The 141,971-nt window shown below is 46.1% G+C and overlaps 3 protein-coding genes and 1 non-coding gene across 4 annotated transcripts; 3 read left to right on the forward strand and 1 right to left on the reverse strand.

Annotated features, from left to right (window-relative positions):
* The first annotated feature begins 13,610 nt into the window (after window positions 1-13,610).
* LOC130838989 (polycystic kidney disease protein 1-like 2) lies at window positions 13,611-106,628 on the forward strand. Its single transcript, XM_057712753.1, has 43 exons — window positions 13,611-13,911; window positions 15,877-16,041; window positions 18,293-18,478; window positions 22,998-23,108; window positions 25,503-25,650; window positions 32,864-33,093; window positions 35,049-35,453; window positions 37,644-37,721; window positions 40,140-40,189; window positions 41,929-42,046; window positions 43,546-43,753; window positions 45,603-45,723; window positions 46,409-46,550; window positions 48,034-48,210; window positions 50,005-50,150; window positions 50,848-51,042; window positions 53,345-53,476; window positions 54,966-55,148; window positions 56,768-56,892; window positions 57,942-58,068; window positions 58,759-58,890; window positions 61,526-61,748; window positions 62,305-62,498; window positions 66,968-67,198; window positions 69,314-69,415; window positions 71,712-71,890; window positions 73,526-73,672; window positions 75,646-75,845; window positions 76,535-76,752; window positions 77,623-77,839; window positions 81,565-81,793; window positions 83,023-83,227; window positions 84,403-84,499; window positions 87,387-87,524; window positions 89,139-89,324; window positions 90,218-90,545; window positions 93,466-93,599; window positions 95,576-95,703; window positions 99,172-99,332; window positions 102,830-103,040; window positions 104,566-104,667; window positions 105,166-105,297; window positions 106,467-106,628. Exons 1-43 carry the CDS (start codon window positions 13,611-13,613, stop codon window positions 106,626-106,628), a joined length of 7,404 nt encoding a protein of 2,467 aa, XP_057568736.1.
* On the reverse strand, window positions 92,895-92,967 carry TRNAW-CCA (transfer RNA tryptophan (anticodon CCA)). The gene has a single exon. It is a non-coding gene; the product is annotated as a tRNA-Trp (tRNA).
* Window positions 106,629-111,185: 4,557 nt separating the features above from the next.
* GCSH (glycine cleavage system protein H) lies at window positions 111,186-124,908 on the forward strand. Its single transcript, XM_057711739.1, has 5 exons — window positions 111,186-111,459; window positions 114,904-114,983; window positions 116,150-116,213; window positions 120,147-120,278; window positions 121,133-124,908. The coding sequence occupies exons 1-5, from the start codon at window positions 111,312-111,314 to the stop codon at window positions 121,228-121,230; spliced, it is 522 nt and encodes a 173-aa protein (XP_057567722.1). The 5' UTR covers window positions 111,186-111,311; the 3' UTR covers window positions 121,231-124,908.
* A 204-nt stretch (window positions 124,909-125,112) lies between these two features.
* Window positions 125,113-125,580, forward strand: LOC130838520 (short transmembrane mitochondrial protein 1). Its single transcript, XM_057711740.1, has one exon. It carries the CDS (start codon window positions 125,170-125,172, stop codon window positions 125,311-125,313), a length of 144 nt encoding a protein of 47 aa, XP_057567723.1. The 5' UTR covers window positions 125,113-125,169; the 3' UTR covers window positions 125,314-125,580.
* Window positions 125,581-141,971: the final 16,391 nt, after the last annotated feature.

Consider the following 141,971-nt stretch of genomic DNA (forward strand, 5'->3'; position numbering starts at 1 on the left):
TGCCTTCTTAGGCTCTCACGATGTTCTTTCCGTTTGGGGGCTGAGTCTGCAAATCCCAAAGAACATGCATTTCCCAAGGCAGTGAAAGGCGGTGCAGGGGCTCACGGGACTGCCTTCAGGTCAAACCTCCATCCTCCCTCTTTATAAACAGAGATAACAAGCAGCAGCTGTTCTTTCCCAAGAAGCTCTGGCACTGCTCTGGAACCACGAGAGCCTGACCCCTGCTTTCTATGTCTTTGCTAATATGGGAAGAGTGGGACAAGGAACTTTCCAGTAGGAGCTGTCTCCTGGCCTGTTCTCCAGCCTCTGATGAACACCATTCTCTGAATGCTTGACACGTGCCAAGTAGCATGCTAAGTGTCTTACTAGCCATCTTTTACTTAATCTCTGCGAGGGAGTCACTAGCAATCTTATTTTTACAGTCTCAGATACATGGAGGAATTTGACCAAAGTCAGCAGCTAGTCAGCACATGTTCTTCCTCACTACCCAGTAACGCTGCCCACTTTTTGAAGCTGATGGTTGAGGAACAGAATAGATATGTGGGCAAAAGTAGGTGTTCCACAATTTCTAAAATGCACATGCTGTCTTAAAATGGGACAAAAACTGGCTGGTGCATAAGAGAACAGGGCGTGTGAAGGGAAGTAGCGCTTCATACACAAGAGTTTTGGTCATTTACTGCTGTGTAACAAACCACTCTAAAACTTAGTGTCTTCAACATACAGATGGCCAAAAAGCACAGGAAAAGATGCTTAATATTGTTAATTATTAGAGAAATGCAAATCAAAACTATAATGAGGTATTACCTCACACCAGTCAGAATGGCCATCATCAAAAAGTCTAAAAACAATAAACGCTGGAGAGGGTGTGGAGAAAAGGCAACCCTCCTGCACTGTTGGTGGGAATGTAAGTTGGTACAGCCACTATGGAGAACAGTATGAAGGTTCCTTAAAAAACTAAAAATAGAACTACCACATGACCCAGCAATCCCACTCCTGGGCATATAACTGGAGAAAATCGCAATTCAAAAAGATACATGCACCCCAATGTTCAGTGCAGCACTGTTCACAACAGCCAAGACATGGAAACAACCTAAATGTCCAACAACATGGGAACGGATAAAGAAGATGTGGTACATATATGCAATGGAATATTACTCAGTCATAAAAAGGAGGAAAATAATGCCATTTGCAGCAACATGGATGGACCTAGAGATTATCACACTAAGTGAAGTAAGTCAGACAAGACAAATATCACACAATATCACTTATATGTGGAATCTTTAAAAAATGATACAAATGAACTTTTTTTACAAAACAGAAATAGACTCACAGACTTTGAAAACAAAGTTATGGTTACCAAAGGGGAAAAGGGGGGGGGGATAAATTAGGAGTTTGGGATTAACATATATACACTATTATATATAAAATAGATAATCAACAAGGACCTGCTGTATAGCACAGGAAATTCTATTCAATATTCTGTAATAACCTATATGGGAAAAGAATCTGAAAAAGAATGGATATATGCATATGTATAATGGAACCACTTTGCTGTACGCTGGAAATTAATACAACATTGTAAATCAATTATACCCCCATAAAAAATAAAAATTAAAAGAAAACGCTATTAAATGAAAAAGAAAAGCCTTAGTGGCTTCAAACAGCAACCATTCTGATCATGCCTGTGGTTCTGCGGGCTCAGCTCTGTGGGCTGACAGTGCTTTGTGGGCCAGTTCTTCTGCTTTCACCGTGCGGGGTTCCTGGTGTGGTTGCGAGTCAGCCAGCAGTTGACTGGGACCCTAGGAGGGTTGGGCCTGGGCCGCTCTCCCTCTCCATGTGGCCTCAGGGCCTGTTCTTGAGCCTCTTCCTGAGCTCTCTCTAGCAGGAGAGCTGGACTTCTTCCCTGGCAGCGAAAGCCCCCCAAAAGTGAGTGTTTCAGGAGAGAGGAAGCAGAAGCTGCCAGGCTCCTTTAAGGCTGAAGTCAGGACTGGCATAGTTCCATTTCCCCTGGCTGGTTAGCATGAATCATGGGGCAGGGAGGGGACATACAAGGATGTGAATGTGGGGCCCAGGCTGTGTGGTCCCTTGGGGCCACCTCTGGCGACCTGCCACCTCAACAGACCCATTTCCATTAAAGCCTCAGCTTTTCCACTTGCTAGCTGAGTGCTGAGCCACTGGCTTAAATCTCAGAACCTCAGTCTCCGGATCTCTAAAATAGGAATTATAACACCCACCCTCTCAGGTGGCTGCAGAGTTTAAATTAAACATTGTAAGTTCTGATTGTGTATGTCACGGAGCTTAGAACATAGTAGGAGCCCACAGCATGCTCCTTTCCTTTCTTTTCTTGGAAAAGAGGGAAAATTTGGAAAGGTCAGCCAATATGATAAGCAGAAATATTCTTTTTTTGGAGTAGCTACGATGCATACAATTCTGATCTGTCCCTGGAAGGAAAGTGGACACTCATGACCTAATGTAGGCTTTTAAGTTTCTTCTCATCTGCTGTGCAGACATGTGCACAGTAAGTAATAACTAGTTGCCTATTACACCTGCTCTAGAAGAGACACAGAGAAGAAGCATCATGGGAGTTCTGAGGAGGGAAATCTTGCTCAGGCTGGGGAGGGTTAAGAAAGAAGGCTTCCTGGAGAAGGAGGTGCACAGCCGAGCCTTTGAGAGTGGGAAGTAGTTGGATGGGCAAAGAGGAGGCAGGCAGGAGGACCAGAGTGGATGATGCCAGCAGGTGGACAGTGAGGAGGCAGAGCTGGCTCTGCCAGGGACTTAGTGAGAGATAATGGCCGTCATAGGTGCCATTTATTGAGAGCTTCCTGTGTGCTGAGCTTTATTCTAAGCCTTTTGTACACATGAACTCATATACTCCTCACAATAGCCCTAAGTACAGGTGTTTAGCCCCATTTTACAGACAAGGAGAGTGAGGCACGGAGGAGCTAAGTAACTTGCCCAGCACCACAGACCTGGGCTTTGAACCCAGGCACCCTGCCTCCAGAGCTGTACTTGCAACCACTGTTCATTTCTACCACCTCTGGGATTGGATTGTGCAGGGTTGTAAGAATTTGGGCTTCATGCTGTAGGCAGTGGTGTCCTAAATCAAGAGGCCATGTCCAGGAAGGCATTTCTGTGGGAATTTTGCTGTGCTGTCCAACAGAGCAGCTGCTAGTAGCATGTGGCTGTTTAAGCTTAAATATAAATTAATTGCAACGACCTTAAATTCCTTATCCACACCAGCCACATTTCAAGGGCTCTGCAGACACGTGTGGCTGGTGGCTGTCGTCTTGGACAGTGCAGATCATTGTGGAGAGTTCCACTGACAGTGCTGAGTTAGCAGGAGAGCTGCCAGGACGGCATTTGTATGTGACTCGTGTGGACAGAAGCAGTTATGCAGTTATGACTGCACAGCAAACCAGTTTAGAGGGCACAAGGATCAGAGAAGCCAGTGGTTGGTGATGGTACAAATGTGAATAGCCATGCATTCATTCACTCATTCATCCACCTGTTCCACAGAGTGCCACCCGTCTGGGCACAGAAGAGGTGAAAAAGAGGCAGGAGTGAGAAATCCTCCAGGGCAGGGAGCATGAGGAGAGGCGATGTCCAGAAGGTTTCCTGAAAGAGGCACTGCTGAGCCAAGAGCTGAAGGATGGCTGGGAACTGGCCATGTGGAGAAGCTGGGAAGAGTGGTCCAGAAGGGGAACAACCTGTGCAAAGAGTCAGAGGCATCACACGGCATGGCTACACCACTTCATTCCAGATAACTGAAGGGGTGGGAGCACAGGAGAGGGGAGCAGGGGCTGGGGGAAATGACAGGCAGGAGAGAGAGGAAGGAGGGGAAGAGGAGAATTGTTCAGACTTGAGGCCCTGGAGGCTGGGTTGCTGAGAGGGAAGCAGGAAGATGGTTAGAGTTCCAGGAGGCACTGACTGGCAGGGCCCTTCCCTGAGCTGGATTGAGTATCCCTTGGGCTTCCTCCCAAGTCACAGACGTTTGCACAAGTTGGCCACGTTGCCTCCAGCAGCAATCCAAGACCGTGGAAGAGGACTCCCTTCCAGAGGGTGGAAGGCACGGAACAGAACCACACACAGTCTGCCTTCCAGAGGGTCTGAGAGGCTCTCAGGTAGCCCCTCTTTATGGAGGAAGCAACTGAAACATCTGAGGTTGTACCCCTGGGCCAGAAATCACACAACATGTAGAAGGGATAGGAGATTGAATGTGGGATCCTCTTACCTAGCAATTTGGGGAAGGATGCAGGAAGAGGAGGCTACCCTTCTCTAAGGCCACTTTTTCCATGGAATGTGTTGTGTCCATGAAACAATCGCAAGATGAAGAAGTAAAGCTGAATTCAAAAGGAAAAGTTTTTGTGCTATAAAAAACAAGAGCCTTATTTTGCAATTCTGTATCTTCTACTACAAAGTTATGGCCTAAAATGAGTTAATGTTTCCCTTCCAGAGATAATGTTATCTTGTCTAAATTACTTTGCAGTTTTCCAATTAAGTTAGCTTTTAAATGGTGCCTCTAATTAGCCAGGGTGATAAGCTGAGCAGATAATGTGGAAATCTCAGATAGCAGGGTTCAAGGCAAAAGGCAAAGTCCCAGCAAAGGTGGTTCCAGAACATAGGATGCAGGGAGCAATGGGAGAGCTGCCCCAGGACTCCTAGAGTAAACATTTTACCACTAAACAAAGACCATAAATTATGCCATTAATGTTCTTTTTTAAGGGTTTAAGAAATTTTAGTGAGATATAATTGACATACAATAAACTGCATATATTTAAAGTGTACGTTTTGATTTTTTTTCTTATTAGTAAAAAGATGGCAATCCCAATCTCCCAATTCATCCCACCCCAACTCCCACTGCTTTCCCCCCTTGGGGTCCATATGTTTGTTCTCTACATTATTTCTACCTTGCAAACTGGTTGATCTCTACCATTTTTTCTATATTCTGCATATATGCATTAATATATGATATTTGTTTTTCTCTTTCTGACTTACTTCACTCTGTATGACATTCTCTAGGTCTATCCATGAAAGAACAGATTCTGACTGCAAAATGCCAAGGCTGTTTATTCTAAGAGCCTGTGTATGCCATTAACATTTAAGAGGATTCGTAATTTCCTCATAGTTCTACCAAACAGCAGAGGCTGGTGTCAAATAGGGAATTGCAGGTAGAAAAGTGGGAAATCATAGCTCCTGACCTCAATGAGCTCAGAGCCTAACAAGGGAGAAAGGAATGCAAATAATAATAATCATACAGACCTGCTGTGTATTATCATTTGTATAATACTCATTTGCCACACTTAGGAAAATTGACAAGATTGCAATACAGCAGACATTGCTGGTAGAAAAAGAAGTGCCTTCTGATGCCTGAGCTAGAACAGTTCAATTTTCCACCATGAACTTCAGGGCGCAGTCAGTGAGGCTGACAAAAATTCAGTTTAAATAATAACCACTAGGTTATTGTCTGGACGATGTCCTGACATTTCTACCTCCTAAATAATCTTTCAGACTGCACCTCTCACCTCTGGTCCCCAGCTGCTGTCCTCACTATTTTTGACCTCTTAGGAGCAGCCTCCTCAAGGAGCTCTGGTTCCACCCGCTCCAATCCACCTCCCCTGCTGCTGCCAGGTGACCTGGCTGAAATTCAAACCTGACCACATCACTCTCCTATTTAAAATCCAGAGATTAGCAGTGCCCAGCACAGAGTAGGTCTCAAGAGATACTGAATGAATGAATGAATGAATGGCATGTGGCCTTATTGGGCTACACTGTCATTGTATTAGTTTGCTAGGGCTGCCATGACAAAGTGCCACAAACCCAGTGGCTTAAACAACAGAAATTTATTCTCTCACAGTTTTAGAGGCCAGACATCTGAAGCCAAGGTAATAGTAAAGCCATGATCCTTCTGAAGTCTCGAGGGCAGATTCTTCCAGTTTCTGGTATTGCTGACAATCCGTGATGTCCCTTAACTTGTGGCTACATCACTTCAACCTCTGCCCCTGTTGTCATATGACCCCCTCACCTCTGTGTCTATGTCTCTCTGTTCAGATCTCCCTCTTCTTATAAGGACACCAGTCATTGGATTAAGGCTCCCCTTAACCAGCATGACTTCTTCTTAATTTGATCACATCTTCAAAGGCCCTGTTTCCAAATAGGGTCACATTTACAGATACCAAGCATTAGAATTTCAACATATCTTTTTGGAAGACACAACTGAACCCACAATAGTCATTAAGCAAAACAATTCAAAAGTGGAAACTAAAAAGGCTGTAAGTGGATTTATTTTTACATCTAAGTTCTTGTAGTTTCTCTCTTATTCTCTTTTATATACATATATATATTTTTCTTGTTCTCTCTCTTTTAAAAAATTATTTATTTATTTAGGCTGCATTGGGTCTTTGTTGCTGCACACGAACTTTCTCCAGCTGTGGCGTTACCCTTGTTTGTGGTGCGCAGGCTTCTCATTGCAGTGGCTCCTCTTGTTGCAAAGCACGGACTCTAGGCACACGGGCTTCAGTAGTTGCAGCACGTGGGCTCAGTAGTGTGGCTCTCAGACTCTAGAGCACAGCTCAGTAGTTGTGGCACATGGGCTTCTTAGTTGCTCCGGGGCATGTGGGATCTTCCTGGACAAGGGATCGAACCCATGTCCTCTGCCTTGGCAGGCAGACTCTTGCTCTCTTTTTCAAGGCTAAAAACTTAAGCAATAGTCCCTGCCATCAGGAAGCATGCATGAGCCTCCTAGATAGCTTCCTCCAAAAGAGGGCAGACAGCAGTATCAAGCAGTATCAGCAGTATTTCATCTTGTGGAACTGAAAACCACAGCCACAGAAAGATAGAGAAAATGAAAAAGCAGAGGACTTTGTACCAGATGAAGGGACAGGATAAAACCCCAGAAAAACAACTAAATGAAGAAGAGATAGGCACCCTTCCAGAAAAAGAATTCAGGATAATGATGGTGAAGATGATCCAGGACTTTGAAAAAAGACTGGATGCAAAGATTGAAAAGTTTACCAAAGACCTAGAAGAATTAAAGAGCAAACAAAGAGATATGCAACACAATAACTGAAATGAAAAATACACTAGAAGGAACCAATAGCAGATTAACTGAGGCAGAAGGGCAAATAAGTGAGCTGGAAGACAGAATGGTAATAATCACTGATGCAGAAAAGAATAAAGAAAAAAGAATGAAAAGAACTAAAGACAGCCTGAGACCTCTGGAACAACGTTAAACACATCAACATTCACATTATAGGGGTCCCAGAAGGAGAAGAGAGAGAGAAAGGAACTGAGAAAATATTGGAAGAGATTCTAGTTGAAAACTTCCCTAACATGGGAAAGGAAATAGCTACCCAAGTCCAGGAAGTGCAGAGAGTCCCAGGCAAGATAAACCCAAGGAGTAACATGCCAAGACATAGAGCAGTCAAACTGACAAAAATTAAAGACAGAGAAAAGTTATTAAAAGCAACAAGGGAAAAACGACAGATAACATACAAGGGAACTCCCATAAGGTTAACAGCTGATTTCTCAGCAGAAACTCTGCAAGCCAGAAGGGAGTGGCATGATATATTTCAAGTGATGACAGGGAAGAACCTACAACCAAGAATACTCTACCCAGCAAGGATCTCATTCAGATTCAATGGAGAAATCAAAAGCTTTACAGACAAGCAACAGCTAAAAGAATTCAGCACCACCAAACCAGTCCTATAACAAACGCTAAAGGAACTTCTCTAAGCGGGAAACATAAGAGAAGAAAAGGACCTACAAAAACAAAAACAAAACAATTAAGAAAATGATAATAGGAACATACATATCAAGAATTACCTTGAATGTAAATGGACTAAATGCACCAACCAAAAGACACAGACTGGCTGAATGGATACAAAAACAAGACCCATATATATGCTGTCTACAAGAGACCCACTTCAGACCTAGGCACACATACAGACGGAGAGTGAGGGGATAGAAAAAGATATTCCATGCAAATGGAAATCAAAAGAAAGCTGGAGTAGCAATAGTCATATCAGATAAAATAGACTTTAAAATAAAAAATGTTACAAGAGACAAGAAAGGACATTACATAAAAATCAAGGGATCAATCCAAGAAGAGGAGATAACAATTATAAATATATATGCACCCAATATAGGAGCACCTCAATACATAAGGCAAATGCTAACAACTATGAAAGAGGAAATGCAAGGCAGAAATAGAGACACAGATGTAGAGAACAAACATATAGACACCAAGTGGGGAAAGTGGGGAGGTTTGGAGGGGAATGAATTGAGAGATTGGGATACCAAATTGTACACTTTAAATATATGCTGTTTATTGTCTGTTAACCGTATCTCAATAAAAGTTCTTAAAAAAAAAAAAAAAACAAAGAAAGAGCTAGCAGAGTCAGAGGCTAAATGGAGATCAAAAAAAAACAAAAAAACAAAAAACCTTAAGGAATGCTAAAATGGAAGTAGATTAAACTGTTATGAGGACATGAAAGAGGTGGCAATTAAGTCCTGTAGAGCCTGAGAAGGCTTCGGAGAAGAGGTTTATAGTTGAGTTATTCTTGAAAAGGGGTGTAAGTGTGCAAGTATCTAAGAGAAGGCATTCTCAGTGGAGAAACAGCATGTGCAAAAGTGTGGAGGTGTGGCTGGCCATGGCAGACCACCCAGTGGGGGACAATGTAGGATTTTGTGGTTTATGTTGGTTTGGGGTACTGACATGAATGAGGGACTTGGCATTCTGGGGGCCTCTCCCTGAGACCCACTTTCTACCCGCTCTCCCCCAACCCCTACCTCCACCCCACCCCTTTCTTCCTGACTAGTCTTTTAAGATCCAGATTACTAGGCACCCTATAGAAGCAAACAACCAAGCATACATGAGCAAACCTGGAAGGCTCACCTACATACATGTTTAAAAAAATCAAGAGAATACCATCCACCATTCCAATGATTGTGGCTGTTATCGATTGCTCAGAACTGGTCCCCAAGTACAGAACTGAAACCATCAGAAAAGTGCACAGGACACGACTCAGCTGTGCGAACGCATTTCCCAGAATTTGATCCGGCAGTCTGAGCCTTCAAGTGGGATCAGCAACGTGAACAACAGAGAATTTGGTTTAAATAGACGTTGAGTCCACAGCAAGAATCACGAAGACGTTCATGCCCTGTGGGCAGGCATCCCAGTCCTGAGAATAGACTTGCCTGAACTTGGCTGTCCCAGAAGCAGATCTGAAGACAAAGATTCCAGTGCAAATGGTTTATTTGGGAGGCGAACCCAGGAAATGCCAGTGGGGGAGTGGGGAAGTGACACAGGAAGGGTAGACATTAACGGTGCATTATCAAGGCCGTTGTCATCTCAGGCACCTGAGGCTCAATCTGGTGGGGGATTCCGGAGAAGATGGGACATGACTTAGAGTGACCTTGAGAGAGCTGGGGGATTAACCCAGCAACTTTGGTCACTAAGGGTGAGAGTTTCTCCCAAGAGGCTCTAACTTCCAGGCACTTCCATCCTGTTGCTTGTGTGCGGAGGGAGGCAAAGAGCCACGGGTGCCTGCATTTAGAAGCCTTACACAGTAAGCGTAAGAGGTTAAGTTAGGGTGATGACAGTGTCTGCTATGAATAGGCATTGAGTTACTAATTCAACCCAGGCTAAAGGATAAGTGCAAGAAGATGTTCATAGCAGTGTTGACTAGGATAGCAAAAGGGAACAGATCACAAGGAGATGACAAAAACCACACAAAACATCTAGCAAATGTCCGTTCATTAAAGGGAGACAGCCAGCACCATGCCGATTTCAATGCCATTTAGCAACATGGAAAAGGCTTACTGTCTAACAGTGGGAGATGCAGGACGCATTGTGAGCTGGTTGTGTGTACACTACGAGTGTGCCTGGGAAACATCTATCTTCAAGAGAAGAAGCCACATTCGAAGGAACCAGAAAGAAATGAAAATGTATTGGGGTGACAGGATCATGAAAATTCTTTTGCTGTGTTGTCTTTTTGACTGCATGGAAGGCAGAGATTCACTGTGACCATCAAAAAACACCAATTCAGATAGAATTGCGTCCCCTCCCAAATAAACTGCTCGCACTCAAATTCTTGCCCCTGCTTCTGAGGGGACCCAAACTAAAAATGGGTCTATTCCAACGACTGGGATGTCTGGGCCACAGGGCGTGAACAGCTTTATGGTTCTTTTTATGGACTCAGTGCCCTATTTAAACCAAACCTGCTCTATTTCTGTTTTCACTGGCTGATCCTGCAAATCAGGATTTGGAGGCTGGATCGGATCCCTGGAACCACACTCACATGGGCCCAGCCGTGTCCTGCTTCCTTTCTTAACTTACACAGAGGTTAAGGCACACTGGGAGCTGACATCACCAAGATGAATTCTGTGCCCAGGAGTCTGCAACTTATCAGAATATAAAGAATGTGGAAATGGAATTTAGCCTGCAGATTTGCATCCCTTATCGAATGTCTCCAAACATGTTCCATGGGGGACATAAATTAAGCCTTTACCCAGGAGATACATTATCTCTTCATGTGGCCTTCCACATAGTTTTCTAATGAAAGTCATTAGATGCTTGGTCCTTGGAGATAAGAGACCAGTTCTGCCCAGCCTGTGTTCCAGCTTGTGAGTCAGCAACGACATTGACTCCTATTCAGGGCTCTGCCTGGCAAGGCTACTCCAAGTGGCTTGGAAGGGCTTCTGGGAAAGGAAGGGGGATGTCAAGGGTCAGCCCCCAGGACTTGGGAAATGGGGTCAGGCTGGCAAATGCACATTGAGTCCTACTGTGTGCCAACCAAGGGATAGACAGAGATTGAGACATTATTCCTTCTCCCCAAGAAACTCAAAGAATAAAATAATCTAAATGTCCATCAACAGAAAAACAGAGAAGCAAAATGTGGTCTATCTGTACAATGGGATATTATTCTGAAATAAAAAGATATGAAGTACTGATATATGCTCCAATGTGGGTGAACCTTGAAAACATTATGCTAGACACAAAGGTATACATATGGTATGATTCCATGTGTATGAAATATCCAAAACAGTTAAGTCCATAGAGAGGGAAAGTTGTGGTTGCCAGGGGCTGGGGGACAGAGGGGTGGAAGCAAAAAACAAACAAAAGGTAACTTAGGTCAGGGCAAGTTAACAGCTTAAAACTGGACATTAGACGACTGTGTTCTCTAAAGACTTTGGCCACCCTGCCACAAGAAACCATTTATCTGACACCTTTTTTGAAGGTCCCCGTGTCCTACTACATTGCATGGCACCCTTCTCCAACCTCAGATTACTAACTTCTTATGCAGACCATTTCTTTCAGTGCTGTGTTTTGTCATAATGGTATAGACCAGGCCCTTGGCATCACCCCTATCACAACCAAAATGGCCTACATAGGTATCTTTCTAAAAAAGAAGTCCTCAAGAGGAACTCTGGCATTAGTAGTTAAAACAGTTTTTCCCACCACTAAAGTATCATAGTAATTTTGGCAAATTTAATTAATTTTGGACATTATCATGAACAACAAACATTACTCAGGAGGGCAAACAAAGAGCTGAGGTGGGGCTATGTTAGTTCTGAAAAACCCTTCATTGAGCATTTATTCTATAAACTTTTATGGAGAGCCAAAAAAAAAAAAAAAAGGAAACGAAGCATTAACACCTGCTACAAGATGGATAAACTTTGAAGACACTATGCTATGGTGAAAGAAGCCAGTCACAAAAGGCCACATAGCATATGATTCTGTTCATATGAAATTTCCAGAATAGGCAAATCCCTAGAGATAGAAAGTGGATGAGTGGTTGTCAGAGCTGGCAGAGGGAGGAATGGGGTGTGAAGTAGTGAGTACAGGGTTTCTTCGGGGGTGATGATGGAGTTCTAAAATTGATGGTGCTGATGGTTGCACAGCCTTGTGAATATACTAAAAACTGTTGATATATATTTTAAATGGGTGAATTGTATGGAATGTGAACTATATCTTAATAAAGCCTTTGTTATAAAAAAGAAAAAAAAACTCAGAAGAGAGAGGCATAGTATATGAGGCAAGTTCTAGAAGGTTCATTAAGGAAGTGCCGTTTGAGCTGATCAGGGAATCGCCTTGAGGGTGACCATGGACAGACTAAGGAGAAAGGGGTTCCTGGCAGAAGGAACAGCACAGACAAATGCACAGAGGCATGAAGGACAGTCACCAGCAGTGAATGATGATAGGATGAGCTGTGACTCTGAGCTTCTGGGGGAATGATGGGCTCATGAGTAACACATTCACATAGTACAAAATGGAAAAGTCTCAAAAAGGTGGTCAATGAAACAAAAATCTGTCTCCTGTCTCTGTCTCCCGCTCACCTATTCCCCAATCCCCTCGCTGGGCAATCACGAGTGCCAGTCTCTTGTATGTCCCTTATCATATATATTATACATATACAAATAAATATTCATATGTGTTTTGTGTAAATGGGATTGGACCATCAACAATGTCTCATACTTTGCTTTTAATATTAGCCAAAAATCTTAAAGATCCTCCCCAATTTCTATACAAAGAATGTGTTCATTGTTTTAATGGGTGTGTAGCATGCACCATATTTTATTAACCAGCTTTTTTCTAATGGACATTTAGACTGTTTCCAATCTTCTCTTCTTACAAAATCCTGCAAAGAATTGCCTTATATACATATGACATTTCACAAATGTATGAATTTATCTGTAGGTAAAATTCCTAGTAGAATTGTGACATTACAGAGCTTTTGCTTTTAAAGTTTTGATAGATATTTTTTCATAGATATTGTCACAATGCCCACAATAGAGGTTGTACCAATTTATACTTACATCAGCAACTGGTGAGAGAGCCTGTTTCCCCGCATTTTGGGGTGTGTTTGGAAACATTGTCAGGGGTCAGTTCATACAGGGCCTTGAATACAAAACGTGATCCACTGACCATGGACACTGGTTGGAGGGTTTAGGCAGCGGGGGAGGATGGGCAAATTTGAAGTTTTAAAAACTTATTTTCACAGCAACATCAAATAAATTTTGTAGGAAATTTTTATTCTCAAACGGGCATGAGTGGTAATGTGATGAGTCAGAGAGCAGAAAAAAATCTCCATTAGGACTGAAGCCATGCTGAGGGAAGTATGATTATCATCTGGGCACAGAGGCCGCTCCAGACAATGGGGTTGGATATGAGCACAGCTTGGTTTCTTCATCACCCATAACTCTAGCTTTCCTGCCAGTTTCCTTTTATCGCATACTTCCCACAAGCTGATGGCTTCTCATGAAACATTTAGCCCTGGAGGGTGATGACATAAAACCAATAACAAGGAAATTTTATCGGAAACTAACAGTTGACCCAATGACAAGTAGACAAGTGACACAGCAAATTTATCTTTCTCTACAAGACCATTTTGCAAATGATTTGGATTTCGAACTGCATGGCAAAAAGAGCTGGGGGAAGCAAAAATGCAGACACATTCATCCTGAGTCTTTTGTCTCTTAAATAAGAGGTTAGTCACTATTATGTGATACAAAAAGAGAAGGAAAGATGGATGGTAGTCAGTTGTGAAGGCACGAGCATATGAAGGACCTGAGAGCCAGCTCCGTCCAGATGCTCCAGCTGTGGTTCGAGGATGAGCACCTTGGCCTTGGTACTCTTTGGGCTTGCTATGGGGGTTAGGGCCATTACTGCTAAGCCAGAGGATGGCAACTTTTGCTCTAAGAACCAAGTGGCTTTCAGAGATGCTTGCTATGAATTTGTGCCTCTCGGCCGCACCTTCTATGGTGCCCAGAGCTGGTGCGAGGGGCAAGGAGGCCACTTGGTCTTTATTCGTGATGAAGGCACCCAGCAGTTTCTGCAGAAGCACCTCTCTCAGGACAGGGAATGGTGGATTGGACTCACATGGAACTCGGCTCGGAATGGAACCACAGAAGGTAGGTGCTGTGATATAATAATATTATGTTTTATGGAGAGCTTGTGGTTGTGATTCTCACCATAGCTTCTTACCCAGAACTCCATGGAACAAGTTAATATATCCCAATTCTCATGGTAAGGAGACCCTCCTTTTTGGTTGTTTTGTGGATCAAATGAAATAATTCTTGTGCAGAACCTAGCACAGAATGTAGCTGACAGGCTAGAAATGTCCTTTTCTTTGCACATGCCTAAGACTAACTGTGGCTCCTTCAGTTCTTGCTGGAATAGTGTAGGGCACTGTCCTGAGTGCTTCATGTCCATTTTCACGCTGAATTTTTATCATAATCAGTGAGAGAGTTATCATTGTTCCTATTTTACAGACAGGAAAACTGAGTCTCAGGAAATAATGACTAAGCTGTTTTCAGAGCACTTCCATTCGTCCTTCCCCCCTTGTTAAGAGACTGATGTGGGTTAAGTGCTTAGCACAGCTCAATTCACATTATACAGTCTTATGTTAACGGTTGTCCTGGAAACCATTCCTTATCCTTCGCTCAGTGAGGGCCCCTTCCTCCAACCCCTGCATGTTCAGGTGAGTCCTCCTCTTTGTACCTGTAGGACCTTGTCCACACCTTTAGGAGAGCACTTGTGGCATGACTTCAGTTTTCAGGTGTTTTCCCCCTAGACTACGAGCTGTTCAAGGGAAGGAACTGTATTCTGGCCATTTTTGTTTTCCTGGTGTCCATACACAACCAAGAATGGATGGGCCTTACTCCTGCCCCACAAGGCAAGCACTGCTACTTTTATTTTATGAATGAGGAAAATAAGTCCAAAGAGAGGAAATGACTTGCTCAAGATGACAGTGTCCTGCCACCTCGCATTGCCATGTAGAAGCTGCTGGATTTTAGAAACAAGTAGCTTGGTCTGGGCTGAACACCTGTAGAAATGTACCAGCATGGGTGGAAATACTTTAATAAAGGAGCAGCCAAGGGATCTGAATTCTAAAATGCACCTTCAGGCAACACCTATTGAATGGTTTCTTACTTTTTAGATGCAGAAATTGTGGATTACTGTATATCAAACACCCATTCCCATGCAGTTAAAGGAGTGTGTCTATTTAAGATCTCCAAGGGATACTGCACGGCTGCTACAGAAAGTGGGGTAGATCTGAGTAGGCGGATATCTCTCAGTCTCCAATATTCAATGTTATTTAAGAAGCAAGGGACTGTCCTGACTGTGTGCGATACCATGGCATTTGTGTACCTAGATTTCAGGCACTCATAAATGCTGACGTATGGATACAATTCATCCTGGAACAATTCGCAAGAAACATAATAATGGGAGTAGTCCACAGGTTAGAGGAGGGAAGATGTTTTCACTTTATATCCTTTTGTGCTCTTTGAATTTTTTAATCATATGTATGGATTTCTTTTCCTTAAAAAATGGTAAATGTATTTTTGAGTGTGCATAGTAGATAGTTTATATCCAGTGTTTTCTAGATCTCTGGTGTCCTTGAAATACCTCTGTATTACACACACACACACACACACACACACACACACACTTCTTCAATAGTCATGTCAGTGTATTCAAGGCTCTGAAGAGTACCAAAGTCATGAAAACTGCTTCCACTTTAACTCAGCACTGCCCAAGTATATTTGACAAGGGACCCTGCTTCTCTCTGGAACATCTCTTACCATCCACAGGCACACTTCTGTGCTCTTTTTTAGACTGTGGTGAGACATTGCTGAAAGCATCATTTATTTAATCAAACTTCTTTGCATGGACTCTCGGGGTTGGCCCCCCGGTTTGTAGGTCGAGATAGTGGCTAGGCATCGCCCCTTCCCTGGCATAGGACAGAGAGGCCCTCAGCCCATCAGCACTGCCTGAGCACCCACTGCACACAAGGAGTGGAGCTGGGGCAAGCTCTGCACACACCAGGATCAGGAGGACACTTCCAAGTCCTGGTGGTCCTGTTCCCATCCCAGGGCCCAGGATCTGGCTGGACACCTCAAATGTGAGCTACAGCCACTGGCGCCGAGGGCAGGATGCTTCTGTGCCCAACTCCTGCGGCTACATTGGGAGAAACCCTTCCTGTGGGTGGGTGGCCTCGGACAACTGCATGCAGGAGTTCGCCTTCATCTGCGAGTTTGGTGAGCTGGCCTCTGCTGTGAGGTCTCCCTCCTCTGTCTTTTTCTGTCTGTCTGTCTCTCTCTTTGTTTGTCTCTCTCTCTCTGCATCTCCTTCTGTCTCACTGTGTCTCCCTCTGTCTCTGTCTCTCTTTGTGTCCTGTCTCTGTCTCTCTTTGTGTCCTGTCTCTGTGTCTATCTCTATCCGTCTCTCTGTCTCTACCTCTAAGTGCGCACAGTCTCTGTCTGTGTGATGCTCTGTGTCTCACTTTGTCTCTCCAGCTCACATCTCTGTCCACTCACCTGCCCACCTGCCCACTAGTCTCACTTGTCTCTCTCTGTATTCCCCTCTCATAACCTGCATTAGAAGGAAATGCTCAGCCCTATTTCCTCTCTGTTTCCAGTCTTCCAATGAAGGGAGATGTGGTCCCAAGAAGGCTGTTCTCACTCACCCCTGACTCCTGCTCCCTGGTCAGCCTGGCTTTGAGCCCATAACCCCTCACCCCTCACCCCACATCCACCCCCAACTCCCGAATTCCCCCATGCTGTGCTCTTGTGCCCTGTCCAGCTGCTGCCCGTGGTTGATTCCCTTTGTGGGCCCTGGGAACCCCTTCCTGGGGACTGGATGTGTGAGCCCCCGTAGGCGTGGCCCGTGGCCCCACACTGGGTCCTGCCCACCATGTAGGGCCTGGTCTTGGAGCTGAGCTACCTCGTGGTCTGCTGACCCTCAAGCCAGGCTTGACAGAAGCTTCTGGGCTTCCGGGGCCCAGTCCCATCCCTGGTTCTAAGCCACTCATTGGAGATTCTGGCTTCCAGGCTCTGTTCTGAGTTCGCACACTTACAGGGGCCCCTGCTCTAGCTCCCCTGTACTCAGCTTTAAGTAGGCGCCATGCAAGCTTAACTCCCCCGCTCGGCCAATTCTAAAAACTCAGAAGCTTTGTGGATCTGTAAGTTAAGCAACTTCCCTTGCTTCTTACCAAAGCCCCCCAAACCCCACCCCTTCACCCATCCCCACTGCAAGCCTGTCTCAGCGCTGTCAGCCCCAAGGGTCTTGCAGCCCCTGGCACAAGGTCATGCTGGGAACAGCTAACATACTTCAAGCAGGAATTCCAGGCTCTGAGCTGTGCACTCCTGTGTGCATTTATTCATCACACAGTAGACATACCTCCACTATTCTATCGCAGGCCCATTATAAAGTTAAGAAAAGTGAGGCTCAGAAAGAGTAAGTTCCTTGCCCAAGGCCACACAGCTGGGAGGTGACAGAGATGAGATGTGAAGATCAGAAAGAGAGACTGGGAGACACTGTGCTGCTGGCTTTGAAGATGGAGGAAGGGGCCACAAGACAAGGAATGTAGGTGCCTCTAGAAGCTAGAAAAGGCCAGGAATAGATTCTTACCTAGAGGCTCCAGAAAGAACCAGCCCTGCCCACACCTTGATATTAGCCCAGTAAAGCCAGTTTTGAACTTCTGACCATAACTGTAAGAAGATAAATTTGTGCTGTTTAAGCCATTAAGTTTGTGGTCATTTGTTACAGCAGCCATAGGAAATGAACACAGATTTTGGTCTCACCCCTGCCCTGTGGTGTTCCCCCCAGGAGGACAGGCCTGAGTTTGAAGCCCGTGTTTCCCACTTTCTGCTGTGCACGCCTTGAGCTAGGTCATTCTTTATCAACAAATGCTTACTGAGAGTAGACCACGTGCCAGGAGCTGGGCTGGAGTGGGGTCTCAGCACAGTGACCCCACAGAGCCCGATGTTACCAACGGGGAGGATAATAGTGCAGCTCATAGGACGGGTGGGAAGACTCTGTGAAACCACTCATTCATTCAACAAATGCTTGTTCAGCATCTAGTATGTGCCAGGCATCGTTTTCAGATAAGGCTCAAGGAAGGTACTCAAAACAGGTGGAATAATAGTTGCCACTCTTATAGCCCTGCCTACAGGTACAGACTCCTCTGATCCTCCTAACGACTCTCTGGGGTGTGATATTGACTCCCCCCAGGCAGAGGAGGCACAGAGAAGCTGAGTAACTTGCAGCAGGCCACACAGCCCGAGCGTGGCCGGGCTGGCCCTGACCCTGACCCTGACCCTGGGCAGTCTGGCTCCAGAGCCGAGCTCATGCCCACCACATTGTTTCTCACCCCCGCTGGGTCAGCTCCCCCTGTGTCCTTGCATCTCACAGTCCTGACCCCAGAGGTCCCTCCACTTCCCATCAGCCGGGCCCTTGCCCATCCGTGACCATGAGCCCGCCTAAGGTGTCGCCTTACCTTTGCCACAGGTGTCGGCCAGAGTCTGGCCTGCGAGGGCCTCAATGCCACCATGCACTGTGGCTCGGGGGAGGTCATCCAGATCCAGGACGCTTTCTATGGGCGTCAGACTCCTCACTATTGCATCCAGGACGCTGGGCGCCCCTCGGACCTGGGGGAGGAATGCAGCTGGGTCAGCGTCAAGAACGAAATGGAAGGTAGGGCCCAAGGGCTCCCTGGTTTTGGCTGCAAGCGTGGGGCACTTCCTGGAGTCCTGTGCGCAGCAGAGGGGTCTGGAGGGATTGCGCAATCTTCACGTCTGACCTTGGGCCTCCAACGGCCAGTCTGCCCACAGCACCAAGCAGGGGAGTAAGGGCGCCGTGGCTCACTCTTTACCTGGCATCAAACCCACCCAATGGGTCAGGGGGGCATTTGGCTCCCCACACCAACTGGGTGCAAGAAACATTGCTTTCTTTTTTTTTTAACTTAAATTTTTAAAATTTTGAAATACTTCAAATTTATAGACAAGAATAAAAAATATTTCAATGAATTCCCCTGGACCCACTATCCAACTTTGTCAAATCTTAACATTATGCTATATTTGCTTAAGGCTCCCTCATTACAGAAATGAGTAAAACATTAGATTCGTATCATCCGTCCTGATACATGTTGTACTAGTTTATTTATTTCATCTGTTATGTAACCATATCACAGTTTGTCTCTTCCTCTATTGGGAGATGCTTGGATTGTTGCTTAATCCTTGCTATTGTGTATAACCCTGAAACAAACATTCAGGGTGGTATCTCCCTTCGCATGGGAGAGTTTCTCCAGGGCCTTGTTTTTCTAAATCATAGTAAATCTGCCTCTGAGCCAGGTTTGTCTGGTGACAAGGATTTTCCCTTGGAAAGCGACTTGCTCCTCTCCCCCCATGTCTGACCCATATCGCCCCTGCTCCCCTAGAGCAGGTGTGGGGGAAGGAAATGCCCAATTCAGCCAGCTGGTTCTCTCCGCTCTCCTTGTTGCCCCAGCATTCCTGAGGCTGTGGCCCACCAAGGAGGAAAGGTCTGGGCTGGACGGGCTGATGGGTGTGCCTCCCTCACAGATGGAGCTCCGTGGGCTGTTTCCTCAAAGTCCCAGATGCAAGCTTCCAAACCTTGCAGCCACACCCAGAGGGCACACTGGATGGCAGCCCCGCATCCTTTTGAGGAGAGTTGGAGGAAAAGGTCTGGGCAGGGCCCCAGGGGCTCTGTTTGTACCTGAATGCCACCATCACTGTCTCATCCAGTCAGTCTGCCAATAGACATTTACTGAGCACCAACGCTGTGCTGTGCACTTGGGCTCTGCGGATGCAGGGATGAATCAAGCGCAATCTGTTCTTCCAAGGGGTCACAGTCTAATGGGGAGACAGATACAAACACAGGCAATCGCCTAGCGCCGTGCTGAGCATCACACAGAAGGGAGCAAAGGTGCTGTCTAGTTGCTCATGCGAGACTCATTTTGTACCTGCTATGCATCAGGTTCTGTTCTGTGTGCTGGTGACAGAGCAATGAACAAAAACAAAGTAAACAAAACATTCCCTCTCTCTTGGAGACTGTAGTCTATGCTGTGGATACACCTAGTAGGGTACAGAACTCACACTGAGGAGGGTAGCAAACTGGGTCCCAGCAGGAAGACAGAAATCGTGCTAGGTCTTCCAACAGAGGGAATTTAATGTGGGGAATGGGTTACCCAAGTCACAGAAGTGCTGAGAAGCCAAATAGGGGATGGTGATGCAATCCTGAGATCAGAGCAGCAGAAAGCCACTATCATCCCAAAGGGCCGGAGGGACATCCAGGGGGATGTCACACCAAAACCAGAAGTCAGGGCCACCCGGCAGGTGCTAGAACCATGATGGAGGCTGCCCTGTGGGAGAAAGAACCACGGGGGGAGGGCCTGGCAGAGGGAGCTGGAGCTGCAGTGAGAGAGAGGGTGAGCAGCACCCTGCCTTGCACCTCTTCCCATCTGGGGCAGGCAGACTTCGAACCCCCAAATTCCCACCCTAAGCCCTGGAACTTCAGTGTGACGAGATGCCATGCCCGTGAATATGTTAACGTACATGGCAAAAGGGTCTTTGCTCATGTAATTATGGTTGCTAATCTTAAAATAGGGAAATTATCCTAGAGTATCCAAGTGGGCACAATCTAATCACATGAGCCCTCAAAGCAGAGAACCCTCTGGCTAGAAGCATGAGATATGTGGCAGATGGAGAAGTCAGTGAGATTCAAGTGTGAGACAGAGCTGATGCGCCATTGCTGGCTCTGAGATACAGGGGGCCACATGGGAGGACTAGAGAGAGGCCTCTAAGAGCTAAGGGTGGTCCCAGCTGACAGCCGGCAAGGAAATGGGACCTCAGTCCTACAGTCCTAAGAAACTGAATTCAGCCAACAAGAAGAATGAGATTGGCAGTAGATTCCTTTCCAGAGCCTCTGTGACACCTTGATTTCAGCCCTGTGATACCCTGAGTGGAGGCCAGCTGAGCCCACCCAGAACTCTGACCTCCAGAACTGTAAGGTAATAAATGTGTGCTGTTTTATGCCACTAAATTTTTATACTTCATTACAGCAGCCACTGGAAGCTCATACATTGCCTTTGGTCTTCCATCAGTGCCTGCCAGTGGACAGGGGAGTTTGGGAAATGTAGTTCCCTGCGATTTGGAACCGAGCGGGGTGAGGGGGGATCTGTGAGCCAATGGTCAAAGGGCTGGCCAGCTTCCCAGAGGAGGTGAGATCTAAGCTGAGACCTGAAGATCTGATAGAAGTCATGCAGGAAAAGGACAGCTCGGTGAATGGGGAGGGGTGTTCTGGGAAGAGGGGAAGAGCCCTTGCAAGTCCTGGGACAGAAAAAGAGTGTGGTAAGTGCAGAAATTAAGTACAGAGAACCACAAAGAGCTCAGCACGGGTAGAGGTGGGGCACTAGCGCCGAGGAACCCAGACTCTAGCCCCAGGATGTTGCTGACGCAATGGAGGGTTTTGAGCAGAGGAGGAACATGGGCGTGTGTATTTTAAAGCCGCCCACAGGCTGCTGTGAGTCCAGACTGACGCTGGGGCTGGAAGATGAGGGAGGCTGCTGCCAGAAACCCAGGTGAGAGAGGCTGGAGGCTAGAGGGCAATGCGGATGGAGAGAAATGGACGGATTTCAGAGACAGAAGGAAATACGGACGGAACTTGTCAATGATGGGAGTCCAGGATGACCCTGGCATTGAGAGGACAGGTAGGAGGAGGAGCAGCTGGTGGGGAAGGTGGAGGAGGGAGATTGTATTCATATCCTAGGGATGCCTTACCAAGTACCACAAACTGGGTGGCTTGAAACAACAGAAACACATTCTCTTGCAGTCTGGAGGTTGAGTCCAAAATCAAGGTGTCAGTTGGACTTCTCTAGCTCTGAAACCTGCAGAAAAGAGTCCTTCTTGCCTCTCCTAGCATCTGGTATTTGTCGGCAATGCTCAGCCACAAACCCTTGTAGGTCCATCTCTCTAATCTCTGCTTCCAACTTCACGTGCCCTGTCTCTGTGTCCAAATGACACCAGGCATATTGGACTAAGAGTTCACCCTAATGATCTCATTGTAACTTGATTACATTTGCAAAGACCCTATTTCCAAGTAAGCTCACATTCACAGGTACCAAAGGTTAGGACTTCAAGATAAATTTTGGGGGGACACACTTCAACCCAAATCAGAGATCAAGACCTCATTTCAGGATATGAGAAGGCTGGTACCCTGTGACAACCAAGTGGAGATGCTGTGTAGACAATGGGACATACAGGATAGGAACTCAAGAGAGAGCTAAACAAGAGATGTAGATCAGGGAGTCATCGGTCAGTGGCTGATAATAGGCTGATGGGGGGGGGGCGGGGCATGAAACCATCACATCAGGGGAGGAACCAGGGCCAGAAGAGCATCTGAGGATGGGGTGGGGCTTTTCTGGCTAAGCAACTGTACAGGCAAAGAGTATTTAATTATGCCAAAGTCTGGAGCAAGCATGGGTTTCTAAGAGGCGAAAGAGAACCAGGGAGGTGACGCAGCGCAGGGCAAAGCTGTAGGGTGCTCTCGAGCCAAGGAGGGAACCAGGGCCACCACACCTGCCGTTCCCTTCTCCAGGCCTCCCTGTAGGCATCTATTATGTCTACATGGGTGGAGGGAGGGGTGTTGGGATGACCCTGAAGTTTCTGACCTGAAGTCTCCACACTGCTCCCTCCTGTGGGCACCTGGTGCCCTTGGTAGACACAGAGTTCCTAATCGTGTCCCCTCCTTGCAAGTTCTCAGGGTGTGGATTTCTACCTTAGGCCATCTGAGTAGATGCCTCTTGACCGGTGGTTCTCAAAGTGGGGTCCCTGGGCCAGCAGAATCGACATCACCTGGAAGCTTGTTAGAAAAGCAGATTCTCAAGCTGCCCTCCAAATGTACTGAATCAAAATTGGGGTCTGGAGATGTGTGTCTTCACAAGCCCTCCAGGGGATTCTGGCGTATTCCAAAGTTTAGGAACCACTGTGCTGGACCCCGAGCTACTCAAGGGCGGGAATCTACTTCTCTCTCCCCCAGCACCGGGCACAGTGCCTGGTCTTCAGCAGACACCAGCAGGTACTTGTTGGGGGGATGGTGGCTGAATGAACGAATGCGAGGTCATTCATCTCTGTCTGACCCTATCCCTTTATGTCCTTCTCATGGTTCCTGCTTCCGCTGGGATGGGGGTGCCGCCCAGGTCAGTGCCAGGGGCTGCAGGCCTGCCAGGTGGCAGCAGATGGGACCTACTTTGGAGACCTGTGCCCCACCCGGGGCAGCTACCTGTGGGTGCAGTACCGGTGCCGGGAAGGTGAGTCCCCCACGTGCCTGGATGTGGGAATTCCCTTCTTATTTCCAGTCCCCTTGGAGCAGAGGGAGCAGCTATCTGTGGGGGCGGGCCTGCTCAGTGCTAAGAGGCCCCTCACCCAAAACTGCTGCCCTGTGGCCTGCCCTCCCCACCTGGCTTAGCCTGCGGGTAAAGCATTTGAGGCCCAATTGCAAAAATGAGCTGTCAGGCCAAAAGTTGAAAAAATTTTTTTTCTAGCAGCAGGACCCTTCAAATTCAATTTCATGGGGTGGCCCAATAGACACGACAAAGGAAACCAAGATTACTTGATCGGGAGGACTCCCACGTGCCACCCTCTATCACCACCCTCCCCGCAGGCCGCCATTTCAGAATGCACAGGGACTTTTACAAAGCTAAAAAACCATAAACATAACTCATATCACCAGAATTTATAAAAGTTTCATAAATCAAGAAGGAAGAATACCTCCCTTCAATTCTACAATTCTATTCCTCATAAAGAAACTACTCTTAACCATTTAGAATAAATTCTTCCTTGCTTTTTAAAATTGTTTTCATAGACATGGCTGTGTATGAATGTACAGATGTATATTTTCACAAAAATATAAAGTTAAGTATATTAGTCTACAACTCAAGTTTTTTCCCTTAATCACATATCCTGGACCTCTCTCCAAATCACTACTTTCTTCTTTTAATGACTGCATAGTATCCCATTATAAGAGCAGGTCAAAATTTATTTAACCAGTTCCCCTCTTGATGGACATTCAGGTTACTCCTGAGTTTTTGTGGTTACGGATCACCCTGCAGTGCTCTCTTGCGCATTCTTGCGCATATGTCTCGACATGCGCCTGGGATTATTTTTAGAGGAGAGATCCCTAGCAGAGGAAACGCTGGGTTACCGGGTACGTGCATTTTAAATGTGAGTAGACACTGCCACATTACCCTCCACGAGTTTATTCCTACTAACAGTGTGAGTGCCAGTTCCCCTCGGCTGGGACACCACATTACGCCATTGCTCAACCAATTAATTGGTCAGAACAGAAAATTCTACCAAGGCCGTGACTAATGGTGCAAGGAGCTCTGAAGGGGAAAGATGAGTCAGGGAAGGTTGAGGTCCCCAGGGGCCATCCAGGAGAGCAGGACCAGGAGGGCTGCGCGGAGGAGAGGGTGCGGTGGTGGCACTAGCTTGCAGAACACACTTGGGTGGAATAAGAGTGAGCTGGGTGTCTTGTTCTATTTTCTGGGAAGAGAGGCCACGTGGTTTGGCGGCACTTTCCATTTGGTGGTTTTGCTCCTGGACAAAGGGTGCCCTTGGGGATCTGCCAGTTGAAGCCTTGCTGTCATTAGACAGACACGTAGCTTGGGGCAGGGGGTGAGCTGGGTCTGGCCACCACACGGACCAGATTTTCTGTCCTGATATTGATTTCAAATATCCTGTCCCTTGTGAATCAGTGTGCTCTGATGACCATCAGTTTCTGACTTCATCCAGCAGTACCCTCTGCCCCCCACCCCCCGCCTCGCCTCTGTGCTCCGAAGGGCCTGCTGCATCCAGAGTTTCCTCGGGTGATTGTGAATCAACACCAATCAGGACAGCGATGGCTTTCTGACCAGCTCCAGAAAGTCCTTTTCATTTGCATTCCGCTTCGTATATATTTTCCCTTCTCATTTGTGTCAGAAACCAAAAGATTGTGCTGCAGGAATTAGCCCAAGGCTGGGTGAACCACCACAAATTCTACCCCTCACCCCATCCTCCAGGCCAGCTTGCGAAGCTGAAGGTTTCGTAAAATTTAACGTGCACTAAATAAATGGCTAACCATGATTCATCAGCCACCCTAGCCAAGGAGATTTGCCTAAAGGTGCTTTGCCTTTTGTCTTTTTAAATATTATAAAATACATTTAGACAATCAATGGATCCTGGTTAAATAAATTAGGGTACATTGTGAAGCTATTAAAGGGTACAAGGCAGCTCTAACTGAGTTCATATAGAACAATCTCCAAGATATACTAAGTGAAAAAAATGAAAGATGCCAAATTGTGAACAGAGTACCATTGGTATAAATAGGAAAGTATGGACATGTTTGTGAGTGTGTAAGTATCTCTGGAAGGTGAGCCAGAAGACAATGGTTGCCTCTGGGGAGCAGAACTGGGGGCTGAGGGCTAGCAGTGGGGGAGGGCACTTTTTTCACTCTAGTACCCTTTTGTACATTTTAAATTCTGTATCTTGGTCATGTATTACCTAGGAAGGAAAAATAAAATTCAAAAGAACTTTAAAAAGTAAAGTAAAATTTTAAAAGCCCTGCTAAAGATAAAGGACAGGTAGATAGAAGAGAGTAGGTTTTAAATAGAAACATGCAATTTTGCTTTGCAATGGCAAATGGTATTTTGTATTTTGATCTGCAGGCCTGCAGCTGATGGTGTCCAATGAGAGTTTCATCTTTGACAACATCACCATCTCCCTCACATGGCTCCTCTCTCCTTACATCGGAAACCTGTCCTGTATAATTAATATGGGAGACGGTCACACTTTCGATCCCTACTTCCCCCCCAGGTAAGATGAATCTCTGACCCTTGAGTCAAAATGTTATCAGTCAGTTTTTGCTACATAATAAAACATCCCAAAACTTAGCGACTTACAATAATAGTTATTATTTCTCATGGTTCTTTGGATCAGCTAGGTGTCTTTTCTTGTCTGGACTAGCTCAGCTGGGTGGCCTGAGAAGGCCTCATTCATGTGTCTGGCAGTTAGCTGGATGTCGGCTAGTGGTATATGTCACTCATCACCCAACAAGGTAGCCTAGGCTCATCTGCATGGTGGCAGAAGAGCTGCCAGCAGTGAGTAAAAGCGGGGGCCAACGTGCAAGCATTTTGTAAATCACTGCTTGTGTCACATTTTCTAATGTCCTATTGGGCAAGCAAGTTCCACGGCCAAGCCCAGACTGAAGAGGTGGAGAAAAAGTGTCCACCTATTGATGGAAGCAGAGGCAGAGTCACGGTACAAAGGGGCATACATACAGGAATGGGAGAAATGGTGCTCATAGGTTTTCTCAGTGGAGAGTCACTTGAACAGTCCTGGAGAGCTGGGTCCTTTTAGCTCGGCTCTGCAGAATCTCACCTGAGTCACTGTCCAAGGAGTCAGTAATGGGGTAAAGAAGTGGGAATGTTTTATGTTGGTAAGGATAATAAAAAAATAATACAGCAATATTAATAATAGTCCAGCCAAGCAGCTTTCACACACCATCTCACTTAATCCTCATAACAACCCCGTGAGCTGGAGCTATACTGTCCCGTATAATAGCCACTCATCATACAAGCTACTGGGCCCTTGGAATACGGCTGCTCTCAAGTGAGGAGTGCTGTAAATGTAAATGCACGTGGGATATTGAAGACGTAGCCCCCTCCCCACCAAAGAATGTAAAATAGCTCACTAAGTGATGTTTTGATACTGATTACACACTTAAATGATAGTATTTTGGATCTATTGGGGTAAAAGAAATAAATTATTAAAATTAATTTCACCTGTTCTCACTTTTTTCCATGTGACCATTAGAAAGTTTACAGTGACACACGTGGCTCACACAGTTTCTGTTGGACAGTGCTGAGCTAGATAATGTTCACCTTCTCATACAGACAAAGCTACTGAGGCTTAGGGAGGTCCAGTAGCATTGCCGAAGCCATGCAGCTAGTGAGCGGCAGCACAGCCAGGCAAGGCAGGACTGCCTGGAATCAAAGCTCAGGCTCTTAGGCTCTTAGGCGCCAGTGGAGAACACAGCATGTGGCATCAGGGCCGGAGGGCGCTGGATGCTACAGGGAACAGTACCTCCCCAAGCTGATGGCAGCGGAATACAGTTCATAGGGTTTCAAAGTCCTACCTGGGCCTGGGGTGAGCTCCACTCTGCCCTACTGGGTGCCCCAGCTGCAGGCGTACCCCATCACTTCCAGATCCTCCTTGGACTGTGGCTCATTTCAGGCGGCCCAGTTCAACATGGATCCCCAGGGAAATCATGGAGGCCCATAAGCCCCTCACCTAACCCTGAAACATCTCCGGTTCTACTCTGTAGGGGCTAGAGGTTCTGAATCCAGCCCTGTATTCCCGAAGGCCTGGGTGGGCTGGGGCAAACAAGGGGCCAGCCCTGTCCACAGCCCAAAGCTGACCCAGTGAGTGCAGGTCTAAACTCAGAAATCCTCTGGGGTCTCAGGCAAATAAAATGTGTCCAGTGGCTGGGGCTGTAATCCCAGATATGATACAAGACCCAGCGACAATCCCTGGGTCTCCATTTCCTTCCCTGTCGCATTTATATTGATGGCGATCTTAACTGTTTCACAGAGTAAAATGAGAAATTATATATGAAGATGCTTTGGAGAAGAAAAAGGTTTAAGTGATAGAAATACCCATGGTATTATTCTGTGGGTTTCTTCCCATTTGCTACCAGGTCATCAATAAAACAAGACATGCTAAGTTACACAATCTTTCAATCCCCAAATCTTATACAAATTGCATTTGGCAGAAGTCAAAATTGACTGACTGTAGCCCTGCTGAGTTCTTTAGTGACACAAGGACATTTCAGTAATACACAAATGTAGTTAAAAACTGGAGCGAATGGAACAAAATGCAAATATTTGTCCACTCTGGATGATGAGTCCAAGGGTGTTTATCATGTTACTCTCTGGAATTCTCTGTGATTAAATTTTTTCGTAATCTAAAAGAAACAGCACTAAGCAATGCTTTACATTTGCAACCCCTCTGGGCATTTGCTGTAAGTGAAAACTACTGGCATTTTTTTCTTCTCTTTCAAAAGAAATAGATGGTGACACCCTCCACCATCACCCCACCCAAATAACCTAATTTTGTCTACTTTAAAGATTTGTTAGACCTTGAGACTACCCACTCACCTTCTTCTATCATTTTTACTAACATTGGGAAATATATTTCTGATGCTTTCTTATCAGCAGTAGCAGCCTCAGAACTCAATTTACAATGTGAAAAATGGCATGAATTGTAAGTATACAGCAGTCACATACTTCGTGTGAATGTCACTATGCTTTTTAAAAAGGGGTTTGTACAGACTCCTACTTTTGCTTAACTCATTAGGCTAAGAGGTGGATTTTTCAAATTGGACCCTCCGTCTCCATGCTAGGTAAAACAACATGAGCTAATGGGATAGGATCCAACCTCAAATAGAAACAGCGCAAGAAGTCAAAGGAGTTCTCCTTTAAAAGCTCCTTCTCACCTTGCACTCCCCATGTCTTGTGTTCATTTGCATGGCAAGCTGGTTTGTTTCTCTGTTTGCCGTGGGAAACTTTCTACATTTCTGAAATTATATTATGTGCCTTTAGAGGCAATTTGAATACAGTGAAAGTTGTCCAAGTCCAGCATTGGGTAGCTCAGCGCCACCTACAGACAGATCTGGATATTGCTGTCACTTTGGGGTCTGTATTTTGCTTCACCTCTGGACACAGCTGAGTCTGGAAGGGGAACCTCCCTTCCCATTAACGTGTATCCCATTCATGTCAAATATCAAAGTAGTGTATACAGATCAGTAAGTGATGGAGTCTTGAACTAATTTTTAAACTTTTTAGTGAGGTGTAGGATATGTACAGAAAACTGCACAAAAAGATATAGCTCAGTTAATTTTTACACAATAAACACACCTGTGTAACCAGCACCCAGATCAAGAAACAAAATATGGCCCATTCCCCAGAAATTCTTCTTGGGCTCCCCCTGACACACACACAAGGGTACTGATTTCTAACATCATTGATTACTGTGACCTGTGTTTGAAAATTATGTAAACAGAAGCATGAGGTATATTTTCTCTTGTCTCATTTCTGCTCAGTAAGTATGTTTCTGAGACTTATCCATATTGTTGTGTATAATGGTGGTTTCTTTTTTCTCATTGCTGTATAACATTCTGTTGTATGAATATTCCTTGACTTATCCATTCTAGTGTTGACACGCATTGGGGTGGTTTCCCATTCGGACTATTACAACTTGTGCAGCTGTGAACATTCTAGTACACGTCTTTTTGAGCACATATGTACACATTTCTGTTGGGTTTATACCCAGGAGTAGAATTGCTGGGTCATAGGATAAGTTGTCTCCATTGCTTTGTACTCTGAGCATAGCTTCTCTCTGTTGGCAGCAGTTACTAAACCACTATGCACTCCTCTCTTGGGTGAGATCACTGGGAGAGAAATCAGGAAAAATCCATTTCTATGCTTTTTAGTCCTGGGCAATTTCAGTTGGCACCAGAGTTTAGAGAATGTAATAAGTTGCTTCTTCCAGACAGATTGCTGAAAAACAGGCTGGATTTGAAGTGAAATCTACATTGTTTCCCCCCTGTTCCTCTCTGTTCTTGCCCTCTTTTGGATTATTTGAATATTTTTGGTATTCCATTTTAGCTTGTCTATTGGCATTTTTGGTTATTTTTCTCTGTATTACTTCTTAAATAGCTTCTTTGGGAATTACAATATACTTATCTAATCTTTCACGGTCTATTTAGAGTTAATATTTTCCACTTCAGGTAAAATGTTAAGGCCTTACTAGCATGCAGTTTCCTTTGCCTGCCATCTTTTATGTTTTAATTGTCAATTGTGGGACATTATATACATTGAAAAGCCCTTTTGACAGTCATACGTATATTAAAGAACTTAAGAGGAGAAAAATAGTCTACTTTACCAAGATATTTACCTTTTCTTGTGCTCTTCCTTCATTCCTGAGGTTCCAAGTTTCCCTCTGATATCATTTCCCTTCAGATGGAAAAACTTCCTTCAGCATTTCTTTTAGATTTTACAGCAACAAATTCTCTTAGACAATTTCTTTATTCCTGAGAATGTCTTTATTTTGTTTTAATCCCTGGAAGATATTTTTGCTGGCTATAGAATTACGTGTTGACAGCTCTTTTCTTTTAACACTTTGAAGATGTTGTTCACTGTCTCTGACCTCCACAGTTTCCAAAGAAATCTACAGTCATTCAAATCACTGTTTTCTCTCTATGTAGTATCATTTTTTTTCTCAGGTTGATTTCAAGATTTTTCTCTTTGAGTTTCAGCAATTTACTATACATGTGGGCATGGTTTTCTTTACGTTTTTAGTTTGTTTTTTATGTGTTTTTGTTTGTTTGCTTGTTTGTTACATTTGGGGTTTCACAGAACTTCTTGAATCTTTAAATTTATGTGCTTTGCCAAATTTGGAAAGTTTTCAGCCATTGTTTCTTCAGATATATTTTTCCACAGCAACTTCTTTCTTCTCTCTGGTGCTCCAATAACACAAATGTTTTACTTTTAGACATTATTACACAGATTGCCGACATTCTGCTCGTTTTTTAAATTTTAATATTTTTTTCTCTGTGTTCTTCAGATTGGATAATTTCTCTTGTTCTACCTTCAAGTCCACTGACTTTTTCCTCTGCCATCTCTGTTCCGTTATTGCATCTATCCAATGAATCTTTTATTTCAGACATTGTGTTTTTCATTTCTACAATTTCCATTTGGCTCTATTTAATAGTTTCTATTTCTGCAGAGAATGTCTATCTATCCATTCATTTCAAGAGGGTTTCCTTTTACTACATGGAGCATGGTTATAATAGCTGAGTTAAAGTTTCTGATATTTTAATATCCAAGTCATCTCAGGGCTGACATCTCTTGATTATGTTTTACCTTGAAATTTGGTCACATTTCTCCGGTTCTTTGTGTATTTTGGATTGTATTCTGGACATTTTCGGTAGTAGGTTCTGAGACTCTGGGTCCTTTTACAAATACTCTGGAAAATGTTAATATTTTGCTTGTCTGTTTTGTTTTAGCAGGCAACCAACCCAGTTAGTTTCAGACCACACATCCTGACTTGCCTTCTGTGAGTGGTGGTTCCCATGCCAGTTCAGTTTCCAAAGCTGTCAGGGTCTGTTCCACTCATGTGCCACTCTGGGTGCTAGTTTATGTCATACTTTAGTCCACAAGGCCTTTGCTATGTTTCTTTGGGTCTGTTCTGCACACGTGCAGTTTCTAAGTGAACTCAGGATTCATGCTGGATCATACACAGAATTAGGGAATCCTCTTCTCTGCATCTCTCCTTTTCAGGACTTTCACCACAATCTCCAGCTTCCACAGGCCCATTTCCATGGTTCCTCTAGATCAGGGGTTCTGCAAGCTGTTAGGAACTGGGCCGCACAGCAGGAGGTGAGCAGTGGGTGAGCAAGGGAAGCTTCATCTGCTGCTCCCCATCAGTCCCTATCGCTCACATTATTGCCTGAACCACCCCCCCACTCGTGGAAAATTGTCTACCACAAAACTGGTCCTTGGTGCCAGAAAGGTTGGGGACCGCTGCTCTAGATAGAAAGATTGGTTTTCTCTTAAGCATTTTGGGTCTGCATCACCCCACACAGTCAGTACAGCTCCAAGAGAGAGCTCAGCCTGGGGTAAGTACAGGAGAGAAAAAAGAGAAACAACACAAGACAAAAAATGGGTATTCCCTCTGTAGTCTCAGACTCACTGGGTCCCTTTTTCTGGTTCCCTGGCTAAACAGAGGGGATTTCTCTTGGGGTTTTTTGTTTTCTTTACTCACTGTGCAGTACCATGACTCAGGCGACCCTCGGGACAAAGTCAAGAGATAAAGGAGATTTAAAAACAAAACGAAACAAAACAGAAAGAAAACAAGAAACTCTCATCTTTACAGATGATTGTTAAAGTTTTGACTTTCCTCCCCAATCTACCTGCTGTCTTTTACTTTTCAGAGTCCTCGAGTAGTTTCTTTTTGTATTCTGCCCAGGTTTTTGGTTGTAATTAATGGAAGAAACAGGCTATCGCGGGCTAACTCCATCTTGGCCAGCACCAAGAATCAGGTTACTGTTCTCCAAGCTTTTTCACAACTGTGCCCATTTGTAAACCATTTCTCAAGCACTCACTATGTGCTAGGCTCTGTGCTAGGCGCCAGGTATAAAGGGAGAACTAGACACTGTCTGTGCTGACAGCCCCGCAGGGAAGAATGACAGTGAATAAGTGAGCCCCAAAAGGGTGAGTGTCACCTAGGAGAATCAGCAAAGTGATGGCAGTTATAAAGGGACTCTAAGAAGACTTCCCTGAGGAGGTAATGTTTAAGCTGAGAACTGAAGGAAGAGCGACAGTATTAGCAAAGGGACGGGCAAGAGCCTTCCCTGCAAAGAGTAGCGCACGTGTGGGCCTTGGGGCAGGGAAGAAGTGACAGGGTCTGTGAAGTGGAAAGAGGTCTGAGCTACCAGTATAGAGAAGGGGGGTGTGGCAGGAAGTGAGGAGGAGGACAGGAGGGGAGGTCATGTGGATCTTTTGGGGCCATTTGAGAGATTTTAAATTAGTCCCCTCGGGAAAATGAGAAGCAAAACATACCCACAATTTTGATATTTTGGACTCATTCCATTCTACAGATGGGGAAAACAAGGCTCAGAAAGGTAGGCTCGGGCACAGTATTTTACAGATGAAGCAAGAAGGCCCAGAGGGGGTTGTATATGAGCCACAGAGGGAGTAAATGACAGAAAATGGACTTGCAGCCAAGTATTCAACTCCCTGGTCAGTCAGAGCTATTTCTTCCACTTCTCACCTGCTCCAGGGGTCTCGGTGTAACTTTTACAAACACCGAGAGCCTGGTTTGGTTGTGTACCATCTTCCTCTTCACTGTTTTTACATTTGCAGAGCAGGGGAGATGTGCGGAGGGTGAATGCACACGTGCACACGTGTGTGAATGCCTGTGTTTGCATGAGCCCAACAGTGGTAACGTTTCTGATTGTTGCTGGCAGTTTGTCCAGCAGCGTTTTCCACCAGTTCACAGTCCCTGGGGAATTCACCGTGTTTGCCGAGTGTACAACCAGTGAGTGGCACGTGATAGCTCAGAAGAAAGTGACGATGCGAGACAAGATGGAGAGGCTCTGTGTGACTGGGTGCTCTGGCTTGTCCACATCAGAAGCCAGCCCTCTCTGCTGGGCCATCTTCGGGGACCCTCTGTGGATTCAGGTGGAGCTTGATGGAGGTGAGTCTGCAGAAATGGTCAAGGTCAAGGCAACCTTGATTGCCCCTATCTATCCATCTAGCTCCCAGCCTTCAATCAATACTAACAGCAATCACTCATGGAGTTCGTTTTTTAGCCATTCATTTATTTAGCACCTAGTGTATACCAGGAACTGGTCTAAGTGCTTTATATATACTAGCCCACCCCATATATTTCACAGAGGAAGAAATGGAAGAAACATTTAGAAATTTGGCCAAAGTCACAGACCAGTAAGCTAGTGAGAGCAACCAGCCTTCTGAAGATGCTTTGCATGTAGATGTTCCATCTCAAGACTTGGGCTTCCAAGCCACTCCCTGCTGGGGGAATGTGAGTGGAATGGGAGAGCTACTGGCTGGGCCTGAGCCCATCTCAGTGCAGCCAGCATTGACCAGCTTGGCATAATCACATCGCCCCAATTAGGGCTGATGATCAGCTGCAGCAGCTGTTATGGCTGGCATCCTTTCTGATTGCTCACAGTTTCTCTTCTGATTGCTCAGAGAGGCCATTCTGATCGGTCATCATGTCCACTTTGATTGGTCAAGGTATCCATTCTGATTTGTCATGGCATCTATTCTGATTGGTCATAGCAATATTTCTCATTGGTCACAGCGTCCATTCAAATTGGTCACAGCATCCATTCTGATTGGTCACAGTGTCCATCCTGATTTATCAGAACATCGTTCTACTTAGCTGGTGCCCATGCAGTTTCAGTTGTTAAATATTTTGAATATCACCCCTTCTGTCAATAGAGTCTCTCCCACCCTCACCCAAGGTGGCATTTTTCCTCAAAGTGCAGGTTCAGTCACGGACAGAGGCCTGTTGTTATAAACTGAGTGGCACAGAGCTGTGGCGGTGAGGACATGTCTCAGTCCAACCTCACACCACCTGGAGCCTCACTCAGAGCAGTAACTTCATGGAGCAACGGCGGGACTCTAAACACAGTGCTTGGGGCTCCTTTCTGCTCTGGTGTGCTTGTTGGCTGAAGATGACTGCTAGGTGCACCTGGAAAAACTTAATCGTTTTTCATTCCACAAATATGATTGAGTAACTACTCTTTGCCAGGTACGGAGGGGTGGGGGTGGGGGGGGTGGAGGCAGCAATAAACATGAAAGTCAGGGTTCCTGCTCTCAGAGGGCGTATCATCACCACCATCATCATCAACACCATCATCAGCATCACTCAAACAGGAAATATACTCGCTGGGTTTCTATTGGGAAGAATCTTAATTTAGTGGTTTAAATCATATTTTAAGAGTCAACCACAATATTTAGCATCCAGTTGGGACAACCAGCCTCAAGCTGTAAGGGAGCCCCATCTTAATGCAAACAGGATGAGTTCTCCCATGGGGCAGGGTTTCAGGCAGTTAGCGTGAAAGGGCTTCACTGCTTCTGCTTAAGACAAGACTGGAGGCTAATTCTCACGCATAAAAATCAGCCACACCCTTAAGAGATGCTCCTGTTTGAGCCTTTCTCCCCACAAGGATATCTCTATCAACAAAATGTTCTGATTTTTTTACTATAAGCTTTTAAGTTTACAGTAACACATGCATAATATAAATAATTAGAGGGACTTCCCTGATAGTCCAGTGGTTAAGACTTTGCGCTTCCAACGCAGGAGGCCCAGGTTTGCTCTCTGGTCAGGGAACTAGATCCTGTATGCTGCAACTAAGACCCTGAACAGCCAAATATATAAATAAAATAATTAGACTATGCAGGTGAGCAGAGAGGACCCCAAAAGAAAAATCACTTATGAACCCAAAACTCAGAGTTAATCCATGTTAATATTTGGGTGAGGAGGATATATCCTTACATATGTCTTTATATCCATATCTATGTCTATATGTGGAATGTGACTTCACAGCTGGAGTCTGAGCTATCTCAGTATAGTCTACTGCATGGTTGTGACTGACATTCTTAAATGTTTCTTATTCCAACTAGGAACAGGGGTGACTTACACTGTGCTGTCAGGTAACACAACCTGGGCTGAGTTCACCACGCAGCGGGGCCCGCTCCCCTACAATCTGACCCTGGATGGAGAAGTCCAGCAACGGATGGGCCCAGGGATGCACCACCTGGAGATTCGAGCCACCAGCAACACCACCACCTCTGCCCCCTCCAGCAGCATCACTGTCCACTTTGTGGAGCCTCTGTCAGGGCTGCGGGCCTCCTGGGCTTCTGACCACTTGGAGCTTGGACAAGACCTACTGGTCAACGTCTCGGTGGCTCATGGCGTCCCAGAGAGGCTGATCTTTGAGGTGGCAGGACTCAATGCAACCTTCTCCCATGAGAAAGAGAGCCTCAGGGGGCCATCCGGGACTTACCACTTGGTGGTTCCTCTTGAAGGTACTTGGGGTTTGTCGCTCCCCTTCCAAACCTCCCTCCTCTTCCCTTCCTGACTTGGTGGCCAGGGTCCTGCCAGCCAGTTTTTCAGTGTGTCCTAGACACAAATATGGTTCACAGCATCCAGCCTGGGTCACAAAATAAGGAAGAGACAAATATTATCTGCAGTCATGGAGCTTATGATCATAGAGATTCTCAACTTTGGCACTTCTGACATTTGGGACTGGGTAATTTTTTGTTGTGGGGACCATCCTGTGCACTGTAGGATGTGTAGCAGCATTCCTAGCCTCGATCCCCTAGATGCCAGTAGCATCAGCCCTCAAATCACGACAACTACAAATGTCTCCAGACTTTGCCAACTGTGCCCTGGGGAGCAAAATCACCCACACTGAGAATCACTGGAAGAGAGCAGGAGTACTTGGATTTCTTCCATTGTTTCTAGAGGAGAATGTGTTTCGGGAAACTGCAGTCCACGCCCTGGTGGGGAGAGACGGGTAAAAACTAAAGGGTGGGAGAGAGAGGGACGAGACAGGAAGTGTCAGGATGCTGGCTGGAATAGAGATAGGGCAGCAGACTGCCTGGCACCAGCCAGGGCAGGAGGCCACAGCTGATGTACATTTAATCTGGAAAGAACAGAGTGTCTCTGAGGGCAGTGTGGTGAGGTCAGCAGGCAGGAATGTGATGAAGGGAGCAGAGTCTCCAGCCCACCCAGGTCCCCTGCCCTGGACCTCAGAGGTGTGTGAGGGAGAGGGTAATGATGTGCAGGTGTGGGCTACCATGCCCTCAGCAAGGGGTTTGGCAAAAGAGATGGCAGAAGGGACAATAGAGTTAAGAAGAGAAACACTCCAATTTTGCCAGGTACCAAAGGTCCTGTTTGGAACAGGAAGAATCTGGAAATGAAATAGAATGACAACAGAAAATACTCACAATACAGAGGCTATAATTCAAATGCAAATTAATTTTTGTCTCCTATAAAAGTTACTCAGTAGGGGATAAGAGATAAAATCTCCATACACCCTGTGACTTCTGGGCTCACCCTTAGATGATAAGCAGTCTTCTCTCCACAAAAAAAAAAAAAAGACTGGATGCCTCCAGGGATGAAGGGGATAAGGGGTAGGGAAAGGGAATCAGATAGGACAGTGCCTCACTTGGTGGCATTGGCCTTGCTCTTGGGACCCAGCAAATGTTTGCAGCTGCCTCTTGTAGGAGTGTCTGTGGCCTCTTGAGGCTCCTTGCTGGGCCCCTTGGAGCACGACTCCTGGGGTGGGGGGTGATGCCTCTCCTTTGGGGCCACATCTGCTCAGCTAGTGCTTCTCCTGTCACCAGCAGGGTCCCTCTCTCTGTTCTTCTCATCCTCTCTACCCTCTCCAGTGCCCCCACTCTCCCTAGGGCAAACATCTGGTCCATAGAAAATTCTCACCTAGTCCATGGCTGCTACCAGCCGACTGCAGTCATTTTCCAAATGCAGGAATGCCGCCTTTCCTCTCTCCCCTTCCTTTGCCCTCCGCCTGTCATAGATCATTCCTTCAAGGGCATGAGTAAGGAACCTGTCCATGGGGGTCCCCAGCCTCAAAGAACACATACCCAGCTGTTCAAGGGCCCTCTCTGAAAACCTTCTCTCCAGGCTTGAGAAGAGAAGGTAGCACCCACCACCCCTTTGCCAAGAGGGAGGCAGGGGTAGGGGTGGGATACACGTGTAGCAGCAGCTGTCTCCAAATCCTCTGACAAATCCTTCTTTCCCCTCTCCATTCTCTCAATCCTTTTAAAACTGTGTCATGGCCTCCCTCTGCTGCAATCTCCTCTCTCATTTGGCAGATGAGCACCTGCTCATCCTTTGAACTTCAGCTCTAGCCCCTGCCCCACCCCATTAACCATTTCTTTCTCCCCCAAGGTGGAAACCAACCCCCCACTCTGTGCCCATACTGCCCCCTATGCCAATTCTCACCCTGGAGAGTCTCACATGCCTACCAGACCATAACGCCCTGAGGACAAGGACTATGTTTCATTCATCTCTGTGTCCCCAGAGGCTTGCACCATGTCTGGCATACAACAGAGATTCATTAAATGCTTTGATGAGGAAAGAGTCAGATGCTGCCGTCAGAGGATTGGAGAAGCACAGGCTGGGAGAACTGTCTCAAAGCAAGTTAAACAGTTTATTACAGTGCCCCTAATTCTCCACCCTCTGCACTGCAGGCACCTTTCTGGTCACCGTGCTGGTGAGGAATGCCTTCTCAAAAGTGAGTTTGGAAATTGGAAGCATCACTGTCACAGGTAAGAACTTTCTGAAAGGGGTTATAAGACTTGTGACTAGGAGTTTAGGGCATTGCACTTGCTTGGGATCTAGTGAGGGGCCCCTCAAAACAGAGCTTTGAATACTTATTTTGTTCTACAGAGATTAAGAATTCTCTGGTTACTCTTAATAGGCAATAATGTAAGTAGTATAACATCCAACCATGGATACAGAATTCTAAAACATCTGAGTTTGTATTAGTTATGATGCTTTAGGCTTCAAGTAATAGAAAGCCCAACATAAGTGGCTTTAAGTTCAAGTCTTATTATCTCATGTAATAAGAAGTTAGGAGGTAATAAGTCCCAGGGCTGTTTAACGGCTCAGTGCCACCAGCAAGGACCCAGGCTCAGTCTGTCATTCTGCTCTGCCATCCTCAGAGCTTTTGCTTGGTCCTTAGGCTTGTGCCTCATGCAATCAAGAGGGCTGCTGCAGTTCCAGACATCATATGTCAACCTGGCATTATCCAGCAGCAGCAGAAACCCATTTCCCCCTGTTCATCTTTTTTTTAATTTAGGGAAAAAAATCTTTCCCACTAGTCCCCAGCAATCTTCCCTTTAGATACCATTAGCCAAGGCAGGGTCATGTGCCCAGCTGTAAGGGATGCTGGGTATCCAGAATTTTTAGGCTCCGTGGGAGAAGATGGATTCTGACAGCCAAGAGGAAGGGCAGGGTATTGGCTGTTGGTAGGCAGACAACAGTAGATGTCACTGTCTTAAAGTTTGCCTTGACTGTGATTGCCAGGATTTCTCAGTAGCCAGAGATAGAAAAGCAGTTCGAACTGGCTCACATCAAAAGGAAATTTTATCAACTCAGAAAATAAAAGTCCAGAATTTTAGGCACAGCAGGATCCAGCCACGCAAGGTCTTCAGAAATCTGTCTCTCTCCATCTCTCGGTTCTGTGTTGGCTTCAGTCCCATTCCCTCTTCCCAAGCAATAGCAAGATGGCCCTAGGCTTCAGTCCTTAACTCCAGAGGAGAAAGAGCATCTCTTTGTTGATATCTCCAGCACAAGTCATGAAGCTGCCTCTCACTTTTCCAAGCTTGGTTCATGGTCCCTCCTAGACCTGCTGCTGAGAACAGAGGGAACTGGTACTCAGGGAAGACCAGGATCACATGTCCACCCCGGAACATGATGTAGGATCAGATTCACGCAAATGACAGAGAGTGGGGAGGGATGCTTCCCCAGGAAAAATATCACTTGTAGGAGCTGTGATCAAAAGAAGGTGGCATGGATGCCTGGATAAAAATATGAGATGTCCATTCTACTGTCCATAGCCCTCCTAGGAGTTTCCACACATGGCATTTGAGGCCCAGAGAGATTAACTGACTTTGCAAAAGTCACTCAACTAATTCATGCCAGGATTGGGGTAGCAACTATTTCTCTGGATTTCTTTATTCAGGGTTATCGGACCATCTTCCTTCTTAAGGTTAAGAAAGATCTCTGTGTCTGTCATTTTAGCCTTGCTTTGTATAATTTTATAGACCTTTAAACTTGTTGTCAGAATGACAATTCACTGAGAGAGAATTTTTTAAAAGATCAGTGATACCCTGATCTTAAAATATCCAAGTCACTAGTGAATCACATGGAATGACTAACCCTAATGGCTGAGCTTAACCACTACACTTTTTTTTACTACACTTTAATAAAATATTAATCATACTCACATTTAAATATCTTCAGAGCATATCAGCTGAGAGTATCTTTTCTATTTTTTTTAACTTGACACACTAATATTCTTTATAGATGAATAGATGACAAAGCAATAATATATACAGCACAGCATTCAGTCCTCCTGGAGCTTTGAGAAATAAGGGTTGCCTTCAGCCTTCTCTACGGATGAGGCACCTAAGACTCAGAAAGAGTAACTAACTGCCCATGTTCGCACAGCCAGTAAGAGGCCAGTGAAGGGATCCAGAAACACACCGTGGTGTGCTGAGGCCGACTCCTACCAGCCTGCCAGAGCTGGTTATGCCCATCCCTTCCCACTCTCCATTCAGTGAGGTCAACTTGGCATCTTGAAATCTGCTGTTATGGGAACATTTGCCCCACAGAAATTAGCAAGCACTACAAATCAGGGCTCCCCACCCTCACCTGTCAACTGGTAGGTAAACAGTAATGGTGAACAGCTGCATGTCTGACCTAAATCTTATGTCCTACCTGCATTGCAGCTGCCTGCCTGTTTCTTACCTGCCAAAGAGGTGCCTGTAGCCCAGGGGTGAACACGATGGCTTTGCTTTTGACCCATTTCCTACAACCTGGATATTTGCTGTGTATCCCTAAACCATTTCCAAAGACAGGCAGATACTCTCAGGGCATCCTCAGCATACCCTCTGACTCTGCCCTTTGGTGACCTTTTAAACACCACCAATATTTAACACCCATCCCCACTGTGTTCACAGCTCCTTCCAGTCTCCAAGAACGACCTGGGACAAAGGCTCAGGAAAAGAATGTGAGTTTTTTTTTTTTTTTTTAAAAACACTTAACCTCACAAGAAAAAGATATCTAAGTACTCTGTTTTAGTTTGGAGTTTGGGCTCTTTGGTGCTAACAGCCGGAGCATTAGCAACCACTGAGGCTTCTTCTGTTTAAAAAGAAACTCAGAAGGACTGAAATCAAATGAAGCATGCCCTCTAACCACAACAGCACCATGTTATAAATCAATAAGTTATCTAAGATATGTAGATATCTCTTAGACATCTTGGAAATTAAACAGCACACTTCTTAAAAAGAGATCAGTGGGTCAAAGAAAAAGTCACAAGGATATTTTTAAGTATTTCTAAGTGATAATGGTGATACAGCCTATCCAAATTTAAGGGATACATCTAAGGCAGTGTTCGGAGGGAAATTCGTGCCTATTAATGCTTATATTAGAAAAAAGGCCCAGATTCTTTATTACTTATAGAAATACTAAGTCTTTGACTCCTTGCTGTTGACATTGCTCATACATGCATTTATTCAATAACAAGACTTGTTATGCCTCTACAATGTTCAAGGATCGGTATTATGGGCTGGGGATACAATGGTGAATAAACAGATGTGGTCCCTGCCCTCATGAAGCCTAGTGGGTGAGACTAACTAACAGATTAGCATATAATTAAGAACTGTGATGTGTCTAACCAGAACCAATATGGTGCAGTGACAGCAACTAACAGAGGGTGAATTAGACAATGTGACCAGACATGACCTCTTGAGAGGTAACATTTGGGTTGGGGACCTGAAGATAGGAGAGTAGGCCATCCTGGAGAGCAGAACAAGAGCTGTCTGGGTGCATAGATGAGAAGGCCCTGAGGTCTGTCGGGGGGGCGGGGAGGAGGATGTAGGAGATTACAGAGATGGGCAGAGGTCAACTCACATGGGGTCTCAAGTGTCAAGGCAAGGGGGTTTGGGTTTTATTCTCAAGCCATAGAGACCCCTGGGGATTGAGTTCTGCCACAGCCTGCTGTTATTCCCAGGCCAAACCCTCTGCACCTGACTGTTTAACAGGTCCAACCAGAACTGATCCCGGAACACACCACATGCCTGCCAACTCCTTTCCTAGAATCCATATGCTCTCTATTGCTGCCCAGCTCACCCTCATGCCTCCTCCTTCCCCTCCCCGATAGCTCTGGGGTCCTGTCCTCTGGGAAGCTTGCCCTGAAACCAGCTATCTGCCATGTCAAGGTAACAGCTCTGCTCCCTGCTCTGCTCCAGACACATCACTCCAGGAAGCACATCCCTCATTTTTCTCATTTCATCCACAGCAACCCCAGGAGTCAGACACTACCAAACCCTCAGGCAGAACAGATGCTCTTAACCTACTGCCTCATGTACATTCTCATGACCCCCTGAGTCCCCTCTACTGCAGCACTTAGCACTCTGTGTTTTAATCGTTGGTTTCCTTGTCTGTCAGACTAGACATTAAGGGCAGGGGCTGGATCTCTGTTTCTGTATCTCTAGGCCTCAAGCACACGGCCTGGCCCAGGGCTGCCTCTGTTAACGCAGCTGAACACGTGATGAACCCTTAGCCCCCAGCCCACACTCGGGCTTGTCACTTACCTGCTGATCCATCCCCTGCAGGGCAGGGGGGTCAGACAGGTCTGTCTCCACTCCACGCCCTACACGGCGGCCACCCCGGCACAGATTATTCTGGGGCAGAAGGTGGGGTGCCAACTGTGGAGGGCATCTCGTCAGCTGGCTGCTTCTTCTGCAGAGAGCTAAAGGGGATGTGGAGCTGTACGTGGAACCTGGTCCGTACTTGGATCCTTTCACGACAGTGACTCTGGGCTGGCCGGACAGTGACGAGGACTTACGCTTCCAGTGGTCGTGTGGTAGGTGGCCTTAGAGCTCTGGAACCGTCTGTCCTATTTTGCTGTTCTTTTTCTTAACCTTCACACCAGGATTACTCATGCTTGACATTTTTGTACCTTATATGTGCCAGAGACTGAGAATTCCATGGAAATGGGAGGTAGGGGGAAGCAGTGGCAAACCAAGGTGGGGGTGGCCCTGAAGGCAGACAACCAGGAGAGGCATGATCTGTAGAGAATTTAGGAACAGTAATTAAACCCTAAAAGTCAGTCCGCTTTCTTATTATCACCACAAACAATGTCAGTGGTAAAATAGTCCTCCCTTCTTGGACTGGACCCCTCTTTTAACCTTCATGCTCTTGGTATGCCACTAGGAAGATAGTTTAGAAGGAGGAAGTGATGAGGCCTTTTCTGAGAAACCCAGATGGTAGCACTAGCACTTATTTTAAAGAAACAGTTGTTCTCCTTTTTACAGGGATGTATCCTAGCTATGCACACACTCTTTTAGGAATAAAATGAATGCCATTCATACTGTACATTTGCTTTTGTTACCCTTTTTTCTCACTGAACAATATATCCTGTATATTTTCATGTCTTGGTATCTTCTCCATCTTGATTTTCGTAATAGCTGCATAATAGACTGTCAAGTTGCTATATGATCATTTATTTACCAGTGCCTTCTTTTTGGACACTGAATTTGTTTTGAATTATTTGCCCTTATAAACAATGCTGTAATGAACATCCTTACAGTTCAATCTTCATTTGCACCTGTGGGTACTTTCATAAACAAGCTCCCAGAAGAGAATAACTGGGTCAAAAGTCATGTAACATTTAAAGTCTTTTGATATTAATTGGTAAATGCTCAGGACATCCTTCAGCATATTAGTTCTTGTTACCTGAATTAATAGAGGAAACAAGTATAGACTTTAGGTGATTGAGCTGATGACCTGACCCCTAAGCACATCCTGTGGATGACTACACACTGGGGGTGGTTGGGGTAGTAGATAAACACTAATCAACAGAGTTGAAGGGCAAAGTATACAGAGACTTACCGAGTTGGTACAAAACAGGAGATGACATGCAGCCTCCCAGATGGAGATACAGCCCCCCAGGTCCCCAATGTACCCCACAGAGACAAACGGCTGTGGACAATTACTTATATCAGGGACTAGAAGGTGCCTTGGATGTTCTCCCAGGTGGGGCTGTATGTCCTCTTGGTGCCTTGCCTGCTATATGCTGGCCTACTCATCAGTGCAACTCACTGATGCAAAACAAGCCAATATATCCTGCAGGTCTCAGAGTCTGCGTGAAGCGAGGATTATTTTCCCAGAGGCAGCCTTCTGCAGCACCATTCCTGCAAACTGAAAATGAAATTTAAAAAAAAAAAATTGCAATCTCTATTTGGAACCAATTTCATATCCATGGCCCATTTCTTCTAAAAACCCCTAACCAGAAGGTAGCCACATGTGTCAAGTTCAAGTTTCCTGGATGGATCACAGTGTTGGCCCATCTCTCTCTCTCAGGGCGTTGCTGGGCTCAGTGGAGTGACTGTGTTGAGAGGCAGCTGCTCCACACAGACCAGAGGGAGCTGGTGGTTCCACCGTTCTGCCTGCCGCCGCCTGACTCTGCTGTGACCCTATGCCTGACAGTCTGGAGAGGCCAGGAGCTGGAGAACCTGGGGGAACAGTGCCTCTACGTGTCTGCCCCCCTGGAACTCAGGCCACGAGTCAGGTGGGGGCACGAGAGCCACGTCCTGCAGGGTTGCCATTCCGCCAACGCGTACTGAGCACCAACTCCAGCCGCACTGACTAAGCGGCAGGGTGTACAGTGGTGGGCAAAACCAGACCGGTGTCCGTTCTCACTGTGGGTACCTTGGTGGGCAGCGGTGGTTCACACAAAGGAATGGAGGGCGAGAGCACACCTCTATGACAACTTCCCCGACTGGGGGTCAGGGAAGGCTGCCCTCAGCAGAGACATGCAGATGGAAGAGAAATTAACTTGGCCAGGAAAGGCGGGCTCAAGAGAGAACAGAACAGCAAAGGGAGGGAACATAGAATAATCTGGCAGTGAGAGAGGCTGGTGCGGCTGGAGCATGGAGGAAGAGCAGGCAGGGGCTGGCTCAGCAGGGCCTTGAGTTTTATGACAGACACATGGTTTTGGGCTTTATCCTAAGAGTTCTGGAAAGCTGCCCAAGATATTTACGCAGGCTGGGGACATGATCATGTTTTGCTTCCAAACACTCTGGCAGCAGGGTGGAGAGGAGGCTGGAGGGGGCAAGAGAGGACTCGGGGAGGTTGCTTAGGCTCTTGCAGGAATCAAGGTGAGGCTTTAAGGTAGCACGGCTATCATCTGGGTCCCTGAAGGAAACAGATGGCTCACTCAAACTGGGAACTGATGAGAGTTGGATAACGGGTCTGTTTACAGACATCTGCAGGGATAAGGCGACCAACCAGGGTGACGATGCAGGACTACAGCAGGAGGAAGCCACGGTCCCTCTTAGGGCTGCAGGGGTAAGAGGAGGGGATGGCATCAGTGGAACCCCGTGGGAGCTGCAGCTGCAGAGGAGGTGCCCCTGGCAGGAGTGGGGGCCTTGGCCAGAGGAACATGGCCTCTGCCAACTGCAGTCCATTTGGTAAGGAGCAGGGGAAGTGGTGAATAACTATCCCAGCCTCTCTCCTCTCAATGCTCCCTGTTGGCTGGGCCCATCGGCTGGTGTGGCGACCTGGTGACTGACACAGTCTACGGAGATCAGTCCCCCTGGAGATCAGCCGTAAAGAGCTGATGGCAAGTGGGCTGCGGGGGTGAATGGAGACTGTCTGGTCCACTTGTACAGGGTGGACAGAAGACAGAAGTAGGGAGATTCGAGAGCTGTTACGAAGCTAATACTGCAAGGACTGGGGATGGGCTGGGCACAGCAGGAGCCAAAGTGATCTCTCATTGGCTCACAGGTAGAAATATGACATTAAAAAGAAGGCCCAGGACTCGGGTCCAGAAGTGTGGGCCCATGTTCCATCCCCCACTCAGGAGCTGTGTCACTGGGACTAATCACATAAACTCTCTGAGCTCAGTTTGCTTGTCTGTGATATGGGGATTCTGATAGGGTTGTGGTCAGCACCGGATAAGCTAATAACGAAGGCCTCATTTACAAACTGTGGCATGCGTGCTGTAAAATCACAGCATGCACTGATCATTACTAGAACTAGAAAGAATCACGGAAATTGACTGCCCTTAACCCCTCACTTTGCGGGTGAGGCTCAGAGGGTTTAAGTGACTTGTGCAAGGGGGCCATTCATAAGTGTCAGGGGCAGGATTGGAGCCTAGGGTCCTGTCTCTGCCTCACACACTTTCCACGTCATTATCCTGTGCAGTGAAAGAAATGGGAATTCAGGCAGGCACAAATCGCTCCATCTTCACGACCTGGTTGTGGTTGGGGCAGAAGTTGTTTTTATTCCATCTTTCACTTGAAAAAAGGCCATTTCCCACCTTCTCAAAGGACTAGAGAAGAACTGGACAAAAGACCAGGCAGGTGGCCACAATGTGTGAGGGAGTTTCCCTGCTCTTTTCTCTGTCTCCCTTTCAGCTGTGAGGAGAACTGCGGGCCCGTGAATGCCAGCAGGGATGTTATGCTCAAGGTCACTGTGGTGGATGAGTCTGCAGCAGCCGTGTTCAACTGGTATTTAGATGACACCCCGCTGGAGAAGGTGAGGACACTGGCGGCCTCTCAGAACCAGAAACGTCTTCCGACTTTGATTGACCAGACCTGTGTCACATGCTCAGGACTGAGCTGGGGCTGGGTCAAGTCCATGCAGAGCCCGTGGAGCAGGAGTCAGGGGCTGCGTGGCATTGGTCAGAAGAGAGAACGGATGCAGGGAGCAAAAACAATAGGGAAACACTGCAGCAGATGCGGTGGGTACTCTAGCCCATCCCTCTTACCGACTGATGCAGGCATCCCCTGCCTGCTGTGGGGCGGCCGCTGGCTGATAACTGTGGGGTCAAACAGCCCAGCCCCTGCATTCTGAGCGAGACAATTTCTGTGGTGCAGCTTGTGCTCCAGAGCGCCTCGTGGGATCAGGCTGAATGAAGCTGGATGCCTCCTGAAACCACTTCCTTGCCTAGTTTCATTCTCCACCCCATTCTGCTTCCCTCCTCCTCTCCTGGTTTTCTCTGGGAGCCCTCCCTCCTAAATGCCCTGCACTCAAAGAACAAACTCCCCAACACAGCTGGAGATGGGTCATCCGCGCTAACCTTGGGGAAGCAGGCAGTGCTGCGGTCCCTCCATCAGAGGCAAATCTGAAAGACCTTCCACCCGGGGTCAAAAGCCACTGCCCTGCTATGTCCCGCTGCTTGGCTGCAGCCTCAGGGGGCCTGGGCTGTGCTCTCTTTCAGGCCGAGCCTCTCCCAGTGGCCTGCAGACTCCGAGGATTCTGGCCGCGTTCTTTCATCCTCCTTCAGAGCAACACCTCCACCCTGCTGCTCAACAGCTCCTTCCTGAGGACCTGTGGCCAGGCTGCCCGAATCAGAGTCACAGGTGGGAAGGCCTCCTTCAGTCTCTTGTCACAGTTGCCATCTCCTGAGTGAACGAAGACAAAGCCAGGAGTGCTGAAACCGGGGACATCAGTGCAGGGAGGGGGCCACACACAGGCTCCGGTGTGAATCCCACCACTGCCACCTTCTAGCCGGGAGACATTAGGCAACGGATTTAAGAGCTCTGTGCCTCAGTTTCCTCACAGGCAAACGGCGCAATAGAAACACCTGCCTCAGAATTGTATCATGCACGGTGGATGAGACCACATCAGCGGTAAAAGCAGATCATTCTGGGCTGTGCAGCCTGCGTGTCCTGCCAGGACGATTCAGCACTTCTCACTTAAGCCCAGAGCAGCGAAAAATGTAGACTCTCAAAAAGATAAATAATGGGATGATTTTTCTTTTTCAGATGGATTCCTTTGATTCAGTATTTCTCAAAGTGGCCCATAGGCCGCCTGCCCAGGATAACCTGGGGAACTAGTTTAAAATGCACACTCCTGGGTTCACCCCAAACTTTGTGAATTGAGTCTAAGCCAAGGAATTCATTTCACTTGATTAAAATTCTCTATGTCCAGCTCTTCCAGGCATGCACTCTTTTTGAAAAACCAGGTGATTATAACTGGTGGTGTGGGGTGTTGGTGCAGTTAGCTGGGGGCTCTTCATGGTGCTGTGGGGGCCATGGTTTTGGGTAGGATCTGCCTGTTTTCAGATCCTGGCTGTGGCCCTTCCTAGCTCGGTCTCTTGAGCAAGTCATTATTTCCCAATATACTCCCTCCTCACTAAAGCCCTGGGTGGAAGCTTTTTGTTTGTTTGTTTGATTTTTGGCTGCGTTGGGACTTCGTTGCTGCACATGGACTTTCTCTAGATGTGGAGAGCAGGGGTTACTCTTCGTTGTGGTGTGCGGGCTTCTCATTGCGGTGGCTTCTCTTGTGGTCGAGCACAGGCTCTAGATGCGTGGGCTTCAGTAGTTGCAGCACACAGTCTCAATAGTTGTGGCTCACAGGCTCTAGAGTGCAGGCTCAGCGGCTGTGGCTCACGGGCTTAGTTGCTTCGTGGCATGTGGGATCTTCCTGGAGCAGGGATCGAACCTGCGTCCCCTGCATTGGCAGGTGGATTCTTAACCACTGCACCACTAGGGAAGCCGCAGGAAGCCATTATCATTAGCCCCATTTTATAGATGAGGAACTGATTCTCAAAAAGGTCAAAGCCAAGGTCACATGGATAGTAAGTGGCAGGATTGGGATTCTAACTGTGCCCACTTTCTCAAAGTGAACCCCTGGAGTGTAATGCATGGGGGGCGGTAAGGGACTTAGGGTGGGAGTTATGAAATATGCAGATTTCTGGGCCCCACTCCCTAATCTCCAGAGAGGCTCTGAAGAGAGGCCTGGGAATCTGCATGTTAAGCAAGCTCCCAGAAGATCGTGAACCACGGCAGACTTTATGCGACCCACACAGCCCCCTAAGCACCCTCTGTATTCATTCCCCAGCAGTGACCGGGCGTGCCTATGGAGAGGACACCTATGTGATCAGCTCCCTGCCTCCCCTGGAGGTGCTTACCTGCACCATTGCCCCCGAGGAGGGCACCGTTCTGACGAGCTTCACCATCTCTTGCAACGCCTCCACCACCCTGGGCCCCCTGGAGTACTGCTTCTGCCTGGAGTCAGGTACCAGCTCAGGGCTATGCACTCCCCTCAGCTCCTGGCCTCATCCTCTCCAAGAACAGGTGCCTGTCTCTCTCTGGGAGCTGCAAAGAATATGTTCCATGTGTGAGAGAGGATGACCCCGAACCCCCACCCCCAGGCACACTGACCCAGCCTCACACTGCAGCAAGATGAGAAGCAGCAGTAACTCCCTCAGTATGTCCTCCGCAACTATGGAGGCCAAAATGACCTCTGTCCTGGCATGAGGGGCGTGGAAAGGGTTAAATGGAGGAGGATATGCAGATGAATGGCCACGTGGGGCCACTACCAGGACACCATTCATTCCTTAGCACACACTTGGAATCTGGAGCTATTCAGGACAGAGATGGCCCAGTTCGCAGAATCGTCAGTGATGTTACTGACCCCCGCCTTGCGGGAAGCAGCAGGGAATGGGTGATGTCACAGAGCGCTGAGCTGAGAGGAGACCAGTTTGCACAGGTAACGGGAGGAGACGGAGCATGCTGTCACTGCCCCACTGGAACGCCCCACCCAGTGTCCCGTCGCCGCAACCCACACCCAGGACAGCAGCAGGGCATCAGTAGGAGAGATGGGGCCAGCGCCTACATTGCCTCTGCTCTCCCGGCTTGGGAGTGGTTGGTCCTTGGTGGGCTTATCTGAGTCCTTGTTTCCTCCCAATGGCCTTTGGCAATTTGTGGCCCTCACAAGAGCTCTGGAATGTTCTAGTCAGACTGGAATCTTCCTCCAAACCCAGGCTCCAGGAGTGTGGCTGGCGTGCTCCCAATATCCAGCATTAAACACCACAACAACGTAAACTGAATGACTTGACTAGGTGAAGGTGGAGGGGAGCTATTCTCAGACCCAAAGGAGTGTGGTTTTCATGGGGTGGCTGCCAGATAGATGTGGAATGCAGGACTATTCAAAGGTTGTGACTGGGTCTGAGCCTGGAGGGAAGCGATTCAAGGAAGGTAAGCAGATTTCATTTCAAACCTGCGTCCCCCAGAATGCAGGCACCAGGCTAGCTGCTCCAATTCCGACTGGTTATTCCGCTGTGGTACCTCCCTCTGCCTCACATAGGTGAGCAAGGGGCAGGGAAGTGTGACCATGTAAAAATCAAGTGTCAACTGCAATTCAATAACTTGGTGATGCTTGTCTGCACACTACAGTGAAGAGTGATTCCAATAATAGGTGGGTCTCCTTTAAGGATACAAAGGCTATTCATTCATTCATTCACTTTTACAGCAAAGATACTGAATGTCAGGCTCTGTTCTAGGTACTAGATATACAGCAGTGAACACAAGAGAATAAGTCTCTGACCTCACTATTTATAATTAGTGGTGAAGACAGCTGGTAAACAAAGACACAGCATAGGGGCGCTGTTTTAGAGCAGCCTAGGAAGGCCTTTGTACAGGAAGTGACATTTGAGGGAGCTTGGATATGTTTTGAACCAATTGTTAAGATCATCTTTTCCTCCTCCGCCTCTTTCTCCTTCTTTTTGTAATTGGGCTTACCACCTTGAGTTATTCTAAAAAACTTATAAACGAGGGATTGTTTTTCTGAAAATCTTCATGGATTTAGTAAAATTATTCCAAAGTCACAGCAGCATGTGATTACCTAGGGTGGATAGTGGATCGGTATAAATGGCTGTCTTCTCCTGGAAAGTATGGAGTCCCTGAGTGCCTGCCATGACATCATGTACTGTGGCTTTTGTGTCCTTGTCATCGGGTTCAACCTTGGTGTGTTTACAGTCTCCCTGGGGCCTGGAGATGTCCCCCTAACTGTTCAATGTCCATTTGCCAGGTTCCTGTCTACACTGTGGCCCTGAACCTGCCCTCCCATCAGTTTACCTGCCACTTGGAAAAGAAAGCAATGACTTCATGCTGACAGTGGTCATTTCTGTCTCCAATCATGTGGGGGACAGACAGCAGACCCAGGCAGCGGTTAAGGTGGGCGGCAGAAACTGTTTCTCTGCTGAGACAACTTCTTGACTTGTCTGAACTTCACCAAGAGGGTGGCCGGGTTGAAGGGAGGCTAGGGCATGACCAGACGAGTGGTAGATTCATTCAATCCTTCAACGTGTATTTACAGAGCACCTACTATGTGCCCAGTCCTGGGGATACAGCCGTGGACAAAACAGATATGGTCTCTACCTTTGTAGCTCTTATGACTAGCAGTCAGTATCAGGGAAGGGTCCAGGGGGTTTGGGATTGGGGACCTGAGGAAGGTGGGGGCAGAAAGACCCAGAGATGAGTTAGGCCAGTGCCTTCAGAGTCCAGAGGAAGGAGGCCCAAGAGCAGCTATCAGGTCTATAAGGCGGAGGCTGGATAAAATCTCCATTGAATTTCAGGGCTCAGAAGCCAGGTGGAGTGGAAGGGCCTGAGAGCACAATAGGAGGGCAGTGAGGGGTGAAGAAATGACCTGTCCGAGACTTGAGACTTGCTTTTGGTGGCTGTTGGCTGCAGGCACAAGTGGGTCCACAGCTCTCCAGCCTTGGGAGAGCCCTCATGCCAGGTACAAAGCCATCCAGCCCTGCTCTGCTTTACCACGTGCAGGCAGGCCCGAGACTTCAGGCTCCGGGTTCTGAAACAAGAACCAATGGGCTGAGATCCTCCTGCTCTGAGTAGGTCTCTGATCTCCCATTAGGTGGGACGCGGAGACACCCCTGTGGAGGATGAGGCATTCCAGGCCGCAGCGTGGGGCAGTGTCACCACCACCCTGCAGGGCGGGCATAGCCCTGAGCAGCTCTTCCAGCTGGCCAGGTCCGTGTCATCCGTGCTGGACCAGCAGTGTCAGGGGCCGGGCTCCGGGCAGCCGCTAAGAGTGGACGCCAGACAGAAGGTGCTCCCGATGGACTCTTCTGCCTCTTTGCTGGGGCCCCGGGGTCTGTATGCAGCCATTCGGGGGTGGGAAGTGGGGTCCAGGGGTCTGTGGAGAAGGCTTTGGTGTCTTCCGAGTTGCTGATGTCACCTCTCTCTTCTGGTCCTTTCAGTGAGTGACATAAAATGAAAGAAACCTGCTTTCTTTGCTCAGCTTCATGGAGCCACAGGTTTCTAGGGTGGGAAGGAATTGAGAGGGTACCACTCCAATCTCCTCCTATTGAAGAGGATGAAACCAAGGCCCAGGGGAGAAAAGTGACCCTGTCTTGGCCATATGGTTCATGGTTTGATGTTGTCCTGGCTCCATCACTTACCATCCCGATTGTCACAGCCCATAACTGATCTCTCTACGCCTCAGTTTCCTCATCTGGAAAACAGAAACAATAATATTTTCCTCATAAGGTTGTGGTGAATGTTAAGAATTATATTCACTGTAGCTGTGGGTCAATTCATGCGAAACTGCCAGCATTCAACCAGTTTTAACCCACAAAAATGGCCACGCCATGTGTTACAACCTAGTACTACAAACAACTCTGGCAAAAAGGTATGATTACTTCCACTCCCAGTGCGTGCTCCCAGGCATGTTACCTGTGTGACCATACACAGCATCACACACACCTGTTGGGCATGGAGAACAGAAGACAGACTCCTCTGGTCCCTTGAAGGGTCTGCATGAAAGTACTTAGCACAGTGCAGAGAATGTAAGCTGCTTTCCTGGGTCCACATTTCCAGTAGGTGGTGAAGATGGGAGCAAACCTGGGCTGGCTCTTCCCCTGTCCACCTCCAGCCCTCTCACCCCAGCCCCTTCCTCCACTTAGTCCTCCCTCACACACATCCCCCACCTGGCTCTCATTTACCCTGAGCACGACTTACAGCAAACTTCCCCTTGGAATCTCTGTGCTCCTAAGCACACAGGCTGCACAGCCTGACCCACAGTCTTCTCATGAAATGCCAGAGTCCTGGCAGGAGACAGATGTCAAGCTCTAACTGAGCAATGGAGATGATTTTAAGAAGGGCTCCGTTGAGAAAAGTGGAGACAAGTTTTCAGAAACAAACAAGAGAGAACACAGGACGCAGAGGCTCACCCTGAAGCAACCAGCGTCCTCAAGGGGCAGCTGCGTGTGGAGGGGACTCCCTGTAGGAGTGGTGGCTTTGAAGGATGAGGCAGACAACCCCAGTAGGGAGGGCGCCGGGAGCAAAGCTTCCAGCTCTCTCTCCTCCTGCCCTCTAGTCTCCTGCCTCAGCCAAAGCCAGCCCCGGGCCAGCCCCTCGCTAGGGCTTTGTGGCTTAGAAAGCATATTCCCTGGAAGCCCCAGGAGGTCTGGCTTAGGGCCAGAGTGGGTGATGGCTGGAGGGATCCTTGTCCCCATTGCTCCAAAGGCACACAGGGACCCAAGCCTGCAACAAGATCTCCTATCCGTACTGGGCCAACGAAGTAATCCAATTTCTGAATTTCATAGTCACAATGAGACAGAGACATCATTTGTTTTTAAATAATGCCAGATTTTATAGATTTGATTTGAAGATTTGGAGAAAGCTTGGGACATCCTGTATTAGTTTCCTCCTTCTGCTATAACAAATGATCATAAACTTCATGACTTAAAACAACACAAATTTATTATCTTACAGAAGTTTGAAATGAGATTCACTGGGCTAAAGCCAAGGTGTAGACAACACTGTGAACTGTCTGGAGGCTCCAGGGGAGAGTCCATCCGTCAGCTTTTCCAGCTTCTAGAAGCTGCTCACATTGCCTGCTCCATTTTCAACACCAGCATCTTCAAATCCCCACCCCACTGCCTCCTCCCTCCACTGCCTTCTTCCTTCCCTCTCCCTCCCACACTCCTCATCTCCATCTCCCTCTCCCCCTCCACCACCTCTGTCTACATCATCACATCTCCTTCTCTGACTCTAACCCTCCTACCTCCCTCTAATAAAAACCCCTGTGATTACATCGGTACCACCTGGTTAATACAGGATACTCTCCTCACCTCAAAATCCTTAACTTAAATCTCCAAAGAGATTCTGGCAAAGTGCCTTTTGCCATGTGAGTAACAGCCACAAGTTTCAGGGATTAGGATGTGGCTGTCTTTGGGAGGCTATGATTCTGCCCAGCACATATCCTAGGAGACAAACAGAGGTCTACCAGCTTTGGAAAACCCCACATGAGCCTGGTCATTTTCCTAGACCCCAAATCTTTCTGAAACAGCTTCATCAAGCCACTGGAATTACATTTCCCTTCCCCACCTCCCTCTGTCTGTGCCAAGGTCAGAGAGTGTATCCTGGGGTCACTGTCTGCGGTCAACGCCACCCTGGGGGACATGCAGAGGGTGCAGAGGCTGGCGGAGGTGCTGAAAGAGGTGACCCACCGCAGTGAGGAGCTCACACCCTTGGCCCAGGTGAGTAGTTCCCATCCACTGAGCCCAGCCATGGGGCATGCACCTCTGCAGGGGGTGGCTGACAACGGACCCCAGCCCAGGTCAAAGGTCCCTTAGTCACAGGGCCTCCAAGACGTCTGCCATCTTGTTTCAAAGGGTCCCACGTGGGCAGTGCCAAGGGTGCCCCTCCCGCTGCCCTGGGTCTCGCTCTGCTTGTGATGACCTGTGTGCCCACGTACCTCACGCCCCACCAGCCAGTGAGCACCTGAAGCTAACTAATCACTGGGCGGTCAAGGGTGTGTCCAGGTGCTGTGCTGACCCACCCATGTCCCCCACCTGAGTGCACTGATGTCCAGCTCCTGCCTTTCTTTGCCTGGGGGCCTTCTCTGACCTCTCCTCCAGAGTCAATTCTGCCTGCCCACATGGCAGGTTGGACATGTCAGGGAGTTGATGCAGTTCTCAGTGACTAACGGGCTGGGGTACAGAAACCCCTGCTCCTCCGTGCCCCCAAGTGGGATTGGGTCCCAGGTAAGGGGCTTGATCACACCCCCTGGACTGGCTTCCTACCCTTCCCTGTCTCACTTCCCCACTCTGCTTCCAGTGTTTCCTGGGATTATCTCCAAATAAATGACTGGTTGTCAAATTCTTGCCTAAGTTAGGACCTGCTTCTTGGAGAATTCAAATTAAATCACCATGTTCCCAGCCTTATGGCAGCCAAGTGTCAATAAAGAAGCCATAAGCAGTAAAGGGGAGAGCTGTCTTGGCTCTGCCTCACCCACTCTGTCAGGAGGTTGTCCCCCTCACATTCTCGGTCTTGGAGGCTGCTATGCCGACCTTTATTTCTGGGATCCTAATCACCCCAATATCACACTTCCCACTTACACACCCATTTGCTCATGCATCCCTTCTATGCACACACATCTACACATGTACATATACATCCGTCTTTCTCCCCTTCCACTCATTTATCCATGCGCTAATTTATTCATTCATTCAACAAACGCTCCCTAAATGCCTAGTATGTGTCAGGTCTTATGCAACTCGTTGAAAATTCAGCAGCAAATCACATAGACATGGCCCCTGCCCTCATGGCAGCCAGATACTAAAATAATTTCACAGATATGTATATTATCACAAAATTGGAATAAGTGCTATGTCCGTCCAGCCAGCCAGCCGTCCAGCCAGCCAGCCAGCCAGCCAGCCATCCCAGTCACTGAACGTTTACTGAATGCCTACTACGTGCTGGGCATTGTGAAAGGCACTCTGGGAAAGATTCAGAGATGGACGAGGCTACTGTCCTGAAGGAACTCGGCACATGATAAGGAAGGAACACCCAGCCTCAAGTCAGCGACACAGGCAGCTTGTGGGACAGGCCCGGCCCAGGTCTTCCCTGGCTTGAGCCCCCTCCTTGCTCCCCTCCACTGCAGTGCTGGTCCCTTGAATGGCACAGGGGAGGGCCTATTCCAGCAGGGGCTCACGCGGTTCTTCGTCCTCCTCGGGGGGAGCCCAGCGGGAGGCCAGCAGGGCTCTGCAGCACACCAGTGAGGCCCTGCTGGCAGTGAGTGCCGAGGCCCATCCTGAGGACCAGAGGCGCCAGGCGGCCACCAGGGACCTGTTCCAGGCTGCGGGCAATGTGCTGGAAGCTTCCCTGAGGGACAGAACAGAAGAGTCTGCACAGGCCAACAGCTGCCAGGTAGGTGTCCCAGCCAGACACAAGCCTCACGCTTACCATGTGCCCAGCTCACACCAGCATTTCTAGGATGATCTTTCTCCACATCTTGCAGGTGAGAAAACTGAGGCAATGAGGTTAAAGTTCCTTCTAGGAGCTGAAAGAAAGGCTCCAGAGACCGGAGCTTCTGGAAGGCAGTGTGTGCAACAGGCCGAGAGCAGGCTTCAAAGGAGGGGGCCTGAGTCTGAACCCTGCCCTTGTCACTTACAAGCCTTGGGATTTGGGCAAGGGACACAATTTCCTGCAGCCTGGTATCCTCACCTGTAGTGGTTTGACAAGCTCTGCCTCACCCTGGAGAGGCCTCCTGTTGGAGAGATCATATGTTCACCCTTGCAAGTTTGAATCCCACCCCTGTTTCACTTTGCCAAGGACACGGAACGTCTTTAGAAGAGAGGCAGCCCCCAGAGTAAGGAGAGCTGCAGCACAGCCTCACGTGGCCGCAGCACCCAGGACATCACCATGACGGAGCCACAAAACCCATTTCCTGCGGTTCCACAGCCCTTTACTCTGTGGGGCCATCACTCTGCTCAGAATTCACACACACAGTCACATTCTTACACGTGGCCACACAGACACACTCAAACGCACGCTCACACACACCCACAAAGACTAACACTCATACTCACATTCAATCACACACACTCACACATTCACACACACTTACAGGCACTCATTTACACTCTCACACACACCTAGAAGCACGCACTTCTGTACACACTCACACAGATGCACATTTACACTCATATCTTCACATACGGCCACACAGTCACACACAGACACAGACTCTCACATATGGCTGCAGACACAGAAAACCACATGTGCACTCTCATTCATGCTCAAATATTTATACTCCCACATCCTCAAACCACATTCACTCAGACACATTCATACTCTTACACTCACACATACCCACATACACACACTCAATACTTATATTCACACACAGTCCCCCTCAACACACATACACCCTCGCCTTCACTCACATACAGTCACACACCCATCAGATGTATGCACACACGCACACACAATCTGTGCTCTGATAGGAACTCTGCACAAACGTCCAGCCCTCATGGTCCTCATGCCTGCCTTGGCTTCAGCGAGGCCATGTCTCCAGCCGAGGGTTTGGGTGGGGTGGGGAGTGGAGTCTGAGCCTGGTGACCCCGTGCAATGGCTCTGCCTGTGACTTTCCATTTCCCCGAGAATAATACCTGGTCTGTGGGCGAGTGTCAGGGTCCAACAGAGCAGCACAGACAGGCCCCTGGTGAGCCTCGCTGTGATCCCGGGGCTTCCCCTTATCCGTGCATGGTCTCCACAAGTCACCACCCTCTCTGTGCCTCTGTCTCCCCGTCTGCCAGACAGGGGTGGTAAAAGCACCTGCTGGCAGAGCTTGGAGTCTTCTAAGTGCTTCGTCTAGGTTCCTTACAGCGCCTGGTGCTTGATAAAGGGCCTTCCATCTTGGTCTCTGCCTTGCTCCTCTGCCCTCTCCCAGTCCCTCCTGAAGGGCCAACGCGAGCCTGGTGGCAGTGACCAGAGGTGGTGTATGGAGACTGGTCCACAGCAGTGTCCCCTGCTTCCTTTTCCAGACGGCCACAGTGTCTCAGCTGCTTGAAGCTGTGGAGCATGTGCAGGCCGCCCTTCTGCTGGGGAGACTGCCTGGGGGTCTTCCAACCATGCTGGCTGCCCCCTCCATCTCCGTGTACACAAACAGGTAACCCGCTGTACTGTGGGTCCCCAAGAAAGCTCATCCCCTGACCTGGCTCATTCCACACCCACATCCCAAGATCCTGTGACAGGCAGAGCCCAGGGGACATGCCTGGTGAAGGGAGGGGAAGTGATGATACCTACAGTGGGACGGGCTTTTCACCAAGAGAAGATCCCCGTGCTGGGTTTTGTGCAGCACAGGAAGGGAGGCGGGGAGTGCCACACCAGTGTCAGAGCCACTGTGTGTCCCAAGAGACGGGCATGGAGGGCTGTGCAGGCCAGGGGGCTGAAGGAAGAGACCAGCTCACTTTTAACCTCACCTAGAGTGTGTCGGGCGAGCCCACTACTCTGTGGACCTGTGGAGATTCCAGGTGCACTTGCCTTAGCAGTTTCTCCATGGTGTCCCTGCCTACATGTCCCTGAGCCCCCAGTACCTGGGGATGCCCTCCCCCTTCCATCCCTCCCCTGACAGTCGGGGGCTGGACGACACTTCAGGCACCGCTGGGACCCTGGCACTGAGCACCCTCTCTTGGTTCCTCCTGCCAGGGCTGCTCTCCTGGATCCCAGGGGCAGTTTCCCAAAGCAGCACCCTGATCAGGACCAGGATCTGAAAACAGGTCCCCAGTCTCCTCAGATGGGACAAGGTCAAAGGCCAGTAAAGATGATTTTATGGGAGCCCATGACATCAGAGGTCAAGTAGGTAGGGGAGATAACTCTGGAGAAATGTCTACATCCAAGCTCACTTATTCATTCGACAAAATATGTATTGACCTCCATCACGTGCCAGGCACTGCTCTAGGCACTGCAGTGCCTCGATAGCAAAGCCGGCCAAAGCTCTGTCCTCATGGAGCTGCCAGCCCAGCCTGGAGGCGTCGGCTCCCTTTTATGCTCTTCCTACTGACACAAACATGCAGAACTATCTATGGGGATCACAAAAGAGCTGTCCACTCTGATGCTAAAGCTGGTCTCCCTGTAGTGCAAGAGGTGGGCATATCTTCCTCTGACACTGACCTTCTCCTCTCTCTCCCGGCACCTCTGTTCTCACCTTGTGGACAGAATACAGCCCCGGAGTTGGCAAGGCTCCGCTGTGCACGTTGCTGCTGCCAGCTCTGCGACCTTCACTCTGCCCACTTCCCCCTCCCTTGGCTCCATGGAAGATGGTCAGGAGCCTGTGGACATAAGGGTAACAACAGAAGGAATCTCCTTGGGGACAGCCCTTTAGAGTTTGCAAAGCACCTGCACATATGTTTGCTCATTTACGTTGATAACAGCTCTGTCAATTACAGTATTATTACGCCCATTTTACAGGTGAGGTTCAGTGATTTGCCCGAGGCCACAAGCAAACTGGCAGAGCTGGGGTTCAGACCCAGGCCTTCTGACTCCCCAGTCCATCCTCTTTGCACTGTGTTGTGGAATTTCTCCAGCAGCCCTGGTCTAATTAGTCATTGGAAATGAAGCTCTTCAGACTTTGTTCCATAGCTAGCAAACAGTAAACTCAGGGTTCTTTCTATTCCCAAATTAGGGCACATCTGACTCTGCTCCTTCAGCCTCAGAGAAAGCAGACAAACTTCTTTCTCTTAGAGACTTGCTGGCTTTGCAGGAAGAAAGGCTTAGACTGTTTACAGTCCAGTAACTGCTCGGCTCTAGCAAGTCTGATTGGGTCTCTAAGCCCAGCTTTCTGAGGCCATGGCCCTGAAGGGAAGACACATACCAGCAAAGACAGCAGTAGCTAAAGGCAGGGCCCTCCCATTCACCCCACAGGGCAGGGGCCACGTGTCCATCCCACCTTAGGAAACCTCATCCTTCTCACAGGGACCTAGTGACCTTCTGGCCCTCAGGGCCCTTGGCTGACACTCTTTGTTCTTGGTTCCAGATGATGAGTTTCCCAAGGAACCCCTTCCCAGTCCGAAGTCACTTTGATGTCAGTGGAACTGTTGGTGGCCTCTCTCTGACCAGCCCTAGTGGACAGCTCATCCCCGTGCAGAATCTGTCAGAGAATATTGAGGTAGACTTGGGGTGCTCTCAGAAGTCAGGAGGTGCTTCTGTCTTCTTTTTCAACTTGGTTGGGACCAAAAGTTGGTTGGTTATGAAAAAAAAAGAAAGATTAAAGAAGAGAATCATTAAAAATGATTTTTACCCTCCCTTAAGCATTGTATTTTAACATAAAACTATAAAGGTACATCAGTATCAATCTTAAGGTTTACACCTGAAAATTTCTTTAAATCTGTTGATTGGAATTTTAATCACCTTCATTACATAAATCATCCCCTGAACACAGTTAGATTTTCTTTAAGGTGAATAAAAAATGTAGGCACACTGGTGCAAAACGAGTTCAACTTCTTTCAAGATTTTAATGATTTTTTTCCCAATATTCTATGGTTTTTTCATCAGTGACTAATTCAATAATGGTTTTTCCCCATTCATCTTTATTGAGCCTTCTCAAAGCCTTCAACTTAAGTTTTTATGCAAATAGTTCTTTTCACACTCCTACTTTGTCACTTTGTCACTGTATGAGAGCTATTATCAAAACAGACCTTCACAATGGATGTTAGCAGGTGTGGGATCAGGCACAACTGCCTATTGTTGTGTATCCAGCCCAACAGGCGGGGGGGCTGCCAGGGTTACTAGAGAGCAGGAGTCATAGGTTGGGTTCCCTGGAAGCTGGCACTGAGAGGGCGCTCATGGTGCAAGATGTTTGCTAGAGATCAACACCTGTGGAGAGTGAAGAAAGGAAACAGGATTGAGCGGAAGTCAGACTACAACCCAGATCCCACAAAGGCTCAGTCAACCCAGAGGGATCTCTGCCGCAAGTATCAGCCACCAGCGCTCTAGCAATCATGTTTGCTATCGTCTGTATCTTACGATGTTTTGATATCTAAAAAATCTCACTGGTGGTGGGGAGAGACTGCCCCTCCCAGGGCCAGCCAGTTCTCAGAGAGAACAAGGGCTCTGCCAGGGCATACCTTTCATGTGAAAACTAACCAGTCCTGAGTCTATACCCCAAACACCCCCTTTATCTCACTGTCACACACCAGGCCAATATTCAAGCCCTGCCCCAAATCATCCCAGGGCCAGGTACCAACTAGAGACTACCTTATAGCCAAAGCCTGCTGGAATTATTCAAACTGACCAAGCCTAAGCTGTTTCCTCTGCCCTGTCTTGCCTTTCCTGTGGAAACCCCAATAAAGCTATGGACTAGGCTTCCCCCATGGCTGCTTCTGCATCCTGACCAGGTGCTGCCCCTGTGGCCCTGCATGGCATGGCAGGTCCCCACTCTCAGGAAATTTTTAAGTAATAAATTCTTCGGGGCAGAGCCTGAAGAAGCTGAGAGCTGGAGCCTGTCTGCTGACCATACTTCCTGTGACTGGCAGCAAGTTTTCCTAGAAAGGAGAGGTGGGTGGCATATTCCTATGTTTAATATAGAGGGCCACCAGGAGCAATAAAACATGTGTGGTGGGCATTAATCAGTCTGTTTTAAAAAGGAGATGGAGGGCATCAGTTACCCTGGAGAGCTGATAAATGGAGAGTGGGTATGAGAAGTTCTAATGTAAGAGTAAAAGCAGAGGAATAGCAGCAACTAACTGTTGAGTGCTATTGTGTATCTTCCACTTGGCTAAGTATTGTGTATATGATAACATTTTGGATCATCTCAGTGAGTCTATGCATTCTACTGATGACAAGAAACTGAGGCTCAGGAATTCCCTGGTGGTCCAGTGGTTAGGACTCCGTGCTTTCACTGCTGAGGGCTCAGGTTCTATCCCTGGTCAGGGGACTAAGATCCCACAAGCTGTGTGGGGCGTGGCCGGGGGAGGGGTGTGTGGTAGGTGGGGAAGAAAGAAAGAAAGAAAAAGAAAAGAAACTGAGGCTCAAAGTGGTCTGTTAAGTGAATTAATATAGGGCAGAGCCAAGATCAAACAGAGGGCTCTGTGCCTCTGCGGCCTGTGCTTCCAACTTAATCTTACTTGTTCCACACTTTCATCAACACCACCACCAGTTCACATGGCACCTTTGTATAAGCTAGAAAGATGCACCCTTGTGCAATTTCTGTGCAGATGCAGCCCCAAGCCTGGGTGCACAGCTTGATGAGCACAGGCTGAATAAAGGCCCCCAAGATATCCACGTCCTCATTCCTGAGCCATGAGTATGTCACCTGACATGGCAAAAGGGGACTTTGCAGATGTGATTTAAGTTAAAGATTCTGAAATAGAGAGGTGATCCTGGGTTATCTGGGTGGGCCCAGTGTCATCAAGGGGTCCTTATAAGAGACAGGCGGAGGGGGAGTTGACTCCAGAAAAGAAAAAGGCAATTTGAGGACAGAAGCAAGAGGTCAGGTGATGCAAGGAGAGGCCATGAGCCAAGGACTGCAGGCACCTCCAGAAGCTGGAAAAGGCAAAGAAGTGGATTCTCCCTTGGAGCCTCCAGAAGGAACGAGCCCTGCCGACTATAGCCCTGGGCTTCTGGCCTCCAGAACAGTAAGAGAATAAATGTGTGTTGTTTTAAGCCACCAGGTTTGTGGTTATTTGAAAGAGCAGAGCACAGGTGGGTTTCCGCTCCCCAGGGGCTCATGCTGCCCAGCAACCCTGACGCCCACTGGCATTCCTGTCCTGGCACACCCTTGATCTGACTGTTTCTGACGACAGATCCTGCTGCCTCGGCTTTCAGAAGGACATAGCAAGCCAACTGTGTTGAACCTGACCAGACCTGAAGTACTGCGCGTGAACCTGACTTCACGGGGTGCGGCTTTGGGGATCCAGCTGCACTGGAGACCTGACATCCCACTCATGCTCAGCCTGGGCTACGGCTACCACCCCAACGAGACTAGCTACGACGCCCAAGCTCACCTCCTGCCAACGGCTGCTCCAGGTAGTCCCACCCCCAGGCCAGTTTCTTGAGCTGCTTCCTGGGGGTGTGACCAGCTTAAAAGTTGAGAGCCATAGGGAAAAAGAAAAAAAGAGAACAAACACTTGCTACATTCAGTGCTTATTTTTGTTTGTGGCATTATTATTATTAGGCGATATTAGGTGTACACTTACTGTATGCCCTGAAGAAGCTGACAAGCACTCACAGAACTGACCTCACTGCAATCCTCATGATAGCCCTTGGGGATGAGGATGAATGAAATTTCTACTTTTCAGATAAAAACAGAGAGGTTAAGTAACAGGTCCAAAGTCACAGAGCCAAGAAGGGACAGAGTCAGAATTTGAGCCGTCATCTGTCTGACTTGGCAGTCGTGCTCAGTGCCCTGACCTGGGAGTGCCTCCTCTTCTACGCTCCTGGTCTCAGGCGGAGAGGGTACTCCTAAGACATCAGGGAGACCATCAGAATTGGCTTCCCTGCCAAGGCATCTTGGCCCCCTCTCCCGTCATGTTAGGTCCAGTCTCCATGAGGCTCAGGCTGACCTGAACCCCCCTTCCTGCAGATGGTCTGTCCACATGGATCCTGAGCCCAGAGGACCTGCACTTTGGAGAAGGCATCTACTATCTGACTGTGATCCCAGAGTCTGAGCTGGAGCCGGCCCTGGGCAGGGACCCCACGGTCGGCATCACCACCTTCCTGTCCCACTGTGTGTTCTGGGATACGGTCCAGGGAACTTGGGACAACTCCGGGTGCCAGGTAAGGAAAGGGAAGCAAAGAAAAAGGTGGCCAAGCTGAGACTCAAACCCAGGTCTGTCCCCAGAGCACAAATTTTAAGCGACATGAGGCATTGCTTCTCCAGAGTCCAGTCAGGCTCATGGCACCCTGGAGGCATGTGGCTCTATTAACTGCAATCAAATCCCTGTCTCAGGGCACCTCAGCTCTGTCTCCAAGGATCCAAGGTCCCTGACAGTGTCCTGGTGACAGACATCGGCTTTGAGGCCATCAGAAGCCATCTCTGGGGTATCAGTGTCCCCCTGCCCTTTTCCATGCCTTTGCACACGCTGCTCTCTCCCCCAGAATGCCCTTCTTCCCTACTTCACCTGGAAAACTCCCATTCACCCTTCGATCTCCCAATCCAGTTCCCTTCTTGGGGTGGTAGATGTCTGCAGTCTCCCTCTGTTGGACTTCCATACCCTTCCCAAGAAAAGCAACCTCCACATCTAGTTAAAATTTATCACACACCTGTCTCCATCCCCTAGACCATGTACCTTCTTTCACTCACTCTACAAATATTCACCAGGTGCCAGGCCAACTGGTAGGGATACAATGATGAGAAAAACCAGTGAGCTTTCAGTCTAGCAGAAGACACAGACAAGAAGGAAATGGTGCACATGCCCAAAGGCAACAGTCACAAGTAGTGCAAGAAGCCAGGTCCCAGCAGGGCCACAGAAGGGGACTCAGAACCAAGCTCCTTCTGGGTTTGTTTCTGCTTCATCTTTGGCTTCCTTGGCAACTCCTCCCCTGGCTTCCAGCTGCCACACACAGGGAGTTCCCCAAAGTGCCAAGAAGAGACAAGGGCGCATTGAGATGTCCAAGAGACAGCAGTTTTCCCACACCTGCAGCACAAGTCTTTGTACCTCGTGAATGAGACCCTGGGTGTGTTGCGACCTTCTAGAGTCCTCACTACCAGAGACCTGTCTGTTCCCCACGTTACTGGCACAGAATCCCACTGCAGGCTGCCTTCCGAGGCCTGAGGCTCAGAACAGGATGGTGCAGGGGCTGGCGGCACTGGCTCTGCCACTGGACAGACTTGAGTCCAATCCCACATCATCGTAATTGCAAGGTGACTTTGGACAAGGCACCCCACCTCTCTGAGCTTTCCCATCTGAAAATGGAGATAAAGGACAGCTGCCATTTACCACAGGGTGGGGCCTAGACGAGGTTGGGGTATAAAGTACCTAGTGTGGAACCTGGCACGTAGTAGGTGCTCTATAGATAAAAGTGATTGCTGTGTTAGACACTCTGAGCAAAGAGAAGACAAAGCTGTATATAAAATGGAAATCAAGGAAAAAATGGACATAGGATTCAGCATGGTGGTTGGGCTGAGAGGGACCATGGGGACAGATTGGGGGAGGACCACTTAGCTAGATGTAAGTTGTTGGAAAGTTCCTAGATTTGGCTTGGAGTCATGGGTTCCCAGGTGCTTAATAATATATTATTAAGAATATACAGCTACTGGACTTTCCTGGTGGCACAGTGGTTAAGAATCCTCCTGCCAACACAGGGGACGTGGGTTTGAGCCCTGGTCCGAGAAGATCCCACATGCCACAGAGTAGCTAAGCCCGTGTGCCACAACTACTGAGCCTGTGCTCTAGAGCCTGCAAGCCACAACTGTTGAGCCCATGTGCCACAATGACTGAAGCCCGCGCACCTAGAGCCCATGCTCTGCAACAAGAGAAGCCACAGCCATGAGAAACCTGCACACCTCAAGGAAGAGTAGCTCCCTCTCGCTGCAACTAGAGTAAGCCTGCATGCAGCAATGAAGACCCAACACAGCCCCCCCCCAAAAAAAAGAATATACAGCTACTAATGCACACATACATGAATATGAATGTGGGGCCTACAGAGGTTACATGTGGGAGTGTGTCATAGTGCCAAAATTATATTAACCCCATATTATGAACCTGATGCTCATTATAGATATACATGTTAATACAGATATAGATACTGATACAGATATATAGATATCATTGAGGAGCCATAAATAAGTAAACGGGGGAAAAAAATAAGTAAATGGGATCACCAAGTTTGGATGGAAAACCACGCTGTATTCTCTAAGTAACTAAAGAAAGTTCCAAATCTGTGAACTGCAGACCTTATTGGGGGGTAAAGGCAGAATTATTGCAAGGGGTTTGAGAACTGTATTCTTATTTATACGTTTTCTCAAAGGATATTAAAGGTGCCACTACTGTCACGAGGGGATCTCATGAAAATTTTCTGGTCTTTCCAGATTAGTTTCTGGTTTTCAAAAAGACTCTCATGCTGGAAAAGATTGGGAAAGCCACTGCCCTCCAAGCCTTTATGAAAACCCTGGAGGGCAAAGATGTTACACATAAATCAGTTCTGATCCCTGGGCTTCCAGCGCCGAGATGGTCTTGTCACAGGTACTGGCTTAGGGTTCCTCTTTGCAACAGCCCCACCCCTCCTGGGTGTGCCAAGGGTTCCCGTAAGACCCACAGCTGCATGCCAAACACTGACCAGGATTGGGAAACAGCGAGCAAACACGGAACTAAGGCCCACATGAAATCCGTCAATAAAACAGTTGACACCATAGCTGTTGGAGGGGTGAGCCTCTCTGGGTGGCTCGTCAAAAGTAAGAGATAAGAATGACCTGCTGGGGCATGGTTGGTCTGCCGCAGCGTCTTCCTCACCAGGTATTCAGCAGAGGACTTTCTGCATGCCAGTGTTTTCTTTTGCCTCCTACCTTACCACCTCGTGGTGCACTCTGGAATGAAAAGGTAGTGCTGGGTTGTGGGTTTGAATTAAATCTTTACCCTCCAAATGGCCCTGGGGGGATTGCAAGCTGGCTGAGGGCTTTAGGGAAGGCCTGCCCCTAAGTGCAGAGTATGAATTAAGAGGCAGATGGGGGGCTCTGCCCTGCTTCATTCCTGTCTCCTGCCTCCCCCAACCTTATTCTCCACATCACAAGGGACCCCGTGCCCAAGCTCCATCTGTACGCCCCGTTTCCCCACATTTTGCCACCCTTGTGCCCAGGGGTGGCCACACCAGCAGCCAGTCCTCCACAGAGGAACAGTCCTGAGGAATGGGTCTGGGCAGGCCCTGTAAGAGGGAATTCTGAGGTCTAGGTCCCCAAATCACAGTCTAAAAGTGGGGGTCCCAGGGCCAGGACTAAGTAAGGCAAGTGAGGCACCTAGAGTACAAAATTTAAGGGGGGGCTCTTTCTCGGGGTCACCTAGGACCTCGCCCTAGTTCTGGCTGGGTAGTATGTGCTGCGTGGACGTGCCTCCCACTCCCCCACCCCCCTGGCCCCTGACTCTTCCTTCTGTGCAAAAGGGTACAGCCTGAGGACAGCTAGAGTGTGACCCTTCAAAGCATGAGCCCAGGACAGGGCCCGCAGGTGCCTAGATCTAAGGTGGGTAAAATTTAGAGAATTCTTTCCTGGTGCTGAGATGCCAGTTTAGGATTTAAGTATTTGTCCTTCCCCTTTCCTTGCATAGTTTCCCCAACCTCTGTCTTTTTTTGCTCTTCAGTGTAAGATGACCAACTGTCCCTGTTTGCCCAGGACTAAAGGGGCTCCCAGGATTCAAGACTTTCAGGTTGAGAAGCAGGAAAGTCCCTGGCAAACTGAGACGAGTTGGTCATCCTGAATGTCCTCTCAGCACCTCGCCCATTGCCTGATCTGGAAGTAGCACCCAACAAATACCTGCCCAGTGAATGAGCACTAGGTGGGAGAATGTACAGGAAGGGTGTACACCAGATGTGTGATAACAGCTGCTTTTGGAGAGACTGGGAGACAGAGGGGACTTCAATTTTACCTGTAATACTTCTTATCCAAAAAGGCAAAGCCGGGCTTCCTAGGTGGCACAGTGGTTAAGAATCCGCCTGCCAATGCAGGGGACACGAGTTCAATCCCTGCTCCAGGAAGATCCCACATGCTACGGAGCAACGAAGCCCGTGTGCCACAACTATTGAGCCTGCGCTTTAGAGCTCATGAGCCACAACTATTGAGCCCATGTGCCGCAACTACTGAAGCCCATGTGCCTAGAGCCCATGCTCCGCAACAAGAGAAGCCACGGCAATGAGGGGCCTGGGTACCACAATGGAGAGTAGCCTCCACTCACCGCAACTAGAGGAAGCCTGTGTGCAGCAACGAAGACCCAACACAGCCAATAAATAAATAAATAAATAAATAAATAAATAAATAAATAAATAAATAAAAGGCAAAGAAGACTGGCAAGATGTACAGTTGCTCTCTGAGAATGACAGGTGCAAAAATGCTTATTATAGACATTATTCTCTGAGTTTTAAAATTAATTTTTAACTACATAAAAAATCCTAAAGGGAATCTTGGAGCTGGTCTCCCAGCATTCTCCCCAGCCCCTCCCCAGGAGAGCGTCCACCCCTCACTGTCCTCCCCCCTTGAGCTCAAGCGGGTGGGGATGTGCTCCCTGAATGTTTCTACCAGGGCCTCTTTGGGGTTGCAGGTGGGGCCACGGACCACCCCCTCCCAGACACACTGCCTCTGCAACCACCTCACCTTCTTTGGAAGCACATTCCTGGTGATGCCCAATGCTGTCGACATCCGCCAGACTGCTGAGCTCTTTGCCACCTTTGAGGACAACCCTGTGGTTGTGACCACCGTGGGCTGCCTCTGTGTGGCCTATGTGCTGGTGGTGATCTGGGCGAGGAGGAAGGATGCTCAGGATCAGGCCAAGGTGAGGCTGCACAGTCCCCGGGAACGGGAGGGAGGAACAGGAGTGTCCCCTTGCAGGGGCTCCAGGGGATGGAGTCCAGGTGGGGAGCTGAGAGGCCAGCTGAAAATCTAGGCCTTGACCCCTGGAGTCATCTCAGGTGAGTTATCTCAGCCTCTTTACCTATAAAATGTCCTTGTTCATCAAATTATCAGGAGGAGTATGATACTGACCACTTTTTGAGAATTTATTATGTGCCAGGTATTACCCCCATTTAATGCTCACAACAGCCCCAAGGGGAAGGTACTGTGTTGAGACATCCCAAGACCACTCTTGAGTTCAGTGATTTGCTAGAAGGACTCACAGAACTTAAAAAAAGCTATTATCCTCAACGATTATGGTTTACTACGGTGAAAGGGTGCAGATTAAAACCAGCAAAGGGAAGGGTCTAGGAGAGACCAGGCAAGAGCTTCTAATTGTGCTCTCCCAGTGGAGCCCTACGGACAGAGGAATTCTTCTAGCAGTGACGTGTGACAGCACATACGAAGCACTGCCAAGCAGGAAAGCTCCCCCGAGCCTTGGTGCCCAGAGTTTTCCCAGGTGTCAGTTCCATAGGTATGGAGCCTGCATGACTGACTTTAATTAGCCTCCAGCAACCACTGCCTCCTCATCCCTGCCCAGGTCAGACTGACAGAGTGTGGCTCAAAGCACTCACCATAAATCACATTGTCAGCACATACTGCCTGGGGTGGCCCAAGGCCCCAGGTAGTCAGACACTCCTGTCATGTGGGATATTTCAAGGACTTAGAGGTTATCTTCCAGGAGCTGGCCAAAACCAGTCTTTCCTTTGGAATGTGTGGGGTTTGGACAACCCAAGCCTCAGGATTCACCCTTTACTGCAAATACCTCTATCATTTTACAGAGAAGGCAAGCAAGGACCAGAGAATGCAATTAACTAGTCCAAAGCCACCTCCCTCCCAGGAGCCAGAATTCAAACCTAGATCTGCCTGATGATAAGTCAGGTCTGAGGATAGAAATGAGATAAAACAATAACCAACTGTGCAACCAAGTGTGACAACAAAGTTCTGATTATTTTTCTGATACATACATCACATCTGACACATAGTAGCCTTCAATAAACATTCATGAATGTCTGACGGAGCACACAAGTGAATACAAGGGTGCACTGTCACAAAGCTCTGAAGCTTTCAACATTCCCTACCCTCCCTCACGCAGCAACACCTCTCAGGATGTTAAGACACTAAAAAGATATTAGTTGCCCCATTTATACTGCTGTCTTTGATTTGCCCAAGGGATTTAACATTCATACTTTAAGTCCCTCAGCTGTAGGTTGATTCCTGGGAAGCAGACTCTGAGATGGAGTTGAGTATGCAGGGTGTTTATCAAGGAGTGCCTGGGATCAGCCCCCAGGCAGGGCAGGAAGGAGGCAGGATGGGCAGGGGGAGAAGTCAAGCTGGGATGCAGCCCACCGACAGCTGGGTGACCCGTTGGGGAGCTCTGGAACTGTCCTGAGTTGGGGTGAGAAGCCCAGGTCTTGATCTTGAGCAATGCATCAATCTGTCCTCACATATGGGCCTCCCCAGGAGGGGGCATGACCTTGAAAGAGATGACGCTTGCATATCTGACAACACCACCTCAGCAAACTGGGAAAACAGCCCTCCACTGACATGAGATCCAGGCTGCTCATCACAGCACCCTCTGCAGCCTCTGGCCAACTCCAGCTATTTATTTTTTGCTAAAACAACTTAACATTCATTCTTTTTAAATTCCCTTACAGGCATAATCTGGTTACAAATGTTATGAAAAATTATTTATGAACAGAGTTTGTATTCATCATCTCAAGCATCAAACATTTTCAGCTTAATTCCAAGTTCATTTCCAATTTGACTACTTTGGGTCGTATTTAATAATCAATGTACGTTTTTATTTTAAAAGTTTTGGTTTTCACTTGAAATCCCGCTGTTATAAAGAACGGTCCTCACCTGATGGAATGAATCAATAGCATACAAAATTTTGCTTTCCCCCTTCAATTGTCATGAGTGCCCAACTCACTCTTGGCTGCTGTGTGGTGGATGAACCCAGCAAGCAGAGCCCTCCTAATGCCATCCTTCTGTCCAGGTGAAGGTCACAGTGCTGGAGGATAATGACCCCTTTGCCCAGTACCACTACCTGGTGACAGTCTACACCGGACACCGGAGAGGGGCAGCCACTTCCTCAAAGGTACCTGACCTGCAAGATCCCTTGGTTGATCAGCACGTCCCACCTAGCAAAGCGCACTTGCCAGTCCACTACTGAGTTACTTTAGCCCAGTGGATTTTGTTGTAGGGTTTTCTTTGCTTTTTTTTTTTTTTTTTTTTTTGGAGAAAGGTATCTTTTTGCCAGACAAAATAATACCCTAAGCCCCAATATTTATAAAGGAGGAGTGGATGAAGGGAGAGTTAGGATCTGGTACTGTACTCAGTGGTCTTCTCATTTAACCCCACTAAAGAATAATTCCGACAGCTGGTTACCTGCATGCAATGTGCTCGCATATGAAGAGCAGTCAGTAGGCTGTTATCAATGAATAAAGAGGAAACAGAATATCTAAGAGAAAGGCAAGAAACGAAAGAAACAAACAACAGCAGCCATTTGAAAACAAGCCTTGAATCACATTTTTTAGGAAAACTGATTAGCTGGCATCCACCTGTCCTTGAGAAGGCTGACCAGGTAATGAGGACACAATCACATTTGTTTATGGATTCTCTGAAATCCTTAAGTTCGGCTGTGGCGCACCCAGCAGGTTGTTTCTGTCATGCCTCAGCATCCTTAGTTAAGTCTGGCCATATCCCTCATCAGAATGCACCATCCCTTGCAGCAGCCCCCAGGCTTCCTTTACTGAAACTGTGCTCCATGGAACACAGTTTGAGAAGCACAGGCACTGTGTGTACTGTCCTGGAGAAAGCTCCATTGTTTTTTAAAAAATGACATTAGGCTCCATGACACCAAGGAGAGTGGCCATTTACTTTTTACTTTTTATTTTTAAAATCTTATTTAAATCTTGTTGTTTTTATTTATGCATATATTTATTTTTGTTTAAATTGAAAAAAAACTTTTATTGCTGCATCTTAGGGCCTCAACCAGCACAGCATAAGTGCTCAGTAACTATCTGTTGAATAAATGCAGGAATCACTTTCATCCATCTAATGAAACATCCACCTTACTCTCATTTGACACTGAAGAGTTGATCTTACCAGGAAAGAAAGAGTGAAAACCTGTGATCCACAGGGCATTTCTCTTCCTGGAGAGTTGTAGTCACAATTGATATTGTCTTAGTTGACGAAACAATTAGTTGAAAATAAGTTGACTTATTTTCAATTGATATTGTCTTAGTTCAGTTCTCCTGGCACAGTGGTTCTCAACTGGTTGGCCCCCAGGAACGGCTGGCAATGTTGGAAGTGGTTTTGTTTGTCACAACTTGGGAGGGGACGAGATGCTACTGGCACCTAGTGAGTAGAGGCCAGGAATGGTGCTAAACATCCAGCAGCTCACAGGACAGCCCCAGAGCAAGGAATTATCTGACCCAGAAGGTCTACAGTGGAGACTCTGCTGCAGAAGCTGACTCTGAAACAAGGATCCAAGCACAAGTAGTTGATTTGAAAGGGGATCCCAGGACACCCCCTAGGGGAGCGGGAAGCCAAGAGGGAAGGGAAGGAACAAATAAAGGATGCATAATCAAACCCGTTACCCCTGTGGGCAACTGCAGCCCAATCCCACTGGGGAACTCTGGAAAACAGTGAGGAACGTGGGCCTCAAAGTCATCCCAGCTGAGGACTGAGTGAACTGGGTTGTTTATCCACCAATCCAACCAGTCACTGGTGGAAAATGGCTTGCAGGGGCCATTAATTCTTTGCTAGCTTCAACCTGCTGCACTAACAGCCAAAGAAACCCCCAGGGAAAGAGACACAGCCTCTGGCAGTTGGATATGGGATATGGTGAGGCTGAGGGATGGATGTCAGTGGAGCATAGGTGGCATCTGCTGTAGTTAGTTTTGGTACAGGAAATCAGGCATGGCCACCAACATCACCTGGATGGTTTCAGAAAAATACAGATTCTTGAGCTCTGTGCCCAATACTCTTGGTAGGTCTGGAGTAGGTCCTGGGAATATGTATTTTCAAAGTAGTAGGCAGTCATTCATTCCTGCCTCAATGCAGGGAATTCCGGGAGGCACTAAGAATATAATCATTAGGGAGAAAAACCAGTTCTTGCTCGACAGCCCTCTCAAACAAATATACGGGAAGTTGGAAAAGGTCTTCAGGAAACATTTTATGAGTATAATTCATCTGAAAGATGTGAATGCAGATAGTGTCATCCCAAATCTTCACACAACTGAAAAATAACTTGGGCAGGTCCAAGATGGGAGGAGAGGAGGTGAAAAGGGCCATGCTTCATTGGGTTTCATTGGTTTTTGGACACCTCCCGTGAAACACGGGGCTCAGTTACCATGTGGAGTTGGCCACTCCTGCTCTCTGGATTTCAGGTGACTGTCACCCTATATGGCCTGGATGGAGAGAGTGAGCCCCACCACCTGTCAGACCCCGACATCCCGGTTTTTGAGCGGGGAGGAGTGGATGTCTTCTTACTCTCCACCCTGTTTCCCCTGGGGGAGCTGAGGAGCCTGCGGCTATGGCATGACAACTCAGGGGACCGGCCATCCTGGTGAGTCAGGGGTGGGGAAGCCACAAGGACCTGCTAAGCACCAGTCTAAGCCTGGGCACTGTGCACTTGCTGCTTTGCTGATCCTCACGAGCCTCAGTAAGGCACATAGAATGGATTTCCATTTCATAGATAAGGAAATCAAGGGTCAGCGAGGCCCAACAGTCCACAGGTCACACACAATGCTAGTCCCTCCCTTGACATATCTGCAGCATCAACCTGTCATTCAGGCCTCAGTTTCCCCTGAGGGAAACTGGGGATAGATGCCTATTGCAAAGACAAACCCTGACAAATAGGAGGAGAGTAGATGAGACATTGGGCTGATTCTCCAGTACAAGACATAAGAACAGCTCTACTGTGGAGCACTAAGTTAAGCCTTCCTGCGCTCTCCTCACTGGATGCTCACAGTGACCCTCTGGGACAAGTGCTGTTATTACCGTGTTTTGTAGTAGGAAAATCTAAGCTTGGGAAAGATAACTGACTTGCCCAAGGTCATGCAGCTGGCAAGCTCAGAGCCAAGACTCCTCCCCATTCTGTCTGAGGTCAAAACTAGTGACCCTGATGAGTGGTCTCCAGCCTGAACGCTCATCAGTGGCTGGCAGCTTTAAGAAAACACAGCATTTAGACCACTGACCTTGACTCATCTAAGGCATTAAACATTAATGCATTAATGCTTTAAGACCCTCAGCTGTAGGGTTGGTTCCTGGGAAGCAGACTCTGAGATGGAGTTGAATATGGAGGCTGTTTACCCAAGGAGTGCCTGGGATCAGCCCCTGGGCAGGGAGGGAAGGAGGCAGGATGGGCAGAGGAGAAGAGCTTTGATGCAGCCCAAAGACAGCTCAGCTGACCACACAGGGAGCTCTGGAGCTGTGCTGAGTCGGGCTGAGATGCCTGGGTGTTGGTCACACCCAGGCACTGTACCCAAAGGTCACTGGAGGTCAGCCTCCCTAGGAGGGTGTATGACCTCAACAGAAGTGGCTCTTGCATGCCTGATGGGACTGTCCTCCCTGAAAGGAGAAAATGCATGACGAGAGCTTCTTAGCATAGTCCCCACTGTGCAGTAAATGCTCAATAAAGAGTGCCTGTTGTTATCTTTACTCTCATTCCCTGTAAAGCAACTTCTGCCGGATCTGACCTCCCAGCAGAGGTAAGATGATCTCATTTCTTCCCTGGCCCTCAAAGACCTAAATCAGGTTTGATGATCCCCATGAAGTGCTGAATGGATGGAAGCCCACAGGAGGACCAGCTTTTGTGAGCTCAAGCCTGCACCTCCCTGAACACACACAACCTAGACAACTTGGCTTTCCTCACTTGTATCAGGATGGTGACCATGGGCTTGCTGCTGGGCATGAGTGTTCACAGTTTCAGAATGCACACTCTTGCAGCATATCTGTGAAAACCTGGCAAGCTCCAAGCTGGCGGTCTACACTAGCTGAATTCCCCACATGAGGCCAAATTCACTCATTGATTGGGGCATTTTGAACAAGGCACCAAGAGCAATGAAGAAAAATACAAAGCCTCTTTCCAGGAATTCTCATTCTTGGGCTCAGGTTTACAATGTGTTACCTTCGTGGGGTCTGAAGAAGTCTCATCCCGACCCCCCTCAACGTTATCCTCAAAAGTGTGGGTCCCTTCCAGGTACGTGAGCCGGGTGCTGGTGCATGACCTGGCAATGGACCGGAAGTGGTACTTCCTCTGCAACTCCTGGCTGTCCATCGATGTCGGAGACTGTGTCCTCGACAAGATATTTCCGGTGGCCACAGAGCAGGACAGGAAACAATTCAGGTATTTTTTTTTTCTTTTTAAGGAAATGCTCTTTACTTTGTTCTTTCATCTCCAGGGAAGTTGTGTCATAATTCATTCACAGCCAAATAAAAGCACGTTTCAGCTAGCAGGCTGGGGTAGCTCTGAGAGTGTGACATTAGTAACCAATCAGTTTTTCCCTGGAGGGACATGGACCCTCTGAGACAGAATTTTCTTCAGGTGGTGATAACAGTTATGGGAAACTTATCCATATTTCCTTACAGATGTCACAGAATAATAGTGTTCATATGTGAGAATAGACTGATCTGAGTGGCAATTCAATGTATTCAATGTCTGGCCACTGGAGCTGCTTCTTCATGTTGTTTTACCCCAGATGCATTTTCCAGCATGTTTCCCCTTGCTTTACTCACCCCTCACCCCCTTTCCTGCCGTGCATCCTTCCACACCCGCCCCCAAACACATATAAGCAGATACAGATGTACGCGCACGCGCACACACACACGACACCACAGATTGTTTTACATCTTTTAGAGTGGCATGTTACTCTGAAGATGTTGCCTTTTTCCTTTACTATCACGCACATCCTTTCAGGAGGGTATGTTTGGGTCAAATTTGCCTCATCAGCTGTGTGATAGTCCACAGAGTGGATGTCCCACAACCATTCACCTATGGATGGGCATTCAGTCTGCTTCTAGCGCATTTACTGAAAGCCGACTTTTCCTCCCAGCTGCCACTGTGAGCAGCTCAGCCTCCAAGGGGGAAAAAGTCTGAATCACAGAGACTCGGACCCCAACAGAGGTATAACACAGACGTGGGCACAATCACAAAGTCCCACATGCCTGCCATTGACTTGCTGTGTGACCTTGGATAAGTCACCACGCCTCTCCAGGTATCAGCTTCCGCATCTGAAAAATGACAAGTTCAACGTGCCTACCCCATAGGGGGCCCCAGGTCCCATGAAATGACGTAGTAATGTGCTTGGCACACTATGTGGCTCAGACTAAGTACTCAATTCCAGGAGCAGGTGTTACCTCCAAGTGCATCAGCACATGTGATGCCAAGAAACTGGGCAAGGAGCTCTTTGAAGGCAAAAGTTCCTCATCCCTCCTGTGAATCCCTGGTGCCCAGCAGAGAGCCTGGGACACAGCGCCAGGGGCATCAAATATTTGCTGAATAAGACAAATAACATGGACAATTACTGTTGTCGGCTACTGACCTCTCTCTTTCTGCACCTTTACTCTGAGTCCAGGCCACTCGCACCCCTCCCCCGCCCCGAGTGACAGTCAAAGTATTGTACAACCCTGGAGGGTGCTGACATTGACCAGTCAGGACAAGTAGCATCTGGGAATCTCTGTTATGGACACTCTTAGCAGAATCTGGGCCCTTGAACAGCTCCCGTGGTTAAACTACATTCTACTCAGAGGGAAATAATACAGATTCTTTAGGAGAATGTGGTGCCATTTTTCAGAAAATTTTTATTCTCTCAAACTGAGTCTCAATCCAAAGCCTGGGATTTTTAACCACTATTCTCTAATACCCCAATTATAACAAAACAAATAGTATTAGAGTTATATGAAATTATAACAAAAATTATTGCTAACACTGATGAGCACTCACCTGTATGCCAGCTACTTTGCCAAATGCTTTACAAAAATTATCACTTTTAATCCTTTCAACAATTCAGTGGGGCAGGTTCTGTTATTACCCCCATTTTACAGATGAGTAAACTGAGGTACAAAGAGTAAAGTAACTTGCCTGAGGTCACACAGTAGTAAGAGGGTCGTCTAGGGTTCCAACCACTCTGTTCCGAGTCCCCATCATTAACTCTAAGTGATGCTACTATGATGCTATATTTCTTCTACAACAGAAAAAACAGGTGATGAATTTTAGAAACAAATCCTTCCCTCTCATCCCACGATTGCTCTTAAGAGACCAGGCTTCTCCCCATTCCTGTCTCCCTAAATGCCTGTCCCTCTTCTCCGACCTGTCCACAGCCACCTGTTTTTCATGAAGACCTCCACAGGCTTCCAGGATGGCCACATTTGGTACTCCATCTTCAGCAGCTCAGCTCGGAGCAACTTCACCCGTGTCCAGAGGGTGTCCTGCTGCTTCTCACTGCTCCTCTGCACCATGCTGACCAGCATCATGTTCTGGGGTGTCCCCAAGGACCCAGCTGAGCAAAAGATGGACTTGGGTAACTCCCACTGTCATGGCCACCAGGGCTAGTGGCTGGTGGACATGAGCTATCACTGTCCCAGAAATGCCATGCAATTCCAGAGGTTCCAAGATCACCCTCAGGTTCAATAATTCATTAGAAGGACTCACAGAGGTCAGAAATGCCATATACTCATAATTATTAAAGAAAAGATACAGATCAAAGTCAGGAAAAGGAAGAGGCACTTGGGGCAGGGTCCACCGGAGACCAAGCATGGAGCTTTCAGTTATGTTCTCCCAGTGGAGCCTGGACAGCACTCACTCCTCCTACAATGATGTGTGACAGCACGCACAGAGTGATACCAACCAGGGATGCTCGCCTGAGCCTTGGTGTCCAAAGTTTTTATCGGGGCACACTCACATGGACATGGCTGACCCATGTATGGCTGACCTTAGCCTCCAGCCCCTCCAGAGGTTGAGGTGAAAAGGTGCAACCAAGACCCTACCATAAATCACATTGTTAGCCTAGACTATACTGTGTGGCCCAAGATCCCGGGTGAACAAAGGCATACCCAACAGGCAGGACATCCCGAGGGCTTAGTGGTCACCTCCCAGGAGCCACTCAAGGGGCAGTCCTCTCTTTGGGCAAGGTTAACCCTTACTGCACAGCCACCTTCTGGAAGGGGTGGAGGGGACTCTCCCCTTGACCCTTCCCTCCATCTGCCCCAGGTAAAATCGAATTCACTTGGCAAGAAGTGATGATTGGGCTGGAGAGCTCGCTTCTCATGTTCCCCATCAACCTCCTGATCGTTCAGATCTTTCGGAACACCCGTCCTCGGGTAACCAAGGAACAGGACGCTGGGAAATGGGACGGGGGGACCCTCAGCCTGGCCCCTTCAGTGCAGCCTGTGGAGGATGGCTTTCTGACGCCTGAAGCAGTGACCAAGGCAGGTCCTCAACCTTGGCAGTGTGGGGGAGCTCTAGCCTGGGCAGAAGTGGGGGTGGGGACTGGGGTTTGAGGCCTGAAACCCATGTTGTCTGACAGCATCAGTCACCAATATTTGTCAACTGCATACACATGCACATACATGCATATGCATACACACATGTACACACACACACCTACACGTGCATGCACACACACACGCCACACATGCTCACATCCACACACATCCACCACACACACCTACAGCATGTACACATGTGCATGTATATATACATATTCATACATACACCCACACAGCACACACATGTGCATACACACCTACACATGCATGCATACACACACGCCACATGTACACACATCCACACACATCCACCACACACCTACAGCATGTACACACATGCACATGTACACATATATACACACATGCACATGCCTGCACGCACACCTGCACACACATGTACATGTTTACACACGTGCACACAGACATTTACGCAGACATCTACAACATACACACACATGCACACACACACTTTTTCAGTACCCACTAAGTACAAAATCTACTTTCACTACAGATTGTAGACTGGAAGCACACAGAAAGAATTCCCTCTGCATTCATACACTCATTAAGCATTTATTGAGCACCTACTGTGTGCCACATTTGAGGACTACAGCCTGGAATGTGTCAGTTGAAATCCTAGAAGAGGGATTTTATGGGGGACAAAACGGAAGTTCAGGGTGGTCCAACGTCACGTCTCAGTAGGCAGAGCTGGGATTCAGACCCAGACTGTCCAGCCCCCGGGTTTGTGCTCTTGACCACTCTGCTGTCCCCTTACCTGTAGCTCACGTCCCCTTCCCACTGGGTGACTTGCAGGATTTGTGGAGACTCGTCAGCTCCTTGTTTAAAGCTCTGAAGGTGCCACCCCCTTGCTCAGGCTGGGACTCCTCGAACTCGATGGACGTCAACCAGCTGCTGGCCTTGGTGGAAGACGTTGTCTGTTGGCAGAACAAAGCAGGGAAGGTGCTCTGGGAGGAAGCCAGACAGACAGGGGGCCCTTTAACACTCACTCTTGGGTCTGTACAAGTGAAAGGTGAGTCCTGACACTTCTGGGCCGAGACAGGGGGCTAGGTGGAGGCAGGACTGAGGGCCACATCTGTAATCACTGGGGTCAAGAAGTCCTACCGGGGGTCTCCCTCACCAGCCGTCACTCCAACCACTCACCACCACCTCCCTCGCTATACTGCAGGCATCCTGCTCTCCTCACAATGCCAAGCTGCCTTCCCACAAAGGCCCGCACATCTGCTGGTCCTCTGATCTAGAATGTTCTTTCTTCTCTTTTCACTTGGGCAATGCCTATGCAGCCTTTATTCTTGGCTGACATGTCCCTTCCTCAGGGGAACAACTCGACCCCCCAGCCCCCAATAGGGTCTCCAGCCACGTGCTCTTTAGCCCCTAAGCATCTTTTGCACTGCTTTTACATTGCTTATTGCCAAATCATGAATTGCGTGAAGAGTTGCACACATGTATCGCACATTATTCTCGTTTGAACTAGTCTCTCTGACTCCCCTCTTGCCCCTTTCCTGTCCATCTTCCACCCAAATCACTGTCTTCATTGTTTAGACCAGGTTGTCCAATAGAACGTCCCACAATGACAGAAATGGTCTATATCTGCACTGACCAATATGGCAGCCACTGGCCACATGTAGCTATTGACACTTGAAATGTGGCTAGTGTGACTAGGGAACTAAATTTTTAATTTTAACTAATTTTAAATACTCACATGTGGCAAGTGGCTGCCATATTGGGTGGTGTGGCTTAAGTATGCTGCCATTTTTTTTTTTTTTTAATTTTTTTTTTTTTTTTTTTTTGGCACACGGGCTTAGTTGCTCCGTGGCATGTGGAATCTTCCTGGAGCAGGGATCGAACCCATGTCCTCTGCATTGGCAGGCAGATTCTTAACCACTGCGCCACCTAGGAAGCCCCTATGCTGCCATTTTTAAAACACAAGTCTGGTCACTGTGTAAACCTTGTTTAGAATACCAAAATGGGGTCTACAGATTGGGGAGCTTGAATTCATAACTCTTGACCCCACCTCTGATATAGTGAATTAAATTTTCTAGGGTGAGGCCAGGAATCTGCATTTTTGAACCAGCCACTTTTGTGACTATTATGCACACTCAATGTTGAGAGCCACTGCCCTCAAGACGAGGTCCCAACTCCTTACGGTAGCACTCAAAGTCCTCCTGACCAGGCCTATGCTGACCTCATGGTCAGCCCCACTTTGAGCCCTGTGTTCCAGCCATTCTGGAGGATTAGCCCCAGGGAGCTAGGCTTGGGCTGCCCGTGAAGGTCGTCCCTGCAGGAGCTCTACTGATGCCTGCGCTGGATACTTGGCCCTACCTGGGGTCTTTGGGGTTTGGGGGGCTTAGGCATTCACAGCATGGGCCTTAGAACAAGGACTCTGGAGTTGGCCAGACCTGGAGCTTTCCCAGATGCAAGAACATCTGTGCAAATTTGGATAGTTGCTCAACCTCTCTGAGACTGTTTCCGCCCCTACAAACTGGAAGTGCTGATCCACCCAGCTCTTTGGCTTGTTTTGAGGACTGAATGAGATCATAGGACACATGAACCGTGTAGACCCAAGGCTGACACAAAGCAGGGATTCAGTAAGTGGTTATGATTGGGAGTGATGCTATCTTCCAGAAACACTGCCAGAACGCTTGCAACACGAAGGCTGTTGATGCTGGAAACTTTAATGTCGGCTTCAGTGAGGGAGGCCGAAGAAGGAGGGGGGAGGTAGGAGGCCTGATTCAGAAGGATTTGGAGTCCATGTTGCCAGGCCTTTACCAACATCGGGTCTGAGCCACAGCCTTCTCCACATCACTTGTTATTTTCTCATTCACTTCTTATTGGTGACTGGGGAGGGTCCTGGGACCAGGGTGCTCCATTTTGCCATGTTCTAGATCCAGTCTCATGAACCCCTTGTGAAGATAACCACTGGTCCAGACCTGGGCCCTTCCTGCCCCAGAAGAATGTGCCCCTGGGCACCAGCCTCCCAGCACAGGCTCCAGGGACCCAGGCCTGGTTCCACCTGGCCAGGCCAAGCTTCCCTTAGAAGGCTCAAATTTGTTTTAAGGTTCAAATTTGGTTTTTTTCTTGCAGTGAATATGTATTACCTCTGTAATTTAAAACAAAAAAACATCTTAAAAAAACTTTTTAGGAAACTGAAATTTGAACAAATGAATTGTAGAAAAACATTCAGAGATAACTGCGAGAAACCTCCACTGACTGGCTGTTTCATGCTGTTAAAGGATTATCATTAACTATTTTAAAGATTGATAATGACACTGTGGTTTTGTTTTTAAAAGGAGTCCTTTTCTTCCATAAAGGCATATTAAAATATTTAGTATCAGGACATGGGGCTTGGAATTTACTTCAGAAGAATCCACATGGAGGACTTCCCTGGTGGCACAGTAGTTAAGAATCTGCCTGCCAATGCAGGGGACACGGGTTTGATCCCTGGTCCAGGAAGATCCCACATGCCGAGGACCAACTAAGCCCTAGAGCCACAACTACTGAGCCTGTCCACCATAACTACTGAAGCCTGCGTGCCCTAGAGCCCATGTGCTGCAACAAGAGAAGACACCGCAATGAGAAGACTGCCTACTGCAAGGAAGAGCAGCCCCAGCTTGCCACAACTAGAGAAAACCCGCACACAGCAACGAAGACTCAGTGCAGTCAAAAATTCATAAATAAATAGTAGCATCTCCTGGATTTGCTTCTTTTTTTTTTTTTTAATTTATTTTTTATTTTTTTGGGGGTACACCAGGTTCAATCATCTGTTTTCATACACGTATCCCCGTATTCCCTCCCTTCCTTGACTCCCCCCATCTCGAGTCCCCCCCACCCTCCCCGCCCCAGTCCTCTAAGGCATCTTCCATCCTCGAGTTGGGCTCCCTTTGTTATACAACAACTTCCCACTGACTATTTTACAGTTGGTAGTATATATATATGTCTGTGCTACTCTCTCGCTTCGTCTCAGTTTCCCCTTCACCCCCCGCCCCCTCCCATACCTCGAGTTCTCCAGTCCATTCTCTGTATCTGCATCCTTGTTCTTGTCACTGAGTTCATCAGTACCATTTTTAGATTCCGTATATGTGAGTTAGCATACAATATTTGTCCTCTTTCTGAGGGATTTGCTTCTTAAAAAAAAAAAAAAAAATCCACATGGAGAGAGTGAGTGGGGTGCAGGTGAAACAGGATTGGCCATGAGGTGATAACTTTGAGCAATGGGTACAGGTTCATCTCATCATTCTCTTTATTTTTGTAATTTAAATTTTTCATAATAAAAAGTTAAAAACAAAAGATTAAGACTTATACCATCTTCATTAACAGGCAAACTTGGGTTCAAATTCAAATCGTCTATGTACTAAAATATTTGCTGATGATACAACACTATGTCTAGGATTTGCTTAAGGTACTCCAGAAAAAAAAAAGAAAAACAGATTGGAGGGCAGAGACAAGACAAATGTGGGTAACTGGGGCAGGAGGGCAATAGGTATACTATTCTTGTCTCTTCTATGTGTAAGGAAATTTTGAAAATCCTCTCGATAAAAGACTAAAAGAAGAACATTCAAATCCTAACTGACCATATGAGCCAAGTGCCCCATCTTTCTGAACCTCATATTTCTCATGTCTTGGCACATAGTCAGCGCTTGATATAAGAAAGCCGTTACTAATACTTCTGTTTCTATTGTAGGCAGCCTGCTCTGTCATTTAGCACCAGCGATACTCTTTCTCTCCTTTGTCCTCCAGAAAAAATGCAACGCCCCAGGCCTGAGGCGGGCCCAAGTGACGACTGGAAGGACCGTGCCTACAGGCGGTGTCTCTACCTTCAGCTGGAGCACCTGGAGCAAGCGCTGCTGCTGCTGCAGCCCCAGGGCTTCTCCCAGTACCGGAGCCACACCCAGGCACTGGGGCAGCTGCAGACCCTGAAGGGCTGCCTGGGGGGACAGCCCGGAACACCACCCCCAGCACCCTCCAGGTAATCCGCTCCCTTGGGTGCTCCCAGCCTGGGCCCTGCAGGGAGAGGGCATCCTGGTCAACCTCGGAAGCTTATTCATCCAGATCTCCCCAAGAAGCAGTGATTCTGGATTCCTGTACTAATTCAGGGAAGAGGCCTTTGAACAGGGTGATTTTGCCAGATGACAGTTAGAGCCCTTTGTACAGCACTTAACAGTTTATAACTATTTTCATGTGGGTGTTTCCTAGTTGCACACTCTTGGACAAGCCCCTCCAGTTCTCTGAGCCACAGTGTCCTTATCTGTGATATGGGAATGATAATACCTATCTCCTGGTTCAAACTTAAAAAGAATTTAAAAGGGCCTGGTCCATGAAGAGCAGTATCACCCAAGATATCTACAAAGAGTATGGGCTGGGTATGGTAGGACCTGGAGACCAAAGTCCTCTCCAGGGTCCCACTGTCACTGCTAGCATAACAAACATCTGTTTACCAAACATTTGCTCTCATCTCCCTGTGAACTGCCTTCCTCGCCTTTGAGGTCCCAAACCTCTACCCACTTCTCTCAGATGCCACACAACCCTCAATTGCCTAACTTGTCCTTGGGCCTTATATTCTTCTGGAGCCCCTATACATATGTAATGAAATTTGTTTTTTTTCCTGTGAATCTGTCTCATGTCAATTTAATTTACACAATCCTGAAGAATCTAGAAAGGGTAAATTATTTTCCCCCAACAACAGCACCATAATTCAGTGAGAAAATGACAATTTTTTGAGATGTATTGCAATTGGTGATGATTTTATATTATGTATGGAATTTACTTTTAAATATTCCAGAAAAAAAAAAAAAAAGCCTGTGGAGATAGGTGATAGACATTTGACAAGGAAGTGATGGTTGTTGAAAGCAGTTGATAAGGGTTCACTGTACTCACTGGTTTTTGTATAATGGGAAATTTTCATAATAAAAACTTGATTATATAGTACCAGACTTCTAGGCTTGCCATGAGGAATAACAGAGAAAACCTGTATAAAGCAGTTTGCATGAGGACTGGCTCTAGTAAGCACTGAATAAAGTGACCTCAGTGGAGTATAGGTATGTAAACCGGATAGAATACAGAATAGGACAGAGGAGAATGCTGAGGGTCTGAGGAGTCAAGGAGCTTGGCCAAGGTCACTCAGCTGGTGGGGGTGGGGCAGGATTTGAACTTGAGCCCAAATGGTGCCACCCTGATTATATCCACCCTCTCTTGAAGCTCTGTGCAGGCGAGAAAGCCCCCTCGAGGCCTGCCCTGGTGGTGTGTCCTGGTGGGCTGGCTCCTGGTGGCAGCCAGCAGCGGAGTAGCAGCCTTCTTCACCATGCTCTATGGCCTACACTACGGGCAGGCCAGCTCCCTCAAGTGGCTCATCTCCATGGCTGTCTCCTTCGTGGAGAGCGTGTTTGTCACCCAGCCCCTGAAGGTCAGGACCCCTGTGTGGCTGCCCTCCTGCCCTCCTCCCCTCCGCCCATGCTGCCCTCCTGCCAGCTGCCCCACCCTTAGCCTTCAGCAGTTCCTTCAACATTCATTCAACAAACCCACATGGAGCACCACTTCTGGTAATTACCAGGATAACCCTCAGGGCCAGATGCTGATGTTTCATCATCACAGTCACTCTTAGGAGGGGCCTCAAGTCCATTTTACAGATGAGAAAACCTGAGGTTAAGAGGATAAGGTCACAAAAAAATCTTGCCATAGGTCACATGTATAAATAGGAATGATACCATATTTTCTCAGGTCTAGGATGCTTTTGATTGTGAGATGGGCCAGCAACTTACAGGAACTTTACCTTCAGAAAAAAACAAAAAACAAAAAAAAACCAAGTCATTAAATGTGTCCATGAACTGGAAATACGCTCCTATTTCTGAAAACGTAAAATTAGGCAAGAGAGCAGAGTCAGAGACCCTGAGTGCCGCCTGGAAGAAGCCAGCTGGTAGGAATATTGGGGGGTGGGGGGGGAGCTATAGAAATGAGGGAACATTTAGAGAGAATCCTTTCACCTACGAGGGAATCCCCCACCCTGAATCTGCCCTGAACAGCCTTTATCAGAGACTTAAACAGCTCCTGACACCTTCCCCGATCAAGTCTGAAAATACTAAGAACAGGGTCCGAGTCCTGAGCATTTTTGTTCCCCAACTAAACCACAGAGTCCTACTATGCTTGTGCACTGGAGGTGCAGAGACAATGTAATGGAAGGAATTGCTTAATACAGAAAGAAAGGAAGGAGGGACGGAAGGAGGAGGCAGGTGTAATAACTTTCTATGCTAGAGGTACCAAGTGAGGAGTAATTCACCAGGCTGAGAGGTAAAAGAAAGGCTGAGCGCAGGAGAGCAGCAGGTGGGAGGGCTCAGGGAATGCTGGAAGCAGGGTGAGGTCAAGGATCTGCCTGGTTGGTGGCCAGGCGTGCAAGCCCTGCCCCTCACCCTTCATGACCACGTCCCCTCTCTGCAGAGGATGGGCTGGTTCCTGCCTGGCTTCCCCAGAGCATGGCTCCTGCACCCAGGACACAAGTGTGGTTCCCATTCCACCCCAGCTCAGACCAGGAAATGATAGAGAGTTTCCAATGCAGGCTTGGGGTTTACAGTGGGTGTTTTTCAGGTGCTGGGGTTCGCTGCTTTCTTTGCACTGGTGTTGAAGAGAGTGGAGGACGAGGAGGAGACTGTGGCCCCCCTCCCGGGATGTCTCTCTCGCCCAGGTAATGGTGCCCGGGTGCAGGCAGGGGCATGGAACCTGACAAGGCTGAGAAAGCCCCACAGAGCCCAGCTGCTGGGAGGTCTTGGCCTCAGATCTTCACCGTCTCTTGAGCAACCTCATTCCTCCCCTACCGAGCCTTTCCTGCTGACACGCTGGCATGAAGAGGCACTGTGGGGTCTGTGCTCTGCATGGGCCAACATCCTCTGTGTAATTCCAAGCAAGCAGCTTTCTTCTCCAGGGTTCAGGTCATCAGAGAACCAAAAAACAAGCTTGCAGGGGTGGGAGGTGTGATTGGGGGGTGAGGGAGCTGTAATTAGGGCTCTAAGACAAGGGTCTGCAAACATCAGCCGGGGGCCAAATCTAGCCCAGTGCCTGTTTTTTTAAAGAGTTTTAGTGGAACACAGCCATGCTGACTCCGGTCGGAGGAGCCCATGACCAGTCCTTTTTCCCCCAACCTGATTTCTCACTTTCCAGCCAAAACTCCTGAGGCTGCCTACAATATGAGAATTACAAGAAACAAACAAGCAAACAGAACAGACTCAACACTCTAATAGTCTATGCAGAGATTTTGACTTTCAGGGAAAATAAAACAGGAACAAACAAAAGCCCACATCCCTGCAACAACATGCAATGGGGTGACCTCCTCATGGGCCTATATTCTTCTGCCCTACAGTAAGGATTTGGCTTTGCAGGTCCAGAGTCCATTAAAACCATCTTCCCAAGTCAAAAGATTAATTTTTCTCCAGTGAGATGACAGCCTCCTGACCAATTAAATACTCATTCAGTCATTCCCTTGGCAACTATCCAGGGAGTACTTGCTGTGTACCAGGCAGCACAACGGCTTGGGAACACGACTTACATAAAATCCAGTCATTGTAAGTGTATAACTCATTGATTTTAGTAAATTTATAGAGTTGTGCCACTATCTCTACAATTCAGATTTAGAACGGCTGCATTACCCCCAAAGTTCCCTCTTGCCTGTTTGAAGTCAATCCCCACTCCACCCTCAGCCCTGGCAACACAGCACCACCTGGAGGGAACAGGTTGCTGCTCTTGGAATGAACAGCCCATTTGGGGAGACACATTAAACACATAAATGCACAAAACAACTTGTAAGAGAGAACAAGGGGGTAGAATAAGAGGGTGCAGGCCTCTCTGCTGAAGTGGTACCTCAGCTGGCTCCTAGAGGATGGGAGAGGGAAGGTCTGATCACTGGGCATGTGCAAAGGCCCTGAGGTGAAACAAGAACTTGTCATTTTATAGCAATTACTGACAGGGTGGCCAGAGCATGGGGAGCTGTGTGTGCATGGAAGGAATGGTTCAAGATGAGTGCAGAGAGGTGGGTGGGGAGTAGGTCACCGCAGGGCACTATAGGGCCTCGGGCAATACTGGGTTTTGAAATGTTTCAAATAGGAGAGCAGCATGATTGGATTTGTGATTTTAGGAAGATTATTGTGGCTGCTCTTGGAGACCACAGGTATTGGGTCAAAAGCAGAAGTGAAGACTACTGAAATGGTCCAGAATAGAGATGGCATGCATTAGCAGTGGGAGTGGATAGAGAGGCGTGGATCCAAAGAAGAGTTGGGTAAATACACTCCCTATCAGACTGGCTAAAAACAGTGATAACACCAAATGTTGACAAGGATGCAGAGAAACTGGAGCTGGTGAGAATGTAAAATAGTACGGCCACTCTGGAAAACAGTTTGGCAGTTCCTTTCACAACTAAAAATAGGCTTACTTACGCCACAGAAATTACACTCTTGGGCATTTATCCCAAAGAAATGAAGACTAATTTTCATACAGAAACTTATATATAAATGTTCACAGCAGCTTCATTTGTAATAGCCAAAAGAGATTTAGCCACTCCTAGGAATCTACCCATGAGAAATGAAAATATATGTCCACACAACACATTCATAGCAGCATTATTCTTAACAGCCCAAACTAGGAGTAATCCAAATGTCCATCAGTAGGTGAATGGATAAACAAAAGGGAGTATGTCCATACAATGGAATATTACTCAATGATAAAAAGAAACTAACTACAGGGGATTCCCTGGCGGTCCAGTGGTTAGGACTCCACACTTCCACTGCAGGGGGCCCAGGTGCGATCCCTGGTTAGGGAACTAAGATCCTGCAAGCCACATGGCACAGGGAAAAAATAAAATAAAAAAAGAAAGAAAGGAAAACAAAAAGAAATTAACTACTAATACACACAACACGGATGAACACCAAACCATTATGCTAAGTGAAAGATGCCAGATACAAGAAACTATGTACATATCATTCTGTTTATATGAAAAGTCCAGAAAAAAAAAAAAACTATGGAGACAGAGGGCAAATTAATGGGGCTGCGGGTGGGGATAGAGTGGGAGTAGAGAGCAACTTCAGGGACATCAGGGAACTTTTAGGGGTGACAGAAACGTTCTAAAACTTGGTTGTGGTGATAAATTTACTAACGTCAATGAATTGTAGGCTTCCAATGTGTAAATTTATGAAAATTATAGCTCAATAAAGTGGTTTGGAAAGGAAGATACTTGGAATTAGATACAACAGGACTTTGAGATATTAGAGACCCTCATCCGTTCATCCTTCAAAGTTTTGGAAGCATTGGGATCCATCTTAGAGTTCAGGAGCACAGGAAGACCGCATCCAGGAATCAGTAAGACTCCAGGAGGGGAAGGCATCTGTGCCTGGAGAGAGGGGATGGAATTCTGGGCCCTGGGATAGCACAGGCAGAGGCATGGAGGGCAACGTTGGGAAATGGCTCCCCAGGAGGAGGGATGGTGGAGCCCGTTGTACCTGGTGAAGGGAGTCTCTTGGTTGCAAATGTACAACCTGGTCCTACTGCCCATTTGGGGGACTGTCCTTGTGCCCTTGCTTTCACAGACCCCTCTGCCTTGTTCCGAGCACGAAGAAATAGCAGAAGGGACATCTACAAGCCGCCTCTGGCCTCTGACATTGAGAAGATGAAAACCACCCACCTCAAGGAACACAAAGCATTTGCCTTAATCAGAGAGATCTTGGGTAGGCACCCAATATCACCCACTTGCTAGTTCTCAACACAGGCTTCAGCAGACGTGGTGCATTCCCTGACAGGTCCACACTGCTTCGGGGCCCATCGCCCTAGATATCAACTTGCCCCCACTGCTCCCCTACACTTAAAATCCTTCCATGGCCCCTCATGGCCCCTAGATAATGTCCAAACTCTCTGCTGTGACTCCACCCACTTGGGTCACCTCTCTCAGCCCCTTGTACCCTGAGCTCCAGTGACACTGCATCCTGCAGCTCCTGACGCAGGCCCTGTGGCATCTAGTCTGCCTGGAATGTGCTCACCCTCCTTCCTGCCTTTTCCTCTGGCTAATTCCTCTTATTCTTCAATTCTCAGCCCAAAGGCTGTGTCGCCAGAGAGGCTCCCCGGCCCGCTGACCAGGGGCTTTCAAACCTCACTGTGTGTCTTAATCTGGGTTCCCCCACAGGCAGATCTGGGTACAAGTCGCTGGTTTGGGAGGCCATCCTGGGAAGCACTGGTAGGAAAAAGTGCAGGGAAAGAGAAGGGAGCCGATGGAAGATGGTTGATGAGTGGGTTCCGTGTGGGCAACTGGGGGGCTGAGACCTTGGGAGGGGGCACATGTAGTTCACACCCCTTAGTTGCCACCCAGCAGGTCGCTGGTGAGGGCTGCTTCTGAGGGCGCTGACCCTGCAGAAGCCCTGGCCTGCCCTCCCACTGGTCGAGCACATATGGCCAAAGCACAGAGTAGGGGAGCTTGCACAGGACTTGCATGTACAGAATGAAGAACAAGAGGGGTGTGGGCAGAACCCCAACAAGTCATCTCAGGGCGGGGGTGGGGTGGGGGTGGGGTTGCCAGAATGCATATTCCCAGGCCATGGCCCAAAGATTCTGGTTCAGTATAGTTCTGCATCCCCCACGTGATTCTGATGTCGGGCCTCCTAAACTAAATCTTTGTACCTAATGTGCCCTTAGGTCACACTCACCTGTCTATAGGTGACTGCATGAGGGCAGGGAACACGTCCGTCATCTTTATTGCTCTATCCTCAGCACTGCAACGTAGCAGAGCCCCCTTCGTGGTTTTTGTTTTGTTTTGTTTTGGCCGCACCATGCAGCATGTGGGATCTTAGCTCCCCAGTCAGGGATAGAACCTGTGTCCCCTGCAGTGGAAGCGCTGAGACCTAACCACTGGACCACCAGGGAATTTCCCAGAGCCCCATTTTTAAAAAAATTCTATTTAAGAAACATTCATACAGCACGAAGTCCGTGCAGGCACTATGTTAAGTGCTTTATAAATATTAATCTATTGACTCCCTCATCACAACCCTGTGTGACAGAATTATCCCCACTTCACAGACGAGGGGAGGCACAGAAGGATTAAGTCACTTGCAAAGGATACGCGGCTAGGAAGTGGCAGAGCTGAGATTTGAACCCAGGCAGTAGGCTCATGTCCTGTGGACTTTACCCCTTTCTGCTGTCCCTATAAGGACTGGTTCCTTTGTCACCAGAGGGGCAAGTGGCTGGTCTACAAGACCTCAAGTGTTCTGAGTCATGTACCTTTCCATTTCGTGCTCTGGACTTGGTGGGAGTTGGGTCCTCTGCCTGACCGGGGGCTGTGCCTCCCTTCCCAGCGTACCTGGGCTTCCTGTGGATGCTGCTGCTGGTGGCCTACGGGCAGAGGGACCCCAGTGCCTACCATTTCAACAGACACCTCAAGCACAGCTTCACCCAAGGCTTTTCCGCCGTGATGGGCTTCCAGGAGTTCTTCACGTGGGCCAACACCACCCTCGTGAGCAACCTGTACAGTCATCACCCAGGTACTTTCCCTCCCCTCCACCACAGGATGTGTGTCAGCTCCTTTTTGGGAACAGCTGTGGGTCACTGTCAACAACAGCTTTACAGAGAACCAACAGCCACAGAACCATATGCTTTGAAGGAGAGACCCTTTGAGGGCCCCTAGACGTCCCTGGATGCAGAGCAGAGAACCTCCTTCCTAGATAACTGAGCAGGAATCCGCCAGGCAGAAATGGTGTGCCAGGCCAAAGGGACAACAGGAGAAAGGCAAGCCTGAAACAACGAGGCACCACAATTCCTGGAACTACAGAGCACTGAGTGTGGCTGCAGTGTAGGGTAGGAGTTGAGGACCCATGAGAAGCAAAGCAGGGGAGAGGAGCAGGGGCCAGATCATGAAGGCTCTGGAAGCTCATAGTTTATGCTTAAGGAAATGAGGAGCCATTGACAGCTGCTCAGTGAGGCAGTAACATAATCAAATCTGTGGTATATGCAGCACCTTGAAGTTGGGGTAGAGAGTAAGTAGGTTAGGATGCTGGGGAGAAATGATGGGATGGATGTAGGGATGAGGGGTGATGGAGAGATGGGGATGGGTGCAGACAACATTGAAGAGGTACTCTGGTGGGCCTTGTTGACCCTTAGGATGTGGGCATTGAGGGAAAGGACATAAATGATCTCTAAGTTGATGATGGGGTAGAGGGTGCCATTCCCCAAGAGAACTTATGCAAGAAGTAGACCAGGTCCAAGGTGGGGAGATGGTGATGAATGGTTGAACGTAGTCTGTGGTTGGCCGTGAACTTCTCTTGGCTGATTCTACAATGGGTACACTGAAATTCATGTCAGCATCCAGGCCAGAAAGCTTGGGATGCGTTAAGATGATGTTGATGGCTAGATTTACCCACTGGTTTCTCCTCTCCAGGCTTTATCACTGATGGGAACTCCAAGCTGGTTGGCAGTGCCCAGATTCGCCAAGTGAGGGTCCAGGAAAGCTCGTGCCCTCTTGCCCCGCAGCTGCAGGCTTCTCTTGTTGGATGTCGTGCGCCATATTCCCTGGATGCAGAAGACCTGTCAGACTATGGGGAAGGCTGGAACGCCTCCATCCTCAATAACAGCAATGACTTTCCCCAGGCTTGGCGGTACCAGAGCCAGAGCCAGCGTGGAGGGTATCCCATCTGGGGCAAACTCACTGTGTACCGGGGAGGAGGTTACGTCATTCCCTTGGGGACTGATCGTCAAAATGCATCAAGGTAAGGGTCACTTGATTCATGTGCAGCAGAGGAAAGACATTTGCTCGAGTCCAGGTCTGATTGGTGGGTGCAGCTTTCAAAACAGGGCTGAGCCAAGGTCATTATATCATTGTGGGGAGGGGCTGGGGGATTCAGAGGCATTCATGTCATATTTTCAGGCCCCTGGAAACTGTGCAATCTCAGAATTGGAAGGGAAATTCTCCTTCCAGCATTCTCAGCCTGGTGCACCAAGTCTAGTGGCCTTTGCTAGAGCCAATACAGGGATGGGGAACTCAGTAGCACACAAAGAGTCCACTACTAGGCAAGTAGGAAGCGGTGAAGGCTCTTAACCTTAACCAAGAATTATGTAGGGTCTGAGGTTTTACCATACTCATAAGCTAACACACTAGCCTGTTTCATGGATGCTGGCAGAAGACACAAGACTCCTAGGTCAGAGATAAAGGATTTCATTATTCACAGTAAAAGCAGTAGCAGAGCTTCATGGTGGCTGGAGCCAGTTCCCCAGGAAGGGCCATGATAGATGCTTGCCCACGCAGTGAGTCACAGTACCAAGGAGCAACACTGAGCTTAGAGCATCCACTGTTTCTATAGTGGCAGAAGGAAGCTTACTCTTTGTCTGAAGGAGGATGTCACCTCATCCCTTAAGGCAGCTCACTGCAAACTCAGCCCTGAGATGTGGCCTGGGTAAAGCCCAGCCAGAGCCTTGCATTTCTGGAATACCTAGCACAAATGGGCAGGGACACTAAGGGCCCCCACACACTGCCTCTCCTAGCATGCTCTAGAGTCAGAGAGACCTGGGTTTGAAATCCTGGCACTGCTCTTGTTAGCTGTGTAGTCCCAGGTGAGTTAGTGAGGAACACAGGTAACAAACCCCAAAGGAAAACACCTGGCAGGGGATTAAGGACAGGCTAGGAACAGGCTGTTTCCACGTAAGAGGTGTTTTCCTGCCACTTGGAACAACTGACACTCTCCCTCTGCTTCTATGCATTAAAGCAGGATGCAGACCCACCAGGGACAGGGCATACTTTAAAACTGGCCCATCATTACTGCTTTTTTTTTTTTTTATAAATTTACTTATTTATTTTATTGGCTGTGTTGGGTCTTTTTTGCTGCACACGGGCTTTCTTTTTAGTTGTGGTGAGTGGGGGCTACTCTTTGTTGTGATGCGCGGGCTCCTCATTGCTGTGGCTTCTCTTGTTGTGGAGCACGGGCTCTAGGCACATGGGCTTCAGTAGTTGCAGCACATGGGCTCAATAGTTGTGGCTCACGGGCTCTAAAGCGCAGGCTCAATACTTGTGGTGCACAGGCTTAGTTGCTCTGCAGCATGTGGGATCTTCCTGGAGCAGGGATTGAATCCGTGTCCCCTGCACTGGCAGGAGGATTCTCAACCACTGTGCCACCTAGGAAGCCCCATTACTGCTTTAAGAAATAACAGCTATTATTACTAATCATACACACACTTCTATTTTCTCTTCACAATGATCCTGAGGCACTGGTGTCAACACCATTGCAGATGAGGAAACTCAGGCCTGGAGACGTTATCAGCTTGCCCACAAGGCAGCAAGATTTGAACCCAGGCCCCTCTGGCACATGCTCTTTCCACAGCACCACTCCAGGAACTGGTCCTGTGAACTGCCAGCCCAGGGGGACCACGACAGCTGCAGCTGCTGCCTTCCTAAGCCCCTGATGTTCTATGTGGCTCCTCTAACACTGTGGCCCTCAAATTTTAAACCGCATCCTAAACAAAGTACTATGCACAAAATCAGGACTTCCCTAGTGATCCAGTGGTTAAGACTTTGAGATTCCACTGCAGGGGGCACGGGTTCGATCCCTGGTTGGGGAACTAAGATTCCCTAATGCCGTGCGGCATGGCCAAAAAAAAAAAAAAGGAAATGAAATGAAATAGACAAGCAATAAGGATATATTGTACAGCACAGGGAATTTATAGCCCTTATTCTGTAATAACTTTATTTTTTTTAGTTCTTTTTGGCTGTGTTGGGCCTTCATTGCTACACGTGGGCTTTCTCTAGTTGTGGCGAGTGGGGGCTACTCTTCATTGTGGTGCGAGGGCTTCTCATTGCAGTGGCTTCTCTTATTGTGGAGCATGGGCTCTAGGTGCGTGGGCTTCAGTAGTTGTGGCACATGAGCTTAATTGTTCCGTGGCATGTGGGGTCTTCCTGGACCAGGGATAGAACCCATGTCCCCTGCACTGGCAGGCAGATTCTTAACCACTGCGCCACCAAAGTCCCAGTCCCATAATTTTTAAAAAAATATTTATTTATTTATTTGGCTGCACTGGGTCTTAATTGTGGCACGTGGGATCTTTTAGTTGCGGCATGTGAGATCTAATTCCCTGACCAGGGATCGAACCTGGGCCCCCTGCATTGGGAGCATGGAATCTTAACCACTGGACCACCAGGGAAGTCTCTGTAATAACTTTTAATGGAGTAAAACCTCTAAAAATACTGAATCACTATGCTGTACGGCTGAAACTAACATTGTAAACTGACTATAGATAGATAGATAGAGATAATGTTTAAAACAAATTTTAAAAACCACATCATAATCCCTTGGATGGCTCATCAAAACACAAATTCTCAGGTCCCATCCCCAGAGTTTCTGCCTGGGGAGATCTGGGGTGAAACTTGAGAATCTGCATTTCTAACAAGTTTCCAGATGATGTGATGCTACCAGTCTGGGAACCACACTTTCAGAACCTCTGCTTTAATGGCCAGGAGACCTTTGCACATGGGATGAGAAACTGACCACTCCCAGAAGCAGCCCTAAGGCCCTGTGGCCTGGGTCGCAGAACAGAGGCAGAGGGAGAAATTTTGACAGTAAGCCTTGGGCTCCTCCCTGGGCTGAGGGGGCAAGGATCCCCTGTGGATAGAGACACCCCTAAATGCTCCTCTTTCCACAGAACTCTCCAGTATCTCTTTGACAACACCTGGCTGGACAGCCTGACCAGAGCCGTGTTTGTGGAGTTCACGGTCTACAACGCCAACGTCAACCTGTTCTGCATTGTCACTCTGACTCTGGAAACCAGTGCCCTTGGTGGGCAGGCTTGCCTGTGAACCAGTCTGCATGTGCTAGATGATAGAAACCCCTCCCTCTGGGCTAGGGCTCCTGACCCGGCTGGGCCTGGCCACCCCCAGGCCAGAGCTCCAGGGCAAATGGTTGTTTGGGAAATTCAGGGGTGGGTTTTGGCCCCTAAAGGCAAGGCTTCAGGGCTGCTCCAGCCTTATTCCTGGCTGCCTGCACTTCTCCCTGTCCTGCCTCACAAGTCTGGGAGACAGCTGGGGTCTGAAGGCAGCTCATATTCTTGAGCTTCCCACTCTACTTGGGTTGGGGGTGGAGGGCTGGCAGTGAAGGGCTGGGGAAGTGGTGATCTGGTAACAGATAACTTTACCTAAAGCAGTATTTTACAACTTGTAGTACCTCAATCTGCATTGCAAGTTCATTTTACATCATACTCTAACACATACACACAAATATACATAACTGAGACAGAGGCTTCAAAAATAATTCCCCTAACTACATGTAATGCGCTCATTTTGTGTTCTATTTTCTCCCCACTCCCTGCTTTCCACTCTCTTTTAATGCTAATCACAACTACTAAAAACACTGACCTAAGGCCTCTTTGGCTAATAATCAATTTTCCCAACCACCCAACTACGTCTCTCTTAAAAATGAAACTTTTTAAACATTATTTTTTGGCAGAGGCACATGGCTTGCGGGATCTTAGTTCCCGGACCAGGGATTGAACTCAGGCCCCCTGCAGGGAAGTGTAGAGTCCTAACCACTGGACCACCAGGGAATTCCCTAAATTACATTTTTTTTTTTTTTTTTTTGGCATACGGGCTTAGTTGCTCCGTGGCATGTGGGATCTTCCTGGAGCTGGGATCGAACCCGTGACCTCTGCATTGGCAGGCGGATTCTTAACCACTGTGCCACCTAGGAAGCCCTACATATTTTATAAAAGTAATATTTGCAGTTTTTAAAAAATTTCAGGACTGTGTAAAGTGAAAAGGCTTTCAACTTCCACATCATTCCCCACTGTCAAAAGTTTCTTTCAAATCCTTTTTGGAGGATATGTTTGTACTTTTTGTAATTTCCTATTTCTTTTTTTTTTTTTTTTTTTTTTTTTTTGGCACACGGGCTTAGTTGCTCCGTGGCATGTGGGATCTTCCTGGAGCTGGGATCGAACCCGTGACCTCTGCATTGGCAGGCAGATTCTTAACCATTGCGCCACCTAGGAAGCCCCAATTTCCTATTTCTTTTTGCCATCTTTTTGGCTGTTTAAAGATCTCTTGAACTTGTCCCCAAACACATCTGATTAATTTATTTATTTCTACAAACGAGAATCGTGGTGTAGGTTTCCTGTCTGGTTGATTCAGCAGCCCACTGATGTCAGCAAAGACCCAGGCTGTTAGTACCTCCCCATTCTGCCATTTTTTGGTTTGGCTTTGTCTTTGTAGGCCGTAGCCTTGTTACTCAAATTGGTTTAAAAAAATTATTACTAAAAAGTCATTACAATACCAAAAAAAAAAAACAAAAAAAAACCCCACACAAAAAACACAAAAACCAAAATAGGAAAAGACACAAATGGATGAATGATAATTGAAAAGTCTACATTTTAAGCATATTGGTCAACAGCTGATTGATCTCCAGTGATCTCTTTAGATGAAGTGGGAGCCAGCTTGGAGTAAATTGATGTTAAGCGGGTGGGTGTGCTGTGGTTGGAGGTGATGTGCACTACAGCCCACACTCATGCAGAGGGCAGGGGGCAGGTCTTCCACTGCAGCTCCCTTTGTCCCTGCAGTTTGGCCATTGTTTCCAGCCTGCACCACGTGTCCCCATTGAGTCCCTTGGGTCTGTGGGTCTGAAGGACCTTTACCTTCTCTTCTGCCCCTGGCCAGCCCTCAGAAGGGTTTGAGTTTGCTTCATGTCACTGATGACTTCCGGTCAGAGGTGGTGGCTCTGAGTGGGTTGTGTGGGTGTGGGTGAGCAGAACATGCTCTGCTTTGCAGGAACCTTCTTTGCACACGCGCACCTGCAGAGCCTGCGCCTGTACCCCTTTACTGACGGCTGGCACCCCTTTGTGGTAGCGGCAGAGATCATCTACTTCCTGTTCCTCCTCTACTACATGATCGTGCAGGTGAGGGGCAGACATGTGGTTCCATGGGCAAGGATGGAGGTGGTCGTGTGCCTGTTTCTTCTCCCATCCCTTCCCTCCTCCCTGGAGGGGGCCTGAAGAAGAGAGAGGAAAATGTTCTGTTTACCTGTGCGCCACGGCAATCTTTCTTGTCCCCTGCGGGCCCGAGGGGTGACCCAGCTCAGAGACTGGGCTCAGGCATCTCTCAGGAACTGAGACTTGGATGACAGTCCTTCCTGGGTGGCCCTAGGAATTAGGAAAAATCCCCTTTGCCACATTTACCACCATGTTGCACAATGAAAGTACAGACGCTGATAATGAGGATAGCTTGAGGATGCCGGGAACTCATCTAAATTTCCTTATAAGTCCTGCTCCTCCCCCGAAGGCAAATCAGATACCTTTGAGGGGCATCTTACCCCCATCCCCTGCTCAACAATCACTTTAAAGTAAGGATGATACTTTGAGTGCTTACTACATAGCAGGCACTGTGCTAAGAACCTTATGAGGATTTTCTCCTTTAACACCAGGAGAAAGGTTCTGTTGGCTCCAGTTCACAAAGCTGAAGTCCAGAGATGTTAAGTAATTTATCCAGAGTCAGAATTGAATCCAGAGGCCTGAACCCTGACCTTCACACTCAGCCCCTATGCCACATTAGCCATAAACCTGGATCCCAGAGGGTCTCTAAGCACCACCATTCAAAACCACCAGCCAACTGTTATAGCAACTCAAGTCCTTGCATTTCTCTAACTACATCAAAGGAGGTCCAACTACCACCCACCTCTGAGCTATTTCCTCTCTTCTCCATCACCCTCACACTCTGCCTGCTGCTGCTTCAGAAAGCCTCTCTCTAAAACCCTTAAATCCTTCTCATTATGCTGCTTGAGCATCTCCCCCCTCCGTCCATCCCTTTATAATGGAGGTGAACTTAGCCTCTTATCAACCAAACACATGTACTTCTTCGGTACGAGTGGGTGAGAGGAGGGAAATGGAACAGACAACAAAAGATTCTCTTGAGTGGAAGGGAAAAGGTCAGGAGGGAGGCCGAGGACAAGCACAGATAATTCTTTTCTTTCTTTCTTTTTTTAATAAATTTATTATTTATTTATTTATTTATTTTATTGGCTGTGTTGGGTCTTTGTTGCTGCACACAGGCTTTCTCTAGTTGCACCGTGTGGGGGCTACTCTTCATTGTGGTGCATGGGCTTCTCATTGCGGTGGCCTCTCTTGTTGCAGAGCATGGGCTCTAGGCACGTGGGCTTCAGTGGTTGCTGCACATGGGCTCAATAGTTGTGGCTCACGGGCTCTAGAGCGCAGGCTCAATAGTTGTGGCGCACGGACTTAGTTGCTCCGCGGCATGTGGTACCTTCCTGGGGCAGGGATCGAACCCATGTCCCCTACATTGGCAGGCGGATTCTTACCCACTGTGCCACCTAGGAAGTCCCTGATAATTCTTTTCAACTTGTGACACTTGTTGGGAAATAGAATTAAGACCAAAGGCTCGGACTTCCTAGGTGGCGCAGTGGTTAAGAATCCACCTGCCAATGCAGGAGACATGGGTTCGATCCCTGCTCCAGGAAGATTCCAAATGCTGCGGACCAAGTAAGCCTCTGTGCCACAACTATTGAGCACGCGCTCTAGAGCCTGTGAGCCACAACTATTGAGCCTATGTGCCGCAACTACTGAAGCCCACACGCCTAGAACCCATGTTCTGCAACAAGAGGCCACGGCAATGAGGAGCCCGCGCACCGCAACGAAGAGTAGCCCCCGTTCACCGCAACTACAGAAAGCCTGTATGCAGCAATGAAGACCCAACACAATAAATAAATAAATAAATTTATTAAAACAAACAAAAACAAACAAACAAAAGTCTCCTGCCAATCCAGAAAACCTCTCCACAGAGGTAGGGAGAAAAAAAAACTTTAACAAAATTATTTTTAACTGTGGTAAATAAACATAAAAGTTACCATTTTAACCATCTTTAAATGTACAGTTCATTGGTATTAAGTACATTCATATTATTGTGCAACCATCACCATCATTCATCTCCAGAACTTTTTTCCTCTTGCAAAACTGCAACTGTTCCCATTCAACAATAACTCCCCATTCCCCCTAAAAAAACAACTTTTTTTTGAATAAGCATTAAACCAGAATGCGATGCTCATCCCAGGCAATCTGATAAAGAGGTTGCAGAGACGGAGAAACTTCACCCTTGCATAGCTTCAGGCAGATACAACCCATTACATACCCATTCTTTCCTTTTTTATTTATTTATTTATTTATTTATTTTTTATTGGCTGTTGGGAGATGCGTGAGGGCTTTCTCTAGTTGTGGTGAGTGGGGGCTACTCTTCATTGCAGTGCGCGGGCTTCTCATTGTGGTGGCCTCTCTTGTTGTGGAGCACAGGCTCTGGGCTCACAGGGCTTCAGTAGTTGTGGCACGAGGGCTCAGCAGTTGTGGCTCGCAGGCTCTAGAGCACGTCTCAGTAGTTGTGGTGCCCGGGCTTAGTTGCTCTGTGGCATGTGGGATCCTCCCGGACCAGGGCTTGAAACCATGTAACCAACATTGGCAGGCAGATTCTTAACCACTGCGCCACCAGGGAAGTCCCTTTCCTTTTTGAAAAAAATATTTATTTGGCTGCACCAGGTCTTAGTTGCAGCACAAAGGATCTTTGTTGTGGCATGTGGGATTGAACCTCGGCCCCCTGCATTGGGAGCATGGAGACTTAGCCACTGGACCATCAGGGAAGTCCCTACATACCCATTCTTAAGATACATGTTAATTAATCTTTAAGAGGACTTACAGCACCATTTATCCCACTAGCCCATCCTAAATTCACCTGCTAATTGCCGTGGCCACCTGAGTTTGCTAACTGCCTTTACCAAATGAAAAAATAGACTTCTCCTATGTTTACAACAGGAGGTAATTTTGCAACTTGTAGCCAGGTGGTTTGGCTCCTAACCTACCAGGAAAACTGGGAGATGGGGGCTCTATCTTCCTTGATGATTACATTTCAGAGATGGCTCCCTGGTTCTTGAGAAAAAAATTCCTGATCTGTAACACTGGGGCAAGAGGCTTCTTTAGCTTTTGAAAAGATACACATACATCTCAAAGAGGCAGAGAATTCACAATTACAAGTGTTCTAAAGTAAATGCTCTTGGCGGAGGTTTTCTTCCTCCTCCCCTACCCCTCTTTTACACCAGAGAGAATTAAATGCCTTTCGTATCAGATGCTGCACTTTCTCTCACACACTCCCGAATCCTGCAGCGCTGACTGATGATGGGAGCAGGTGGGGTCTGTGCACAGGGCTGGGGACAGGCCCCTGGTGCTCTATGCACGTGGAGCCAGGGCTTTGAGAAACCTCCAGGATCTGGTAACCCCCTCCCAGAAGGTCATCCTGGGTGGTGATGTGGCCACCATGGGGGTAGGTGGGGGGGCCACAGCCTTTGGGAGAACCTCTGGCTCCTTTCCCAGGGCAAGCTCATGAGGAAGCAAAAGTGGCGCTATTTCTGCAGCAAGTGGAACTTTCTGGAGTTGGCCATCATCCTGGCCAGCTGGAGTGCCCTGGCAGTGTTTGTGAAGAGGGCCATCCTGGTGGAGCGTGACATCCAGCACTACCAGAAACATGGGAAGGAGTAAGTGGCTCTGCCTCAGCCCCCAGCTCCCTTTTCACCAATGACCCTGCTTCCTCCAGCTCTGTTTGGCCCAGAGGTCAGAGGGAAGCTTTTGAAATCTTGGCCCTCAGAGGATCCAGGGTCATTCTTTTAAAAAATAACTAGCTATAGCGCTTAGATTCAGGTTTGGGGCCTGAAGCATACACAATTGGAGAGGACTCTTTAAGACAAAATAGAACAATTATCTTTTGCAAATCTAACCAAAGCATAGGACCATGTGACACTCTGTTAAGGTCCCTCCCAGCCTTTTGGGCATGGTCTTTGCAAGTATTAGTGCCCAGTCAACCCACGTCTGCTACTATTTACCAAGTGTCCACTCTGTGCTACACAAGATGCACTAACCCATCAGATCCTCATAAGAACCAATGGAGGTAAATGTTATCATTATGCCAGTTTACAAATAAAGAAATTAGAGAGGTAATGTGACTTCCCCAAGGCCACACAGCTAAAAAGTGGCAGAGAAATAATTCAAATCTAGCTTGTGTGTCTCCAGGATCCTAGTACTTACTTTGAACCACTATGTTTCTTGACTGACTCACTGATTTTATGTTTACAGCTAACATTTATTGCTGTGTCATTGCTGGATAACTTACACCACTTTAAAAGCATTATCTCATACACTTTAATCTTCCCGGAACTTCTAAGAGATAATATTACCCCTTTTCTACAGATAAGGCAATTGAGGCTCAGAGAGGGTGCCTGTGCAAGGTCACACAGCAAGGAAATGTAAGGCTTAGAATCTGAACTCTGCACTCCAGCCTAGACTGTCTCATTCATTCAACAAACTGGCATTGAGCTCTCCTTTGTGTCACACCCATGTTGCCACACCAAATACATGACATAAACTCCACCCTCTCTAGAGGCCCCCTTCCAAAGAAATGTCTATCAATTGAGTTCCTTGAGTTCAGAAATAAACAGAACTTTTATTTATTTTATTTTATTTTTGTTTATTTTTGGCACACGGGCTTAGTTGCTCTGCAGCATGTGGGATCTTCCTGGAGCTGGGATCGAACCCGTGATCTCTGCATTGGCAGGCGGATTCTTAACCACTGCGCCACCTAGGAAGCCCAGAACTTTTATTTTTATTTAAGCTTATTGCAAACCTTATGCAAGACCATTTCTTTCCTTTCCTTCCTTCCTTCCTTCCTTCCTTCCGCTGCTCTGTGTAGCTTACAGGGTCTTATTTCCCCCAACAGGGATCAAACCCATACCCTCAGCAGTGAAAGCAGGGCGTCCTAACCACTGCACTGCCAGGGAATTCCCAGAACAGTTATTTTTAAAATGTAAAGATCTTTTAGCTCTTGAAAGGGTCTGCAAAAGATGAGTTGGGAGCCAAATCCAGCCCACCACCTGTTTTTCTAAATAAAGTTTATTGGAACACCTCCTCACTCTTTCCTTTACGAATTGTCTATGGCTGCTTTCCCTTACAACTGCAGAGCTGAGTCAGGACAGAAACTGTCCGGCCTACAGAGCCTCAAATATAGGCCATCTGGCTCCTTACAGAAAAACTGTGTCAACTCTTGCTTAGAAAACAAAGGCTAAAGTTCTAGGAAGGAAGAACAGTGAGTTTGTTTTAGGTCATATGTGAGAGATCACTGACAGCTGGCGTGATTTCTGAACTATCACTATCCCCACACCAGCCACGCTTTAGGATTCCTTACAGTGACCTCAAACATGTTAGATTCTTGACACCCAAACAGACGGGCTTCTTGCTTAGATAGGTAATAAAACAATTTTACAGTAAGAGAGTCTCTTTTTAGACTGAGAGTCAGGAATCTGCCACTTCCGATAGAAACCTGAGCATAGTTAAGTTTATTTATTTTTTTAAATATTTATTTACTTGGTTGCACAAGGTCTTAGTTGCAGCTCACAGGCTCCTTAGCTGTGGCATTCAAACTCTTAGTTGAGGAATATGGGATCTAGTTCCCCAGCCAGGGGTTGAACCCAGGCCCCCTGCATTGGGAGCACAGAGTCTTATCCACTGTGCCACCAGGGAAGTCCCCCACCAGGGAATTTCAGTTTAGTATTAAGTGAAACAAATTATTGAATTTGATTACTCAATAAACCAAAGTTAACTTAGTTTATGTTTACTTCAGAAACCTGTAGATTTTGTTTCCTTGTAGGAACAGATAAGCCCTTTCATAGCCAGATCTTGAATTCCAAAAGCACTTTTTAAGACCAAATTATTTGCTTCATAGACTCCCTTTAACCCTGTGGTTCTCAGGCTGGCTCTTCAGCAGAATCACTCAGGCCACATCTCAGACTAGCTAAATCAGGATGTTGGGGACAGGGTCCTGGCACAAGTATTTTTAATGTTCCCTTGGTTATTCTGACATGCAGCTGAGTTGAGAATTATGCTTTAACTGGAGCTAATTGCCAACATAAAGGAGGGCTTAATGTTATTATTTCCACATATGAGCAACTAAATCACATGAGAGAGGGTTAGGTATTTGAAAAGAGGCAGGAAAAAGGTGCTGCAGGAGCCGAAGGAGGAAACTACCAGACACACTGGCAGCCCTGATCTGCTCAAAGGGGAGTAAGATTTTTTAGAAGGCAGGAGATTAGGTAGATGGGCGGCTTTTACTCAGGCATTATATATGCATATTACATGCATTTACAAACTTGAGATCATATAATTTTGTTCTATAATCTGCTCTCTATCCATATCAACAGATACAGGTATGTCCTACTTGATACCATACCAGCATTAAGACTGAATTTAACTTGCAGAGAAAGGCACAAGAGGGGCATGAAGGGCAGGGTGGGATGGCGGGAAGAACCTGGACTTTGGAATGAGACACACATGGATTCCAACTCTCATTCTTCCACCACTAGTTATGTCACTATCTCACTAGCTATGTGAGGTTGTGCCAATCCTCTGTCCTTATCTGTAAAATGGAGATGTGATACTTACCTTGTCCAGTGGTCCTGAAGGTCAAATGAGATAATGCAATTGAGGTTCTTAAGCACAGCAACTGGATGGTACTTCCATCATTCCTTCAAATGTAAGGAGAGGGTGGAATATATCTCAGACAAGTGTGCAGGAGGAGGTGGCATCCAGTGACCCCCAAACCAGGTGGGGAGGCTCATGGAACTCCCTCACCTCCATCCTCTTGACCCTGGGAGGATTCCTCCTTTGTCATTCTTCTGTAGCTCTGTAGCCATTAACCAAGAGTATCAGGTAATGGCCCTATGAACTAGCTGCTGATGGCCACCATCACCACTATCATCCTATGCTTCATAACCAGGACCCTCGCCTTCACCATGACCATGATGATCCCATCATCTCCTGGCTGGGGGAATTAGGACAGCTCTCTCTCCCAGACCTGTTGCAGGAAGCAGTGGCCTCTGATATCATGATAAGGCTAATCTTGCTTCTGGGCCAAACTGAGCCCAAATGAGCTCTGGCTGAGGTTCTCACCATCTCTGAGACTCAATCTCCCCATTTGGTCCCACAGGGGGATCAGTTTCAGTGAGACTGCAGTGGCTGATGCTGCCCTTGGCTACATCATTGCCTTCCTGGTACTCCTGTCCACAGTGAAGTTTTGGCATCTGCTCAGGTTGAACCCCAAAATGAACATGATCACATCAGCCCTGCGTCGTGCCTGGGGGGACATTTCGGGCTTTATCCTCGTCATCCTTATCATGCTCCTGGCTTACTCCGTTGCAGTGAGTGGCTCCTTTGGGAAAACCTTCTGGGCTGGTCTCCTTGGAAGTAAAGGCTTCTAGGTGGCAGAGGGTTGAGGGCTTAGGAAAACCCTGGGAACCTGAGGGAGATGGTGGATTTTTCTGAGTCTGGGGCCTTTCAGCTGGTAGCTCATGAACTGGTCACCCCGAATGGAGGCTGGAGACCTCAGCTGGGTAAGAGAGAGGAGGTAGAGTGTCTAAGACTGAAAGGACCAACTATCTCCAACAAAGGACCCCTTTCTGTACCCAGAGTCTGCCTGAATGTGCGAGCTCTCCTGACATCCCAATTACTCAGACATGCACAGAGCCCTCCCTCTGTGTCAGGGAACACAGATGGATTGGGCAGTCCCTGTCCCCGAGCTGGGGCAGAGACAGGGGAGTGAGGATGGACATGCTTGCAGGCCATGTCAGTGCCTGATGCCCTACACATGAGGTATGAACTCAGAAGGGCCAAAACCATTTCATTTAGCCCCTTAACACTGACAGCATGCTGACAGTCACATCTCTTATGTGACTAAAAAAATTTTTTTGAACTATCAATGCTTTTTTATTATCAAGTAATGTGAGAAACCAAAACCCTCTGCCACATCCTGATCTCCGTCTAAATATGCTCCACCCCCATCCTCTCCAAGTCCTTGATTCCCACTGTAACCCAAGCTCCCACTCCTTGGTGACCCTTCACCCAGTCCTGATCCACTCCCCACACCAGCCCCCTTTCCCAGTCCTCACCTCTGCCATCCCCCTCATGTCCATACCATCCAGCAGTCCATCTTATCCTAGTCTTCACTCCATTTCTAACCTTTTCACTGCCCCTTTCACCCCAACCCTGGCCCCCACTTCATCCTTGACCCTACCCCATCTTCCTCTTCCACCCTCAGAAATGGGATGGAGGGCACTGATTAAGTGATGGAGGGTGTCTGCTGAGAAGCTGGAGTCTCGCTTTGTCAAAAGGACCCCCATCTGACCCCTTAACTCATGTGGATTTATTCAGTCCTCCATCTGCAGTGCATGGGCGGCAAGGACACTGCAGGGTCCTGTGGGACCAGGAGTCACTAACTCAGGGCCAAGGGACTTCTGGGCTTCCCTCTGATGCAACAGTCTTGGGGAAATCTTTGAGGGGGGAGGTTACTGTGGTGAGAGGAAATACGGTGTGGGGGCCAGTCCTGCCCACGCAGAAGCCTGTTGTTCATCCAACTCAACTCCCCCAGAGCAAAGGGGCTGGGGCCTCAGAGAGCCCAGTATCATTACTGAGTCGTAGAGTGACCATCTGGGAGAGCACAGTAGTGACCTAGTGGTTGGTGTCTGAGCCCCAGAAGTGCACGTGTATCCCCTACAGAACTGAGTGTTTACCGCACCCATCTGAAGACCCTTATGGGTATAGACAGCCCTGCCAGGCTAAGGATGTGGCTGACCCAGACCACTGACTCTACTGTCAAACAACAGGCCTTGGGGGGGGGGGGGGGGGATACATGGTTTCTTTCCTTGTTCATGACTCTTTCCATAACAGTCAAACTTAGTATTTGGTTGGAAACTCCGTTCCTACAAAACCCTCTTTGATGCGGCAGAAACAATGATCAGCCTTCAGCTGGGAATCTTCAACTATGAGGAGGTAATGGGGTGAGGTTGGGGGGGGGGACATGGACACTGCCATCGGCAACAAACCTTTACGAACATTAGGAAAAGCACTCCCCAGTGGATGTCAGCCCTTGGGTCCATGGCCTGGCAAGCACAGGGCAACTATGCACAAATAAAAAGGTTCCCACAGCTCTCCCTGGGGACCCCTGCTTATAGAAGAACATCAGGTACTGGTTACTCAGGGGAGGGCTGTGCTAGGGGTTGTCTGGAAGGGTATGCTCCTGGCCCTAGCCAGAAATGACGCCTATATTGGAAATGGCAGCAGTGGGGAGTAGGGGTGCTGCCCTTCCCCTCTTCTGGCAGCTCTTGAGAGCACTGCCTACACTCTTAGCCCCCAGGCAGAAGGGAAACTTCCTGGCCTCAGGATCTGCCTAGCTCTGAGGACCAGTTTTCCCTCTGAGTGTGCCTAGTGAGGGAGGTGTCCACTAGGACACAGGACCCCCAGGGATGACTCTGGTTTTCTTCCTGACAGGTCCTGGACTACAGCCCAGTGCTTGGCTCCTTCCTAATTGGGTCCTGCATCGTTTTCATGACATTTGTGGTCCTGAATCTATTTATCTCTGTCATCCTGGTGGCTTTCAATGAGGAGCAAAAATACTGCCAGGTGAGTCCCTGTTGGCTTGGTCTTCAAAAGTCATTGACCTTCAAATAAGAAAAGGCTGGCTGAGCAGCATCAGACATTAGGAGGACTTGAGGGACCACTGTAGCTCAAGGCCCCCATTTCACAGGAGGGGAAACTGAGGCCCAGAAGCAGGAAATTAAATTCCCCAAGATCATGGCAAATGAAGGGCAGATGAGAATCAGGTCTCCTGATTCCTAGTGTGGGACTCTGTTCATTACCAGTGATTTTCAGCCCTGATTGTATCACCTGGAGGCTTTTGAATATGCCTGCTGCTGCACCTGAGACCAATAAAAACAGAATCCCTGGGAGCTGGATCCAAGCACTGGTATTCTTGAAATCTCCTGTTTCTGGTTTGCATATACAGCCAAGATTGAGAACCCATTGGAAAAATGACTAAAGAAGACAATTTAGGTGATGACAAACTTTAACATTTCATGAAGTGGACTGTCTCCATCTGGAGACCTGCAAAATGGGGTGGGAGGCAGGAAGCTTTCATACAATAAAGAATAAAGACAGAAAAGGGGAAAACAGAAAATATCTGATTTGCCAGGCCCACAGAGTCAACTGTGTTCGGGGTGAGAAAGAAGAGGAAAGAAGTATAGAGCCTGGAGTTGGCCTGGTGTTTGGGGGTTGGCTGACTGGATATACTGCATTTCTGGTCAGGGGGCCCTTTACAGGGACACAGAAGTTATCCAAGTTTCAGTTTGCTGACATGGCACCCTGGGCAGGAGCAGCTCCATCTTGGGCCCAGAAATTTATTTCAAGATGTCATATGGCAAACTTGGTTTAAATTTTGAGAAACCACCAAACTGTTTTCCATTTCACATTCTTAGCAATAACACATGAGGGTCTTTCTACACAAATTCCTAACAGCCTTTGTGGGAAGTGGTGGAGGCATCTTGTCATTCTCAATGGAGGGGAAGAAGGAACCCCCTAGGGATAAAGAAGAAACCCCCTGGGGATAAAGATAGGACTGAACATCCTTGGGATTCCTAGAAGGAGGTCAATTCCAACAGAAAAGCAACTCTAAACAGTGAAGTGACTTTGGCAGGGACCAAACTGGACAACAAAACCATGGTTTCCCCTTAGAAAGAAAAGCCCCCCAAAAGAATGGCTCTACCTAAGTTGCACGGTTCTTTTTCCCTCTGCAGCTGTCGGAGGAAGGAGAGATCGTCGATTTGCTACTGATGAAGATACTCAGTTTCCTGGGCATTAAATGTGAAAGACAGGAGCCTGGAAGTAGCAGTGAGCAGCCCAAGTTGCTGTCAGAGGCCTGGCCCCCTCAACCTGTACCAACTGTGCCCCAAATTTAAGCTCTTGGTCCAGACACAATCATATGTAGAGTAGGGGAAGGCCAGCACCTCAGGCCTACACACACCAGTGATTCTATAATCTGTCCAGGTAATATTTTTGTGTGTCCATAGAAGAGTTACCAAGCCTGGCAAGCACAAAAAAAAAAAAAAAAAAAAGAAAAGAAAAGAAAAATACACACATACCTACATACAGTTGCCACAACTGTGATAAATTGTTTGTTCAAATACATTTCCTCCTAGAAATAAAATAAATATACAAATATTGTCTGGAGTTCAGGGGGAAAAAATCCCCTTTACAGACTATTTCATCTTCTTGGTCAGTCAGGAGTTGCCTTTGAATGATTCTAGTTCAGGGTTTCCCAAACTGTATCCAAGAGATGCTAATGGGTGTCATGTTAGTTTTTGTTTGTTTGTTTGATTTAATTTATTTATTTATTGGCTGCATTGTGTCTTCGTTGCTGCATGGGCTTTCTCTAGTTGTGGTGAGTGGGGGCTACTCTTCATTGCAGTGTGCTGGCTTCTCACTGCAGTGGCTTCTCTTGTTGTGGAACACGGGCTCTAGGCACGGGAGCTTCAGTAGTTGTAGCACATGGGATCAACAGTTGTGGCTCACAGGCTCTAGAGCACAGGCTCAGTAGTTGTGGTACACAGGCTTAGCTGCTCTGTGGCATGTGAGATCTTCCCAGACCAGGGATCGAACCCGTGACCCCTGCAATGGCAGGCAGATTCTTAACCACTGCACCACCAGGGAAGTCCCCAGATTTTTGTTTTCAATAAATTTATTTTATTTTTTGGCTGCATTGGGTCTTAGTTGCAGCACATGGGATCTTCGTTGTAGTGTGCTGGATTCTTCGTTGCGACTCGCAGGCTTCTCTCTCTAGTTGTGGTGCGTGGGCTCAGTAGTTGCAGCTTGTGGGCTTAGTTGCCCCAAAGCATGTGGGATCTTAATTCCCGGACCAGGAATCGAACCCATGTCGCCTGCATTAGAAGGTGGATTCTCAACCACTGGATCACCAAGGAAGTCCCAGAGCGTCATATTAGTTTGCTAGGGCTGCCAGAACAAAGTACCACAAATTGGGTAGCTTAAAACAACATAAGTTTATTGCTCCACAGCTCTGGAGGATAGAAGTCCGAAGTCAAGGTGTCAACAGGGCCATGCTCCCTTGGAAGGCCCTATGGAGGAATCTTCTCTTTTAGGTTCTAGTGTGTGCCAGCAATCCCTGGCGTTCCTTGGTTTGTGGATGCATCATTCTAACCTCTACCTCTGCTGTCACACGGCCTTCTCCCCAGTATGGGGGGTTAGACTTCAACCTATCTCTTTAGGGGACACAATTCAACTCATAAGAGGTGTCATCCTCCCCCCAACTTTTCTAGATCCAATGTGGGGAACACTGGATACACAAGTTCTTTAGCGTGGGAGTTGCTAGAGCTTTCGCTGTGCTGCATGTGCGCTGTGGCTCTCCTGGGGTGAGATGAGTGCAAGCGATAGTGTGTAATGGTTCCCAAACCCCTAGGACCAAGGCTTTTGCAACTGCAGCGCTTCAGTCAGGGCTAGTGTTCCTTAGGCAACACGCTGGGAACTGTGGATCTACACCAGTGGTTCTCAATCTTGGCCACATGCTAGGAACCCCAGAATTCATCCCAATTTATCAGAATCTCTGGGTCCCAGGCATAAATATTTTTTAAGCCCCCCCAGGTGATTCCAACGTGCAGTCAGACTTGATAAACATGCTTTAAATTCTGAGAATCACAGACCTAGATAGTAAAAGTCTTCGGGTGACTGTGTGAATAAGCGCACATTTCCCCCCTCCTATGCAAGGGAAGCACCTCACGAATCCTCTCCAATTCACCCTGTCTTGTCTCTCCTCCTCACACACGCATTGTAGCACACTCTAGGTTGCCTGCCCCAAATCCATTCCGTGCTTTCCTCCTTGCTATTAGAATCCTGATTTGTTCAGGTAGCCCCTACCCCTACCCCACACGACTCATGGTAAGGTGATCCTGTAGCCACTTCCAAGTAAATCTTGATTTGTTTAGTAATAGCCCTTGACAATGCGCTGTTTAGGGTGGTCACATGACCCAGTCTGGCCAATGAAAAATGAAAAGAGGTCTCTAGGACACTTTCGGGAAAGGTCAGTTTGCTCATAAAGAGATGGGCTCTAGTGCTGCTGGACATCGTCTGGTCTGAGTAAGACTTCTGGAACTCTGACAGCTACCTTGATACCATGGGGAACAATCTGAAGACGGCAGAGCAGAAAGATGAGAGGAACATGCATATTTGATGAGGTCTTTAAACAGCTAGTTTAACCGTGAAGCTGAACTACTGCCAGCCTTCTATCTGGATGAGAGCTTAAATATCCTTTTATGATGGCTGAACCAGGATCCCACCCTACTACCCTGACAATCGAAAGCCAGGATCCTTTATAAACAGAGACACATAACTTGGCAATACATATAATACCTTGGGGACTTACCTTCTATCCACCCCAAAGGCCATCATCCATTCTGTATTGTGTCAGGTATAAACATGAGCTATATAAGCAAATACTCATCAACCAACTGATAGCAAAGCACACACATGTCTCCTGAAAGTCTGGTACAGAAATCTACCCAGACATATACAGTCTGTTTGTCTTAAATAGAAAAAGTTCTAAGATCTGGAGATGTAAATTTTTCATTTCTCTTTCCCATCTACTCTCCACTTGTCTATTGACTATAAACATCAAATTGGAAACTTCTTCCATTGTACTGTTGTGAGAGAAAAAATATATATACACTCAAAGAGATGAGTAGGCCCCTCTGAGACATCTGAAAGAAATGACCACCTGCATTTTCAGGTGCCTGTACCAACTGTGCAATGAGATGACCTTTTACATCTCAAGCCATGGATGTTACAAAGATAATCAGATGGAAAAAAAAATTTTTTTTAAATCCTCTATGCTTGTTACATTAAAAAAAAAAAAGACACACTTCCTATTGCTTTGGCGTAAGGACCCATGATGTAGCCTGCACACTGATGTGTGATCTTGTTCTTCATACCAAATGAGTTGGTGGAGCTGGGAATAAATATCTTAGGGCACAGCTTGCATTATGGTGCAGTGGTTTGTAACAAAACAATAACAACAGAACACTGACATTATGGAAACCAGCCAAGATCTGGAGCTTGGAGTAGACCACTGTGAGCCAGTCAGCATCCCAAACATTGGCAAATAGAACAGAGCTTAAGAGGAGTTGATTTGTGAATCAGACCAGAGGGCAAGTTCTGCTACTGCCACCTAGTAACTGCTTAAGCCATAAAATGCCTTCCTCATTTCACTCCTGGGATAGTTAGTTAACCTTTCTGAGCCTCCAGCTCTCCAACTACAAAGTGAGTATAATATCTACCAGAAGGAGTTTGGAGAAGATTACAAAGATAATATCTGCACAGTCCCAGGCACATAACAAGGGATCAATAAACGGTTATGATTTACTCAGAGGAAAATGGGGCACAACAGCCCTTGCAAGCCACTACACAGCTGTGCGGACACCCCCCAACTTTATAAATGAGAATCTCAGTGCAACATTTGGGTCTCCCAAACACACACACGCACACACACACTTCGAGGTACTCATCCTGTAATACCAAAGGTGTGGAGATTGAGGTGTTTTTCACTCCCGTGTTTCTTTGCTGTTTCATGCCCACTTCATAAAATCTGTGTTAAAGGCGAGGTCTTTCCCCGAACCTAATTATTTCCTGCCTCCTTTTATTGGGTGGACACGTCTTCTGCTTAAGTAAGGAACTGACCATGCTGGGTCTCAACTCTCTGCCTTTTGCTTGCTCCTGCAGTACCTCTCGCAGTCCAGACTCCACCAAGAAGCCATTCCTGACCCTTGAACAAGTCCTTGCCCCTCTATGAATTATATGATTGTCTGTCCCCTCTTTGGGGACCGTGGGCCTTTTGGGATCTGTAAAGTAATAAAGTGGGTTCCTGGGCTGTTTTCACTATTTCAAAAAGCCAAAGAGAAACTGCATTTGTGTCAGCGCGCCTTTGGCCAATGCCCAACAACCATCTTTGACTGGAATGATTGGACCTACTATGAATCCTGCTCTGGGTGACCTTGATCCTCTGTAGAAGGCTGGGACCGCACCTTTTAACAGGATTGGGAGCACCCTGCTTTCCCCAGGGCCCAAGGGCACTGGAATGCGCTGGCCCAGCAGTACCAGCCCTGCCTGCAGCCCTTCTCACCGCCCAGGTGGGTGGAGGAGAAAAGACGGGATGACCGAGCGCTTTCACTCGCCCAGAAGCAACGCCTGGAGGCGTGGCTCCACCCCTCCCGGGAGGCCCCGCCCCCGCCCCTGTCCGGCCCGCCCCCGCCCCTGTCCGGCCCGCCCCCGCCCCTGTCCGGCCCGCCCCCGCCCCTGTCCGGCCCGCCCCCGCCCCTGTCCGGCCCGCCCCCCTCCCCGTATAGCCGTACTAGTCCCCGCCCCTCGCCACCGCCCCTTCCGGGCCACAGGGCCTTCCGAGTGTCCCCGCCCCTCCCGCGTGCCCGCTCGATCAGGCCCCGCCCCTCCCGGGGCCCTGCCCCCGCGCCCCGGCCCAGCCTGCTCGCTCCGGCTTGCTCCGGCCCGGGGCCGCCCCCGCCCGCCCTCACCGGCCGGGGTGCTCTCGGTGCTGCGCGGAGACCCTCCGCATCCCTGCGAATATGGCGCTGCGAGCGGCGCGAAGCGTGCGGGCTGCGGTGTACAGCCTGCGCGCCATCTCTGCGCCCAACGCGCCCTGCCCGCCGCGGCCCTGGGGACTGCGGGCCGGCGCCGTCCGGGCGCTGCGCACCGGCCCCGCTCTGCTCTCGGGTAAGTGCGGGCGGGCACGTGGGGCGAGCCGGGCTGCCTCGGGGGAAGGGCCGGGGCCGCGAGCCTTACCTCGGCTCCCCGTCGCGGGCCGCCCGGGTCACTGAGGCGACCCTTTCGCACGCTTTTCGTTGCCGGGACCCCGTGTTGCGAGGCCGCTGCTCCCTCTCTGAGTGGCTTGGACGACCCCGCAGCCTTTGTCCTGCGGGTCGGGAGCCGGGGGGAGGGGGAGGGGAGGCCTGGAGCACACGCGCGGCCGCCGCGTTCCGGCTGCTGGAGACCCGGGCGAGCGTCGCCGAGCTCCTTCCTGACCTTAGGTTTCTTGCATTTTTGAGCATCGCGGAACCTAAGAGTGAAGACACATAGTAGGCTTGGCTTTGCTACACGGGTCGTCACTGTGAGTTCTGAAGTAAAAGTCAAGCAGGAGCATGTATTGAAGTTTAAAGCCTTGGGGCTAGATTTTTAACAGCTAAAGCTAGCATAACTTTGGAGACAGGTTCTTCCTAAAGAAGTGAGATCGTCTCCTGGACTCCACAGAAGACGTTCTGCCGAAGTCTGTGTTGAGTCGTGAAGGTGCGTTGGGCTGAAACAAGCGTCACTTAACGCTGACTTGAAGTACCGGACTTGAAGTAACTGGGGGATCTGCCCGTAAATGTCCTGGCCATCCGTGCCACTTTAGCACACGTTATCGCAGAGGAAAAACCGTTTTACCTCATGCACCAATACTTGAGCCACTGACGGCACCTGCGGGAACTCAGGCTTCTTGCTTATGGAGCACAGGTCTGTGGTGGCTGTTGTCTCATTAAGTTCGTTGTTTTAAAAACCTGTTTGGGACTAGAAAAGTTGATAAATTTAGTCCAAAGTCAAACAAAATGAAGCTTATCTCCCCCCGCACCCCATTATAATCTCTCAGCTCTGTTGGTGCCACATATCAATACATTTCTAATTTGAATATAAGGAAAGAGCATTTCTCAGATAAGAATTGAATTTCAAGCCTATGTCTTTTGGTTATTAAGTGTTACACTATCACTATATAGCTTTTTGTATTTTCCTGTTATCTAGTTAAATATTGCCCAAGATAGCAATACCCATGATCTGGTTGAACACCTACGTTTTTAATACTAAAGAGACCCAGTTGCAAATTTTGGCTCTGCCACTTATGAGCTGTGACATCTTGGATAGTCACTTAACTTCTCTCCCTCATCAGAAAAACGGAAATGATAATCCCTATTTTAGGACTTGTTGGGTGAATTGAAATAACTGTAACTCCTGTACATATAGCTTGATACATAGTAAATACTTGATAAATGTTACTTATTAAACATTAGTGTATAGAATCAATTACATAGCAGAAAATTGACCAAGTGTTAATGTATTTTGACTCAGTGACTTTGAAGGGAGGAAAATGCAAACTTTTCATAAATTACTCAAAACACCTAATTTTCTGGGGGCCAAAACCCATGTTTTTCAAGACTCAGAAGAAAAGTAATTATTTACCTAATCTGTTCACTTTTTTCCTGTTGGGCCAAGGGTTAAAGGAGAATTGTCTTTTGCCTAAATTGCATGGCCTAGTACAAAGACTTAATGGCCTTTGAAGTCAAGTGGACGTACCTGCAAAAAAAAAAAAAAAAAAGTGGCCGTACCGGCATCTAGCTTAGTAACGTTGCTGCCTTTTCCTCTAAACTTGTGATTGCTCAGTTGCTGAATTGAATGTGAGAGCACCCTTACTCCTAAGATTATCTTTACAGTTAGGCAGGATGGCAAGACCAAAGTCAGGACAGTAATTTCAGAGAAGTCATATGTTTATGGTTGTCCAGTCCTTACTTTAAAAAGGTATATTAGATTTAAACAGCCAGTTTTAGAGTTGTAACAGAATGTTAGGGAGAATTGAGTCCTGTAGCCAAATAATTATATAGTAGATGTTTTGCTGAGAATCCTCTAAACTTTAAAGAAAAAAATTTACTTCACTCTAACTTTTGAGTGCCTACTATATGCCAAGCACTGTTTAGAACTGGGAATACAAATGAGATAAACCCTACTCTTGCTTGCTTTACTTGGTCTACTGCCTGGGGGAAACTGACAAAAGGGCTATATCTGTAGCATGTTAAGTGCTGTGAGTGTGTTGGGGGGACAGAGTGGGAGAGTGGGGCAGAGTTTGTTGGATGGAGCAGGTTGGATGGCCCAGGAACCCAGGCTTGGAGGGCTACATAAGGCTTCTGGTAAGGTGGTAGGGAGAGTGGGTTGCAGTCAGAACACAAAGTACAAACCTTAACCTTAGGGAAACAACACATTGACCTGAAGCATTCAGTAATTTGAAGGGGAGTGAAGCAAAGCAAGTTACTTTGACAGATTTTACAACCTCTTCCACTGAGGAGCATGACATTAAAGTTTTTAATGATTGGGGGAAAAGAAATACTCATGTGCATTCTGCTGTGATCAGAGCTGTGTAGTCAAGGCAGTTTAATGTTTTAAGTATAATTATCTTTTGGGTAAGGGGTAAGAGTAAACCAGCAATGCTTATTTTAAAACAGTATTGATGAGCCATTTTCTTAATAACTTCCGATGTATTATTTTTTTGAAAAATACTACTTCACTTCAGAATGTGGTATATATTTAAGAAGATAAGTTTTTTTTTTTTAATGTATTGTTTTAAGCAAGTACTTTTGACATTAAATCCTAAGTAATTCTTTTCATGTCACTTGAACTTTGGTAGGTCTTTCTTCCAGGAATGCTTGAGTAGATTGGCCATCCATGTATTTGAGGAGGAGCAGCTCATAAAGCCAAGGGCTAACCTGTCCAATGAATGTCAAGCAGAGCTTGCCTTTCTATCAGTTAATGTCTTAGCTCTGAGGTGACTATTGAGTTCTGATAGTATAGTTTGCTTCTTTAAATGACGGTAGCCACTTTCCTCAAGGGCAGACTTGAATTCAGTTAAAGTGGAATCAGGAACTTTGTCAAGCTATAATTGTTCCCGGTCAGTTTTATTCCTGTTAAGATTCCACACAGTTCTATCCTAAAGAGGCATATTATTTTTTAGGTTTATGAGTAGTCTTTATGCTCCTCCCAAAACGTCACCGCTCTTTCTTCAGATGGACAGACTTCTTTTTGTAAGATAGACCAGTAATAGATAAGTATACATTTGAAATGTGCTCCAGAATTTGTGTGTGTGATTTAGACTGAGTAATGTTAAGCGCAAATAATCAGATTTCCAAAAGATGCAAAAGTGTTCACATCAGGCCATCTTTGCCTAAATGATACTACTATTGAGATGTGTCTTTTCACATGATCTGTTTTGTCCTGGGCAGTAAGTATACTGTTGAATGGCAATGCCGGTAAGTCAAACACAAATACTGGAAAGGTCTTGCCTTTTACAGCACTGATATGAAAAAAAATGCTTTTTAAGAAGTGATGCCACTGCTTTTCTGAAATATTGGTCTTCTATTTTAGTGCGTAAATTCACAGACAAACATGAATGGGTAACAACAGAAAACGGTGTTGGAACAGTGGGAATCAGCAATTTTGCACAGGTATTGGATTGTCTTGAAATATTTAAATCAGTCTGCTTTCACCTAAATTAAATTCTCTTTACCTTTTAAAAATTGTTTATTCTGCCCCTTAGTATTTTGGGCCCTTTAAAGGCCTTTAGAAGAACATCAGTCATACGTGGAAAAAGTAAAACATGGTTTAGTTAGGGCAGTGTATAGTGTTTTAAGAGATATTATTGAAAGGTTAACACTTAAAATTAAAAATTAAATTCGAAAGAAATGTTTTCATATTGGGACAGTTAAGGAAAGAAGCAGAGCAAGCGAAAGGGCAGGAGTGTTGACAGTGTTTTCTGGGTAACAGTGATATACACATGACCTAGGGACTTGAAGAGGGAACACCTGGATTGGCACAGATTACACAAAGATAAACCTTTTATGTAGAGTTTGTCTCTACTGATTCCCTTATTGCTGCTGACCTCATATTGAGATATTGTGTAAAAGAAAACTTGAGAAGCCAAATAGCAGCTTGGGTCAGTGATTTTCAGCTGGATCTCTGGGTGAGGTGGGGAGAGGGGGCAGGGGGATGTTAACTGATGGGAGTATATAGTATTCTTCAGAAATGTTGGGATCTCAGGTACTGAGGATCAGTGACTACTATATCTTCATTGGCACATCTGTGTATCTACTGAGGCCCAGTATAGAATGCTTTGTGAAATAATTGCATTAAGTATTGTCCTCCCCTCCTGGAGTTTATGAGGGGGAATCAACTACATGGAAACGACATACAAAACGTTATGTGATGGATGACCTGAGTAGTACGAGGGGTTGTAACCCTCTCACCTGATGCAGAGATCACTACTTATTAGTCAGCAAATGCAGTAGGGGAAATGGCCTCAGTAAAACTGCAGAGGTGGAAAAGCACAAAGTGTGTTCTTAGGGGAGCTAGTAATCTTTTAGGGGGCATATGGTTTGTGACAGGTGTCACTGCCATCTGTGGGAAACCCAGCTGGTCGCCTGTTTTCTTGCAGGTCCTGAGGTAAGAATAATTTTGCATTTTTAAAGGGTTATAAGAAAAACCAAAGAATTTGGCCCCTCAAGTGTAAAGTATGTACTGTTTGAATTAGAGGGATTCAGTGTTCGCTTGTTCCTATTTTCTAGGTTTAATTTGATGTCTTAGAGGTTTGGTTTTTTGTCTTTGTTTTTTAAAGGAAGCTTTGGGAGATGTTGTTTACTGTAGTCTGCCTGAAGTTGGGACAAAATTGAACAAACAAGGTGAGTGTTTTTCTCATCTTGGTATGTCATGATTCGTGCCATGAAGTTTCTTTATCTTGGATAGGAACTTGTTTGTACCCAGGATCATTTTAGAGTACTTTTTCATCAAGTAACAGGAAACTTAAATAAGAGTAGTTTAACCAACAGGGGTTTATTATATCTCATACAAGCAATCTAGGAAACAGGTGGATACAGGATTGACTCAGTGGCTCAGGGAAGATTATCAAGGACACAACCTCTTGGGTCCTTTTTCTGCCTCAGCATATCAGAGGTCACAGAATGGCAGCAGAACCTTCAAGCATGATGTTCTCACATGACAGTATCCAAAAGTAGAGGAGAAGGACAGGCTCTCTTCTCTCTTTATTGGGAAAGAATATCTCAACCAGAAACCTCTCAGTTCACCTTTGCTTTGATCAGTTTAGCCACGTCTGGGTCGTATTGCCGTCTCTAGCTGTAAGGAATGATGGTGAGAACAGAGAGCATTTTCAGACATTAATGTAAGGTAGGAAGTAGAGGGAAATGGCTCTTAGCCCCCGCTGCCATACGTTGATGTAGTATAATATAGCTGAGGTCTCTTAAGTTTAAAAAATAAAATCTGTTTTTTTTGGAGGCAGTAAAGAATATCAGGATAGAACATGGGCTCATGAGTATCTGTTTTCTAAATATCTTTGACAAGATCAGCCATATCTTTTTCTGCTTAAACTTCCCCTATCATTTATCTTGTTTAAACTTTTTTTTTTCTGTACATCAGTTGTTTTCTTTAATCATGTTCTATTTACTATGTATGCACTCTGATGTTCTCAAGCCAATCAGAAATTTCTGAACATCTCTTGGAGCATAAACCTACTTTTTGTGCTTAATTTTTAAAATTCTATTAATATAAATGTTAAGTAATATCCTTAAATTAATGAATGCCTTCTTTAAACTTTCTGCTAAAGGTGTTTTTGAAATTGATATAAAATTTACATACAGTGAAAATGCATGGATCTTAATTGTATAATTCAGATTTTTGACAGCTGTGTTTACACAGTGTAAACCTTACCTTTCTCAATAGACAGCCTCTTTGATTTCTGTCACCATAGATTAGTTTTGCCTATTCTTTAACTTTATTTAAAAGGAATCAGACAACATGTATTAGTCTGGCTTCATTTGTCTAATGTCATGATTTTGAGATTCATTCATATTAAGCGATCAGTAGTTTGCTTTTTTATACTGGAAAGTCCCATTGTGTTTGCCGAAGTGGTTGTACCATTTTACATTCTTACCAACAGTTACGAGAGAGTTCCAGGTGCTGCATATCTCATTGTGGTTTTAACTTGCATTTCCCTAGTGACAGATTATTCACCTTTTCATGTGCTTTTTGCCACTCATCTTTTTTCATGAAGTCTCTAGTGTTTTATTTGGGTTATCTTTCTACCATTGATTTTTAGGCATCATTGATAAATTCTACATACAAATCCTTTTTCAGATATGTATTTTATGAATATTTTGTCATATTTATGTATAAAACATTGTGTCTTCTCTAAGAAATCTTTGTCCATCTTCATAGTTCCCAGACCACATACCCCAGAGTGTCATAAGGTGCTGTGGGATATTTTTATTTTTTAACAGTTGTACACAGCACAAACTAATAATAAAGGAGTTAACAATTTCAGTTTGGATCTTACTATATTACTTTGGATAATAGTGTATCTTTGAAGCAAGTACTGCACAATTGGCATGGAACATCAGGTAGGGCAATGGTTGATGTGACCTGATTCTCTGATGGAGAACTTATACGGTATGCAACAGACACATGTATATTTATAAATTGTAATTAAAAATGAAAATTCTTTTGTTCAATTTATGTGTATTAATCTTTTCAAACTGCTACTCAGTTGTTAGGATATAAAAACTTTGTAAGTAGTTTGGACCTAACCTCTTAATAAATTGAAAGATTAGGTATTTGTTTTGGTCTGGAGATTACCACAAAACCTTACTGAGACACTAAGGGCACTGTGAACTGAGAAAGTGAGCAACTCTGGTCCATATCAAGGTTCGCAGAGATATAATATTTCATCATTAGGTATGATATTTAGCTGTAGGGTTTTTCATAGGTGCCCATTATCAGATGAAGCAGTTCTGTTCTATGTCTAGCTTGCTGAGAATTATCATTTGTATGCTGAATTTTTGTCAAATTCATTTTCTTCATCTATTGACATGGTCGAAGGGTTTTGTTAATGTGATGAATGGTAATTCATTTTTGAATGTTTAACCAGCCTTGCATTCTTGGTAGTCATGATACAAAAATTATCTCTAAAAACATACTGCTGGATTTGATTTGCTGATTTGTACATTATGTTCATGAGAGAGATTGGTCATTTCTTATAATGGCCTTGTCAACTTTTGGAATCTGTTATATAGACCTCACAGAATAAGTTTAGAAACGTTCCCACTTCTTTTCTTTTTCTGAAAGAATGTGCAAGATTAGTGTTGTTTCTTCTTTAAATGTTTGATAGAATTAACTGGTGGAATATGAGCCAGATTTCTTTGTAGGAAGGTTTTTGATACAAATTTAATTTCTTTAATATATATTCAGATTTTCTGTTATCTTACACTGGTTTTGAGAAACTTTTCCTTTTCATGTTATATTCAGCATAAAGATGCTCATATTTTTCATTTATTATCGTTTTATATCCATACAATCTGTAGTAAGGACTCCTTTTTCATTCCTTCATATTTGTGGTAATTTTCTCAGTCAGTCTTGCTAGCTCTTTATCAATGTTATCAATCTTTTGAAAGAACCAAATTACTATGTTAAATTTTCTCTTATTTTCCATTTCATTTGTTCTTTCATATCTTTATTTTCTTCCTCTAACTTACTTAGATTTAATTTGCTTTTTCTAGCTTCTGGAAACTTGTGGTTTTGTTGGGTTTCAGGATTTTTTACTTGACTTTTTTATCCATACTGTAAAATGCTGTCTCCCTTGCAGTGAGTAGCGGCTGGAATCTTAGTTTGATTCTTTTAGCCTTATCTAGGACAGTTGGAGTCTTCCCTCTGCACATATGATTCAGGGATCATTCAGAGACCTGGACAGAATTTAAACACAGAATTTGGGGCTCTCCTTTTAGTCTATCCTTATTGAGATTTCCCAGCTCACTCTTCAATAGCTATGGTGTAACACCTAAAGATATTACTTCCTTCTAAGCACTATTTTAGCTCTACCCCCACAAACTGGTATGTTGTATTCACAGTCAGTTCAGATCTTTGTAGGAAGGTTTTGTCCTATAGGTGAGGAGGGCTGTGTTAATTTTTGATCTTTTTTTTTTTTACTCTGTTCTTCAGATTGGTTAATTTCAGATGATCTTTCTTCATGTTCACTGACCCTTTCTTCTTCAGTATCCAGTCTACTGTTGATGCTGTTTAGTAAATGTTTTATTTTAGATATTATGCTTTCCAGTTCTAGAATGTCCATTTTAAAAATTATTTCTTTGCAAGTATTTCCCCTTATATTCACTGTTTTTTTGTTTGTTTGTTTTCATGTTTGAACATATTTATAGTAGCTATTTGAAGGTTCTCTGCTAATTCCAACATGTGGTTCTATGGATCATATTGACTACTTTTTCTATAAACTATGGCTCTTTTCTTTCTAGAATTTCAATTGTCAATTTCCAGGCACCTTGGCAGCCCCACACTCCATCCTCTGACCCCTTGAGCAAATAAGACTATGGTTTTCTACTTGGGTTCTAGTTACATTGTGCTTTTTGGATGGGGCAGTCTTGTCAGGCTACAAACTGTGTAAATGAAGATCTGACATGATAAAACCTATGGTTTTATTAAAGATATTTAGAACTTTCTATCATGACTATATTAGAGGTGATCATTTCTCCATATTTTGTGTTTTGGGGTCACTAACTTAACATTTAATATTTTCTTTAATTTTCTCAATATAGAGGAATTTGGTGCTTTGGAAAGTGTGAAAGCTGCTAGTGAACTCTATTCTCCTCTATCAGGAGAAGTAACTGAAATTAATGAAGCTCTAGCAGAAAATCCAGGACTTGTCAACAAATCTTGTTATGAAGATGGTAAGTTGTTGCTAGAAATATTTTTAAGGATTGTTTGCTACAGTTAACATTTAATCTAGAATTTAAAGCAGTCTTTAGCTGATTGTGACTTCTTTTTGCACTTCTTGGTACTAAATAGAGTGCTTTAAAAAGGGAAAACAGTTAAGCTGATTGTTTAAGATCTCTGTCAATAAAAGCATTGCCTTATTTTATACAGTTCTTAGTGTCATAGTTGTAGACTCATTGTAAACACTTCAAAGTATTTACCTCTTCAGTCATAAAGCATCTAATCACATTGTATGATGTAGGTGGTAATAGAATAACATTTATTACATTAATTTTCAGTTGTCTCATATTTTTATCTTTAATAATGTAGTAAGGTAAGCTAGCAGCAATTTTTTCCACTTTGTAGATGAAGTGAGGCCCCAAAGGATTTCTCTGCTAAGGTACACAGCCAACAAAATGCAAAACTAGCATTAGGGTGTAGTTCTGTTTCCTATCACCTACTTCTTCTCTCTACTAATGCTTTCCACTGCCATTAATCTCAGTAATTACAGTGTTGGTGTTTCTTTTGTTAAAGATATGCCTGACCTTGTATATTTGGATCCCTGTGTGAAGTCATTGGTGCTTATTACAGCCTAAGAGTTCTTAATCCATGATGGTAGAATTTCTTCAGATTCTTTTCAGTTGATGTGTAAGGAATATTAATTTAATTCTTAAGGCTAAAATTTAAAGCTCTTTGAACAAATAATGAGTGATTTATATAAAGAATACTAGGTTAATTTTGAGGCACTCAAAATTTACATTTTGAATGAATTTGACTTTCTCTTTAAAAAGGTGATTTGGAATATAAGTTACTTTTTTTTTGGTTGCAGGTTGGCTGATCAAGATGACACTCAGTAACCCTTCAGAACTAGATGAACTAATGAGTGAAGAAGCATATGAGAAATACATAAAATCTATTGAGGAATGAAAATGGAACTGCTAAATAAACTAGTTTGAAACAACTTAATCTAGCATAGTTGTCTTAAATTAGTGGTGGATAGATTTTTAAAAAGCAACTTTTAGCAAAAGAAACTACTTGCAATAATGTTTCCTAAAGAAAATTACCCCTTAACTTCCTAATGATTTGAGATAAACACTATGCATCTTTTTCACAGCAACCTATGATTTTTAGGCTAGGCTCCAGTTATAATATTCAGAATTCCTGAAATTATCTGTGGTAAAACTAGTTATAAAAATTATGTAATTTAAGGATAACAGTGTTATCTTAAGCCTTATGTATAATATTGTAACTTGCTTACAGCCATCCCTGGATTTGGGTCAAAATACTCAGTGATCTTCCCACTGGAAATAACTGGCAGTGGAGAAGAGTTTGTTAGTTGTATAGTGTCCGATGACGAACATTACTATCTTAATTTTACAATATACTGTGTTTGCTGGTGCTATTTTTATACAGTGAAGCAACAGCCTTGCAGGAAAATAAACAGTTTAATAATAAAATCTTTACCTTCATAATTAACCATGTTTTTTGTTTTGCTGTTAATATTTCATTTAGTGATTCTGCTGGTATTTGTAAAGATGCTAATTTTAATTTATGGAAAGTTATTTTTTTTTTAAAGAATTTTAAGCCCTAACAAAAGTTCCAAGAAAATGTTTCCTTTTAGTCACAGATCTGGCTTTTCTTAAGCAGAGATCTAATTGCCTGATAGCATCAAGTACTATTTTTTTGGTCATCTTTAATATAATGAAAAAGAAATCACTGACTGTTTTTCTATCATGCTAAGTTAGAAGATGATAGGAGTAAAAACAAGGAAAGGTGAAATTTTGACATCCTTAAGAAAGCTAAACCACATTCACATAAGGTTTCTACTTAAGTAATGGGAATAGAAGTGGACACAGTGGCCAACATAGCATACTTTCTAATTGAGCCAACAATAGTACTGTAGTATGCTGATATGGGGATGGGGGTAGTACATATATAAGTGCACACAGATACACACACAGCAGGAACAAACTCCTACCATTTTTCCAGTTACTAGAGGAAAAAGGAAGTATTTAGACACTATCTTCTGATAAAGAGCAAACACAAGAATCTCGAGTATGTAGGTAGATAAATAACATACAAGTCCTTCCTATTCCTCTGCAGAAAGAATGCATTCTTTCTAGGACTGTGCCAGTGGCCATATCACTGCTGAGCTGTGTCTGTTATTAATCAGGTTAATTAACTTGACTATCTGCTTTGGAAATAGAAAGGAGTGAGTAATAATTGCTCATCTAAAAATCTAAATAATTAAATCTTGTTTTAAAGGTACTTTCATGTATTACCTTCTTTGTTCTTTACAACAATAGCCAGAGTAGGTAGGGCATATCCATAACTACCACCATTTCACAGATAAGGTGATGGAGAGGATAAGAGCTGGGCAGTTATGGTTAGGATTTTCACACTCCCTGGCTCACTCTTCATCAGTTCCTTAGCAAATGTAAGTTACTATAAAAATACTTAAGGAAATTCCCTGGTGGTCCAGTGGTTAGGATTCAGTGCTTTCATTGCCAGGGCCCAGGTTCAATCCCTGGTCAGGGAAGTAAGATCCCACAAGATGCGTTACATGGTCAAAAAATATATATATATTTAAATGGGAATCTGGGTGGTTGGGGGAGGATCAAAGAGCAGAACTTTACGACAACCTGCTCTTTTTCACTGTTTAAAATATAGAGCCAATTCAACCCTCATTTCTATTATAGTGCTGCTGAAAATAATAGGTGTTGAATGGCCCTTCAAATGGACTAAATCAACAGAATTCAATTTCTCAGACCTCATATTCTTTTGAATGGTTTTGGTCTTAATAGAAAAGCTTAATAATAAGTTTTGAATAATACTGTCTAATAATTTAAAATTCAAGAAATGGAACAGGTAACCCTGGAAGTGTTTAAAAAATTTTTTCACATCACCTCCCAGATAAAGAAGTTGACAGCATTAAGTTTTAATACAGAAACCACTAGAGGGCTCTGTATAGGCATGCTAGTATGAAAATGAGGCTGGTATTTCAGATCAACTCTCAAGCAAATCAATTTATGAGTTTTTCTGAATTTCTGCAACTTTTCTGGGGCTGCTAAAATGTCAGAGTACCACCCACCTTCAGTTTTTAAAATTATGTTAACTATAACTGCCTTCATTACTTCTCAACAATCACTGTATTATTTTAGACCTAATCATGCATCTTTCTCAGTGGTTACATTCTTTTTTCTTCCCAGCAACATGGCTTTAGTATTGACCACCTATCCCCATCAGTCTCCCCCCTCCCCCTTTTAAATAGACATTTTTAGAGAATAGATTTAGGTTCAAAATTGAGCAGCCCCCATCTTGGTGTTTTAAAAACACCCCTTTGCCAACTCTGAGATCTTATTCTATTAGAGCTTTTGTATCTGGATTCCATCTCTGGCTTTTTATAAACATGATTAGCCAAACACATTTCTGTTCAGTCATGCTATCAGGCTTTTACCTGCTAAGTTTCAACAGTGATTACAAGCCCAGTTAAAATAGGTATGCAGGCACAATTAGCGTGAAGCAAATCATGTGCCAGATCTTCCAACCTCACATGTACTTAGGAGAACATGCTTTCAGTCAAGAAGTTTAATAGTCACTAAATCTTAGTTAAGACTTTGGTATACTTCCCAGAAACAGAACATAGCTTTAATGACTTGGCTAACAAATCCTGCTAGTTGGGTGGTTTTAAATTTTCTGCCTTCCTAACCAAACTGTGAGCTGATAATTAAAAAAAATTTTGTTGCTTACTATGTGATTTCTGGTGTGGAAAGGAGTTTAAAAAGTTGAGACATTGTAATGACAAAACCTCTTTCATGTGCATCTTCCTGTGAACAAGGTATCTCACTCAGCTTACATCTGAAAAAAAAATGAATAAAATTGGGACTGAATCTGTCTCATTCTGGCAATATGTAATATTTACCCATAGATACATGAATTAGCAAGAGGGGAGGAACAGCCCCATCTCTTTCATTCTATAGACTTCCAGTAACATTCTTTTGTTTACTATTTATAAACGCATGAAATATATTCCTGTTGTTTGCCAAGTGACTAGAAATAAAGGTAATTCTAAATCTGGAAACAAATTTAGCTTTACAGTCTTAGAATTTTTTGAATTTCATTTTCAAATTATATTTGTGTTGCACAGAAAAATGATAAGACTACTCAAAAGTTTTTGATCATATATGTCATATATATATCATATATATATTAGAATGAGATTCTGTGGAGAAAGTAGAATAAAATATGAATTTAAGGAGAAAGCAAAAAATTTTTCAATTTTTTAGTTTATTCATGTAATTTTTAAATAGATGTTTACGGGTATCAAATTGGTATTAAATTTAGATTTCTTTCAATGCTTTTAAGAGTGATGTGACATTTTAAAATGCCAACATTTATGATCACCTAGATGGTACATCCTTTAAAACTGACGATTGGGAATTTCCTGGTGGCCCAGTGGTTAGGATTCTGGGCTTTCACTGCCAGGGCCCAGGTTCAGTCGCTAGTTGGGGAACTGAGACGTCACAAGCAGCATGGCACAGCCAAAAAAAGAAAAAAAAATTATGATTCAAAATTTTATGTTTTAACACAAAAAAGTGGAGTAAGGTATGCAGTTTTGTACAATTCTTTTTAGAAGTATGCAGGTATACTATTAATTCCAGGTTGTGAAATACAAAAGATCCCACAATGTGTATTTTTAAGTAAAGAATACCTTAAAAAGTAATCAGTCATACTCTAGAAAAGTACTTTGTTCTAACGTCTCAGAATAATGTAATATATAGATCATTTAAAAATGGTCTTTCCAGGAGGCAGGCTCGGACGGCCCGCGGAGCTGCAGCCGCCCTTCTCTCCCTCCTTGCCGACGCCATGCTCCAGTTCCTGCTTGGATTTACTCTTGGCAACGTGGTGGGAATGTATCTGGCTCAGAACTATGACATACCAAACCTGGCTAAAAAGCTTGAAGAAATTAGAAAGGACGTGGATGCCAAGAAGAAACCCCCTAGTTCATGAGGCCGACTCCAGGACTGCCTTCTGGATAAACTGATTCTCCTGTTCTTGAGGGCCTCCTTTACCATCTGAACCAAAAGCTTTTGTTTTAATCTCCAGCCTCAGCAGTTTTCTTCTTTGCTAGACCCTGCATTGCCTTGCAGCACAAATGGAGCCACAAGTAAAGAACAGCCCATACTTTTCCAACATCCTCACTTCTTCCCTTCCTCCTTCCAGCCACTTGGGAGGTCCTGAGAATGGAATTATGGTGCTAGATTAGTAAACATGACCTTTAATGAGCAGTCTCTCCCTTATTCTTCAGGATTTCTACTGCCATTTTCAAAAGAAAAATTGATGAGTTTTGTATAGCTGATGAGATACAAATAATGCTGATTTCATAGTCTAGCAATTATGTTGAGTGTTTAAACAGTTGGTACTAAATAATGTTGTTTCAAAGTAGTAATTAAAGTGAAAATCTAGAAGCCAGTTTCTGGTAAATTATCCACTAATTTTATCTTGTTGTCAGGAAGCTTCATAGTTGCTAATTTAACCAATAAATCAATTTGCTGTTCATTAATCAAGAAACTGTTCTGAGAACCCTATCAGGAACTGGGGAATTTAAAAGTATTTAAAATAATGGCCTTTGTTCTCAGTGGAATTCATAGTCTAGCATGCATGTTTTTTCGTAATGTTACATTTGATCTGGTTCTGTTCTCTCGTAAGAATCATACTTATTTTATGGGATTAAAGGCACATTTGACATTACATGGTAGGTAAATGAGAAGTTGTCTATAAAGGAGATTTTGTCTTTTTAAATTTAAAAAATGTATTTACATTATAACTTTAAAGTGATTCTCATAAGAAGACTTTTGTGTTTTTTTCTGCAGCCACAAATTACTCTTGTAATTTTTCAGATGTATAATCAGTCCACAATTTTTTTTTAATGAAAAAAGTTTAAATACATAACTTTCCTCCTGGGTCAATACAAAAAAAAAAAAAAAAAGGTCTTTCCATAGAAGTGACAGGCTTTCTAATTAATACCATGCCGTCTATAAAAAAACAGTAATACCTATCCATAAGGCTTTTTATTTAAAAAAATTTTTTTTAAATGTGGACCATTTTAAAGTCTTTATTGAATCTGTTACAATATTGCTTCTGTTTTATGCTTTGGTTTTGCAGCCACAAGGCACGTGGGATCTTAGCTCCCAGACCAGGGATGGAACCCACACCCCCTGCATTGGAAAGCAAAGGTTTAATGGCTGGACCGCCAGGGAGGTCCCTCCAAATGGCTTTTAATCACAGTGGTATAAAAGGCTTATAATATTTTTTTTCCGGCAGAAACATTCACACTTTCTAAAGCAGAGAGCAGAAGGGCTTTGGAGCCATACCTGAGTTGGAATCTACCACGAATGCCTGACTCCAGGCACAGGGTCCCACCCCAGGCTGCACCTCGGGATGCTCGAAAGTACCAGCCCCAAAGGTGGGAGGGGAGGAGAGGGCTGACCTTTCACTGTCCTCAACGAGTTCCTCAGCTGATGGGACGAGGTGCGGCCACTTTTCTACATGTGCATGAAAGACGCCAAAGCCCACTTCACAGGCTGCGCGGCGACGCGACAGTGGGTTCAAACGGAGCAGCTTAAAGACCTGCTATGACGCTTCTGGCCTGCACCAGCTAGGCCCAGTTCTTACCGGGGAGGGGCGACTTGGGGCCAGGTGGCAAAGTCTGGGGACATTTTCGGTCGCCTGACATCCAGTGGGTAGAGGCCGGGGACGCTGCCAGCCGCCCCCCACCACAGGACGATCCGCGCCAAGGGCAGCAATGTGGAGGGAGCGGTCCTGGGTCTCTGAGGGGAAGGTGGTCCCAGAGCCCTCGCTTTCTAACTCCAGGGTCCCACGGGCACCCAGCCCCCCCCCCCCCCGTGTGTTTCCCTGACTGGCACTTAAGGCTACACAGTACCTCGCGACGCGGCCTCTCGCGCTCTCCGCGGCCGGGAGCGCCTCACGCGCGGCGGGTGGAAGGTTCGCGGCCGCGCACAGCCTGCCGGGAGCACGCGCCCACCGCGCTCAGGCAGCGTCTCCTCCCGCGCTCAGCTTTGTTGCGCGAGGCGAGTATACGTCACTTCCGCCGCGAATTCCCCGCAAGCCCGCCCACCGCCCCGCCCCCTGAGCGTCCGTAACCCAGGGCAACTGTCGCCGTCGCCCGCTGGGGACTGAGCTGCCCCGGTGGGCCTTCCACCCCGCTGGCCCCACAGGAGGGTGTAAGCGGCAGCAGCCGCTTCCCCGCCTCCGGGGCAAGGCCCCAGACCACTCCACGGGCGGCAGAGCCAGACGCCCCGCCGGGTTCGGAAAGAAGCAGCCCTCTGAGGTCGGGAGGCGCAAGGGAGAGGTCGTGCTGACCGGGGCTGGAGTAAGAGTGGGCAGGGCCTGGGTAGGAGGGCGCGGAATGGGTGGGGCAGTGGGAGGAGCCGCGGAAGGGGCGGGGCCCTGTGAGGGAGGAGCCAGTGGAGGAAGGGGCGGGGCTTTGTGGGGCAAGCAGGGGCGCTTTGCTGGAGCGCACAGCTATTGAAAGAAGGGGAGGCATTTTTTTGGCACGGTAATAACTGCGGGAAGAAGGGGAGGAGCTAGATAGGGAAGAAAGAAGGCTTGTGGAAGAAGGGGAGGAGCCTGCGGGGAAGGGGTGGGGCTACTAGAGGAAAGAGAGGAGCCGGTTGTCAAGTGCCTGGGCTTTACGAGCGACAGGTGGAGTGAGTGTGCGTATGAAGACTTGAACGTGCCTGTACATTGTGTGCTGCGTGAGAGCTGGCAAGACCGGCGTGGCTTTACCATTTTACTACCAGTGCCAGGCATCTAATAGGCACTTAATGAATAAAGAATGTGACTGGAAAAAGCAGAAGAGTTGGAGACTGGGATTGGAGTAGAACTGTTGTGGTAGGGAAGGATGGTTGCAGAAACCGTGCTCCTAGGAATCATTCTATGAATAATCGAAGCTGCTGTGCTCTGTGGGCGTATAAGAAGCATAAAGCACAGATAATTAACATGGGGAGATAGAATGTATGCTCTTGAAAATGTGAACAAATTGTTCAAAATGGGTGGTGCAACCTTTGAGGCAAAGTTTCAACTGCCAAGCTGTGTTCCCAGACTGTAAGTTAGATTGGAGTCCCAGTGTCATTTTCCTTTAGAAGCTATGTTGCCAGTGATCATCATGCCCAGGCCCATCTTCAAGACCTATGTAACCAGGTCATATGCATGAAACTTACTGCATGCTGCGTAGTAAGAAACTAAACTTCCACCATGGCTAAGAGTGTTTGTATTCTTTGATTTCTCTATTCAACACCTGTTGATGAGTCCACAGGGATAGCCGTTCAGAATGCCAAGTGAGGCCGCCAGAAACCGGTCTTTCCCTGGCTGAAATTCTGACATAGATTCAAGATTCTTTTAAACCTGAAACTTCTAGGAAAGTGGGGGTAGGTGTGGGGGCATGGCATAGAGCCAGGGAGGTGGTAAAGAGTTTTGAGGAAATCACAGCCTGCTTTTGACAGAAACAACCTGCTTTTGACTTAAACACTCTGGGCTTTGCACCTCTTTTGGCCCATCAATATTCCCTCTCATCATTAGTTGATCAAGAATATGTCAACTAAGTATAGGAATCCAGGTTAAGGCATTTGTAGTAAATATGTGGCAAAGATGATGGGAAAAAGAAAGGAGAGTGTCGGCACTCTTCAAAGCCAGTAAGGTGCCTCAAGTTCCTCCAGTGCTCTGACCTCTGGCGCTGCTGCTCCTGCTGCTAGCCAGAGAAAACTCTCTGCTCTTATAGGGCTCATATCATTAGATTAGGCCCACCCCGAGAAACCAAGATAATTTCCCTACCTTTGGGTCAAATGACTAGTAACCATAATTACATCTATAAAGTCCCTTTGCCACGTAATATCACTTATTCATATATGTTAAGCCCATCATATTCATAGTCCCAGGGATTAGGATGGGAAACCTCGTGGAGGGAGGATTGGCGGAATTCAGTTTATCACATTTTCTTTCAGGAATACTGTAGACAAGCTACTGCAACAGGTATTTTTTTATCCACTTTTTCTCCATGAATATAAATTATACAGTATTAATTCTGCCTCTAGAGTTTTATCTTTAATTTAAGTACACTCTTGGTCTTCCAAAGACATGAAGCTTGTATTCTGATACTTTCAGTCAGTAATATTTATCTTTTTTTTAAAAATTTACTTATTTATTTATTTATTCATTTATTGGCTGTGTTGGGTCTTCGTTGCTGCATGCAGGCTTTCTCTAGTTGTGGCAAGCAGGGGCTACTCTTTGTTGTGGTGCGCAGGCTCCTCATTGCTGTGGCTTCTCTTGTTGCGGAGCATGGGCTCTAGGTGCATGGACTTCAGTAGTTGCAGCACATGGGCTCAGTAGTTGTGGCGCAAGGGCTTAGTTGCTCCATGGCATGTGGGATCTTCCTAGAGCAGGGATCGAACCCGTGTCCCCTGCATTGGCAGGCGGATTCTTAACCACTGAGCCACCTAGGAAGCCCCTGTAATATTTATGTTTTACTCTGACTTTATGATATGTACCAGCTTGGCTTTGCACAGTGGAATACCTAGAGATATCTCTTCCTTTCTATAGTGCTAAAATGCTCTTTTGAGGGGTATTTTTTTCACACAAAAACGGCATTTACTTTTCTTCCGTACCTAAAGCTAGTTCTCCTTTTTTATCATTATGTATTTTTATATACAATAGTTATAATTTACAGGATTAAATAGCGCTCTAGTCCCTTCATCCAGTTATTTTTAAAACTATGATATAGCTAGTTTCTTCTTTTGCTTCAGGTGTAATGGTTAAATGAATCAGCGCTAGAATCAGAAAGGTCTGGCCTTGGAATCTCAGCTCTGACACTAACAATCCCAGTGACTGTGTTCATCAGTAGAGGTCAGCCTCTGCTGCAGTAACAAACAGATCTAGGATCTCAATGGCTTGACTCATTAAGTGTGTTGTCATTCGTGCACAGTGTGATGAGTGCTTATGGGGGTTCTCCCCAAAAGCTGTGACTTGGGATCCAGGCTTCCTTTATTTTGTGATGCTACCAACTCAACATGTGACTTCCGAGGTAGTATTGGGAAAAGAAGAGAGAACTGAAGGGGTACATTACCTCTTAACTGCCTCATCCAGGAAGTGATATAATCACTTCCACTCGTTCTGCTGGCTAGACTAGTCACAAGGCTCTAACCCAACTGTAAGGGAGGATGCAATGTAGGGAAAAACAATGGCTCTTTTGGGAGAACTAACTTTCTCACAGTGACCATGGAAAATTTTCCCAACCTTCCTGTATGTTTTCTCATTGATAAAATTATACTAACAATCAGTAAATATGAGTTATTCTCTTTTAGAGGTTCAGTATAGATACCAGATATAAATATATATTGACTTTTACTACTATTTATCTGAGTTGAAGCCAGTGTTTCTTTTTTTTTAATAAATTTATTTATTTATTTATTGGCTGCATTGGGCCTTCATTGCTGTGTGCAGGCTTTCTCTCTAGTTGTGGTGAGCAGGGGCTACTCTTCCTTGCAGTAAGCGGGCTTCTCATTGTGGAGGCGTCTCTTGTTGTGGAGCACGGGCTCCAGGTGCACGGGCTTCAGTAGTTGTGGCTTGAGGGCTTAGTTTCTCTGTGGCATGTGGGATCTTCCTGGAGCAGGGATCGAACCCATCTCCCCTGCACTGGCAGGCGGATTCTTAACCACTGCGCTACCAGGGAAGTCCCAAAGCCAGTGTTTCTTGTATATCATCTTTGTCTTGGAATTGTTCATTTTCAGTGTAATGGTTTCCATTCCTCTCCAGCCATTATATTTTCTTTTCTGGCATTCTTCCAACCTTGATCACAGGCTGCTGGTGGTGCGTATTGGTTAGTAATAACCTGCCACATTTCACTGAGTCATTTCGAGCTGTGCCTTCCCTCCTAGAGTGGAGTTTTAGCATTCTGAATAAACTACGATCTCTAATAAGGAACAATAATGACAGGGACCAAGTACGGATGTCCCTTTTCACCCTTCTCAATGGGGCTAGACAGAGAGTCTCATATGGCCAGAACTATCCTACTGCTGCTTTCTGATTGGCATTGGATTCCCAAGAACAAGAATTTCCACACAGTGTCATGAAGAAAAGCATGCACGGACTTTAAGAGTCAGTCAGAGAAATACATCCACCATTTCTTTGATCCTTCTCCCATAGAGAAGTGTAGTGTGTGTCCCCTCCTCTTGTGTGTGGGATGACCTCAGTGGCTGGTCAACCAATTGCGTCCAGCAAAAGTGAAACTATGTGACTTACACGGCTAGGTCTGAAAAGGCAATTCAGCTTCTGCCTATTCTAATATTGTAATGATATCCAGCACTTGGCAAGTGTTAGTTGTCCTTCCTTTCCTCAAGCTTATCTTTTTGTTCGTTTGTTTGTTTGTGGCTGCGTTTGGTCTTCATTGCTGCGTGCAGGCTTTCTCTCTAGTTGTGGTGATCAGGGGCTACTCTTCCTTGCAGTAGCGGGCTTCTTTTCGCAGTGGCTTCTCTTGTTGCGGAGCACGGGCTCTAGGTGCATGGGCTTCAGTAGTTGTGGCACACAGGCTTAGTTTCTCCAAGCCATGTGTGGTCTTCCTGGACCAGGGTGCAAATCCATGTCCCCTGCATTAGCAGGCAGATTCTTAACCAATGCGCCACCAGGGAAGTCCTCAAACTTATGGTTTTTCAACTTAGTTTCATGTGAAATAAGACTGACTGCAATGCTATGGTAGAAACTGGTCGCAGCCCAGCATCTCTGAATGCATTTATTACATTTTGGTAATATATACTATATTATGAGTACCCTCTTTAAGGTAGAACAGAAAACTCATGACCTCTATACTGCCTTGCAGAAAGGATTCTGGCTTGTGACTTATTTCCATCAATTAGATGCACCCTCACAATACATGCATTGAGAAGTGAATAACAGGAAGAAGTGGTCGTTTGCAATGGGGTGAAAGAAAATTCTGTCTTGATGGTAGCAGAGGCATTTGATACTTTGGGGCTGGGGTGGCAGCATTTTGGAATCCAGTCCCAAGTGTCATATTTCTGAAAGCTGAGTCAATTACATATTTTGAACAAATAGTATGTTTGGGCATTTTTCCTGACTTTATAGCTTCAAAGTCTGGCTTTCTGACCCACTCTTCCCCTGAAGATTTTGTAGGCTACCTAATAATTTCTGATCATTTTGCTATTAAAAACCAATGAGGAATATATAAAATAGATAAACAACAAAAACCTACTGTATGGCACAGCAAACTATATTCAATATCTTGTAACAATCTGTAATGGAAAAGAATGTGAAAAAGAATATATGTGTGTGTGTGTATATATATATATGTCGCTGAATTGCTTTGCTGTACACCTGAAAATAGCACATTTTAAATCAATTATACTTCAATAAAAAGTTGTTTGCTTTGAAAAAAAAGACTTGGTTACAGTCAAGAGAGGGAAGTGGGGAGAGACAAATTAGGAGTATGAGATTAAAAAAAAATGAGGTCATTTACAACAAAGGGCCCAACTCATAAAAATGTACACTTCCAGTCTGAAGCCTGAGATCCGGTGATTCACATAACACATGAGAATAACGTCTCATAGTTGTATGTAGTTTATAAAGAGCTCTCATGGGTTATTGTTTAATGTAGATTTTCATGTCTAATGCGAAACTCTTTCCCAAAGTATACCCGTTCACTCTCCTGCCATTGGCATTTCACTCTTTATCAACAGGGTTTTTTTTTAACCTTTACCAAAATTTTGGGGCTGTTGTGGTGCTAATCTCATAATTTTTCTTTCTGTTTTTTAATTGTAGAATTAACTTTTTGTGGGAGAGAGGGGATATGGGGACATATGGATAAATGCAGCTGATTCACTTTGTGGTACAGCAAACACTGGCACAATAGTGCAAAGCAATTATACTCCAATAAAGAGCTTAAAAAATTACTTTTTGTACAAAGTTCTATGAATTTTAATATACATGTATATAGATACCAATCTGTTTACCATCGCTGTAGTGCTGTCTTTTTGAGAATGTCGTATAGAGTATATACTCCTGTATATTGCATAGCATGCAGCACAGTTTTTTGAGACTGGCTTCTTTTGCTCAGCATAACGCCTTTGAGACTCATCCATGTCATTATATAGAGAGTTTGTCTCTTCTTATTGCTGAGTAGTGATCCATTGTATGCCTATACCCGTTTGTTTACCTTTTCACCTATTGAAGGAGATTTGGGTTGTTTCTGATTTGAGGTCCTTATGAATAGAGTTGCTGTAAATACTCATGTACAGGTTTTGTGTGAATATAAGTTTTTATTTCTTTAGAATAGGTAATCAAGAGTAGGATTGCTGGGTAGTATTGGTGAGTGTATGTCTCCCTTTATAAGAAATTGCCAGATTGTTTTCTAGAGGGGCTTTACCATTTTGCATTTCTACCAGCAATGTATGAGAATTCCAGTTGCTAGTGTCCTATGCCAACAGTTGGTATTAATCTTAGCCATTTTAATACGTGGTTTTAATTTGCATGTCCTTAATGGCTAATGATATTGAATGTCTTTTTATGTGCTCAATTTTTTTTCATGGGGAATAATTGCGATCCCTGATCTCCATCACAAATGGGGTTCAATGGGTTACCTGTGCCTGCCGGCATAGGGTAGGCACATGCTGAGCCAGTCAGTGTAGTGCACGTGCAGCCCCGGACACCTAAGGGCATTACACCTAAGGGCACTCAATCTCGGGTGGCTGAACACCACTTTTCCTTCTAAGAAGTATGTGCTTTATCATATCCTCTTTGGTGAAGTCTCTGTTCAAGTGTTTTGTCCATTTTGTATTTGGCAAAATTAACTTTTCAATTTTCTATTTGTTTTTATTTTCTTACTATTGAGTTTGCAGAGTTCTTACATATTCTGGTTAGAAGTCCTTTGTCAAATAAGTGATCTGTAGATATTTTCTCCCATCTGTAGCTTGTCTCTTTTCATTCTCCAACAGAACCTTTGGCAGAGTGAAAGTTCTTAATTTTATTGAGGACCAGTTTATCAGATTTTTTTTTAATGGATCATGCTTTTGCTGTCATGTCTAGGACACTTTGCCTAACCCCAGGTCATAAAGATTTTCTGTATTTTCTTTTAAAGGTTATGTAGTTTTATGGTTTATATTTAGGTCTGTGATCCATTTTGAGTTAATTTTTTTTGCATATGAATGGCCAACTTGCAACATTCATGTTGAAAGACTTCTTTCTGCACTTAATTTTTTCTGCATATTTGTCAAAAATCAATTTATTAAATAAATAAATAAAAATAAAATAAAACCAGTTTGTTAGTATCTAAAAGAAATCCTGCTTTAGAGTCATATCTTGATTTTCAACAGTTATTCCTCCAACTTCTTCTTTGAGATTCTCTATCTATTATTGGGCCTTTGTATTTTCATATACATTTTTGAATGCAGAAAATTGAAAACAGTTTTAAGAAAATAATTTTAATGTTATAGTCCTATCTTCCCCAAATCTAGGACTTCTCATTTCCAGAACCCCTGGACTCTATTTTCAAAGACCACAAATGTCCACATTTTATGTCGTGATATTTATGGCTCATAAAGGTCATTTGCTTTGTATGTCACCTCTGATGATACCAGACCAGTGTGGTACCAAGACATTACTACCAGGTACCAAGACATTACTACTGGCCACCAAAACCTGGCTTCCTTTTCCTTTTGGAGATAGAGGAAGAAAGTATTATCTCCACTTCTCCTTGAAGTTAAGCAGTAGCTTGTGACTTGTTCCAGCTATGGACAGGGGGACTGAAGTCATATGAGCTGCTTCTAGGCAGAAGCATCTAAGAGCCAGTGATTCCCCATGTTTGCCATCACATTCTGCCACCACAGTTGGCTACTGTTTCCCGAGACGGTGCCTCCATCAGTTCAAGTTCGTTTCTTCGTTTCTCTTCAGCTACTAGCCTTTTGGAAATTTCTTTGTGTTCCTGGTTAGGGGGTCTCCTTTTTTTCAAATAAGTTTCTCTTTTGGCAGCATTACTTATTTGCAAATAGTAGATGTGGTCATTGTTTCCGGTTTAGAAGAATTTCAACCCCTCCCATTTTAACTTTTATACAACACATCCATGAGAGTAGCAATGGAATATGTGTCCTTTTGCTGGACTTGGCTGTAATGTCGGTGTGCCTGTCTGCCACTGACCAGTGGTAGCTTAACGAAAGTCTTTGTTCATTTCAGGAGCAGGACACTTTGTATTCTAAGTTATAGATTGGTTAGGGTGTCAAAGCTATATTGGTTTTGCCAGATGTATAACAAAGAGGCATTTGGTAGTCTCTGTACTTCTCACTTCATTAACAAACTACACCATCATGATGTGGTGCCAGAGATCTGAAAGGTAATGTCTATTTTTTTCCCCCTGTATTTCCAGCCCTTTCTTTTGCATTCAGTAAATTCAATGAGAAGGCCTTGGGTACTTTGACTTAAGAGTAATTGGCGAATTATTTATGGAATGTCTCCAAATCACCTCCATAAGCTTTATTCTCTGATTTTTTTCTTTTTGACTCTGTGGTACATCTGTTCTCTTTGTATAAATCCCTGTTCACGGTCTCTACCCCAACTTAAAATTATACTAACTGTGTAATCTATGCTTTGATACATTTCCTTCAGTTTGCTGAAGGTCAAAATTCAGGCTTTGCTCACCTCTACCATTATCCCACATTTCGTTTCTTGAACCATTCTAATAACATGATGGCTTAAGAAAACATTTTATTATGGAAAAGTTCACACTGACACAAAAGTAGAGAGAATAGTGCAATTAACGTCTGTGTCCTCATACCCTTCTACAACAAACAGAATTTGTGGCTACTTTTATTTCCTCATTCTTTCTCTAACCACAGCCACCCCCACCCCCTTGCAGGATTATCTTGAAGCAAATCACAATGGCTTATGTTTAATTGGTAAAATAATACGCTATTTTAAAGTTGGGTTTTTTTTTGGGGGGGGGGGCTGATCATTTTCTTTCCATTTCTGTTTACTTTAAATGCTACTGGAAAAGATACTTTCTGTATCATACTGAATTTCCATGGGCTCTGTTTCTTAGACTCTCATTCATCTTCTTTATTTCATTTCTAAATATCTTAAGTTCCTTGGATCAATTTTCTTTGGGTTTATTCTTGTTTATTCAGACATGTACTTTCAGGGCTTGGACCTCAGTCAACATTTTCTTCTATGTACATTTCAGTTCCAGCCACTTCAATAGCATATGTCATAGAGTTTAATACCTTCTGGCATACATCTGTGTGCTTTCCTGCTTTGTACTCCAAATCCAATTTTCTAGTTGCATCTGCAAATGCATTTTCCCATGGGAGTATTTCCACTGTGATCTTTGTGTTTCCTTGATGTGATTTTCTTGGAAAACATATGGACTTTGATGTATGCTTTATACCAGTGATTCTTTTTTTTTTTTTTAAGTCTTTATTGAATTTGTTACAATATTGCTTCTGTTTTATGTTTTGGTTTTTCAGCCACAAGGCATGTGGGATCTTAGCTCCCCGACCAGGAATTGAACCCACACCCCCTGCATTGGGAAGCAAAGTCTTAACCACTGGCCCACCAGGAAAGTCCCAATATACCAGAGATTTTCTAACCAAATCAGGTTATAAAGCTCTGTGGAAGTCAAGAAGTGGAAGAACATGAGCTCTGATTTACTTCAAATCTATAAACAAGGCATAAATTTTTTAAGTTAATTAACTAATTTATTGGCTGCATTGGGTCTTCATTGCTGCGCGCAGGCTTTCTCTAGTTGTGGCGGCGGGGGCTACTCTTCGTTGAGGTGTGCGGGCTTCTCATTGCAGTGGCTTCTCTTGTTGCAGAGTAGGCTCTAGGTGTGCAGGCTTCAGTAGTTGTGGCTTGCGGCCTCTAGAGCGCAGGCTCAGTAGTTGTGGTGCATGGGCATAGTTGCTCTGCGGCATGTGGGATCTTCCTGGACCAGGGATTGAACCTGTGTCCCCTGCATTGGCAGGTGGATTCTCAACCACTGTGCTACCAGGGAAGCCCAAGGCATAATTTTATTATCAGAAAATGAGTATTATATCACTGCAGGTTTCTGCATTCCAACATAAAAGGAAAACTGCATGTAATTTGTAAGAAATCACGCCTACTTTTTCAGTTGACCTTTGATTGCTTCTTGCACATTTTTGTTTGTCATCTCTTACATGAGCTGGGGGACAAGAATGGGCAATAAGTCTTGAAGGCACATTTACAGGAGGAAAATTGAGAATTAAGACAATTGGTGGTCAACTAATATCCTCAAAATAGAAAGTGTGCTCTCCCCATGGAATTATGTAAGTGTAGGCTCTGAAATAGCAGTAACACCCATAGCCATGACACCAGAGAGCACTGGAGGGCCTACTCGGGGGCTTTACACGCAGTGCCTCACAGAACCCCCAGGATGGGGCCTTTATTGTCATTGTTCTGTTTTGTGATAGAGGAAGAGGAGGCTCAGGGAGGCCAGGGAGGCTGGAGACCCAGCAGCTCCGGGATCTGAGCCAGGCTCCTGTCTCTGGATCCCCATGCTGCCCCAGGGAGGAGTTTTCACCCCATGGTTTACTTGCAGTGCTGTCTGATGATAACTCAGTAATTACAGAGATCAGCATACTTTCCACAGCCCTGGGTGCTCGTGTCTAATTGAGGGTGTTTTTCAAAATCAAAGTTTCCGAGGCAGCACAGCTTCCATGTGCAGAGTAGCCGAGGCTCTGCTGCATCCTGTCCCACCAGCAGAAGAGATGAGAGAGCTGACACCCCACCCACCACAGCCGTGGGGCCAGCACTGGGCTGGACTCAGGGACAGAAAAACAGATGGGCAGAGAAGAACAGCCCGGAAAAGGCTCGGGTCTGTGAAAATGCAGGACTGAAGTATCTGCAGGAGGCGGCATGGCAACAGAGGAGGGAAAACATCAGAGCAGGAGAGACATTCCTGCTGGGCTCATAAAGAGTGGTCTGGACCTAGAAAACCCCTCAAGGTGCAGGATACAGGACAGAGGGCAGGTGGCAGACCTCCACCCTTTAGAAGTGCTTCCCAAAAGGGTGAGTCAAAACCTCACCAAATGCTGGTCCAAAACCCCTTTATTTAAAGGAAAAGTGGCTTCCTTTTAAGGTTATATTTATTTGTTTAACCTATCTGTATTTAAATATGTCTATGTGTATACACGTAACTATGTGTACATATATGTATATATACAAATATATATGTATGAATATACAAATTATAAATAAATGAATTATATAAATGTACATTTAAAAAAAGACAATTCTTTACACTAACTGAATTTTTTTCTAATTAGGAAAAGCCCACCAGTGTTCTGTTTTAGTAGTGGAACACCTTGACCTAGCTTGAGAACACCAGTGTTGCAGAGGGGCACCTGGCAATCTGGTATTCAGTAATCTGACCCTTTGATTACGAATACTGCATTTACCATCTCAGAGATGATACTTTGTTTTCAGTCATAAGGAGTCAGTATAGTTCCCATGATCCCCCATTAAATGAGCATAGTACTTATAAAAATGTAGTATTTATAACAAATAAGTAAAGTGCGTATAGCTGTGCCTGGCACACAGTAAAAGCTATGTAATAGTAACTTTTATTATTAAATTATTGTTGTTACCTGGGTTTTTTTGGCAATTGGTAATATAATGTGACTGGAACCTCTTCTGGTGCCCTCACCAGGTCCTTCTTCTAACTGACTCTAGTTTTTTGTTGTTGCTGTTGTTTTTGGTTTGTTTGTTTTCATTTGTTTGCTTGGCGGTGGCATGCGGGATCTTACTTTCCCGACCAGGGGTCAAATCTGTGCCCCCTGCAGTATGAGCGTGGTGTCCTAACCACTGGACAACCAGGGAAGTCCCTCTACTGACTCTAAAATAGGGGCTTACCCAGTACTGCATCTTTGCCCTCCGTGGTTCCTCTCTCTAGATACAGAGATATAGAGATAGGGATATAGTCTTCCCCTCAGATTTCCCATATTCATATGACATGTGAGAAGTAGTTGAAGGAGCTGGAGATGGTTAACCTGTAAGAGAGAAAAGTACATGGAACATTTTCATAGGGCTGTTGGGAGGCTGAGGCAGTGGTCAGTCTCCAGATCAATGATTCTTCAACCCTCTGGTAGTGACAGACTGCTTTGTACCTCTGATGCAAGTCCTTCCCCGAAAAAATGATTGAGCACTTTCAGAGGCATCATAGACTTCTGGAAACCCATCATGGATCAGAAGGCTTCCCATGCAGAGCCTTGGTCTGGAGAGTAAAACAAGGACCAGGGAGTGGAGGATGTTGAATGGGCAGGGAAAGAAGTCCTGGTTCAACATAAGGATGCTCTTTCTAGCAGAGCAGTAGTTCCCCAACTCTGCAGGATTTTAGAATCACCTAGGGTGATTTTTAAAATTCTGATGGCCAGGCTGTGCCCAGACCGACTATAATCAGAATTTCTTTGGGTATGGTCTGGGCATTTTTATTCTTTATAAAGTTCCCCAGGTGATTCCAGGGTGCATCCAAGTTCAGAAATCAGTAAATTAGAGCACTTTGTCATTGGAGCAATCTCTTTAAGTAGTGAGCACCTTGTCAGTGGAGATACTTCAAGCACAGAACATTGTTCTTATTGATTTGAACATTCTAACTATACTTAATCTCTCCTAAACAGTGTCTTTTCTTTGCTCTGTTAACTTCAAGTTCAAATGTATTTTATTATTTAAGAAATGACTTCGCTTTTGACTCTGCTTTTTTTTCTTTTCAACTGTACACTTGTTAAGTCTATGGTTTCTATTGTATTTGTATTTGTAATTCAAAATTACGATGGTATGAGTGTACTTCTAGGAGCTTCTTTGGCCTGGGCAGCGACTAAAGTGACATTTCACAATATGAAAGGCTCAGGTTGGTTTGCACAATCTGTCTGGTCCTTAATCGTGCTTCTGTTTGCAAAGAGAATAACGCTTCTTGTTTTCAGTCACTTGTAGTATCATTTCTTTCCCTTTCAGCTTTCATTCATTTCCTCTGATGTCATATTGGAAAAGATTAGGGTGCCCAGAGATATTTGACCTTCCATAGGTAAATGAAACTTTATTAGCATCAAAATGCCACTTTAAGCCTATGTGAAAAAGCCAAAATGGTAATTAAACAGATAAATTGTTATAACAAGTTGCTGATCTCTCCCTTAACAGAAAGTGAAAAAAGTAGGCTTCTGGCAGGGGTCCCTTAGGGTTAAGAGAGCAAGGTGTGTGGTCCCCAGTGGCCTCTGTCTCGTTACAAGCAAAGGTTTCCTCAAGAAGGCCCTGGTTGTTCATCAGCAATTATTGTGCTGATGTAACATTGGTGGTCACTGCCTGGGCACTAGAGTTCATCCACCCCGCTTGTGGGGTCCTCAGGAGGAACCCATCTGTGGGAACATATTACAATCATGACTGTCTTATAGGTGAGCAAACAGACCCAGAAAAGTAACTCACCCAACAAAACACACAGCTAGGACGCAGGATGGGAAACTTGGCTGATTTGAACCTGAGTCTGTGCTCTCCTGATCAGGATTATAACTTTCCTAACCCTTTGGCTGGATTATGAATGCCAAGTCCTATTTTTCAAACTGGAAAAACATCAGCTCAAGATAGACAGAATCATCACCACCACCACCATTACTACCATCACCACCCCCTACTCTATCAGTTTGCTAGGACTGCCACCATGAAGCACCGTAGACAAAAGTTTATTGTCTCAGTTCTAGAGTCTTGGAGTCCAAAATCAAGGTGTTGGCAGGGTTGGTTCCTTCTTTTCTTTTTTTCTGGGTTGTCTTTTCACTTTTTTTCTTTCTTTTTTTTTTTGGCCCAGCTGTGCAGCCTGTGGGATCTTAGTTCCCTGACCAGGGACCAAACCTGCATCCCCTGCATTTGGAGCGCAGAGTCTTAACCACTGGACCTCGAGGGAAGTCCCTCACTTTTTTTTTTAATTGAAGTATAATTGATTTACAACATTGTGTTACTTTCAGGTGTACAGCAAAGTGATTCAGTTATATATATATATTATTACATATATAAAATTGCACATATATAATAATATATATATATTCTTTTTCAGAAAGAATATATATATTCTTTTTCAGATGCTTTTCCCTTATAGGTTATTAGAAAATATTGAGTATAGTTCTCTGTGCTAAACAGTAGGTCCTTGCTGGTTATCTATTTTATACATAGCAGTGTGTATATGTTAATCCCAGACTCCTGATTTATCCCTCCCCCCGAGTTGGTTCCTTCTCAGGCTCTGAGGGAGGGATGTGGCCCAGGCCTCTCTCCTTGACTTGTAGATGACTGTCTCTTCCATGGGTCTCATTACATTGTCTTCCTCTAAGCATGTCTGTGTCCAGAGTTCCCCTCTCTATGCATAGGGTGGATGAAGGTGAACCAATTGACTTAGCTCTGACCACTTTCTCCACTAGCTTCCTCAGCCAAAGGATCCCCAAGCTGATATCCAGGGCTATTGGGAGGGGAAAGAGGAATTGGCTGGGGTGCATCAGTCACACACAGCACGATGGTTCTCTTGATATTAGCATATTAGCGCAGTATCATGTGGATGTTTTGGGAGTGGAGGGTAGGAACGCTTAACCCTGCATTCTTTACCG

This window comes from Hippopotamus amphibius, chromosome 16 (genome assembly GCF_030028045.1).
Source record: "Hippopotamus amphibius kiboko isolate mHipAmp2 chromosome 16, mHipAmp2.hap2, whole genome shotgun sequence".
Lineage (NCBI taxonomy): Eukaryota > Metazoa > Chordata > Mammalia > Artiodactyla > Hippopotamidae > Hippopotamus > Hippopotamus amphibius.

Bases quoted from the DNA above. Each gene is read 5' to 3' on its own strand.
- LOC130838989 (XM_057712753.1), top strand. From the start codon at position 13,611: ATGAGCACCTTGGCCTTGGTACTCTTTGGGCTTGCTATGGGGGTTAGG. The intron at 50,151-50,847 runs GTGGGCGGCAGA...ATCTCCCATTAG, and splicing joins AGACCCAGGCAGCGGTTAAG to GTGGGACGCGGAGACACCCC. The intron at 87,525-89,138 runs GTAGGCACCCAA...CTCCCTTCCCAG, and splicing joins CTTAATCAGAGAGATCTTGG to CGTACCTGGGCTTCCTGTGG.
- GCSH (XM_057711739.1), top strand. From the start codon at position 111,312: ATGGCGCTGCGAGCGGCGCGAAGCGTGCGGGCTGCGGTGTACAGCCTG. The intron at 111,460-114,903 runs GTAAGTGCGGGC...CTTCTATTTTAG, and splicing joins CGGCCCCGCTCTGCTCTCGG to TGCGTAAATTCACAGACAAA. The intron at 120,279-121,132 runs GTAAGTTGTTGC...TTTTGGTTGCAG, and splicing joins CAAATCTTGTTATGAAGATG to GTTGGCTGATCAAGATGACA.
- LOC130838520 (XM_057711740.1), top strand. From the start codon at position 125,170: ATGCTCCAGTTCCTGCTTGGATTTACTCTTGGCAACGTGGTGGGAATG.